Genomic DNA, 144,179 nt, shown 5'->3' with positions numbered 1-144,179 from the left:
TTTATTTTAAAAACTTAATTGGCTTTATTTTCAATTCTAGAATTGGGCAACACTTCATTCCATAAAATAGACTAAGTGCTCCAATGAGCTGAGCAGAGGTTGTTTATAGACAGTAAAGAGCTGAAGAAAGCAAAAACAAAAAAGTGGAAAAGCAGACGGATCATTTTAAAGTCGCTTTCCTTGTAAGACAGAGACAGAGACAAAAAAGAAAAATAAGTGATGGGTTAACAATCCAGTTCCCTTTTCTGTGTAAGGATTAAGACAGAGGAAACTTCACTATCATACCAATTAAAATTGGCCTGTTAGAGAAATTTGGTTGTTATCTCTCTGATTCTGATTTCTCAGAAACTCAGATAAACAGCTTAGTTTCAGCTGGGTGATATGGACCTTTAGCTTGAGAGACTTCATTTTCATTTTTAACTGGCTTTTAGGCCTAGGCAGGAACTTAGCCCAAAACAATGGCCTCCTCTAATTTTTATTTAAGAAGGCAGAGAAAGTAGACGTAATCCCAAATAATTCAGAGCCAGTTTAGGGCAAATGACAAAAAAGGCATGCAGGGATTCTTTAAGTAGCAAGACAACACTTCTACCCCTGTTTCTCCAATTACCTGTCCATAATGTATAAAGCAAAGACTCCTGTGTTTAGGAATGACTGAGGCAGATTTTTCCCTCACTTGGATGTCTTATTGACCTGCAAGTTTTCCTAAAAATTCTACAATAACATTACCCTTGTGGGCCTCTACTGTAAGAATTTTGTGCGTTCTAACTAGCGTAAACAATTATGCCTGTGGTTTCTAACATTTTTGGTACGCAGGATATTTTTGAATACTTGTAACACATTTGAAAGAAATGACAGTCCTCAGATAATACTAAACAAATTAGTAATACTTACGATTATACTTACTTTTACTGATTATAAAAGTAGCCGCAGATGTGATTGTCACCCTTCAGCACCATGTTTGAGAGATCCCTATTTCTGCTTAACCACACTCTAGCATTTAGTTTTAAGGTCAAGATCTCACATCTCACATCCAACCATCACAAGCCCTTTCTCAGTCCCACCTTACATTTTTCATACACCTCTTACGTCTTATCATAGCAAGCTCCACACCACTGGACATTGTGTTCCACAAGCCTTCAGCCCATTTCTACTGATAGACATCCTATGAATATACTGAATCCCAGGAAGAATTACTGTTACATATGAGTCAGAATCTAACAACAACTTTGCGACCCCCTGTGAGGTTGTAATATGTGTTAGGAAGGAATACAAAAACCAGCACTTCAAACCTGGCCTACACAGATATTACTGCTTATAACAATTTTGATAGACTTACCTAGCTATTTAAATAATATATTTTCAATTTACCTTGTTATTTAGCTCATTTAAATGTAAATGTTAAACTGATAATAGTATATGTAACATGAGGATATGGTATAAATCGTGAAGGTGATAAATGAGTGACTGAAGTTTAGAACACTGGTTTATTTAATTCACTCAATTTCATCAGCAGAAAGCAAGATCCAAAAGGGAAGGGACACCTTTTAAGACTGTGCTGTATTGTAAATGATCTTGTTATGCTCGAATTCGGGACCCCCAAAAGACTACCAGAGACCAAGATGGATGTAAACAGCAAAGAGGTGTTTATTGCGAGCTAGCTCGGTCCTCCGTGCACACACACAGCAACTGGTGACGCTGGCTGAGAGGACCCGAGCCCAGGGTTTGCAGCAGTTTTATACATTCTTTGGAGAAGGCAGGGACCTCACATACATCATAGCATCTCTTAGCAAATCATCACACACCACGGGAAAATCAAATAACAACTCTAAAACATGATTAGCACATTCCCTGGAGGGAATAAGTTGGGTAGGGGTGATTGGTTTCTACAAGAGGGGGATTCGTTTGAACTGATTGGTTTAAGCCAAGAGGGGGTGTACATGCTGAACTACATGGTTTCCCAACAAGTTATCAACCACCGTAAACTACTGGGAGGGTCTTCTGGCATCCCAGGTATTTCCCTATCTCATGCTGATTGGTGGCTGCTAGGGGGTTGCTATGGATCCCCACCTAGCCTGACTGAGTCAGGGACACCTGGCGCAGCAGATCTCTCCTGTTATTTGTAAATAAACAACTTAGCAGGGTGGGAATGTGCCTAGGAGTGCTCTGTGGGTCTTTCCAAGGACAAAGGTGATGTCCCCTCCTTGGACAGGCTTTGCTCTGAGGTAAGAGGCTGGTTTTTCAATCTCATGTAATGTCACCTATATTCTAAGCTCGGAAAGGGAAACGTGGTTAAATCCTGTCTTCATTTGTTTTCTCCTTTTTTAATATTTATTTTTTAGTTGTAAGATTTTATTTATTTATTTATATGTGGTGCTGAGGATCAAACCCAGGGCCTCACACATGGTAGGCAAGCGCTCTACCTCTGAGCCACAACTCAGCCCTTCATTTGTTTTCTTTTGCTGTAACAGAACTGAAGCCAGAATTAAAGACAGGCAGATAGGCAAGGGTTAGATCCAGAGAATAGAGGCCAGTTTGAGTCTGGGAAGTTGGAAACCACCTCCTGAGAGATTGAAATGTTAATGCCATCAGAGCCTTTCCTCCACCCTTATCAAGAAAACCTCCCCTGCTCCAACCAGTTGCTAAGGTAACCTGTCCCAGGGATTGTCCCTACCTACCAGGAGTTATAAAAGTTGCTAATGCACCCTGGGCTCCCCCGTTTCTGCCCAGATCACTCCACCTTGGCCTCTACTGTCCATCTGCGTCTCCCTTTTGGCCATCCCACCAGAGCATCTCCTGGGCCTAGTCACCTAGGCAGGAAGGAGACCGATAAGGGGGAAGAATGCAAGAGAACAAAGGAAAATTTAGATGTATAAAAGACACAGATTACTCTCACTTCTTGGGAAACCAGGATACCAGCTATGGCCCCCTTCTCCCTCCTGGGAGAAGCCTATGTTACCCATTTTTAAATAAACCCTCTTTTATATGCTTGCCTCTGTGGGTTTCTCTAATGTTATACTTCAACATGGTAGGAAGCAGAACTCATCAATGATAACTGGCAGCATCAGAACAACTGAGATTGGGTAGTTTATAAAGAAAAGAGTTTTATTTTGTCTCATGGTTATGAAAGACATTGCACCAGCATCTTCTCGGCTCCTTGTGCGTACCTTGCTGCCAAAAGCAGATGAGCAATCATGCAGAAAAGAAGTAAGAGAGAACCAAGGAAGTCAAACTCACACCACAACAACCTGCTCTTGGGGTAACTGCTCTGGTCCCTCAAGAATGAGAAATTATTCATGTGAGAAAGACATTAATGCATTCCTGTCCCCCATGACCCATTCACCTCTCATTAGGCCCCACCTCCCAACACCATTACACTGTGGAGTTAAACCTCAGCATGAGTTTTCATTCACACCATTACACACTCATTTTATAACTGAAATAACTGAGACTTGGGAGAAAGCTAAATAACATGCAATGTCATTCTGGCAATTACACAGCTCTCTCAGTTTTGAACTAGGTGCCAAAATCCAGGCAGAAGACATTAATAGTGAGCATCCCCAGACCATCTTCCACCTGCTCCAGCTCCTTCCCCGGTGCCACTTTCCTTCCAAAGAAAACAAAGGGGTCATGGGGACATTATCAGAGGGTAGAGGCCTACAAAATGAAGATTTCCAAAAATAACTTATAATTCTGCCTGAGGCTGATGACGTTTGGAAAAATGCAATTCTCTACTATGCAGAATTATGATGCATAGAAAAAAAAAGTCCCTAAAGCAGCTCTTTCTTTTTTTTTTTAAAGGTTTTAGTGTGGCAGGCTTCTTTTTTTTTTTTTTTAAGAGAGAGAGAGAGAATTTTAATATTTATTTTTTAGTTTTCGGTGGACACAACATCTCTGTTTGTATGTGGTGCTGAGGATCGAACCCCAGGCCACACGCATGCCAGGCAAGCGTGCTACCTCTTGAGCCACATCCCCTGCCCACTCTTTCTTAAATTTAGCCCAAGGATATTTAATCTCTATTTTCCCAGGCTATTCTGCTTTAGTTGTTCAAGGGTAGTTCTCTGTATAATATTGGAGTTTTCAGCTATTGAGAAACCAGACTCTACCTCAGAGCAAAGCCTGTCCATGGAAGGGGGCGTGACCCTTGTCCTTGGAAAGACCCACAGAGCACTCCTAGGCACATACCCACCCTACTGAGTTGTTTATCTACAAATAACTGGAGAGATCTGCAGAGCCAGGTGTCCCTGACTCAGTCAGGCTAGGTGAGGACCCATAGCAACCCCTTAGCAACCACCAATTAGCATGAGACAGGGAAAATACCTAGGATGCCAGATGACCCTCCCAGTAGTTTATGGTGGTTGATAACATATTGGGAAACCATGTAGTACAGCATGTACACCCCTCGTGGCTTAAACCAATCAGTTCAAACTGTTACCGCTGTTGACCTGTGAGGAGTCCTTGCTTCCCCAATGTTGAAGAATAACACCAGAGAAGCACGCCGAGGCAAAGTCAGAGTAGAAATTAGAAGTTTGTTAAAGGACAGCAGAAAAGACTTCTCCCGGAGGAAGAAGGGGACCCAAGAGGTGGAATCCGTGGAAGTGCAGTTGTGTCCCCTTTTTATAGTTCTTTCAGTGATGGAATGTAGGTTGGAAGGCCCGAGGGGTGGGACACAGGTGGGCCAAATAAGTAATCTGGGCAGGAAGGACTTCATTAATATTTCTTTGGGATGGGCTATCTTCAAATCTGCGGGGGCTGTTCATTAACATTTCTTTGGGATGGACTTTGGGCCTAGGGCTTTTCTCGGGACTTCATTAACATTCCATGAGTTGTCCTGCGTTTCCCGGAATTCATTCAACATGGCCTCCATTTTAGATCTTACTCGATATTAGACCCGATTTACCTAACTACACTGACTACCTAATTTTAAATCTGGCTTCAAAACGAATCCCCCTCTTGTACTAACCAATCACCCCTACCCAACTTGTTCCTGCCAGTGAATGTGCTAATCATGTTTTAGAGTTGTTATTTGATTTTCCCGCGGTGTGTGATGATTTGCTAAGAGATGCTATGATGTATGTGAAGTCCCTGCCTTCCCCAAAGAGTGTATAAAACTGCTGCAAACCCTGAGCTCGGGGCCTCTCAGTGTCACCAGTTGCTGTGTACGTGCGGAGGACTGATATAGCTCACAATAAACACCTCTTTGCTGCTTACATCGATCCTGGTCTCTGGTGGTCTTTTGGGGGTCCCGAATTCGAGCATAACACTATTAAGAAGGAAGCCCATAAGAGCTGTGAGTGGCAATGCAGAACTGGTAAACATTGCAGAGGAGACTGAGTGAAATGCCAGTAGTGTCCTCCATATTCATATAGGACTGACTTTTCTTCCCATATGAATGATCAACTGAGAAACCTGAATAAACCTTCTAATTTTGCTTGCTTTTAGTTACTTGTTGTTTCTATCACCAATATTAGAATTCATACAGCTGAGCAGTATGCTCCCATTAGCTGTGTAACAACACCTCTAATGTATAGGTCACAACAGTAACTATTGTCTAATTTCTTTTTCAGGAATTTAGAAGCAGCTCAAACTGGTTGAAACTACCAGCACTTCACTTGGGCCAGCACAAGCATTCACTAGGTGAACTTTTGACATCAGAGAGCCAAAACTCCACCCTCAAAGCATACTATAAATTCCCTGTTTTCTGAACATTCATCCCATGAAGAGTCATGAAGTTTAGTTACATATGTACAGACAAATTGCCTTTCCCTTCCTTACCATTATTCCATCTTTCCTCATGCTTCAGATCATTATTTTTTTCTTCATCCCATAAATATCCTTAATCTCTGTCTTCTGGGAGGCAGATGTGCAACTAGCTGTCCTGTCTCCAAATGACTGGCCGCCTCATGAATAAACATTTTGTTTTGTTGTTGTTGTTTTTGCAAAACCCCTCATTTTAGTAACTAGTGTATTCAGGCCTGGTTGGTAACAATATTAATCGATTCTAGATGCACATTTTTTCAAATTTAAAATCTTCAATTACAATCACTGTTGGCCAGAGAGTAATCACAATAGTTGTCCCTGCCTGTGCCCATGTAAACTCAGTTGTAATTGCTAACATTATTGTCACCTCTTTTAATGACAAGCATTACTGATACCATACACATTTCCATCCCTATTTTTAATATCTCCAAAATGATTACACTATCATTCAACATCAATGTGAAAAGTTTTGAATAGAAACAGCACAACAGGATTCCACCTCTTGGTGAAGCCAGATTTAAAGATAGGTAGTCAGTGTAGTTAGGTAAATCGGGTCTAATATCAAGTAAAATCCAAAATGAAGGCCATGTTGAGAATGAAGTCCGGGAAAAGCAAAACAACTCTTGGAATGTTAATGTCCCCAAGGCCCAGAGCCCATCCCAAAGAAATGTTAATGAAACAGCTCCTAGCAAACTTGAAGATGCTGACCCAAAAGTCTTTCTAGCCCAGATTACTTCTTTGGCCCACCTGTGCCCCACCCTTAACATAACAAAGGACAGGAATGCCAGAAAGATAAAAGAAGACCTTAGCTATAAAAAGGGGAGACAACAGCCCTTCCACAGATTCCACCTCTTGGGTCCCCTTCTTCCTCTGGGAGAAGTCTTTTCTGCTGTCCTTTAATAAAGCTTCTACTTTCCACTCTAAACTTGCCTTGGTGTGCTTCTCTGGTGTTATACTTCAACATTGGGGAAGCAAGGGCTCGTCACTGGTAAACAACAGTAACACATGGTTCCCTTCTTCCTCCGGAAGAAGTCTTTTCTACTGTCCTTTAATAAAATTTCTACCTACCACTCTAAATTTGCCTCGGCGTGCTTCTCTGGTGTTATACTTCAGCATTGGGGAGCAAGGACTCGTCACCCTTAAGCAGTGGTAACAGATTGGAGGTTCCCCACCAAGATCTACACTGAGACCACCCATCACTCAAATGTCCCTCCAGCCTGCGACTTCTCAATCAGACTTCTATCATGGACCACTCGATAGACCTGATTTTAAAAAAGGGGGACTCCAAAACTGCTTGCTCAACACCACCCCCTTTCAGCTTGAAGAAGCCAGAATGGTCATCGCTCCCTTTCCTTACAGCAGTAAGGCGTTCCCAAAATTAGAGGGGGGAATGAAGCCAGATTTAAAAATAGGTAGTTAGTGTAGTTAGGTAAATCAGGTCTAATATCGAGTAAAATCAAGAAGGAAGGCCATATTGAGAATGGAGTCCAGGAAAAGGGGAATTGAAAATGTCCCCAAGGCTCAGAGCCCATCCCAAGGAAATGTTAATGAAGCAGCTCCCAGCAAACAAGGAGATGCTGATCCAAAAGCCCTTCTTGCCCAGATAACTCCTTCAGCCCACCTGTCCTCCACCCTTTCAGCCTTCCCACCTACATTCCATCACTGCAAGATAACAGAACAGAGGACAGGAATGCCGGAAATCTGAAAGTAGACCTTAGCTATAACAGAAGGAAGACCTCCCCCTTCCATGGATTCCACCTCTTGGGTTCCCTTCTTCCTCCAGGGAGAAGTCTTTTCTACCGTCCTTTAATAAAGCTTCTACCTTCCACTCTTAAAAAGAAGAAGAAGAAAAAGAAAAAAACAGCACAACAGAGGATGGAAGCAACGGTAGATGTGAATCTGCTATTAGAGACACAAAATTTCCTCTTAGGAGGAATGAGCATATTTACATATTTTTAGCAGAGCAATAAACCAAATATAGACTTTCTTTTCTTTTCTTTTTCAAATACAGCCTTTCTAGAACCTAAGAAAGGAAGATGCCCTGTCTGATACAGTGGAGTATGCCTACAATCCCAAGTACTGGGGAAGTTGAGGCAGGAGAATTGCAAATTCCAGGCCCGCTTGGGCTACTTAGCAAGACCCTGTCTCAAAATAAAAAATGAAAAGGGCTTAGGATGTAGCTCAGTGATAGAGCACCCCTGAGCTCAATCTTCAGTTCCAGAATAATAATAATAGAAAAGAATGAATGAAAAGAAGGAAGAAATGTTGATACCACAAGTAAAGGATTCTGTTAGTGTGAAATGTGCACAAGGATTGCATATCATGGCAATTGAAGGCAGGAGAAATTGACAAATTTGTCAGAACAGATGAAAGAAATTTCAGAGTCACAAGAGGCTGGTACGATTGATTCAAATAAGACACACGTCACTGTTCCTGTGTCGCAGTTTAGTTGGCAGGCTTTTTCTGTCCTCCTGAAATAAAGTGGTGCATGTTGTAGTCAATGATCTCTTAGACCGGATGGAATTCCCCCCAATTCTAAATGCCATAGTCTGTGCCCTGGAGCTGCCAGTGCTGAGCAGGATGTGAGGGAGCAGAGCCAGGAAGAGGAAATTGGGAAAAGCTAGGCCTGATGCGTGCCACTCTGGGTGGAAATGAGATCAGCTTAGAACTGATGGGACCGGAAACCTTTCACTTCTGAAAAAGCAGCTAGAGATGAAACATGACAAAGCTGCAACTTGTCGAACTGCTCTGGCCTCTGCCCTGTGCTCACCAGGGATTTCCCTCTATTCAGGATTGAAATTTAAAGACTTAATAACTTCCACTGCCTAAACACAAGGCCCTAGAAGGGTTGCTGGTGCCCCTGCTGGGCCAGGTATGGCCCCACTGATGCATGGGACATTCCAGGGGCCCCTGAGGAAGACAGCAAGAGCAGCAAGTGGGGAAAGGCTAAGGACAACAGATATGTGCCAGTTAGTGTGTAAACATTTTAATATTTAGAAAATCATTGTGGCTACATTGGTGTTAGCCAGGTGAATATCAGCCCTGCTTTCTTGTACAACATAGAAATTAACAGGCTGTACAGTTTCACATGGGCCCCTGCTGGATGACCTTAAGGAAGCCATTTAACTTCTTTTGTTTGTTTGTTTGTTTAAGAAAAGTTTTACTAATGTGTTAATATTTCAGCAAAGTTATTGCAGTGGGTTTAAAAAGCAGACACACTATAAGAGGCTATAAAGTAACAAAGTTTTATACAATTAAAATATTACACAGACCTATGGGATTTATTGAATAACTACCACATCCAGAAAAGAAATTACATCTGAAAGGTTAAATCCAGTATTAGCACCTACAATATCTCTGAAAGTAAAACTTTTAACTGCTTCATTCCCTCCTAATATATTTCTTAACTTTCTCCCAAATACAGTGCTCTCAAACCCAGAAAAGAATGAGGGGCAGGCATAAGAAACCCAAACACTAGGAACATACAGACAAAAGAGCTAGAAGTACTGATTCAGACTTAAGAGTTTAACTTGGAAGTCAATTAACTTATTTGAAACCAATTATAAGATTTCTGTGCATTGAATACTGTAAGAGGCTGTATGAGGAATCCATAAATCAGTGCCAGTAGGGTTAAAAATTAGCAATATACAGTATTATTGAAGCCAGATTTAAAGTTAGGTAGTCAGTGTAGTTAGATAAATCGGGTCTAATGCCGAGTGAAATCTAAAATGGAGGCCATGCTGGCAATGATTCCGGAAATGCAGGACAACTCATGGAATGTTAATGAAGTCCTGAAAAGGCCCTAGGCCAAAGTCCACCTCAAAGAAATGTCAATGAACAGCCCCCAGCAAAAAGGTGCTGACTCAGAAGTCCTTCCTGACCAGATTACTTCTTTGGCCCACCTGTGTCCCACCCCTGGGTCCTTCCCACCTACATTCCATCACTGAAAGAACTATAAAAAGGGGAGACAACATCCCTTCCACGGATTCCACCTCTTGGGTCCCCTTCTTCCTCCGGGAGAAGTCTTTTCTGCTGTCCTTTAATAAACTTCTAATTTCTACTCTGACCTTGCCTCGACGTGCTTCTTTGGTGTTATTCTTCAACATTGGGGAAGCAAGAACTCGTCACCGGTCAACAGCGGTAACATTATGCCTATCAAACTTTTTTCTCATAAGTTATATTTATAACAAAACTATAATTAAAATATTTACTATACTTGCTTATTACACATTCAGGGACACAGCAGGGACATATGTGTTTGATGGTTTAGCATCCACTTTATTGTGCTTACTTATTTGTGTAATGAACAAGCAACACATACCACATCTTTCCAACATTCAAGATAATGCAATAATAACATAAAAATCTCCAAAGAAAATAACTGGAAATTTAATTAGATATAACTGCTATAGTAAAACAAATAACATTATACAGTATTTTTTCAGTGAGCTTCGGTTTGAAAACTGAACAACAGAAATCAATCTCAAAATTTGAATCATGGCAAAACTGGTAGTTCTTTGAAATCTGGGAAATGCATCAGCATAACCACAGACATAGTCTATCCCTCATCTGGAAAAAAGCCATTTATTAATTTGGGGGAATAAGACTGAACATTCACTAATATAAACTCGTTGAAGTCTAAAGCCGCCTGGAAAACTGGCCCAAGGAATGAATAGATTTCATGGTACTGGTGGCAAGTAAGAAATAAATAAAACTTTGCATTGCGCTGACCAATTGCATATTTTATAATCACTTTGAATAAAAAAATGTGAAATTCATTGTGTTTTCTCAGAAACCAATCAAAAGATTTCAGAATCCTACACAATTTAAAGACACAAAGTGGATGCTGAGCAACTAGAGGTCACTCCAGGTGTGGAATTTTAGAAAGTCAGTCCTTGGAGTAAATGGCACCGTGGCTCTGGCAGCAGATACAAAGGAATGATGCTCTGGAGAAGAGGTAGGGACACTCTGTGATCAGCCAGTGGGTAGGTGAGGGTCCCTGCTGGATGTGGGATCTTTAATTTTATGGTTTATCTTCCACTGCTCATGCCTCTGTCTTCATAAATGGTAATTTCAAGTCCTCTCTCAATAGGGTCTGTAAGGAGGAGGCCTTGGGGAGTATATATCTTCTCATTCTGTTCTTGAATATACTTGGAGACTTTCTTCAGAACCTGAAGCAATGCCTATATCACTCCCATTTCCAGCTTTCAAAGAATCTGAGCTTCTCATAATGAGTTTCCATACATAAGAAGATGGTCTATGCTGTTAAACAAGCCAAACAGCCTTCAAGATACGATTGGCCCCCAAGCTTCTCTGCTTCTGCATAAAGGTTATTTAGAGTTCCCACTGTCTCTTCAAACTGTTGCCTATCAATCCGGTTCTCCAGCTCCGCGGGGAACTTGATCTGGAACTGGCAGAGTGTACCACTGCTGTACTCTCGTTGAATGAATACCTTCCCGGACACCGGACACCGGCGCCTGCTGTGGCCTCATGGCGAGGACAGGACCGGCCAAGCCGCCTCTCCTGCCCTCCAGCTGCTGTCGCGCCGCCTTCTCAGTCACTCGCCATTTAACTTCTTATAGTCTCAACTTTTCATTTGTATAAGGGAGGGAGGGGGTGTAAAACTTATTATGTAGATTTCTTCCAACTAAATGAGATAAGATGGGTATAATACTTAAGCATGGGGCCAAGCACATGGTTAGTGCTCCACAAACCCAACTTACTAGGATAGTTATCTGGTTTTCATGCAGGAGGGAGCCCAGCAATTTGTCCATGCACTAGCAATGACTCACTTTGCATGGGCTGTGTTGAAGATATGGGTTTTAGGGTTTGACGGTCAATAACCATTAAAAGACAATCACAAGGAGAAATTCTGATTTCAATTGAGATTCTAGTCCTTATGTTCTTTGAATCAGCTTAGGGTTACTTTTTCCATCTTCCAAAACTGTTGGAAGAGTGGTACTAAATTTACCATTCTAGGTGGGTTGAAATGTTCTTTATTAAAAAACAAACAAGCCCCAGGACAGTATGGGAGACAGCTATGTATTCTGGCAAGTTGCCTTTCCATTAAGCACACATGACACAGTCAGCTCACCACGGCAAAGCAGTTGACCTTTCTGGCCCCAATTACTCAAAGTACAGCAAAGAATTTGAGGGAAAAAATCATCACAATTTACAGCTAATGGTGAGCTAAGCACTGCCCATGTCTTTAAAATATTCCTCCGCATCCTATAATAATGCTTATTAGTACTGTTTTTCACTATTACACATACTATTACAGTTAATATGTTTGTAATTACACCTTTGTGCTTTTATGTCTAATAATTTCTTTAGAAATCCTTAGAATGCCTAGAATATGTGATATATTGACTTTTTTAAATGAACATATGTTGGCTTTCAGAGAGTTATTATCAATTTAAAATTTTAATAATAGTGTATGAAAATATCTTTCCTCATATTTTCATCAACCTGAATCTTTACCAATCTGGTAGATGTAAATGTTATCTTATTATTTCAATCTTCATTTCTCCAGTTACTCATTATTTAAGCACCTTTTTTAATAGACACATAAAATTGTACATATTTATGAGGTACATGTGATATTTTGATACATGTATACATTGTGTGATGTTTAAATTAGGGTTAATCAAGCATATTTTGCTGTTAACTACATAGAATTCTCACTCAGAAATTTCTCTTGGAACTCTCTGTTCATTTTTCTAAAGACCTCTGGCAATTTTATTTAAGTTATAAGTGTTCCTTAAAATGTAGATAAAAATAAATACAATTAAACATTAATAATAAATAGAAATACAAATGGAGAACTCCAAATCATAGAGAGAGGGACACTAAAGTTTTGACTATTATAATCTTGCCTGGTAGAAATAAGTTAGTCATTCTTCTGCTTTTGTTTCAAATACATTGCTTAAAGTAAATTCTAGATAATTTTTTTTTACTAGTCAAGGAGACCACAATATTTTGATCACTACTTTCAGAATCAAAGTAAATGCCAAAGCTATTTGTAATTAACCTTTGCTCCTCTGAACAGACCTAGGAGTGAGCACATAGGCCCTGCCTTTGATATAACAACCTGGAGTGAGAGCCCCTGCAAAGGGCAGGCCTTGCTGGTGTTGCTGGGATGGGCTTGTGAAAAGGAAGAGACCTGACACTGTAGAAGAACTGGGCCCTGGTCAGGTAACTGCTACAATACACAACTTGCTTTATAGCAGCAGTACTTTTAAAAAATATGCATATGTACTATTCTGACATAAATAAGATTTGAGAGGAGTTGAATATACAATTTCTCCATCCCCTTATTTATCTGACTAATGTGAAGGAACCATCTATAATAGGAAGGCTATCTTTTTGTCTGTCATGTATGTTACAAATATTTCCCCCGAGTGGGATGCCTCTTCATTTTGTTGTGGATTTCTCTCACTGTAGAGATGTTTTAAATTTATGTATGAAAAATTATGATAAGGGCTGAGACTGTAGTTCAGTGGTAAAGTGCTTGCCTAGCACACGTAAGGCACTGGGTTTGATCCTTAGCATCACATAAAAATAAACAAATAAGGGCTGAGATTATAGCTCAGAAGGTAGAGCCCTTGCCCAGTACATGTGAGGCACTGGGTTCCATCAGCACCACATACAAATAAATAAATAAAATAGAGATATTGTATCTATCTACAATTAAAAAGAATTTTTTAAAAATAAATAAACAAAGGCACCTTGTCCATATACAACTATGAAAATTTTTTAAATAAATAAATAACTTTTAAAAAGAAAAAATATGGTAAGAATTTATATGTACCTACATTTGTCCAAGTTTTCTTTTGTGCCCTTTAGTAAATGTTCACACTGAAGCTCGAACGTTTCTTCATGTGGCATTTGTACTTTCCTTGTTTCGTTGATTCCTAAGGGTATACTCTTTATCAGTAAAGTTTCATTATCCTTCTAGTTTTCTACAAAATATTTAAAAACCATGAAGAGATATTACATTTCATCAAACATTTTCCGGCAACTATCAGGATGACATGGTTTTTCTCCTTTGATCTAATAATGAATTCCATTGATGAGGTCAAGTGACGGAGTTTAGATTCATCATTTCATTGGGATGTCGCCAAAGTGATGTGTGAGTCAGCCCTCTGAAGTTTTAAAAGCTCTCCTACTCTTTTCCTCCTGCCTGTTGTACATTCTTTCAGATATCTTTTCTTGAAATAGACCAGCTTTTCCAACACAGAAAATTTAATGAGGCAGTTTACCCACACCCCACAATCCCTCATCCTCCAAACTCTCGCTACCACCAGCTCACACAATGGTCAGTGGAAGTTTCTCCAGCTCCAGAAACTCACTCATTGCTTATTTAGAAATCAGGAAGATTCAAAAGGGTCTCGAGTCTCTGGAACCATCAGTAGAATGTGGCATACATTAACTTTTCTTGCAGCACTCTTTCCCTCCTGCTTAGTGTTTAAGTTCAACTAACTCCAGCTTCATTAAGCTCCCCAGCCTGGCTCCATGGTTCTCCGCCCCAGTGCACCTTAGAATCACCTGGAGAGCTTCTAACATACCAAAACCCCATGCTATCCCCAGAGATTCCCATTTAATTTCTATGGTATAAAAGGAAAACATGGGGTGGCTCAAGTTTGCCTCTTTTGCCTTCTCTCTTCTCAATTCCTCCACAATTTTATCCCCCCCCCCTCAGCTGGCTTGATTGACCCCCAAAATGCTCGCTATTATTGTTCATCATTTAAGTCCCTTTTCCACCAACCAGACCCATCTCTCACCACCCTCAATTGTCACCTCCCCATGGAGTAGTGCACTCCACCCTCTGTGAACTTTGACCTCTCTACTGACCCTGTACATCACTTTGAACACACTAATCTCCTTACTAACAAGCCTATCCTCCATACTTCACATGACTCACCTTCCAAAACTCAGCTCAGATGTTCCTTCACTAGATGGCCTTTTGGTGACATTACACCCCTCCCCTCCTGCAGTGGGGTAACCACCCTATTCTGCACTGTAGTAGCACTTTATATTCTCTACCCAGAACTTATCACATGGAATAGTAATGTCGCTTACTTATCCTTCTCACCGCCTTAATTGGCAATTCTGAGGGTACTGGTATCCTCAGCATCCCATGCATGCCTGGTGCAGAAGTGCTCAATAAATATTTCATGAATGAAACTGAGTGTTGATGTTTTATTTTTCTCCCATGACTTCCTTCTTTGGTTGGGGAGCTTATGTTGGCTCCCAACTGCATTGAGTGCAAGCATCCCTGCCTGGTTTTCAGTGCGCAGGGGGGCCATCCAACCCTATTTCCCCGCCTCTCCAGACTTGCACACACACTTCCTCAATTAAAGAATCTGTTTTTCATGAGGATTATCCACCCTCCTCATTCCTGCCTCTCACCCATTCTCCACTTTGCATTGTGATCCTTGTAGTCAGCATTCAAGGACACACTTGAGGTCTTCTTTCTATGTGAAATTGTCCATGATGACTCTTTTGAAGATGTTTGTATAGTGTTTAGACAAAACTATTTCTAAGATAATCTGATTTCAAATATTTGGTTAAAAAATAGATTTATTTTCTGATGTTTTGTTTGTAAACTTACTATATTCACTTGGCCTCCTTGTACTCTAAGTTTTACACACAATTAGAAAATTTTTTAAATTTTTTTTCCTATTTTTACTTTTTAAATATATCAGATACCAAAAATATATAACTTCTAGTTTACTTATTGCTTAATGGGTTGTCAGGACTTTCTGTATTCTGTATTGTAAAATTTCTGTATTGTAAAACTCTGTATTCCCTAGAGGGAATTTATTTTCCTTCTACATTCTGTTATTGCTCCATAAAACTCTTAAGATTAATGTTAAGCACATATAATCAACAATAACTGTAATTCTTTTTTTAAATAATGTTTTTGTACTTTTTAATACAGTTATTTTATTTATTTTTATGTGGCACTGAGGATCCAACCCGGTGCCTCGCACATGCTAGGCAAGCGCTCTGCCAGTGAGCTACAACCACAGCCCAATAATCGTTATTCTTATTAATTAATTTTAGGCAGTGAAAACATTTTTCCTTTTTGGAGGAGATACCAGGGATTGAACTCAGGGGCACTCAATCACTGAGCCACATCCCCAGCCCTATTTTGTATTTTATTTAGAGACAGGGTTTCCCTGAGTTGCTTAGAACCTCGCTGTTACTGAGGCTGGCTTTGAACTTGTGATCCTCCTGCCTCAGTCTCCCAAACCACTGGGATTACAGGCATGCACCACTGCACCTGGCTCAAAACATCTTTCTAAATGTTTAGAAACAGTACATTATAATATCTTCATAAACATTATATAATAATCATTATATTTTATTATAAAGCAAAAATTCATCCTGCCCCACTGTATTAGTCTACTTTTGTAGACTAAAATATATAACGATGGGTAATTTTATTTAAAAAAGAGGTTTATTTAGCCTATAGTTTGGTAGGCTGAAGGTTCAGGATCAGGCAGCCCCATTGTTTTAGCCTCTGGTGAGGGTCTCATGGCAGAGTGTCAGGCAGGAGTGTGTACAATGAAAAGAGATCATAGCAGTAGATGGGAAGCCAGAGAGCAAGATTAGGAACTCACAGTCCCTTTTAAGGACAACACCTTAATGACCTAATAACCTCCCACTAGGCCTCATCCCTTTATTTTTTTTTTAATTTTTTATTGGTGCATTATGCATAATAGTGGGATTCATGATGCCGTATTTGAAGATGTATATAATTTGATCAATCTTATTTCCCAGTACCTTCCCTTTCTCATCCCTCTTCCCTCACTCAGATAGGTTTGCTCTCTCTACTGATCTCCCTTCTATTATTACTATTTCAATTAATGCATTATAATTGTAGATATATAAGCAGGATTCAGTGTGGTATATTCATACATAGACATAGCAAAGCCTGGTATATTTCTTTCCCTAGTACTTGCCCATGCCCTCGCCTCCTCCCTCCCTTTCAATCCCTTTCCTCTACTCTAATGGTCTGCTTTCTATTTCTTTCCATTTCCATGAATATTCCTCCTTCTCTCTTTCTCTCCCCCCATCTCCCACTACATACACACTTTTGCAGATGAGAGAAAACATTCAACCCTTGACTTTCTGAGTCTGGTTTATTTTACTCAGCATGATGTTCTCCAGTTTCATCCGTTAACCAGCAAATGTCATAATTTCATTCTTATTTATGTCTGATTAAAGCTCCATTGTATATATATACCATATTTTCTTTATTCATTCATCTGTTGAGGGGCACCTGAGCTGATTCCTTAGCTCTTGTAAATTTTGCTACTATAAACACCGATGTGCTTGTATCACTATGGTATGCTGACTTTAGTTCTTTGGATAAATACCAAGAAGTAGGATATCTGGGTCATATGGTGGTTACATTCCTAGTCTTTTGAGGAATCTTCATATTGCTTTCCAAAGTGATAATACTAACTTGTGTCCCACCAGCAATGTATTGGTAAACCTTTTCCCCCACATCCTCACCAGCATTAACTATTATTCACATCCTTGATTGTCATATTAACTGGGGTAAGATAAAATCTCAATGTAGTTGACTTGTATTTCCCTGATTGCTAGGAAGGTTGAACTTTTATATTTATATATATATTTGTTGGCCTTTTGTATTTCTTTATGGATTGGGCTATTTTTGTTTTGGGTATTAAGTTTTTGAGTTCTTTATATATTCAGGAATACTAATCCTCTGTCAGAAGAGTATCTGGCAAAGATTTTCTCCCATTCTGTAGATTTTCTCTTCATGTTCTTAATTATTTTGTTGTTGTTATTTTGTTTTTAATTTTTTGTTTGTAGTTGTAGATAGACAGAATGCCTTTATTTCATGTTTGTTTTATGTGGTGCTAAGGATCGAACCCAGTGCCTCACAAGTGCTAGGCAAGTGCTCTGCCACTGAGCTACAGCCCTAGCCCATGCTGTTGTTGTTTTTGTTGTGCAGTAGCTTTCGAATTTGGTTAGGTTCCCCCTTTTAAGGTCCCACCACTTCTTAGATCAGCATCCTGAGGACCAAGCCTTCTTGTCCTTCTCACCCACTTAATTGTAAATCCTGAGGATGCTGGTATTCTCAGCATCTTGTGCACACCTGGTACAGAAGCAAAGTGCTCAATAAATATTCAGTGAATGAACTAAGCATGACCCCTTGGGGGACAAAACCCATCCAAGCCATAGCACCCTCTAATAGGATTTATACTTATTCTAAATCAATGGGGGCCAAAATGATAGGATTTTACTTTATTTCACAGAATCAGAGAGTCTTACAGTATTAAGGGAATTTCAAAGCTACTTAATCTAAAACACACTTTCAATAGTCAGATCTCCTCCAGCAGCTCCACTGTGAAGCTTTGCAGCATAACTTACACGACAGGGAGAGCCCCACTTTCGGAAGGCAGCTCAATTAAAAAATGCTTCCTTATGCTGATACGAGATCTATTGCTTGTAACTTCCTCCCATTTGTCCTAGCACTAGCCTTTGGGGACCAAATAGAACAAGTCTAATTCTTCTTCCACATGGCAGTACTTGTGGTGTTTGGAGACAGTTATATGGCTGCTCCCATCATTTGCCAACCCCACCCTCTTCCTGCCCCACCTTCTCTAGACTAACATCTCCAGGCTCTCAGATGGGAACTGTTGTTTCCATCCCTTGACATCTGTTTTTTTTTTTTTTCTTTTTTTTTCCGTAATATGATCCAGTTTGTCCATGTTCATCAAGGGATGGGCCTATGGTATTCTTGATTAGGGGTTGCAAATTTAGATATCTCCAGGAACCAGACCCTAACTAAAGGCAAACATTTGACTATAGCCCAATGTAAAGACAAATGGTAGGAGATAGACTTACACTAACATAGGGCTTTCATATTCAAGTGTTTAAACCCAGGTGCTGGCCAAATATTATTGGGACATGGAGCTATATTTGCTCTTCTGGGTCACTGGTCATCTGAATAAGTTAAATCTGACTGCCTCCTCTCTGATACTAATGAGGCAGCTGATATTGTTTTATATTAGCTATTACATATTTAATCAACTCTCCTCTTCAAGCATATCCAATATCAATTGAATTTTGTCCTTCAGTTGGGCATCTCCTTATTTGGGGCTAGTCAAGGCATTTTAGGATTCTGATTCTATAATATTCCTGAGGCAAGTTGTTTCCATTTAGATAGATAAATTTCCACCCTCTTGGCCATATACCAGTTCTAGATAGATAGATATTGTACATTATGTGTTATATAATATATACTTTGTGTTAGTCTACTTTCTGTCGCTATGATAAAACACCTGAGAAAAATCAAGCTAAAGGAGGCAAGGTTTATTCTGACTCATAGTTTCAGAGGTTTCAAACTTGGTTCTGTTGTTTCTGGACCTGTAGTGAGATAGGACATCATGGTAGAAGGGCATGTTAAAGGAAATCTGTTCACTTTATGGTGGCCAAGGAGCAGAGAAACAAAGAAAGAAAGACAGAGACAGAGAGGAAGAGGCTGGGGACAAGACACGTCCTTCCAAGGCATACCTCTAGTGACTTAATTCCTCTGACTAGGCCCCACCTCCCAATAAAGCCATCAGTTAGGGACTAAGCCTTCAACACATGAGCCTTTAGGGAACATTTCTGGACCCAAGCTAAAACATATATTTATAAAAATGTTGAATTTTACTTGAGCCCTGTCGTCATGGAAAACAATAAAGTTAAGAAATGCCACCACCCTTTGTGCTGTGGAGAATGGCTTACTGAAAAGAACCACTGTTCCCCATATGACCTATGGAAAACTCACAGATGCCCCCACTTGTTGACAAGGCCAGACACAGACCCCCCAGATTCCCTTTCCTTGACTAATAATCAATTCTCTGAACTGCGTGTCTAGACAAAGCAAAGAGCAAAATGCTTGTTCACCGTGCTTTGGCTGAGCTCCTTCCTCCAAGCCCTGAACCTTGGCCCACCTCAGCCTGAGCCACACACAGGCTCTCCTGAGAATAGGTGGGCCTCGGGTCAAACATTCTCTGACCTATTATCTCAACACACCACCTTTCATCCCCCTTCTCCATGCCTGATTCTTTTTTGTTCCTTTCTCCCTATTTAAAACAAAAACAAAACAACACTCCTTTTGATTAACTCTTTAGAAGCTTGCAAATCTTATGATCCAAGCTTTTCCCTATCACAATATCTCCTTCTCCTTACAAGCCTCTTTCCCCTTCTTGCAACAATTCTTTCAAAAAAAATCTCTCCTCATCAGGTCCAGATTTGTTTTGTATTGAGTCCTGGCATTTACATTTCTAAATCTTTTTTCATTATGGTGCTGTTAAGCCTCAGGGCTCCTCTTCAAAGATGTCCTCTTGGTTGATCTTTTTTTCCCTCCAGTAGGGCATCTTACAACTTCAGACTGGTCAAGGCATTTTAGGACCCTGAGTCTATAAATCACAGAGCTAAGTGGTTCCCTATCATTTACTATATTGGTTAAATAGCCTTCTGCAGTATCGTTTATGTCATCAATAAAACATGTTCATGATACAGGGCCAAAACCTGAGTCCTGAGAAATATATAGAAATCTTTCTCTTGGTCCTTTTTACAGTAGTTAGTATGGAGCTAACTCTGTAGGAAAATATAAAAGTAACACTTTAAATATGAAAAATCACACTATTTCCTTAAGGCAGAGGTACTTAATAAATATCTGCTAAATAAATGGTTCAAGAAAGAACCCTACTCATACTTCAATGTAATACTGTTTTATAATTGAGCATTGTATCATTGCATTTTCTGTCCTTACAAATATCTGAATACTCCTGAGAAAAAGAAACAAATAAATTACCCAATAAGCTTTGATCTGTTCATTAGTCTTTTGAATATGTGATCACAGACTCTATTTTTTAAACTCTTATTATTCTTTCATACAACTAATATTTATTAATATTTACTGCATACCTCCTGGTCCAGACACTCTTCTAGACACTGAGGATACAGAAGTAGACAAAGCAGAGTTCTCACCTGCTGAATGCTGAGTTCACATTCTAGTAGGAAACATATAATAAACAAACAAACCAGTAAACACATCACATAATCAGTTTAAAATAAGGAACTTGTAGAAAAATAGAGTGGGTTCAGGGATAAAGAATGATGGAGTCAGGTGATACTTTAAACAGGGAAAAGCCTTCAGAAGGAGACACTTGAGCAAACACCTGATTCAAGGTAGGCGCAGGCCACGCAAATAACTGAGAACAGAACACCCAAGGCTTTGCAATACAACAAGGGCCAGGGGAAAGGCTTGAGATGTAAACATGGCTGATTCATTTAAGGGACAAAAAAGGAAGACAAGTGTGGCCACAGCCAAGAAAGGAAGAGGTTCAAAACTTGAGAGACAAGCAGGGACCAGGTAATAGTCAGCCTGCAAAATCATGGAAGGGCTTTCGATTTTGTCCAGTATGATTGGAAGCCACTGGAGGACTAATAAACATGACATGGTTTACTTTTTATTTTGAAGGATTTCTATGGCTGTTGTGTTGAGAATAGCCTGAACATACTAACAGGAACGGGAAAGGATTTGATCGTGTGTGTGAGAGTGTGTGTGTGTGTGTGTGTGCACGCACACACTTTTACAATTCTGGTAAGGACTTTTTAGAGTTTTTAAATATTTCAGTACCAATGAAATGGATGAGAGTAGTCAAGTGTCCAATCAAAGATGCATGAGCTCTAGAATAGTCGCCTCAAAAGTTATTGTGAAGTTCGCTCATCCATGAAATGTGAAATGCTTAGGTTGAAAATTACTTCCAGCTGTTCATGAAGATATATGTACCAGGAAACTAAAGTAGTTCTGCGCATGTCAAAACCCTGGAGGCAAACAGCTGCGGTAAGTCTTAACAATGCTTCTTTTAAGAAAGTAGATGAATGTTATTTCGAAGAAAATTGTATAAAAACTATACAGCTCTCAAGACAGAGGTAAAGAAGAGGAAATAATATAGTGAAAAGCTCTGCATTTTAAATATGCTGTCTGTGTTAGTAACAGTGAAAATTTCATTTGCAAATGTATAAAATTGGAACTTCATTATATGACATACACTGCCAGAAATTACTAAGATCCACCATCATCCTCTACCTTGTTAACAAAACCTCAATTTGGTTCATAACAGTGACGCACCCAGTTTCAGGTGGATTAAAATTAGCCTCAACTTATCGTGGTAATCCTTCTTTATTTTTCTACCCTCTTGGCCATATACCAGTTCTAGACAATGAGACATAAGCAGAAATCTGCTTGAGGAGTTGTAGCTTTCCTAATAAAAGGGTATGACCCTGCTGGTCTCCTCTTTTCCTTCTCTTCTTTCTGTTTTGTATTTGGGCACATTGGCTATTACTCATATTCACTGCAACTATAAACAAAAAGCTAAGAGATTTACCAGGATGCTGGTCCCAACATCTCTAGCCACCAAACCAACACTAACACATGCCTACTTCTACCTTCTTATTAAGTAACAAATGAAAATTCCTATATGTTTCAGTCTCTGTAAATTTAGGTTTTCTGCTACTTGTGGCCAAACATATTCTTTTTTTTTTTTTAAAGAGAGAGTGAGAGAGAGAGAAACTTTAATATTTATTTTTTAGTTTTTGGCGGACACAACACCTTTGTTTGTATGTGGTGCTGAGGATCGAACCCAGGCCGCACTCATACCAGGCGAGCGTGCTACTGCTTGAGCCACATCCCCAGCCCCCAAACATATTCTTAATCTGGACCTCCTAAGTCACCAAAATCCTAGGAAAATAAATTATCTATCATTATTGTATGTAATCTGAAGCGAATAAAACATACCTGTGCGGAGTCAACAGTAACTGGGAAATCTCACATTAATTAATCCCTTCAGAAGACCATCAAGGACCATCTATTCTGATCTTCCAGGATTCTCTTGAAGTATCACTGGCTTCATGTTTTTTTAAAAAACATTTAAATGCCTATTAGAAAAGTAGCTTCCTCTAGGTGGAGTTTGCTGCAAGCTGAATGGGGGAGTGAGCACCTGGTGTAGATTCCCCCAAGTGCACCCCATATGCTCTCACTAGCTTTGTGCATTAATGTCCTAGTCCTTTGGCAGCAACTGGTCACACACCAGCCCCTCTCTATGCTTGAAATTCCTAGTCTGATTCTAGATTTATGAAGAAAGAACCTGGGGAGTGGGTGACTCAGTGGTAGAGCTTGTCCTTGGCATACCCACATCCTGGGCTTGATCCCTAGTAATGCAAGAGAAAGAAAGAACTTCCAGGACAAGAATGTCCACTTTGATAGCTCTGGACTAGGATGAGGCAGCACAGGGATCTGAATATAAAACATATGTTATGTATACTCTCCTGTCCTTTGTGCCACACGAATAAATACTCAAGAAGGATTCTAGAGGAGATACTATTTATACTGATTTTTTTTTTCTACCTGTTTGGTGTGGAAGATACCAAGGACACCCTTGCTTCAAGACCGCCTTTCCTCCTTTTGTGTTCTTTATTTTATTCATTTATTGTGGCATCTGTAAACCATTCCGCATTCTAATTGTGGATCACACAGTGTTTTCATACTGTCTTTCAACTTCCAGCCCGTCTTTCCGCCCCCACTCTTAAGTGAGAACTAAAGCAAAAAAAGAGACCAGTTGGAATTTAATTTCCTCTCCCTGTAGCAGATGTTCAATTGAAACTTTTTAAATGAGGAAATATCAAAAGCAACATCTTTTTATTCCAGAGTAACTGTCCCCCACCCCCTGTATGCTTGGCCTCATCCCTAAGAAGCAGCCTCCGGATCTCCTCTCCCAGCCTGCGGACAGAGGCCTCAGGGCTGGCAGCCGCCTCATCCACCTTTCTGATGTCGGCTTAGGCAAGACTGAATCTCCCTAGGTCTCAGTTTACACATCTGGGGTGGGTGCCTTGGGGGTGGGGGTTGGATTAAAGAAACTTTGAAGTTATCCCCATTTCTAAGACTCAGTAAATTGCCTCAAAAATTCAAGCATAAAAACCACTGACCATTTTTAAGAGAAAAATCACCTTCCTTTTCTTATTCCAGTTCCTCTTCTCAATAATCTAGGACCATCTCATTAGTTTGGTTTTATGAGGGTTTATTGCTCATCTCAGTCAGTTGGGGTGAATGTTCTCTGTTAAGGTAAATATTTGAGAAGCTGCCCTTTAACTCAGATGTATATTTTAAATCTGTTTAGAGAGCTTCACATGACAAATATGAGTACTTCTCTGCTCTGCTTTGGGACTTTGATCTGAGAGGTATTGACTCTTCACACCTGAACATAACACCTGTTACTATACTCTTTCTTTTTTTTCTTCGCTCTCTTGTACGTACACATGCACAATTATACTAGAGTCAAGAATCTTTTGACATTCCTCCCACAGAACCTCCATCTGATCCACAAGTGCCCATCCTTTTTCTTTTTTTATTTATTCTTTCCACATTTTGATTGTTGTATTATAGTTGTACCTAGTGATGGGAATTGTTATTATGTATTCATACATGCACACAATATAACAATCTAACAATATAATTTGGCCAATATCACTCCAAAGCACTTCCCCCCTCCCTCCCCTTGGTGTCTTTCCTCTCCTAATTTCCCTTTGGTTGTCATGAGATCCACCCCCACCTTTCTGTTCCTTTTTCCTTTCTAGCTTCTGCATATGGGAGAAAACATACTGATCTTCTGCATTTGACCTATTTTGCTTAACAAGGTCCATCCTTTTTCAAACGTCACCTTCTTGGACACATGTCATCACCTCACAACCTCAGACTACAGATCCTTGAGGGTGTCAGCTTCTCCAGTGTGCTCTTCTAAACACCCTGGCTGGATTTGTTTTAAGATGGTAGAGAGAAAATGGGGGGTGTGAAAAGCTCTTTCTCCACAAAGACGAGAGAAAAATCACCTTCCTTTTCTTAACATGCGGTCATGAGTACCACAGTGGAGACCAGTAAGAAAAAGCAGGGTCCACATTCACACAATCCCTCTTCTCATTTTAACTTCAGAAAGTCCCTGAAGCCATTAAGTCACTTGAGACTTATTTAAATTTTATAGCTCATTTTTATTGCAGCATCCTTATCCCCTTATTCTGCTCAGTTTTGTCAACAAATGAAATATAATTTTGCTGTTCAGTTCCCTAAAGAACAGAAATATTTGCTCAGGAAAAATGAAAGAAGCTAAGAAACACGGTTCTCATTCATATTTCTTTTCATTACCATGCAAGAACATCTACCATGATTTTTCAAAAATTTTTTTTAGTTGTCAATGGACCTTTATTTAATGAATTTATTTATATGTGGTGCTGAGACTCGAACCCAATGCCTCACACATGCTAGGTGAACGCTTTATCACTGAGCAACAACCCCAGCCCCTCTACCATGCTTTTTTTTTTTTTAATATATTTTTAGTTGCAGATGGACACAATATCTTCATTTTATTTATTTTTTTATGTGGTGCTGAGGATCGAACCCAGTGCCTCACACATTCAAGGCAAGCGCTCAACCACTGAGCTACAACCCCAGCCCTCTACCATGCTTTCTACTTGTTCCTTGTGGGGACATTTGAAGCATCAAGGTCCACTTCTGGGAGCCACATGATTCTCATTTCCTGGCCTCCTGCCTCAGCCTCCGCAGTGCCCATGCACAAAGGCTCTATCCTCTGTGTGCAAACTCAAGACACCAACACTTACACCTTTTTTACAGAAGCACATGTCAATATTCTGTACACACAGCAGCCCAAGTAATAATTGGCTGCCCTCTGGTTCCCTTGATTTGTACTAACTCTTGTATTTGTTCAAACCTTCACAGCTCTTAGGGTTCTCACCCTAATCCTAATTCTTCTCTTCATGTTACAGACAAGACAATGGCTGTGTGAAGAGGCAGGCAACTGGCCAAGGACACACAAGTCAGTGGCAGTCCCAGAACTCTGACCCTGAGCACAGAGCTCACTTGTCCCTAACCTTTACAATGTTCTCTCTTGTTAAACTGGAGACACATGAGTCGGGGCCTGACTGGGCAATTCTGGGTTCCAGAAAAAACTATCTTGGAAGACGCAGAATAAAGTGATGCTAAGAATATATGTGGGCTCTTGACACCAGACTTCCTGGGAATAAATGGGTGGGCTTCACCTCCTAAGGGCTAAGTGACATTAGATAATTCCTGGGGCTTCCTTCATGTGGTGCGGCATGTGAATTGCATCCCATGTGAATGGTGCCCCTAGAGGTCTTCAGTGTAGTTTTCTTGGGCATTCCTTGATCTCCTTGTGACTCAATAGTCCCACCTGAGAAAGAGATATAACACCACTTGCAAGGCTGTTGTGGCAACTAAATAAAATAAAATGTGTAAATCCTGACCTAGCAACAGATGCCCCAAAATGTCCTGTGCCCTTTGAGGACTATTTCCCTCATTCTCAGCCCCTTGGGTAATCTCCACACTCCTTTCTGTGGAAATGTTTGCTTTAGTGAAAGTCTTCCCTCCCATCGTCCACACTCTGTACAACTTGTGGGGCCAGGACACCACCTGATACTCACTGTGGCAGTGTGCCATGTAGCAAAGACCACACCATGTTGAGGCCTGCACCAAGTCAAAGCCTGCATGCTCTCTCTTAATCTCCATGTTCAGGATTCCCACCCACTCAGGACTAATCCAGACCCCACTGATGAATAAGCATCATGAGTTGCTCCAAGGGAACCTGGGTTCTGCCATGAACAATAAGCCAGGTGGCCAACAAGCCCAGGACATCCTCTCTGTGAGTCTCATGGAATTCATCTGCCAGGAGAGGTATCTTAATATCTGTCCTATCCCTTAAGAGAACTGCTGTCTCTATAACATGATGAATCATGTGAAGCTGCTACATAAATGGAAAAAGAAAAGCATGATTTTCACGTAAGAGGTTCTGAGTTATTGTTAAAAGAAATGATGAAGCTCCTACTAAGTGACAAGAACCCAATTTTTAAAATTGACCTCAGGGGTCTGGGAATGTGGCTCAGTGGTAGAGCACTTGCCTGGCAAGCATGAGGTTCTGGACTTGATCCCCAGAACTACAAAAAATTAAAAAACAAAAGTTGACTTCTGGGAAGTTCGAGCGCAATTTAACAGGGACTGGAGATAAGGATCTATCCATCAACACATGAGAAAATGGAAAGATTCATGCAATGTGCTGCAATGATGCTGGAAAAAGGAACAAGAGCTGAACTACTCTGGGTTTTCTAAACCAAGAGGGGGAAGGAACATCAGAACAGCTTAGGAGACCCCGCAGACCTCTTTGGTACTCACTTTTAAGCTGACTGTGTGGGCTGTCAACCAGATCCAGCCCGTCTGAATAGCCTTTACTTGTGCAAACCCACGGGCAGCCACATGGAATATTGTCCTTTGTCTTTACCTTGTACTCTTTTGAATACAAGAAGCAAAGTTCCTGAAACCAGACATGGGGTTGGTGATCGTGGTTCTAAAGGCAAATTCCTCCTTTGAGTGTCTTTATGGGACAAGTGGATGTAATACATGACTTGGGGACTCCCCTGGGGAACTAGATGTGGTTGGACCAGATGCATTCCTTCAGTTTCTCACATTCGCTGAAACCTGCTACCAAATGCCAGGCCTATGCTGGGCAATAGGCACAGAAAGAGACATAAGGCATGAGTCCAGGCCTCTGAGGGCTCATGCTGTGATGGGTGGGCAGAGGGGACTTAGGTTCTGACTATTAGCTTCAGTTATCTCAACTTGCTTTTTTTTGTTTGTTAGTTTGTTTGTTTTTGCGGTGCTAGTGATTGAACCCAGGGCCTTATGCATGTGAGGCAAGCACTCTACCAACTGAGCTACATCCTCAGTCCTATCTTAACTGCTTTCATTGTTTTGTTTTTTCTTATTTACTTTTGTCTTTCCACCCCCCAGAGAGGAAAGGGCTGGTTGGAAGTGAGGGAATGCATCTGGTCATAATTTATCTTATCATGACCAGAAATATTTCATGCCCTGGCAAGATTTTATGAGTTACTTGCAAAAAATAAGCACCTATTTTTAAAAAATGTTTAATAAAACAAGAAAGATGATTATTTGTTTTGGTACCAAAGATTGAACCCAGGGGTGCTTAACCACTGAGTCATATCCCCAGCCCTTTTTATATTTTATTTAGAGACAGGGTCTCACTGAGTTGTTTAGGGCCTCACCAAGTTGCTAAAGCTGACTTTGAACTCATGATCCTCCTGCCTTAGCCTCCTGAGCTGCTGGGATTACAGGCATTGTGCCACCATGCCCAGCCTACATATATATATATATATATATATATTTTTTTTTTTTTTTTTTTTTTTAAGAGAGAGAGAGAGAGAAAAAGAATTTTAATATTTAATTTTTTTTTAGTTTTCGGCGGACACAACATCTTTGTTTTGTATGTGGTGCTGAGGATCGAACCCGGGCCGCATGCATGCCAGGCGAGCGCGCTACCACTTGAGCCACATCCCCAGCCCAAACTACTTATATTATTTTTAATGCCCTTTAAAAAAAAAAACAAACATTTGGGGTGCCTTCAAAGAATATTAAGTTGATAAAAGTTAGCCTTTACATGGAAGACTTTATTCAACAGTGAGATTTATCAGATATCAAGGGCTGTTTTTTTCTAAAAATTGTGAAAGATATAGCTCCAGGTTTTCAAGCCACCACTGGTTCAAAGGCACCAGCCTTCCTTTTCCTGGGCTCTGCTGCCCCCTGTCAAAAGCTAAGAGTAGTGGACTCAGCTTAGATGTTTTGAACAAAGCTTTTCCCAGAACAGATGATGAAATAAGATATTCTCATATCTTGTGAACTAAGGCCAAAGAAATGTTTGTTTAAAAATATGCCTACTTGATTTTTTGCTTAGAAGTTCTTATGTAACTCCCAGCAGTAATAATTTGTCTGAAATAATTGAGGGTGCAGCTTTAATTTCCTGAGTCCCTCAGCATGTGTACCTGAAGAGCAGACAGGTGCTGGGGACCTGAGGATGAATCGTGGGCCCAGTCCCTTCCCTCAGGCCATTTAGGGACCATCAGGGAAGACACAAATGAACAGACACTTCAACCAAGGTGTGAGTGACAAGCACAGTGTAGGTACCAGGTTCTGGGGGAGCATGTCAACGCAGCATTTTAGTCAGCAGAGCCCAGATGAAGTCAAAGGAGCCCATTCTTGAAGCTCTAACAGCTCTACATCTTGAATATCTAGCCTGAAGAGAAAACCCAGTTAGCACCAACTGTCTAAGCCTCAGCAAGACAACCTGAAAGAGGACAATAAGTTCAGGCAGTTTCAAGAGAGGAACTGAACTATGTGGTGAGTCTAATCTGGGCCCCCCAGCTGCTACTCTTCTGCCTGATGATTTCTCATTGCCTCAGAATATGGTCATGTCAGAGATCACAAAGCAGAGCAAAAGGGATCCCTGGGGTGACCAGATGAGAAGAAAAAAAAAAACACTAAATGCTAGCATTGCCCTATGTTCTGCATGTGTACTGTCTACATACACAAGAGCTCCATTTGTTATCTAATTGAAGATGCTATCTGAAGACCTGAGGGAAAGTGGGGGCCAGTAAACTAACAATAAAGCTCTGTACATAATCAGAGCTACTTTTCACAAGATAACAGAAAGAAACACCATGTGGGGAAAATACCAGATCATCTATGGGATTGGAAAATTCAACCCTACAGGAAACACTTCAACTTTAGTGCCTATTAAACTATTTCCTCTCAGTGTTGGACATATTGCTTAACTACATGAAAGCTATGTGACAAAAAAGTTTTGTACTCATCAAAATACACATGCACTGAGACATTATATTTGTCTATAATTTATCTCATATCTGTTTAATGCCTCACTTTTCTTTTTTTTATATTTATTATTATTTTTTTAAAGAGAGAGATAAGGGGCTGGGTTGGGGACATGATTTGGTCAGTCTGGGTGTCTTCTCTGAACTGATTCTGTTCTAGGAATGCTTATTTTATGTAACTCTGTTCTGGATCAAGAAAATTAACTAGTGATATTTATTTTCCTGCAAGCACAGTTAAATTCATGCCATTTCTCTACTTTAAAAACTTCAGGGGCTGGGGATGTGGCTCAAGCGGTAGCGCACTTGCCCAGCATGCGTGCAGCCCGGGTTGGATCCTCAGCACCACATACAAAGAAAGATGTTGTGTCCGCCGAAAACTAAAAAATAAATATTAAAATTCTCTCTCTTAAAAAAAAAAAAAAACTTCAGTAGATATTTGTGGGATAAGTAAATGTCAAATAGTCAGTGGTTACCCATTACCTACAAAATATAAAGAATGGCCTATAGAGAGGCTTTTCATAATCTGAATCCATGTACAGGGAAGGTACTTTGGTACTGGAGGTTCAGATTTGAACCTGGCATATTCTGGCCCTGACTTTAGAACTCCATCTGAGTCTCCACTTTTCCACTCAGCTGCCCTCCAGCTCACTTTCCCACTTCCATTCCTCTACCAAGGCTCTTCACCTCCCTGTCAAGAACATACATACAATTCCAACTTTTCCCTAAGTTAAATCTCAGTGAAGTAAGCCACCTCCGCAAAGTCCCTCCTAATCACACTGGCTCTTCTTCCCCTCCCACATGAAGAATTGTCATGAACTTGCTGAGAGTTTGACCTGCACCCTTGTTTTGGCATTCTCTCCTCTCTAATGTTACTTGAATATTTTTTCTTCCACTGCTTTTCTAGGATACTTATAGCAGCTAAGTGCCTTATAGACACGTGGTACCTAGTTATTTGTCAAATAAATGGGTAAAGTCCTCATGGCTCAAGTGGTAGATACTATGTTTATACCCCAGAATACATTTCTAAAACTTTCTTAAACTCACAACCCAAGTAGATAATTTGTTCATGATTACTCAGTGCAACAAACATGCAAGGCCCATCAGAAAATAAAAATGTATTGGATTTCATATCTCATTTAAATATTGTGGTCAGAGTCCCCAGAAAAATTAAATTTGAGGAGTGTGCTTCTAAAGTACTGAGTGACCTAGCTCCTTCCAAAGCAAATGAAAAGCAAACCCGCTTCCAAGTCTTCAAGTGCACTAACACCAATCCCTGATCTTTTTTCCTTCTGCTACACCTGCAGGATACTAAATTAAATGTTCTCCAGCCACCTGGGCTCTTAGGCAACACTGGAGAAGACTCTGTAATCCCTTGGGATTGCCAGGCAATCCTAATGTCCCTATTGAGTTTCTTATTCCTCAAGCCACCTACCAATCTCTATCTACTTTGTCAGCAATGACAAGAGATCTGTCTTCTCTCTCATGATAAAAATAATAAATGTGGGCTGGGGATGTGGCTCAAGCAGTAACGCGCTCGCCTAGCATGCGCGGGGCACGGGTTCGATCCTCAGCACCACATAAAAATAAAATAAAGATGTTGTGTCCACCGAAAACTGAAAAATAAATATTAAATATAAATCCAGGATTAACTCCAGAGCCAACTGTTAAGCCTGTATTGTGTTGACTCCCTGTTCTACTTGGGGTAAATGCAGGGAGGATTCCCAACAGGTTGCCTGTTTTCTCAGGTCAGTTTACTACCTGAATTGAGTAAACTTCTTCCAGTTCAATGTTTTCCAACAATCAATGTCATCTAGTCAGTAGCAGGAAAAGTAATGCAAATGCACGCCTGAGGTTTATTCACTCCATCAACCGACCAGAATTTCAAGTAATTCTCTAGGCACTGCTGCCTAAAGAAGCAAAACCCAGAAATTTCTCATTCCTTCCTAATCTCATTGCAGGTTTTTAAAAAGCACCTTCCTGGAGGTGTTCTGACTACCTGTTGGCTGTGTCAATAGTCCCACCTATTTACATGCAAGGCATCTCTGTCCCTTTTATCACTATTATCATCACCATATTGGGAATGGAGTGGTATCCTTCCTATAACTTCTTACAACCTTAATGCACATAAAACCACCTGGGGATCTTTGTAAAATACAGCTTCTCACTAAGTAGGGCTGGGGTGGAGCCTGAGAGTTTATTTCTCAAAAAAATGTGACACTGGCCGGACACCGTGGCACATGCCTTTAATCCCAATGGCCTGGGAGGTTGAGGCAGGAGATAACAAGGTCAAAGCCAGCCTCAGCAAGTTAGCAAGATCCTGTCTCAAAATAAAATATAAAAAGGATTGGGGATGTGGCTCAGTGGTTAAACACCCCTGGGTTCAATCCCCAGTACCAAAAACAAAACATGTGACACTGATGCTGATCTCCGGACCACACCTGGAGTATCAATAACCTAGATGTTTGGCACAGGAACAACTCTTCCTTGAAGATCATCTTGGTGCTAAGTCATTTTCTTCCCCAATGTTTATATTCTGATTAAAAGTATACGGAGTATGAGTATCTGGTTATACATTATACACTTTGCCAACCAGAGACATGGATATTAAAATAACCAGGGGAGGGTAGGATGGAAAAGTGGGAGGGAAAAGGGGATAATCATGAACTGAATGCATTGCCATGCATTTCTGAGTTTGTCAGGATGAATCCAACCACTATGAACTATACAGCTCTAATTTTTAAAAATTAACTAGGTTTGCTGTTTGAATTCTTTACACAATTTACTTTGTCTACTTATTTCTTTTAATATTTTTTAGTTGTCAATAGACCTTTATTTTATTTATTTATATACAGTGCTGAGAATCATGCTAGGCAAGCACTCTACCACTGAACCACAACCACAACCCCAGCCCAATGTCTACTTATTTCTGAAGCACTAAAAAAATATTTTAACTTGGAACACCCTGACATGCCAAGGACAAATTTTACTTACCTACATCACACTGTAATTTCTCCCTCAAGAAAAGATGATTCTCTTCTTATCTAAAAAAATCTTTCAATCTGTGCCTGACTTACACCCCTTTCAATTTCATCAGAAATTCATTCAGGCAGTGATCCACTTCACTTAGTTCATCAGCCTCATCTATTTTACCTAGCCACAAATTTCTCTTCAGTAATTGAAGATTGTTTCAAGAGATTATACTAAATACTGAATCTAGGTGGAAGACACACCTGTGTGTGTGCTTATTATACTATTCTTTAAACTTTTCAATAAACTTTAAGCTGGGGGGCGGGGGATAAGATACAGAAGTAAATTAACAATTTATCTTATTTGCAAGCTTATTTCCTAGCAAAAACATATCCCAGGATAACTTCAGACTAACCCTAATCACAAAGCTCTCAGCTAACTTGTTTAAAGTCTCCTTCCCAGGGCTGAGAATGAAACTCAATGGTAGAATGCCTTATCTAGCACACTTGAGGACCTGGTTTCAATAAAAATCAAGGTCCCCCAAATTAATATTATTTGTTCAACGTAATACCCAACTAGATCTTTATAATTTTTTAAACACAAACTAAGAAATTTTAGAACTCAAATTTTTTCTAAAAGGAACACCATAGATGTCACTGATCACTATTCTCTAAACTTACTCCCTCAGGTGTACAAATCCTAGCTGCCTTGCAAACCTAAATTCTCAACCAAATCACCTTACATTCTATAGCTTCCTATGCAAATGTCTTGAAAAGGGTCTCTAACCCCTCTGCCTGCCTTCCTTCCCCATATATCCATTCATTGTCAGCTGAACTGTAAGAACACATCTCCTAAGGATCAGCATTCTATGTGTCACACCCAGCTATTTCAGGTGTTGCACACCTATCTCCAACTTTGCCACAAGATGTTCTAAGAACCAGAGAGGTCAACACCTTAAGATGTTTTCGTGGCTTGCTTTCCCCAGGAATCATATGAGGAAACTACATACTCCAAGATAGGTAAGTTTAAATATTTGCTAAATACTATTTCAAGTAATTTCCTAGGCACTGCTCCTAAAATTAAAGACTTTGTACACCATACTTTTTTATCAGATTTTTATCAGATCTATGAGTCCTGCTTAAAACGGTATGAGGCTAGCTCCACGGTTCTCAACCTAGGGAGACTGTGCCCAACAAGGGACATAGATCATGCCTGGAGGCATTTTAAGTTGCCCTGGGTTGGGTGGTGCTACTGGAAGCTGTTCCTCCCACAATGCATAGGACAGCCCCCAACAATAGATTCATCTAACCCAAGCTGAGAAACTCTAGTTGTAGTTTTTGCTTCTTTTTGAGCCACTGGAAACCAAAGAGCCAAACAACTAAACCCACACAGCTGTAATTATCTCTTCTGTCTCTTACCACCTAAAGAGTTTTTTTTAAAACACTTAAGTTCCTTTGTTTGGAAAACAACCCAAAAAGCTCAATATTATTAAAATGGCACAACCACAAGAGGGCGTAGTGTGGTGACAATACAGAGTCAACTAAGATTAAAAATTGGTCTACTAAGACTTTAGATATAATAAGTTTTATTTATCTGGTGGTACTTGATGCTCACACGGCACCGTACAACAAATTTTAAAAAATACAATATGAAAAAAATCAAACAGCCAAAGAGATTAATTCCATTTGAGGGCAATGGCCCACAGAAAAACCAACAAAAGCCCACAGAAAAACCCACCCTCTGTCCCCTTGAGAACATTAATTTCTTCCTGCTTAAGTTTGGCTTTAAGAAACATCAAAACAAAGTGCAAAAGAAAAGGTCTTTGAGAAGAGTTAAAACTTCACATAGCGTCTTTCACTTATCACAAAATGCTTTCCTTATGCAATAATAAACTCATAAAATAATCCAAACATCTGTGAGCCTCTATTTGGTCCCAATTTTTTAGGTCACAGCTTCAGTATTTTTCTCCTCTCTAACCTCAAATTATTTTGTCAGCAAAAAGTCAGTCAGGAGTGTTAGTCTCCTTTGTTCCATATTTCAACTACAAAGCTTATTATCCATAAATAGTAAGAGGCCAAGCAAACTGAAGCCATGAAAATACTTGAATTGAAAATATAAATTTCCCAAGAGTTATTTAAAATCAAATTTTGGCTCTGTATCTATTTAATTCATGATTAATAATTATTCAGTCATTCAAAATTAACTATAGAAACAACAAGATTTAAAATGCATAGGGTGGGAAGACAAGACAATTTTAAAGATCAGATATAGGTGATTGGGGAATTTGTTTAATTTTACTACACAATGACAAATATTGTCATAAAATTACACCATACAAGGAATAAGAAGTTACACATTCTGCTTGGGTACTATTGATGCTCAGTTTCAATTTTGTAAAAGCCAATTTATAAGCCTATTCTCATTTAAGCTTCCAAAGTAGGGAGCCCTACACGCTAATAGTAGGAGTTATGTACTCTAGTCCCCATGAACTTAGGGTCACTGTGTGCTAACACTGCTTTCTTTTCTTTCTTTCACAGAATTTCTTTTCCCTTTAGAGTTCAAAAGAACGTAGGGAGATCCCCACCCAAAACAAAACAAAACAAACAAAAAAAAAAAAAACAGCTATGGATAGTAACAGGTCTAAAACCAAGAAATTTGGGACCATAAAATAAAATTAGAAGTCAAGATGATTCTTAAAATATTTGCCAAGAACATTAATAACTGCCTCAATGCTTGGCTCCAGAATTAAATGGCATTTCAGTTGATGCCACACAGAGATCAATTTATCATCTAATTACTATACACAAAACTAAACAAATCAAGACTCATTAGCTGCAGTCACTGTGCAATGTCATAGCACCCAAAGACTCTTCAATGATCGTGAGCCCCCTTCCACTGTACTAGTTAGTAAGGGTAAAGGGCAGGTCATACCTTTGTATCCCCTGCATCTAAGCACAGTGGTATTCAACAGATACTTACTAAATACATCTTTGAATAGTGGCTTAAGACACAGAAAGAGCCCAAAGATTGTCTTCTTCTATTAGTAGAACTTAAGTAGCCTTGCTCCCAACAGGCAGAAAGCAGTTTTGAAATAAAGATAGCTTTCCCACAAACACAGACCAGTCAAGAGTTGGACATAGATCGCTTCCTTTAAACATGTTTGTAAAGCATTTTGAGAAATCATGAGGTGAAAGGTGCTATGTAAGTACAAAATAATAATATTCAAAACAGTTTAGCCAAGGTGCTATTTTCCTATGGTAATGGAATTGTTGTGCTAGACTGAGGGAACACCCCCCGCAAAGCTACTCTTCTCACTGTCATCATCAACAGAACAATGGAATTTTGACAAAGATGCCATCACTTTATATACTTTGTATTCTGCTAAATACTTTCTAGAAACCAGGTGACAGAAAATGAAAATTAAGCCACTTAGTCTACACAGACCAATACTTTATCAAACTTCCGCATTTTACAAGTCATGTTCAAAAAACACACACAAATTAGCATTTTGTACACAAATGTTTATTTCTCAATTAAACATTCCCTTTAAATACAAGGAATGAATTCTAAATCTTCATAAAGATGAATTAAAAATGAAATCCCTCCAGTATAGTGTGTGCAATCACTGTGTTCTTGGTCACTACTGGCATTTACTGTTTAACATCAAAAAACGAAGACAGGTTATTTAAAAATCATGCTACTGGATTTCTAGCTCTTCCTCTATGACCAGCTCTTCACTGATCTGCAATGTTTAAAAGTTTATATCACCAAATCAAAGCAAGTTTAAGATGTGAAACAGCTGTGCATTAAACACAAAAACAAAATTACAAGATATAGTCAAGTTCATAACGAATATAGGTGTTCTTATCATCATTGTAGATTCTTGGGTAATGTGCTATGAGAGCATCCTGTGAACCAATGTAGATGGAGTTGTAAATTTTCCAATACACATCTCTGACTTTCCGAGCCGGGTGAAACAGACCCTAGAATAATTGAAAGATTCCATTATTTCAATTTCTAAGAATATACATAACTTGAACAGAATTTTTTAAAAGGCCATAAAATTATGATTAAAAATATTTCCCTTTAAGAAATGCAAATCAAGGGGCTGGGGTTGTGGCTCAGCGAGGTAGAGTGTTCACCTCACATGTACGGGACCCTGGGTTCAATCCTCAGCACCACATAAAAATAAATGATATTGTGTCCAACTACAACTAAAAAATAAATATTAAAAAAAAAAAGAAATGCAATCAAAACTACACTGAGGTTTTTTTTTTTTTTTTTAAATATATATTTATTTATTTATTTTAGTTTTCGGTGGACACAACATCTTTGTTTGTATGTGGTGCTGAGGATCGAACCCGGGCCGCATGCATGCCAGGCGAGCGCGCTACCGCTTGAGCCACATCCCCAGCCCTACACTGAGGTTTTATCTCATGCCAGTTAGAATGGCAGCCATCAAGAATACAAATAAATACTAGAGAAGATGTGTGTGTGGGGGGACACTTTTTACACTGTTGGTAGGATTGTAAATTGGTACACTCACTATGGAAATCAGTATGAATGTTACTCAAAAGGGTCCGGGGAGGAAAAGGGGAAAGAAATACTGAGAATGAAACTGAATTATATTCTTTTACTGTGTGCATGTATAACTGTGTAAACACAAATCCCACATTATGTACAACTATAATGCACCAACAAAAGAATTTGAAAAATACAATGAAAAACAACAAAACAAAATACTTCCCTTTAAAGGGGAAGAAAAAAATCTGGCAATTACACAAAATTGCAATGGGCAAAATCAAAATCTAATTCTCACCGTATACCTGTTTTCCCATATGGCACAATACACACACCCTATTGATAATTAGGAACGGTAACTTAATTATATATCAAATTACTTTTCTAATAGAATAATCTTAAAAATCTTTAACTTACCTGTAAACAATACTGCAACATTCTGCATGGTCCAATAGCAACTCTTAGGCCTTCCAGGGCACCCATAACTGCCTGGATTACGTGGGGAGATGTCTCGAAAACATTGGGCCATACATAGTTCAACAAGTGATTCAGGGAATCTTCACAACCAAATCCATAAACCCCAAGTGACATGTGCTGTACCACTGCACTAGCTGTCTGTCTGTGTACAAGGTCCCTGTAATGGAGGGCGGGGGGAGAGTTCTGTTAAGAAGCAAGTCTTTGTTTTCAGAAAATATTCATCTGCCCATTAGGAACTAAATCATTAATTCAAAGTACTGACCAAATACGAAGTCATTCCAACAACTTATGATCTCATATATCCTTTATTCCATTTGAAATCTTTTGCTTTAATAACTCAAACCTCACAAAGTTTCAAAAATAATTCACATTTCCTAATTAACTTTTAAAAGGAATATGAGCAAAAGTCCTTAGTTTCAAAATGCTGCTGAAGTGGAGGCCTATGACTCTTACATACAAATGATTAACAGTAATATCTCATTTTAAACTATACACTTAAAATGTTGGTAGAAATTCAGATGCTTGGGGCTGGGGTTGAGGCTCAGTGGTAGAGTGCTCGCCTAGCATGTGAAAGTCTGGGTTCGATCCTCAGCACCACATAAAAATAAATAAAATAAAAGTATTGTTTCCAACTACAACTAAAAAAAGAAAGAAAGAAATTTAAATGCTAGAATATAACAGATAACTAAATTAAAATTAAGTCTGTTCTCATGTAAACACTAAGTTTCATTTCAAAAACTCAACTTGGGAAGAGGAAGATGTAATTTTTTTCAAACCTACAGAAATAAGATCTCTTCATCTCTTGTGCTATCTGAATTTATGTTTATGACAAATCAATTGAGTCATTCATTCCAAAGTTATTCTGAGTATGAGCCCAGAATAATACACATTGGGGTCACACACTTAGCCCCAAAGACAGAATAGTTCAAAGAAAAAAGATATGTACTTATTAACATCCTTAATTCATTCTCTTAATGTCTAATCTATTCACCATAATGAAGCAGTATTTCTCATTAATCATTTTCCAACATTGTTTCTTTTAGTAATTTTCAATGGAGTTACTACCTCAACTTATTAGTACACAGAACATAATTTATAGCCACGGGTCATATATACCCATTATTATTTTTTCTTTTGAGATAAGGTCTCATTAAGTTGCCAAGGTTGACCTCACACTTGTGGCCTTTAGCCTCAACTTCCTGGGGATTACAGGTGTGCCATCACTGTACCCCATTGAGGTCAAACTTTTACAGAGCACAATTCTTAATATTTGCCTCCATGTCCTGTATATACGCCTGGTGGTAACTTGATGACTCAATTAAGTTGCCCTTTATGAAGGTCATTAGTAATTTTAATCTGCCCAAAAGTAACTAAAATGAGAGTACTTATTTCTTCTGAAATATAAAGAGCCAGTGAAATTACATGGACCTTGCGCTTTTTCTTTATTCCTTCTTCAAGCAGTCTTATGTTTAAGGCTGAATGTCAATCTAGATATCAGGAATTTGACAAATAACTTGAGCAATATGGAATTACTGGTCACCATCTGAACCACTGGGTGCCTACAACAATAACAGTGTAGCTCTTGGTAGACGGTGTTCAGCAGGTTCAAAACCTTAAAAGAAATTTTTAATAGGTTCACTTGCACTAAAAAAGATCAGATCTCTCTGCCACACTGATTAACCCATGCTTGTCAATTATTCTAACCATATTTGACTAACTTTTAAAGCAAAAGTCTACTGATTATGTATTTAAGAATATATTTAATCTAACAAATATGAAAAGGAATTTAAATCAGGGAGGTCTTAAAAGACAAAATTTTGGAAACAGCTACAACATATATATTAAAAAGTCATATTTACAGTTTTGTGTAAAAATCCAGGTTAGTACTTCTTTAAAATATCACAACAAATAGGTCATTTAATAAGTTCTAAAATGAAATTTATAATTATCTTCTTGCATTTGGCTTAAGTCACTTACCTATCCATTAAAGCATCTTCAAGTAATGGTGTTACAGCATAAATGTAGTCTTTTCCCATTTCACCGATATATTCAAACAAAAAGGAGAGTGATTTTAACACTCCATTTTGAACATTCAGTTCAGGAACTCTGTATTCATTCATTAAGGCAGGAAGTACTGTGAAGGGTGAACATGTTTCGGCAACAATAGCTATTGCTACAGTGGTACAAACTCTGTTCTGCCTTTCCTGAACCTTGAGGTTGTTTAAAAGCGTAGCCAATACATCATGAGGGCTGGGGAAAAAAACAAACAAACAAACAAAAATTCCAAAATGTATCAGCAAGCTGTTATATTACAAGTCAAAAATTTTTCAGAGAGAAAGGGGGAAAATGCAAAGACATCAAACAATTAATCCCTGGGAATTCAGTAATACTTGAGTCAATAGCAATACTGTTTCTACTAAGAACTTCATATAAATTGTCAGTTTGTAATTCAAATGGATTAATTTTCAAATATAACTTTCAGTTTTTAAATTTTTTGAAATATAAAGAAATTTAATTAAATGTTTAATTCTTTGAGTGGTCAAAACAGACATCAGCGCTACGGAACTTTATGGGGGCAGTAATATCCAAAAATCTCATCTCCCATATTCAAACATACCTTGTTTGTTTCTCTTATCTTCCCTCCCACATACATTTACTATATCTGTTCTTTTTTTTTTAATACTGGGGATTGAACTCAGAGGCACCTACTTGACCACTGAGATACATCCCCAGTCTTTTGTTTTGAGACAGACTGGCCTTGAACTCGCAATCTTCTGTCTTAGCCTCTCAATAGCCTATGCCACCACACCCAGCTACTTTAAGGCACTTCTTTTTGCCACACCTTTGAGGAACACACTAGGGGGCTAAAAAGTTCACATAATAGTTATTCATTACAAACTTCTTGATTATATCAACCACTAAAATAATTATTACTCTTACCCCAAAAATAAGAGGAAAAAGCATGTGTCTGTGCTGGGGATAAGGGTGATGCTACCTAATTAATCTGATATTTGTGTATTTCTAGAAAATATTTTCTTAGCTACTAAGCTACATGTATGTGAAGTATCTACATTACTGATTCTCCTACCTTGGTTCTAATGAAGAAGTAAATAACCACAGATTATCAATAAAGCAGTTATAATTCAATTAAATCTGTGGGTTAATCTAGAAATGACTTTTTTATATACCTTGTTTTATTTATCTTTATGTTGTGCTGAGGATTGTACCCAGGGCCTCGCACATGCAAGGTGAGCACTCTTCCACTGAGCCACAACCCCAGCCCAGGGAATAACATTTTTAAAAAAACACATAAAGTACCAATGAAACATGAATCATGATGATGGTGATATTAAGAATTTGCCTTAATATTTTAAGCAATATGAAAAGAACCAAAAAAACCCTGAAATTATTCTGATAATGGAAATGCTTCCTTCCTTGAAACTTTTAAAGCTTCCCATCTATTTTAATTAAAAATTTAAGAAAATGTTTTAAAATTTGGTAAGTCCATAGTTAAATAAAGTGATTACCCAACTGCATTAAGTGTAGTATATCTCAAGAGGTTTCTACATGGAAGCATTTTCCAACACTTCAATTGTTTATTATAAGCTAATAAAAAAACTGAAAATAATACTTACCCAATGGCTTTTGCAATATAACCAAATGTGTTGACTGTAGCTCTACGAATAGCCTTTTTGTGAGCTTTTAAGAGCTCTAAAAGCTCAAAGCAAATCCTCATCCACTCTCTTGCAGAGACATATTCAGCTCCCCTAATTAAAAAGAATATTTTTTTGCAGTGTTGAGGTTGAACCCAGAACCTTGTACATACCAAGTAAACATAACTGAGGTAAGCCCCTGTTCCTAAGTTTTAATAGGTAAATTTGCAGGTTCAGTTCTAAAAACATAATCAACTCATTTTAATCACTAAATAAGTTATTATTTACTCTTTAGAAAAGTTGGTTGTGTTAGAACTATACTGCTACTCCCCATTACTAGCTGAACTAAAATTTGACTAAAAATATGAATATTGGATAGCCTGAACATATACACTTACACCAACACCACTAAACAAATTTATCTAACTGCAAAATGGTCAAATCTGAGAACCAATACTGCTTATAAAAATGTTTAGGTAATCTGCTTACCTGTCAGCAATACGTCCAACAAGATCAATACAGTTCTCTTGTACTTTTTCATGCCTGTTCTTTAGGATGGGGGTGAGTCTAGGCAGCAGATCTTTAATTGGTGGGGTCATCTTATGCATACCTATTTAATAGAAGTCAAAAAACTACCAATTAACATTTGAACTTTTGAACCGCAACCTTTGCTCATTTTTTCTTTTACTTTTCAATGTGATACACATGACTAGGCATAAATATAAACTTGCAGCTGCCTATGGAAAGAGAAAACCCCAGGTTTTGACCAGTCTCAGAATTGCTTTTAACTTTTTATTAACAACTTCTGATTATGCGTAGAAATGAAAGAAATCAGTGAAGTGAATTAAGAATGATGGATACTCAATAACAAAAAAAATTTTATTTGGTTCTGAAATGTATTTGTACACTGACATTTAAATATGGGGACAGCTTATGTTCCGGCCATACACAACAATATAAGCCAGAGGTAGACATGTAAATTAAAGCAAAATTTTCCAGAAAGGGCCCCCTTACCCTTTAACTGCAAAACAAAGAGATCTCCAGTCTCCCTGCAATGCAGGGCATACTTGGATGGTATTTACACCTATGAAGAGAGAAAAAAGGAGGCAGCTGGCAGGGGCTCTTGCTCTAACTAGATTGCTTGCTCTGATTCTCTCTCCATTGTTTTTCCCATGTTTCCCTAAACAACCATACGGTTTATAACTCCCTGAAAACCAGAGCCCCACAGGTAGCCAAGTAACTGATCTTTGGCAAGTCACTACCTTTGGAGTATAGAGGACTGGGATGAATTGGGAATTATATGAAAATACAATAGTTGAAAGATCTATAAAATAAATAAACCTGACTAAAATGAGAAAACCAGTGGCTATCACAGCCAGCTCCTTTGACCTCTTGCTAAGTTATTTCTGACCCACTAAGCCCAACAGGAATTACTTTTGGCATTATGTCCAATTACAAGGGGAAATAAAACACAAGATGCCAAATGCTTGCTTTATCATACTTCCCTAATAGAATAAAAAGCTTTGCTCTCCATACCCAAGATTATTTGTTTTTACTTGGATTAAAAAACCAAATGGAGTTTCAAAGACTTGGGTATAAAAAGACAAGATGTAATTTAATCAGTTCACTTTTCTTCCTAATTTTTGGTTTGTTTTTTGTTTTTGCAGTACTGGGTATCAAACCCAGGGCCTCATGCATGCTAGGCAAGTGCTCTACCACTGAGCTATAAATCCCCAGTTTTTCCTAGTTATGTTCTTTGAACTGATGGCAAGCAAAACAAAAAACAAAACAAAATAAAACCCCAACATGTCACAATAACTGAGGCTGAATATTTAAAATTTCATTGTAAAACTAAATTCAAACTTCAGAGTTGTCCCCTCCCCTTGCAGAACATGACAATATTTTCAGCTAACAGACTAGTTCTACTAGGTCCTCTGCTCTATGACTTTGTGAGTTACAACTACTTCCATACCTCACTTACAGGCCCTAAACTTGCCCCTTTTCTCTTTTAAAGTAAAATATAAGTGAACTTAGAGAAGATTTTTGTGATATCTTCCAACTTAACTATAATCTTGAAGTGCTTTTTAAAAAAAGATAACATAAAATCACCTAATTCCTAATATGTTTCCACAATTTACTTTCAAAAATACAAAGAAAGTTAAAAAACAACAAATTCTTACATGACCAGCAAATTTCATACCTATTACATTTACAATTGCCTTCAGAGCTCCAAGAATGCTGCCCAATACTTCAGGGTACTCTTCACCCAAATATTCATACAACACAACACCCAAGTGCCCCATCAATTTTTCCTATAATAAAAGAAATAACATTAAAATATTACTGTTTACATTAAACTGCTTGTTTAAGAAACAAGAATCTGGTGCAAAATTTACCTCTTGACAAGTCTTCATGACCACAGCAGTTCGAGAAATCAAGTCAGCTGCCTGTTGCCTAACTTTTGCTGATTTGTTATTTAAACGCCACAAGACTGTACCACAGATCTGAGGCAAGTATGGTTTGACTCGTTTGCCAAGAGCATTGACCACTGTGCCAAAGCCATTCAACATTACTGAGTCCTGTAAAACAAAAGCCAATTTTTATATAAAAATACATACACAAGCACTGAGAACCAGAATTTAGTTTCCTTGTGACTGACAGTTGGTACATATTAAAATTCAACTTTTTCCAACTACTCAAACATTTGTCTTTTAAAAAATATCAAATCCAAAAACTTCAGGTAAAAGAATATTTTGGTAAATGAGAATATGGACATTCTAAAAAATGAAGCCAGGTGCAGTAGCACACAGTAATCCCAGCTATTCTGGAGACTGAGGCAGGAGGATTAAGACTAGCTTCACAACTTACTGAGACCCCACCTCAAAATTAAAAAAAAAAGAATTAGTAGTGTTGTTCAGTAGTACAGCATCCCTGGAATCACTCCCCAACACTGAAAAAAAGAATGAAAAACTTATTGTGAACTTAATTACGTTATTTTTAGGAAATTTGCTTGAAAAGTAAAAATGTTTTTGAAAATCACTAGCAATTTTCCATAATAATTAACTTCATACTAATCAGTTATCATTACCTCTGTAGTCTGTTCTTGGAAAGCATAAAGAATACCATCAATCAGTTGTTCTTCAAGTTTGTGATCAATATCTGCTGCTCCCAAGTTGCCCATAATTTTCTCAATTGTTTCCATCACCATTTTTCGGTACTGCTCAGCTTCATCTTTCAGATCATCCACAATCCTGGATATAATTTCTGCTGCACCTACTTTATTTGCCAACTCCACAGTAGTATCAACTAACTAAAAAGACAAATAAATACATGAATAAATAAACCTATTGTTCAAGGAAATAAAGCAGTATAATGAAAACCCAATGTTCTAAATATACTACTTAGCTAGTAACCACACTGACAATGATTAACTCCTACTTATTAAACTTCAAGAGAAAAGTGACTAAAAAACTTAAATGAGTCTAAGTCAGTCAAGATACTCAAGGCAAAATTATACCCATGTTTAAGCGAGCCAGAAAAACCACTGAATTTACTAGACAAAGACATCAATTCACAGTTAAGTATTTATCTCAATGTAAAATCAAAGTGGAAATTAACTGGCTTTTGAAAATGTATCTTCCTCCACAATCAAAAACAAATGAACTGTAAAATAATCAAAACAAAAAATAATCTGTAACATGCATTTAAACTGACTAAAGGAACAGTCAAAAGACTTTTGACCCTTTTTTTTAAATAAAGGATTACCTGTCGGTAATTTCTTCTATCCAAAGCCATTCTATGCTGCCAAAAGTGTTTAAAGAAAGGAGGAAGGATCTCTGTTTTAATATAGTTTGCTTCTACACCATCTGTCCCACAACATTGTTTTACCACCTGAAAGGTTAAAAAATAATAATAAATCAAACAGAGTACTGGTGAAACCAACAATAAGGTTTTTCAAACAAATGCTACAAAATTCTCTTTGACCATGAAAGAAGCCCAATTTCAACCCCTGCAATCTGAAACAACTATCTGAAATAAATACCTTCAGCACAATTTTCTTCATTTCTTCATCAGGAGACTGGAATTCCCGAATAAGGATTAACATCACTTCTCTAGTATAGTAGTTGGCATATTCTGCATCCATAAGAGGAATAAGATACCCAATAGCCTTTAAGAAAGCAGCCAAACCCTATTTTAAGGTAAAAAACATATAATTTAGTAAATTAGGTTTACCTTGCTTTAATGTTCAGGGGTGGCTATCAAAAACAATCTAATTAGTAGATTTACCTTTCCTCTGTGTTGCCGGATACCCTTCCATAGAGGCTTTAGCACAGAATCAAAAGATTCGATACCATAAGGAGTTGCTGCTTCAGCCAAGGCAGCAATGGCCAAAGCACTTATGGTCCGAACTTTCTGCTGCTCATCAACAAGACCTATAAAACCAAGCACAGATTTTTAACTATGTACCAACACTTAATCTCCACAATATCATCCATATTCTAGCAATATATTTAACCATTCAGACAAACTACAGAATCTCTTCACTTCAGACAAAATTGGGCAAAAGCCAGAATAAAGTAAGTGTGTTAGCAGATATTATTATAAATCCTACTACAAAACATGAGGAGTTTATATAATTATAAGCCTTTCCATTATCTCCCCAAGTCAATAGCCCAAATTTCAGGATAGCTATCCTATAAAAAACAAAAGTTATAATACAACTTACCATGCTCAATAATTTCAACTAAACTTCTGAGATGTGGTAAGATAGCACAGCCCATTAGAATAGCTATTTGCTGTACAATCTTAATACCGGTGTGTCTTGCTTGCCAAGACTTTTTACTTTTGCACACAGCTTTTAAGAAGGGTAATAAAGAAGGAATGCCCAAGGCAGAGGCTACAACAGCAAAAGCTCTGGCTGTTGTGTTACGGACATACTCATCCATGTTATCTATATCAGGTCTCATGGTAGAGATCATAGTAGCTAGACCAGCAGCCTACAAGGAAAAGATAAAAGGAGAGTCTGAGTTGGTACATTATTCTTGATCATTTCCTTCTATAATCAAAAGTTCTGTAATCAAAAAAAGATGCAAACTTTCTTCTCTAGAAATTTAACATATTACCTTTGCCAAATTAGAAATAATCTCTCGGCCTTCCACTCTAGCATAGTAATCTTCATCAATCAACAATGGTTCAATGACCACAAGAATCTGAAAAAGAAGAAAAGGAACTACATTTTGACATCAATTACTGATGCCCCCATAAAACAAATAGGAAATTTATAGTTAGCAGGGCTTCATTAAGCAAGGGACAAATTAAGAATTTTAAGTACACAATTTCAACCCCCCAATACAGATGAAAAACTGAGAATATGTTAACCATGCAGACTGACAAATATATCTTTTAAAACTTACACATACATTAAGCACTTTGTAATTAAATTACTATCACGAAAAAAATGGTTCTTTACACTAAACATAATAGAAATATACCTATTTCTCATCATAACCTAATACTAATAATATGAATAATATAAACAATTATAGTAAAGACGGCTAAACATTCCACCTACATGTACCTGTAACATATAGCTGTGTACATGTTACATCTGTAACCTATGCCTCTGAAAAGAAAAAGATCTGGAAGGATAGGCAAATTTAACTATGGTTAACTATGAGCATCTTTTAAGGGGGTAAACTTTGGTTCTCTACTATGAAATATACAGAATCAGCTTTTTTTTTGTTTTAAGTACCTTTCCAGACTACACTAAAAAAATCCATGAATTCCTTTTATTCTAAAAAAAATAAAATTATTAGAAACATTATTTGAGGAGAACAACAAACCTTGTGCACATACGGTCGTACTAAGTCATCAAGTTTGTATAATATTCTATCAATAACTTTCACAAGTAAATGACGCTCTTGATCCTCAAGTGTAGGAGACATCAGCAGGGGAAGAATCTGATTAAATAAAGGTCCAGCTCCAAATTCACGAGCTTTATCTGTAATCTGACGCAATGCAGCCTGGGGAAAAAGTAGAATACAAGTTATGTTTACTTAAAAATCAAGCATTTTATTTTATTTTTTTAAAGAGAGAGTGAAAAAGAGAGAGAGAGAGAGAGAGAGAGAGAGAGAGAGAGAGAGAGAGAGAGAGATTTTTAATATTTATTTTTTAGTTTTCAGCGGACACAACATCTTTTGTTTGTATGTGATGCTGAGGATCGAACCCGGGCCTCACGCATGCCAGGCGAGCACACTACCGCTTGAGCCACATCCCTAGCCCTAAAAATCAAGCATTTTAAAAAAGCAAATTACTCTGGGAAGATATTCTGTAACTTAATATTTTAATGTGTACTTTTACAGATATTTTACATAGAATAGCATGAGTTCATTTCTGTCAAAATTACTCTGAAGTTTGAACGAGAGAAATTCAATGTTTTTAATTAATTACAAAAGGGCAATAATAAAATTATAGAAGCACAGAAGTGTGTATGTGTGTCTGTGTATGCGCCTTCATTTCCCCTAAGTCCCTTCTACCTTTGAAACACATAAAGATGTTAATGCAGTTCTTCACATAACTCCACTAATTACCTTCAAGTCTTAAGCACATTTTAAAGCCACAAGAACAAAACAATTTTTTATTTTTCCAACTCCTTTTCAAAGTAGAAAGTTCTTTCACTAGAAAAAATGCTGGAGATGTAGCATGGTAGTGCAGCACTTAACTAGCATGTGCAAGACCCTGGTTTGGATCCCACCACCACGAATTAAACCAACCAACAAAAAAAACTAAATCCTGTGATGGGGATATAGTCCAGTAATAGAGTGCTTCTCATACTACCTATCTTCCTTTCCATCATGCAATGCCCCGATAAAGATGAAGAGGATAAATATAAATTCCTTAACATACCAATATAATGAACATAATTAATGATTTAGCAAACTGGTACCTACCTTTCTCATTGGAGGTGTTCCATTCTTAATTTTTAAAAGCAATTTCATTATTTTTCTCTCTTTTTGTTCTTCTGGACTAAGTGTTGATTCATCAACATCAACCTAGTAAAAGAATATTTAAAGGAAGGTCAATATGTTATGATTTATAACTATCACACAAAAAATAGTAAATAATTTCTGCTATTACTACTTACCAATAGCTTATCAAAGTACTGAATATCATCTGGTTTTAAAAATGGAAGATTTCCAGATGGTTGGTCATTAACACTCTTCATAGTTCTATCTTCAGTTTGCATGTGGAATCCAGTCATACCACCCAAAGGTGTTGGAGTTGCAGTCAGTTTTCGAGCTGGAGTTCGAATAGGAACATAACCAGCTGGAGGGGGAAGTACCTAATAGAATTATAAAACAGTTTAGAATTTTCTTCACTTTATAAATTGAAGAATAACAATAATGAGTAACACTGCGCTTAAAATATTTTAGTTTATTAGTTAGGAAGCATTTTAGTTACTTGGAGAAACAAATTACCACCCATCCCACTGTTCTATTTTAATTAGAAGTTTAAAATATTTGTGGCAAATATTCATATTTCACCAGGTATGGTGCCATACTCCAATAATTCCAGAGACTTGGGAGGCTGGGGCAGTTGTAGCCTAGGCAACTTAGCAAGACCATGTCTCAAAAATAAAAAGGGTTAGGAGTATAGCTCAGTGGTAAAGCAACCCTGGATTCAATCCCCTTACCCCATCCCCACAAAAAAAGCTAATTTTTTTTTTTTTTAATTCATAGTTCTCATCTGCTAATTAAAATTGAGAGTACAGGGAAATGAAAAATCTGAGGAAGGCTTATAAATTTCTGATCATTGTCAAACATTAATCTAGCTGGGAGTGGTGGTACATGCCTGTAATCCCAACAATTCCAGAGACTGAGGCAGGAGGATTCGAAGTCTGCGCTAAGTCAACAACTTAGTGAAATCTTTTCTCAAAAATTTAAAAAGGGCTAGGGATGTAGCTCAGAGGTAAAGTTTCCCTGGATTCAATGCCCTATAAACCACCCCCAACAAATTTATCTATAAAAACATGTTGATAATACCAAATTAAAAATTCAGAAATAATAAAATCTAAGTCAGTGATTTCCAAAAAAGCTGTATTAGAACAAATAACATATGTATTCACATAAATGGAAAAAAGCTCATATATAATGTATAAAAGGTTATATATAATTGAGTAATAAAATAGAACACTCGCATAAACCCCTACACTATCAAAACAAATTAAGTCTAAACTAAAAAATTAGTTAAATGCATGAATACTAAAACCAAAATATTTACTAGAGTTCTGTAAAACATACCACCTAATTAAATCTTTTGTAAAACCACCAGAATTTCTGAAATGTGGGCTAAAAAAGAAAAAGATTTGTTTTTTTAAAGCTGATACAAGAACTTTTTTTATACAACTTCCTGGGCAGAGCCAATGGGCCTTACAGGTCTTACCTGATGAGCCTAAAATAGTGTCTAAAAATGTCAATTAGTGGACTGGGGCTGTAGCTCAGTGGCAGAGCGCTTGCCTTATACATGTAGGGTACTCAGCACCACGTAAAAACAAACATAAAATAAAGGCATGCTATCCCTCTACAACTACCAAAAAAAAAGTCAATTAGTTTAAGAGGAAATAATGTTAAATACATATTAATACTATCTACACTGCCTCAGAATCTTGAGCTGCTGGGATTACAGGTATGCACCACACACCCAGCTGACTAACCATTTTGTAAAAAATGGAATTTATTCTATGAGAGGCTTATGAAATCCATGTCATGTCCACAAACATCACTCTATTTTAAGGACTTAAAGACCTACTATTTTTAAACATTCACTAGTAAGGATTTTATTTCTTAGTAGGATTCACTAAGGACAATTTTCCTCTTATCAATACAAAGGATACCAATGACTACAACTGAGAAAGATACTCAGGGCAGTCAAAATTAGGTTGCCTATACTCACAGCATTATGTGGAGGTTACAAGAAGTTTTAAAGCAGGTATTTATACATACACGAAACAAATCATCTTAATACAAACTTAACAGGGGAAACAAAACATGACAAGCATATATACAAATAAACTGTTAAAAGGAAGCAAAAGTCATTAGCAGAAAGGCCATCAGATGATTTAGATTCCAGTTTGGGTTTATGGTATTAACTATATAACCACAGACTACCCTTAGACCAGCAAATATTCCAAGTGCCAGGGACTTAGAAAAGTTTATAGTTCAAAATAAACTTCAAGTTACTACAGTAAAGAGAATATTCTTTCTTCTCATTGGCAATCTATGAACTTGCACATACAAGTAAAACAACCATAATCTAATGTGAGCTTAATCCTGGGACTGCTGATAAACTAAAGGAAATTATATATTGTTAATATAGGTATTATCATAGCCATACTGTTAATATAGGTGTTTAAAGATCTTAAAATTTCCTACTAGCAAACATAAAACGTCATGTTATTTGTTTTCATCTATTATTTTTTTAAACTAAAATGTACTTGGAAATAGATAAAAAGAACAGAATGCCACTGGTAAATCTGAGGAAGGTCAATGCAAACTGACCAATGTTCTCAACAAATACTTAAAAAGAAAATTCACATCTTATTATGTTCACATGCATTGTTACTACCTTATATCCTTCTGGAAACATAGCATCTAGCTCTTCATCAGAGAGTGGGCGATTTCGTTCATCGATTTCTCTCTCCCACCGCCAAGCCTGAAGTTGTTCAGGAGTCATACTCATTATGTGACCTACCAAAAAGGAAAATTTTTATTAACAATCTACATTTAAGACTTTATCATTATATAGTCCTTGAAATATAAGACAGTTACTAACTCTTAACACTTACTTGCTTATATTATAAATGCAAACCAAAACTAATTTATACACCTTTTTTCTTGCTAAAAGCTGATGTTAACAACACACAGAAAACCACAAAGAAAAAACTATAATACAATTATTTCCAATTAAAGAGTTTCTACCTGGTGTGGGGGTAGCCATGTTCATTGCCGGTGTGCCAATTGGTGTTTTTCCAGGAGTCAGAACAGGAGTGCTACCACCCATCTGACTAGCTGGTGTTTCATCCCAACGTGACTTTCTTTTACTGGCTCCTGGAGTCGGTGTTTCACCAATTGAATCTCCACCTCGATCTGTTCGAGGAGTCTCAGCCCATCCACTTCCATGCCCAGGAGTATCTTTAAAGAGAAAGAACCAATAAAATCACAATATTAACCACTGTTAGAACAACACTGCTGATTCAAATAGTTAATATATTCAACATTAATTTCAGAAATAGGACATTCCTAAAACAGAGACACATTTCAAGTTTTAATGTTCTATGTTATACTCTTTTATTATTTCTTGGTTTCTTTTCTGCTGATTCCAAAAATATGCATAATAACTAATGATAAACAGGAAAATAGAGAATTTTTTTTACCACCCATTATATTACTATACAGAGCAATGGTTCTCTATATCTTGAGCCAATTTCTGCATTTCTCCACGCAGTTGACAGCTCTATACTGCTTCTTTCATTAATTACATGTTAAGCATTTCCCTGTATCATTACCAATTCTTTGAAAACTTTTAATATAGCAAATGTACTATTAAATCTTAGTTTTGCCACAGTTATTCTCATGAAGTCACTGAAAGATAGCCTTAGATCATCTATACAGAAAACAAGAGGCTTAGGCAAATTAAGAGATAGAATGTAATATAGAGGTTACCAGGAACTAAAAGGCAGAGGGAATAGGTACAGAGATTTTTTTATTTAGGATAAAGAAAAAGTCCTAGAAATGAATAATGGTGATGACTGCATAACACTGTGCAAGTACCTCATGCTAATAAATTGTACACTTAAAAACAGCTAAAATGACCTGAGTGTAGTAGTGCATGCCTGTAATCCCAGCACTGTCAGGAGGTTGAGACAAAAGGATTATAAGTTTGAGGCCAGCCTCTGCAACTTACCAAGGCCCTAAGCAACTTAGTAAGACCCTGCCTCATAACAAAACATAAAAAAGGCTGTAGCTTAGTGGTAAAGCACCCCTGGATTCAATTCCCAATACCAAAACAAAACAAAAAACCAGAAACAGTTAAAATGGTAAATTTTATGTCAGGTATATTTAATCACAAGATTTTACTTTAGATTCTTCCTTAAAAAATCTTAAACCTCTTCAAGAGGGAAAATTAGGCATTTGATCTATTCAGTTTCTTATTTATCTTCATAGCATCTGGTTATTTACAGGACCAGACAGGCCTAGAGAACAGATCTCAGGCTGATCCTACCACTCAAGTCAACATCTTACCCAAACACACATCCAGATTCCACTAGAAGTACTACCTCTTTCTGTTTTGGGGGTCTCATCCCATCTGTTTTTCCGAGCACTGGAAGTTGCGCCTCCATGGCCTGGTGTTGCATGCCCTGGTGTATCGCCTCGTCCAGGAGTAGCAGCTCCCGCAGGTGTGTGACTAGGTGTAGGATCCCATATTTTTGAGCCTGGGGTTGCTCCAGGAGTCTCACTTCCTTTTGCACGACCTGGCGTCTCATCCCATCTTAAGGAAGGGGTATGCCCAGGGGTCTTAACAAAGCAAAAAAGAAAAAAAAAAACTTATTCACACATCTACATACCCACAGAGAACTAAAAAATTTTAAATAAAATATTTTAATTCTAGTCTCTATATAATTAAAGCGAAAGTAGACTATCATTCTGTTTAAAAAAAGAGATACCCATTTTCTTGCAAATAGGTTTAAGACCAAAAACAATTTCAAGTATTAATCTGAAACAGTGAAAGTCTTGAATCTAAGTATGTGGTATGACTATGGTTTTTCCATCTAAATCTGCACTGAAAGACTGCCAGCTCTAATTCCCTCAGTACTTCCCAAACTGAAAGACATACATTATTAGGGGAGAAGAAAACCATAAATTCTAAGAAATACTATTTTAAATAGTGTTCACTGTGCACGTATGTATGTCTAATAAATATTTTGGATTACCCAGATAATTATCTTTAAACCACATATACCAAACAATATCATCCAAGTAATGATGGCAAGATTGTGGGAGGGGGGATCAGACGTAAATTTAAGTAACACTATGGTTCCACAGCAGTTTGAATAAGAGACTAATAGGTGATGCAAGGCACCAGATAGCATGAGTATCAAAAGAACTTCCACCAAAATAGACAATATCATATTAAAACAGTAGATGACTTAGTGTAAGCAAACGAAATTTAGACTTAAGCACTGCTCCATTAAATATTCAACAGAATTTGTAATATACTTTATACATTTATTTTAAAATGGGATCCTCCTGGAGACCCAAGAACTCTAGTTTTCTATTTGCAAATTATAAAAAATTAAGTTTAATATTTGTTCATTTTAAAAAACCTCTATTACTCCAGGTTGGGAAATTCTGTATTGAGTAAAGAACATAAATTGCTCAACATCTCAATTTCTGGCACTTGTCTCTCCTGCTGAATTAGAAGGAAAGGTGAGAAATAACCCCTTCCTATTATGTATTCTAATTCCCAGTGTCATGATTAGGGTAAAGTTATGTTAAATGAGCAGAATGATAAAAAAACATGGTCTGGATCTCTGCAACTGTTACAAGAAAGACATTAACTCTTTGTCTATTTATAAGCTTATAGTAAACAATTCCATCAGAACAAGCTTATCTCAGTTTTTAAAATTAAGCACTGAGGGGTTGAGGTTGTAGCTCAGTGGTAGCACACTTGCCTGGCACATGTGAGGCACTGGGTTGGATCCTCCACAACACACTTAAAAAAATAAATAAATAAGCCAGGAGTGGTGGCGCACACCTGTAATCCCAGCAGTCAGGAGGCTGAGACATAAGAATTGCAATTTCAAAGCCAGCCTCAGCAATGGCAAGGTGCTAAGCAACTCAGTGAGACCCTGTCTCTAAATAAATACAAAATACGGCTGGGGATGTGGCTCAGTGGACTCAGTGCACATAAATTCAGTCCCTAGTGCCCCAAAACAAACAAACAAATAAAAATAAAGGTATTGTGTCCATTTATAACTAAAAATATTTTTTAAAAAAGTAAGTACTAAGGGGCTGGGATGTGGCTCAAGCCTGGCATGCGCGGGGTGCTGGGTTTAATCCTCAGCACCACATAAAAATAAAGATGTTGTGTCCACTGAAAACTAAAAAATAAATATTAAAAAATTCTCTCTCTCTCTTAAAAAAGAAAAGGTAAGCACTGAATGTCAACCATGGCATTAAAGTTAATAATTAATCATATTCAGAACTGAATTCTCTCACAAGCAAATGACAGAAATCCTCAGGATCTATCTATCTTAAATTTTATGGAAATTATGTGTTGTATTTAATATAGTCTAATTTTGAGAATGTGAAAATACTGCCATGTTGTGAGGGATTTTTTTTTCCTGACATGAATAGACAGACTACTATCTACAGTAATCTAGACTACAGTAAACAGTGAATTAGATGACAAAAAAGTGGATAGATACTGAATATATTTAAATTGCCATGACATTTGGACTTTCTGGCTTCAAAACTGTAACCTAAAAAAAATCCTCTTTTCTTTTTAAGTTTAGAAAAAAAATGAGGGGCTGGGGTTGTGGCTCAGTGGTAGAGTGCTTGCCTAGCATGCGTGAGGCACCAGGGTTCAATTCTCAGCACCACATAAACAAACTAAATAAACAAAATAAAGGTACTGTGTCCATCTACAACTTAAAAAAATATTTTAAAAAATGGTTTTGAAATGCATGTTAAACAAGTAAGTTTGTCAAGTTAAGACATATATAAGCCTAAAGAACAGAAGCAGGGGACAAATTCATAAATTTGCCAACTGTTGTATAGATGGTATGTAGAGACAGAAATAAGATCCTAGGAAATGAATGCAGTGTTAAAAGAATTTGAAGGATAACCAGGCATGGTGGTACACATCTATAATCCCAAAGACTGTGGCTGAGGAAGCGGGGAATGGAGGTTAAGGGGTAACTCAGTGTTGGTAACAATTAATAGGGGAAATGGGGGCTGATTCAGGAGAAAATAAAATGATAATACCTTCAGGACATTTCCCCCTCCTCCACCGGTTCCTGTCTCTAGGGATTTTTCCCCCTATAAGGGGCTGTTAACGAATGCCTCCTGGGGGGATACTCTGGGCTACTCCTTTCCTCTCCAACCCAGGAACTCTACCTTTTGGCTCACCTCTTGGGAAGAGAGGCAATGAGAATAAAGGAATTCTAAAAAGTATAAAAGGGGCAGAACAGCCCCACTTCCTTGGATACCCAACTCCGGACAGAAGTCTATCTCTGTTCTATCCTTTAAATAAAAATAGCTTGACGCTCGTGCTTGCCTGTTTCTCGGATGTTCAATCTTCACATCTACGGAAATGAAACTCAGCCCCAATTGATTCTCATGACCGGCATCATAGTGAGGATCATAAATTCAAAGCTAGCCTAACCAACCTGGCAAGACCCTATCTCAAAGTAAAAATAAAGAAAAGCTATGGTAGGTGTAGCTCAGTGGTAAAAGTACCCCTGGATTAAATCTCCAGTACCATGAAGTGGCAGGCAGGGGATTTGAAGGATTGATCACTAAAGCACTTAAAGTTCTAACAGAGGATCCAGCAAATATCCCAAACTGATGTTGCCATTCCAACCCCTAATGTGACTGTATTAGGAGATTAATCCTTTTGGGAAGTATTTAAGGTTAAATGAGGTCGTAAGGGTAGGGTCCTAATCTGACAGAACTAGTGACCAAAAAACAGAGAAAAGGACTTGTGAGGACAGAGGGAAAAAGTAATCATCTGCAAGTCACAAAAAGATGGCTCACCAAATACCTACATGCCAGCACTCTAATCTTTGGACTTCAAAGCCTCCATAAACTGTGAGAAAATAAATCCGTTTTTTAAGCTACCCGGTCAATGGTTTCTTGTACAGAAGCCCAAGTATACTAATATATTACATAATTGAAAACCATTTTTAAATAACAACGAAAAATAAAAAACAACCACCTCTGCCTGATCCCAACTTGACAGCTTTTTGGGAGTGGCACCAGGAGTCTGATCAGCTGTTTGATCCCAACGGCGTTTTCGTTTTGAGGGAGGCTGGGATGCTGCTGCTCCATTGACGACTTTTAGTTCTCCAGCTTTAGCTTTTTCTGCTAACTGTTGCCTAATTTCTCTCTGAAAAACATTTGAAAAAGCAGAAAACATTTATCTTTAAAATGCTTTCATAAGGGTTGGGGTTGTAACTCAGTGGTAGAGCACTTGCCTAGCATGTGTGAGGCACTGGGTTCGATCCTCAGCACCACATAAAAATAAAGGTATTGGGGCTGGGGATGTGGCTCAAGTGGTAGCGCGCTCGCCTGGCATGCGTGCGGCCCGGGTTCGATCCTTAGCACCACATACAAACAAAGATGTTGTGTCTGCCGGAAACTAAAAAAAAAATAAATATTAAAAATTCTCTCTCTCTCTCTTTAAAAAAAAATTAAATAAAGAAAGAAAGAAAGAAAGGTATTATGTCCATCTACAACTAAAAATTTAAAAATTCTTTCATGAGCCCAGGGAGGTGGCATATTCCTATAATCCCAGTCAATTCAGGAGGCTGAGGTGGGAAGATCACAAGTTTGAGGCCAGCCTCAGCAACTTAATGAGACCCTGTCTCATAATAAAAGGGACAGGGATTAGATCAGTGGTAAAGTGCCCCTGGGTTAAATCCCCAGGGGGAAAAAACAAAGAGTGTTTTTAATTGTAGAGTGTTTGTATACCATACATGAGAATGTGGGTTAGATCCCCAGCACTGCCCAAAAACAAACAAAAAATCAATTTATTTTAATGCCATTAATATAATCATTTCCATTTAATATACTACTTTATACTTTGTTCACTTTACTTTTTGTTACTTGTTATTACCATTCCTTATTCTAACTCTTTTTTTGTATTTCCAGTTTTACAAAATGCCTTTCTTCCTACACAAGCAAACACTGAATTTTAACATATAACACCTTGCTTTACATATAGTTAGTTCAGCAAAATCTCAAGTCAAAAGTGGGAACCAAAACACTTTCACTGAAGAGTAAGTTTTTAGCTGGGGAATGTAGCTCAGTGGTACAGTGCTTGCCTAAGCATGTACAAGGTCCTGGATCTGGTCTTAAGCACTACATAAAATGAAAAATTAGGGCTTTTTAAAACTCTCATAAATAGCAATTGACACTCTGCAACAAAACAGACAGATGGTAAAAAATGAAAATATCAAAATTATGTTTTACTTGGATCTGTAATTACATAAATCCTATCCTGATTTAGTCATAACAAATATTTAATTCATCCAGATTTTAAAATGGGTTTCCAGTACCCCATTTAAAAATCACATAATAAACAACTCTAAATATAACAAAGGCATGGAATTAACTATTAAAACAAAATGGACTTGGATTCAATTCCTAGGACTGCAACACAAACACACACACACTCACACACACACATCATTTATTCAAAATTCTCCATCCATATGCAAACTGAATCTTGTGGGAAAATTAGGGATTTTTTCAAGAATAACATGACCATCTGGCCTTTCCCTAACATAATGGCTTTAGAGGCATATCATTAACCTTTTCTCTCTCATACATCCACTCATAGATAGATATACACATTCACAGCCAAAAAGTCCTGGATGAGAAAAGGACATAGAAATATGAAGATTAATTTGAACAGTGATAGAATTGGGGAGTCATTTTTTTTCATTTTAATTTTCATTAATACTACTAAAAATATTATTTGTATAGCAACTAACAAAATGAGAAATATGAAAGCCTCTCAATCTCAATTTTCTTTACATTCTTTTACAACCATTAAAATATGAGGCAGGTTCACATACCTCTTCTTTAGTCAAATGCTGTTCTCGCATTACATCCATATAAGTCCTAGCATTCATTTTAGGATCAGGGGTCTTCCCTCCTGCAGAAAAGAACAGCAACAGGACAAGAGTACAATAAATAAAAAATAATTAGGTTCAAATGATTTATCTGCCCTGCTCTAATGTTATGTTATTCCAAAATCATTTAATTTATTTTTTGATAGAAAAACTTTAATAATTATACATCTTACTTTTTATTGAGTTTGCTGATCAATTTAACCTGTTTGAACACAAACATATCTACAGCAGTTTAAAACAAATACTTTAATGCATATAAAAACAAAATGACAGCACAGTTTAGTCTTCAGAAGTGATGGGTTCCTGGGTTGCTAATCCGGAATACGTACACTTTCGTGCCTTTGTCTCCATCAGCAGTTCTGACTTCAAGCAGCAGAATAGAAGCCTAGAAAATTATCTCTTTACCATTAGTAACACTTTGGAAAGATATTTATATTCAAAACATTACCTGTTGCAAGCTGTTAAAATCCTGACTACAAATAACTATGACTAGACAAGTTCTTCATACAGTGTTCTAAAATATTTGTAGTTTAGAAAATCTGATTTTTAAAAATATACCTATAATCTTATTCTGATGTCACGTTACTAAAAAGGGCTTCGTGTTTTTAAAAGTTTCCTTGACCCAGAAACATTTTTCTTAGAAACTATAAATTATAACTGGAAACATTATTTAAAATACATTACTTCTACCAGTTTTTAATGATGCACACAGAAGAAAAGTGCTGTACAAAGAGATGTGTTAGTCTCTTGGTTAAAGTTTCAGCATTTGCTTTTCAAACTTTGAAATATCTTAAAGAAGCCCAAATAGTACATTATAAGATTCACAGAGGCACACTATGCTTCAGAAATGTGATAATTAGCTATACAAGAAGTATAGCATCATAACTTAGGATAAAATAATAAAATTCTAAGACATTTCCTAAGCTGAAGATCATGCCCAATTGGCAGTGTCATTCTTTCTGACACTAGTTCTGATAAGACTTCCTTTGGAATACTTTTTCACCATAATCTAGAGAGGATGTGTTGAACTGCACCCTTAAGAATGCAGACAGGACTGGCATATAGCAGTACTGCTGTAGGAAAGAAATTAAGGACAGTTAGTATGGGCCTGTGAATTCTGACATACATGTTTAAATCAATTACAATTATGCAAGTAAAAAAAAAGAATATCCCTACTAATTCATGCAGGCTGAAAATCTAATTTGTAAACCTGCAGCCAAATCTAATTTTAAGAAACAGGCACCTAATTTTGACTGTGAAACTCAACTCACCTGAGGAAAGCTTCCATCAGGCTCACTATGCCCCTTGTGCTGACTTGCACACTAAAATTAGCAAAACAGACTCCAACTATTAAAAATATCAAAGTCTTTGTATACATACTTTTGTTTTAACTTAGGTATGCTTAGAGCAAAGCAGGAGCATTTACTAAGCTATATTTAGAACAATATGGGGGGAGCTCTAGTGTGAGAAACAGTTTCTCAAAAGTAACAATCCTAAAACTCTAGAATTTGGAATGAAAACTTTCAATAATTTGAAAGTATATTGAGCAGAAAAACACATTTGTTCAAAGTATAGAAAGAGTACCCAAAACAAAAGTAAAAGAAAAACCTTTAACCCTTTGCGTTTCTATGGCATTGGCTCATTATTTTCTTGTCCTTCTACCTGGAAAGAAAACTTGCATTATAAAGATGAAGAATATGGCATCTGTGACTTCAACCAAATCTACACAAATCTATAATAAGGGGGATTTTAAAAAAGAAAAGCAAATTCATAAGCATGCCAAAAAAAATCAAAGGGCTAAAGACAACTTAATACAAATAAATTTCTGAATACTTATAGAAAAGTGGGAAAGAATTACCATCTGCAAAAGGATCAAGACGCTCTGGGGAAATTATCATGGTCCTCCTGTGCTTTTTGTATTCATCTTCCCGGTCTGCAATCTTTGGAGGCCGGTGCTCAGCAAATGGGTCATACTAAAAAGACATAAATCTCACTTAAAACCCACTTCATTAAATAACCAAATAGAATATCATACACAAAAACCATAGCATTATAAAACACAAGGTTTAATACATGACTACTGATGAAAGAAATAGTCTCTAACATTTCATAAATCTTAATATGGAGAAACAAGGCATAGGGAAATTGTGTGTGTGTGTGTGTCTGTGTGTGTATACACAAATATATGTATCTCCACATTTTCACAGTTCAATGCTTCCAAAAATGATCACCTTTCCAAAATAAACTAGGTGTTACTTCTAAATCAACTCTACTTAAAAACATTTTAAGAATTGATTCCTAAAGTGTATTGGCTTCCATAGAAATTCAAACATTCACTTTTCTTCAGCAGAATAAACTAGGGTTTTAAAAAAAATAAAAAAGGTCACCTGTTCTGTTGACTGTGGTATATCATTAAGCAATGCCACAGGGGCATGATATCCTGGCTTCTTCTGACCAAGCAAACTTGTAGATGATGAGTAGTCATCGTCATCCTGCAATGAAATCCCCAAAAATAAAACAAAGAACTTAAAAATTAGCATAATGAAATTTTAATTTCAAATTTGGCAGCTAAAAACAGCTTATTTGAAAATTTTCCTATTTCCTTAATTTTTTTGACTACTGTTTTTAAACAAAGGTTTGTTTTGTGGTCACAAAATAAGAAGTAATTTTAAACGTATTTGTTTCCTTAATAATATATTTAATAAACAGTACACTGTCACATACTAGTTAGTCTCAATTGTAAAAAAAGCAATAGCAGGTACTTCTGAAGATCTTAAGGCTTCTTATTTTTTATTTAAAAACGAAAGGACAACTTTCCCCTTAATTTCTGGAACATATAGCCATTACTCTCTTACCATCAGACTATGAGAACTCAGAATGCTAGTCCCTTGATTGGCTTCTAGAAAATTTCACCTTTGGTATTTTTAAATTTCTTTCAAGGAAAAGAAAAGGCTCAAACTGCTAAGTAAAACATGACCTGAATTTCATAATAACTAGTTTGACTAAATAGTTTGAGCATCTAAACACATAAAGTCTGTCTGTTACAAAAATCACACAAAAGAATGGCTGGAAGGGCTGGGGTTGTGGCTTAGTGGTAGAACACTTGCCTAGCATGTGTGAGGCACTGGGTTCGATCCTCAGCACCACATAAAAGTAAATAAATAAAATAAAGGTATTGTGCCCACCTATACCTAAAAACATATATATTAAAAAAAAAAAAAAAAAACAGCAGCTAGAAATTTAATCCCATCTATATGTTTGGGATGGTGGGATAAAATATAAGCTTCATAAAATATATTTTTAAAAATAGTGATAATATTTTCATAACGAGAGGATGTCATTCTCCATAATAACCAAAAAAAATTCAAAAAGCCTATGACTATTCATGTTTCTTGCTTTCTCATGGGGAGGGAGTTAATCAGGGGAGGAGGAAGCTTGCTCTTATAGAATTTGTAACTTACATCTTCAAGTTCAGTTGCAGCAATTGATGTCACATATCCAGCAAATCTGCTATCACTTCCACCATAAATTTCCTGGTCATAATAACCAGTGGAATCAAGGCCCACTCCTTGAGCTTCATCAAGAGCTGCCTTCTTGCCTTGAATTTCTCGAATCTGTGCTTCAATATCTATAAGACAGAAAACAGAAACGCTCTTAATTTCATTTTTCCAAAAAGGTATCAACATAATGCAGATATTTAAAATAACTGCCACATATAATGGGTAAATATGATTGTACCAAGCACATAATACATTTAATACATCTCCTCACCTCAACAAACTAATGCAAAGAGCTGTTTATTATCTCAACAACTGCAAATTATCCTCACCCTTAGAATGGACTGCCAAAAATATTCATAAATTACTGAATTTTAAACCTTTCTCACTGAAAGATTGATGTTATTGATATTGATTAGGAACCCAGAACTACACTCAAGATTTTACTTTTTCCCCCTTTTTTGAATGCTGGAGATGGAACCCATGGCCTTCCACACACGATACAACTGTTCTACCCCTGAGCTACAGTCCCAGCCCCCACTCAATGTTATTTAATCTCAACACTACCAAGGATGTAAACACAACAGTACTGAGCTGGGTGCAGTGGTATACATCTGTAGCTCCATCTACTGGGGAAGCTGATCACTTGAGCCCAGGAATTCATGGTCAACCTAAGCAAGAAAGTAAGACTATCTAAAAAAGCAAAAGTGTTGTGGAGAGTTATTCAAACTTGAATTACAACAAAATCACCTACAGATTTTATTTAATGTGGTAGCCTGGGTCAGACCCAAGTGTCTGCATTTCTAACAAGATCCCTCCCCTCATGTAATGTCCTGGTCAGCTGGAACCAAACTCTGAATAATAATACAAGAGCAGTCTAAATTCTTTAGCATGGAGTTCAGGGCTGCTGTGGTTTGGTTATCATTTGTCCCCTGAAGATTCATCATGTTCTTAATGGAGGCTTGGTCTCCAGTGTGGCAGTGCTGAGATGGTAGAACTTTTTAAAAGGTGGGGACTAGAGGAAGGTTATTAGGGTAGCAATGCCCTAGAAATTAATTAACACTGGTCTCACAAAGTAGGTTATTTCTCCAGAGTGGGTTGTTTTAAGAGACCATGGCACCTCCCCAACTCTCTCTTGCTTGTCTTGCCACGCAATCTCTTCCTCCTAAACATAATTCATGATGCTAGGCACCATGTTGTGATATAGCCACAAGACCCTCACCAGAGGCTAAACAGATGGGTGTATTCAATCCAGAACCTTTACCTTCTAATACTGTAAGCTAAATAAACCCTCTTTACTGTGTAGAATACCCAGCCTCAGGTGCATTGTTATAGAAATAAAAAACAAAGACAACAGCCCTACATGATTTGCCTGCAATCAACAGCTCCTTAGTTTTGTGATTAAGTTTAATTAAGCTCTGGAATCAAAATGTCTCCCTTCAAATAATGGCTCTCTCTACTAATTAATAATTAACTTAATCTATGAGTATAGTTTTCTACAATATAAAAAAATTTAAGGATTAAATGAGACAATAAACATAAATGCTTAAGTACTCAATAAATGAATTAACTCTTGCTACATCTTATCCTTTTTTTTTAATGTTTCTTTTAGTTGTAGTTGCACACAATACCTTAATTTATATGTAGTGCTGAGGATCGAACCCAGGGCCTCACACATGTTAGGCGAGCACTCTACCACTGAGCCACAACTCCAGCCCCTATATTTCATCCTTTAAACACTTAAGCCATCGGTCTGATATTTAGATGATGTATATCTGAGACCAAAGGTGTAGCTCAGTGAAAGAACACTTGCCTAGCATGAGCATGGCCCTGGATTTGATCCTCAGCACCACAAAACAAAACAAAAAAAACCCTCAAAAACAAAAAACACATCTGGTGAATGAAGCATCAATTTTTCTCAACTGCTTTCCAAACTTCCCCCAATTTTTATTTATTCATTTATTTCAGTGCTGGGAATCAAAACCAGGGACTTGTAAGCAAGCTACTGTTGAGTTATACCCCTCACCCCACTCCACCATATTTCTCCATCTATTATTATTCATCAATTGTTTCTGTATGAGATAAAACAAATGTATGTGTATATGTAAATTTTGCAAAAACATTTAAAACTAAGTTACAAAGGGGATGGGGTTGTGGCTCAGTGGTAGACTGCTCGCCTTGCATGTGCGAGGTCCTGGGTTCAATCCTTAGCACTACACAAAAATAAATAAATAAAGGTACTGTGTCCAACTACAACTAAACAATAAATATCTTTTTTAAAAAACTAAGTTACAGATTTTACCCTTAAAGATTTCTGCATATATTTCCATGTTTAAGACACTGTCCTACATAACCACAACAGCATTCACTTTGATCTCCCCAAATGCCCTAGCAGCATCCAAGATTAGAGATGATTTTGTTTTATGTTTTTTGTTTTTAAATCCACAATCCAGTCAAGAACCAGGCACTAAACCAGGCAGAGTAGCACATGCCTGTAATCCCAGTTATTAAGGAGGCTGAGGCAGTAGAATCACAAGTTCAAGACCTGCCTCAGTAACTCAGTGAGATCCTATCTCAAAACAAAATAAAAGAACTGGAGATGTAGCTCAGCTGGTAGAGCACCCCCAGGTTCAATTCCCTGTCCCACAAACAAAAGAACCAGGCATTGCATTTTGTTGTCATTTTCTTTAGTCTTCTTTAAATATAAGACTAGTTTTCCATCCAGTTTTCGCCTGATCCTGTGTGATACCAGGTAACTTTAAATTACAAATTAATTTTGTTTTGATAACTTAATACATAGATGTATAAATAAATAAGTTTCTACTGCAAATTATTTTTTTTTAGTTGTAGTTGGACACAATGCCTTTATTTATTTTTATATGGTGCTAAGGATCGAACCTAGCACCTCCCAGAACCGAGCACTCTACCACTAAGCCACAACCCCAACCCCTGCCAATTATTTTTTAATATTTACTTTTTAGTTATAGATGGACACAATATCTTTATTTTATTTGTATGTTGTGCTGAGGATCAAACCCAGTGCCTCACTGCTAGGTGAACACTCTACCTCTGAGCCACAACCCCAGCCCTGCAAATTATTTTTTTAAGGCCTAACAAAGAGTCACAATTCTTGCTAACCCTTTGTCCAACTGAATTAAGCCCCCTTTGATACCAGGCACTTTTAAAAAAGCTCATTCACTAGCTGCAAGAATCAAATGATTCTTGGCATTATGTAGCTGTCCAGTCCCATTCCCCCCAGCTAAAAAAAGAAATCATCCTACAGTTCCTTAAGATGGTTGTGGTAAAGAAGAAAATGGGGGCTGGGGATGTGGCTCAAGCGGTAGCGCGCTCACCTGGCATGCGCGGGGTGCTGGGTTCGATCCTCAGCACCACATAAAATAACATAAACATGTTGCATCCACCAAAAACTGAAAAATAAATATTAAAAAATTCTCTCTCTTCTCTTTAAAAAAAAAAGAAGAAGAAGAAGAAAATGTAACAACTTTATTCAGTCCAAGGCACAGGTGGGCCACATTTCCCCTTATGAAAAGGAGCAGGAGCAGTTTTAAGGAATTCAAAGTAATGTAATAGGTTTACTGCCAAACTCAGCAGCCTCAGTTTGTTTTTTAATCAGATCTCAAAATTCTTACAGTGTGTCACATCACCATCTCCACAGGTATTACTTTTTTCCTTGTGTCTCATCTCTCAAAACCATTACAACAGGGCTGGGGCTGTAGCCCAGTAGCATGTGCCTGGCATGTGTGAGGCACAAGTCTCAGCACCACATAAAATAAATAAAGGTATTCTGTCTATCTATAACTAAAAAAAAAATTACAACAGGCAGGCAGAACTACTTCACTTGGGTAGGTGATTCCTTTTGCCCTTGTCTCTAATTTTGTTTCTGTTTAAAGTTTTTATTTATATGTAAATCAGTGGATGTGTAACCGATGTGATTCTGCAATCTGTATACGGGGTAAAAATGGGAGTTCATAACCCACTTGAATCAAAATGTGAAATATGATATATCAAGAACTATGTAATGTTTTGAACAACCAAGAATAAAAATTATTTTAAAAAAATTAAAAAATAAAAGTTTTTATTTAAGGGGGGGCGTTGGATATTGGAGGTGTGTGTCAGTGGTGGAGCATGCACTTAATATGTGCAAAGCCCTGTATTCAATTACCAACACCAAATTTGAAAAAAAAAATAAATAAATCCCCATTTGCCCCTCTACCCACTTGTACCACTTTTTTATTCCCAGAGGAACAGAAACAAAAACACTCCAACATTAGAAAAACTGGCTAAAGGATAAGTGATAATTTACTCATTTTTTTTTTCCTTTCTAGAAAATCTGAGGCCTCCACATCCACCTGCAACATGCACATACTATTTTTAACTAAATGGATTGGGGGGCTTTGTTTTTAATGACTGAAAATGCTACTTTCATCAATATTCAGGCAGAAGACATGAATGGGTTAGTCAAGCCAGCCAAACAGTCTGCATTCTCTCCTCTACAGCATTACCACCTAAATCAAAATGACTTGATACACAAATTAAAAAGGTGAGGTCCTAGACCTGACGTACATTTAGACAGAACTTTCAACCCAAGAGCCCAGTTCATTAACAAACATCCCAGGAAACTACTTTACTTGGCCCTTCAACCCCTCCATTTCCAGCCCCAGCCCACCAAATATCCAATTTAAAATATAATTTTAAGGCTGGGATATAGCTCAGAGTTTTCAGTAACTAGCCTCTCTCATTTGGATAATATATTTACTCAGAACTACCTTTATCTGCTGAATTTTACCTGTTTATTTTATGTACCTGCTAATAGCAAGTTTTCTAATTACAAAGGCTCATAAAACATTAAATAAGTGTGCAAAACCCATGTAAAGCACGATTTGTTTCCTATTAAATAAAAATTTAGTACAAAATTTCTTAGCCCAAGGTCTTCTGGAGCTAGAAAGTTGTTTGTAGTTAGTTAATTCTGAGGGGAATTCATTACTAAATTTCTACAGGCTACAAAGGTACATGTTTATATGAAATCCAGGCATTGTTTTCCTTCTCTGCTTAAAACCATGAATAAAAAATTTAAAAAAAAAAGCCTAATGAGTTTTGTAATGCATCATGAACTGCTGCACATTTATACAGACATCTTATCCACATTATTAAGATATCAGATTCCTTGAAGCTCAGCAGCTTGTTGGGCAAGTTAACAGAATAATTAAAAACTAGAAAGCTCATTAATTATTTAATTAACTATGTGCCAGAATATCAAACATGATACACTCAAATATTTATAAGCAAACAGGTTTATGTCATTACTTTCATAAATAAGGTAACCTTTTTTCTTCCCCTTTTGGTATCGTGGATGCTTAACCACTTGAACCATATTCCCAGCCCTTTTTTATGTATTTTTTTAGTTAAAGACAGGATCTCACTAAGTTGCTTTTTTTTTTTTTTTTTTTTTTAAATTAAAGACAGGGTTTCACTGAGTTGCTAACTGCCTTGCTAAGTTGCTGAGACTGGCTTTGAACTCCCAATCCTCCTGCCTGAAGTCTCCAGAGCCAGGTGAAATAAGGTAACTTTATATCTTAAGTTTCACTTTCAAGATACTAAGTAGAAGAGGTAAAGCAATGGAAGGACATTAAAATCGGAGCTATGGGTTACAAAGTTCATTAGGTTTTGCCCTGTATTTTCCTGTATATTAAAATATTTCACAATAAAAAGGTAACTTTTCACCAGGCACAGAGACATACGCCTGGTATCAGCAGTAACTTAGGAGGTCAGACTAGACAGCTTAAGCAAAACCCTGTCTCAAAATAAAAAATAAAAAGGGGACATAGCTCAACAGTAGAAGGCCCCTGGGGTTCAATCCTCAGCACAAAACAAAACAACAACAAAAAAGGTAACTTTCCCTGAGTCTGAGGCTGGCCTCAGCAATTTAGCAAGATCCTCTCAAAATAAAAAGGGCTAGGGATGTAGCTCAGTGAGTGGTAAAGCAGCCCTAGATTCAATGCCCACTACTGCTAAAGGCGGGCGGGGGGTCATTAAGAACTTCTATCCCCCATCCATGCCAGCAAAGGCTTATAAAATTCCACTTGAAACTTTATGAACATTTCTGGGATAGGAAAAAGAAAGTTGTCTTTAACTCCGTATTTTCAACGTTAACAACCAAATTATAGCTACTGGTGTTAAGTATTCCTGTAGTTTCTTAAATATGAAAATGCTAATCTCTCCCTACTTCAATTTTGACCAAAATAAAACAAATCCACTGTTCCAGCCTAAACCCATTCCCTTAGGACTCCCTGTAATCCAACACATTCATATGTGAAGACAAAAAAAGATATATATATATGGATACTCCGCTAAGTGACTGGGCAAGAGGAGAACTGGACCTCTTAGTGGCCACACATAAATAACAACTGCCAAGAGTTAGCACTTTAACCCATCTGAAACCATAAATGTGCCTATCACCATATTACTATATATATCAATACTTTTGCTACTGGGGCTGAGGATGTAGCTCGACTCAGTGGTAGAGCATGAGCTGTGCACAAAGCCTTTGCTTGATCCCCACCACTGCAAAAGGAAAAAACAAGTTTGTGCCTTTTTATTAACAAGTAGTATTTCATATATCATAGTGTTTATCTTCTAGTAGAAGTAGATTTATTTGCAATCTGAAATGATTACAAATAAGATTGCTATAAATATTCTATACCGGTATATGTGAACATGGTTTTTATCATCACTTAGATAAAATCTTAGGGAATGGTATTGCTGGGTTCTATTCTAAGTAAATGTTTAATCTTGTAAGAAACAGGCCTTTGGGAGGTTTATATACACAAGATTAAGACAAGAGCTGAAGTACTCTACATAACAAAGGAAGAATTTTGAACGATGAAATGGAGAAGAGGAAAGAGGAGAGATTAGGGAACAAGATGAAGAGAAGCTGGGACAAGTTTAGATTATAAATTCCATAGTAATAAGGTGTTAGAAAGGGCGAGGCTTAAGGGAGTAAAAATATTTAACATGGATTTCTAAACACCTGACATCATTTCTAGTCCCTGCCCCAATACTCATCTCACCTCATCTTCAGTAAAACATACTAATTGGGAGTAGAACAGGGATACATGGTAGAACTCTTAGCTAGAAATTCTGAAATCATAAAAAGGAAGCATGAATAAACACCCAGTCTGTCGCAGATTTAAAACCCCAAAACTGAAATTATGGGCAGTCCTTCAATTCCTGAGTTGTCATAGTCTAAGTGTAGTTTTTAAAAAACGACTTAAGACAAGTGAGGTGCATGGTACATTGCCTGTAATCCCAGCAGCTCTGGAGGCTGAGGCAGGAGGAGGCAGAGTTCAAAGCCAGCCCACCAGCCTCCGCAACTTCATGGGGCACTTAGCAACTCAGCAAAGTCTCCAAATAAAATATTAGAAAAAGGCTGGGGATGTGGCTCAGTACTTAAGCACCCCTGGGTTCAATCTCTGGTACCAAAAAACAAAAAAAAAAGTCAGACAACAGATCAAAGTAACAGTTAAGAACATGAGATTATGAGATTTTTATTCACCAAAGAACCTGCAAGAGACATGCCAAAGGCTTGAAGTAAACTGTCAAGAATAAGGTCTTTCTTCTAGTTGGCATGGTGGTGCACCTCTGTAATCACAGTAACTATGGACACTAAGGAAAGAGGATTGCAAGTTAGAGGCCAGCCTAGGCAACTTAGAAAGACCCTGTCTCAAAAAGGGGGGGGGGGGGGGCATCGGGAGCCAGACACAGTGGCACATGTCTATAATCCCAGCAGAAGGATCGGAAGTTCAAAGCCAGCCTTAGCAACTTAGGAAGACCCTGTCTCAAAATAAAATAAAAATTAAAAAATAAGGTTGGGGATATGGCTCATTAAGCTCTCTGGGTTAAATCCCTGGTACCAAAAAAAAAAAAAGGCCCAGTTTGTAGCTCAAGAGGCTGAGCACCCTTGGGTTCAATCCCTAGTACCAAAAAAGTAAATAAATAAAAGAATAAGGTCTTTCTTAAACTGCTACTCTGATTTTAAGATATGAATATCACTGGGCATCATTCAAAACTATTTCAGGTAGCAGATAAGCTGTTAGAAAACTGTGAGAGTACGTTTATTGCCATTTAAATTACAGTAGGAGAGAAACCAGAATATGCAACCCCTTTGTTAGATTTCCTTCCCAAGGCTAGTACAAAATAAACCTGAAGTGTGATTTGAAAACTGTACTCATTCCTAAAAAAGATAATTTTCTTGGTGTTTCCCTTGTTTTGTAGGCCCCTGACATCTTTTTTTTTTTTGACACAATATTTTATTTATTTTTTATATTGTGTTGAGGATCGAAACCAGCACGCAAGCACTCCACCACCGAGACACAACCCGAACCCGTGTACGGCCCCTGACATCTTCACTGCAATAGTACTGAGCGAAATCTAGATGTTTTTATTGCTGTCTTTCCCCTTTCTCTCCCGACTATAGCAAAACATGGGACAAAGGTGTTGCAACAAATCAACTGCAAGGGGGAAATAAAAGGATGGGTGAGTAACCTATGGATTGAAAAGATTTAATAACAGATATATGAATCACAATCTACAGGCTTTATTGTTTTCATATTTTTCTGATTTGAACAGAAAAAAAAGTTTATAAGACAATGGGCAAAACTGAACACTAACTGGTTATTTTGTTATATTAATTTGAGATATAATAATGGCATTAATTTTTTAAATTTTCACATTTTAGAAATACATACTGAGATATTCACAGATGAAATGATATCTACGATCTGCTTTAAAATAATGGGCGGAATGCAACTCGAAATCTCACTATTATGTGTAATTACAATGCATCAATAATAATATATTAAAAACTAAAATTATATTGTATTTTAAAAACAGGTGAAAAGGACTAGTGGATGTATTAAACAAAATTGGCCCTAAATCTAAAATTCTGGTGAGAACCTGGGAGTTAATTTCATCATTCTCTGTACTTTTTCTCATATCTGAAGTTTTCAGTTTAAAAAAACTCTTTCCCGGGGGAATATGTGGGAGGCCAACTTTACGGGTGACTGAGTTACACTCCCCAGCTGGGTACTGAGGCGCTCAGTCACAGAAATGGGTGTGTCTTGCTACAGCCCCATGGGTGAAGCTATGCTCACCTGTTCCTTTGTAATATAACCCCTTGCCCTGTTTAGGATAGAATCTTCCAAGGAAGTGCCTTGTGTGTGCCCCCTCCTCTTACTGTGCCCTTGGGTGTGGCCTACCCAGGTGTCAGTCAACCTGCTGACAGTGAACATCATGAAGATAGACTCAGCCCCTGAAACCTGACCCCTTGCCTCATTTAAATAGCTTCTCCTCAATAAAAGGGGTCAGCGCTGCTCTGGCTCTCTCTTTCTGTGGACCCTTAAGGTCAGAGGAGCCGAGACAGCAACCCCAAAGAAAAAGGTAAAAAACAAAAAAAAACTCTTTCCCCCCCTTTTCTTTAGCATGACTTTCTTAAGTTCACCTCTTCCTTTCTTGGTTTTCTCCTGCATTATCCTGAAACCAAGGCCTCTGACCCCATGCCACAAAAAATAAAAACTTATATTCTCTTGAAATGGAATCCTCTATTAAACATAAATAGAATTTTTTAGCTTTTATATAATATCCTAAATCTTAAATGTTCTAACTTCTCTGAATCTCCCCCCCCCCGGCTTTTTGGAGGGGGCTTCTGCTTCTGACATACTTTCAACTATCAAAAAATAAATACTCTGCTAGAAGGTACAGAAGACAGATGTTAATTAACAGCATTAATATGTTTATGGATAATCTAGGGGACTAGCATATTTGACTTCTCAATTCATTCAAAAATAGAATAGGCTGAGAGTATAGATAAGAAGTACAGAAACTGCCTAGCATGCAAAGGCCCTGGATTCAATCCCCAAAACCACATTAAAAAACAGTAGATTTCCCTTTCTCAAAATAATGATAATAAAATTACAAAAACTTTGCTGATATAAACATCTAATATTTTATCTGGGAATTATTTGACATCAAAGATATAACCGAAAACCCGCTGTTTGTATTTTAAAACTAGGACCTGGTGTGGAGCTACAACTCAGTTGGTAGAGTGCTTGCCTCACATGCACAAGGCCCTAAGAAGGACAGAAGGACGGAAGGAAGGATGGAAGGGAAGAAGAAAGGAAGGGAAAGAAAGGAAAAATAAAAACTAAGACCTAAAGATCTAAGCTCTAAGAATTAAACTAAAATAAAAAACTTATTGAGGCTGGAGTTGTGGCTCAGTGGTAGAGCCTCACCTCTATGTGAGACCCTGGGTTCAATCCTCAGCACCACATAAAAATAAACAAAATAAAGATATTGTGCCCATGTATAACTTAAAAAATATTTTAAAAAAAACTTATGCCACTGATATAACTGTTAACTGCTTCCCAACAATTCTGGTTTCCCCTCCTGTGCCTTTTCTTCTATATCTCACATATGTCCCAGCTTATAGCATTTCTTCCTCCTTGATGCTTCTTCATTCCTTGTTTTCAATTTGGACAGTTATTCATTCATTCCTTCTATCATCTTGCAGTACTAGGAATTAAACCCACAGGCACTCTGCCACATAGCTATACCCCCAACTCTTTTAATTTTGAGACAGGGTGTCCCCTAAATTGTCCAGACCAGCCTTGAACTTGTGATCATCCTCTCTCAGATTCCCAAGTATCTGTTTTTTCGGGTCACCGTACCTACCTACCAAGCAGGATTATTTTTGATGCACTATTTGCTGTTTATTACATGTTATAAGACAGCTCTCAGACGTTAAATTCACTGACCCCTTTTTGAGTGTCCCTCCATAAGTGAAATCTATTTTTATCTAGCCAGAAACAAGTGGTGACCAAGTATTTCCCAAACATAAGACTTTTGGGGAGGAGATAAGAATGGGAATTGAACCCAGAGGCACTCTAGCATTGAACCCTGGCCTTTCTAATTTTTATTGTTAGACAGGGTCTTGCTAAATTGCCCAGCTTCTGGAGTTGCTGGGATTACAGGTGTGTGCCACCACATTCAGCTTCAAATGAGATTTTTAAAAGACATCCCCCCCACAAAAAAAAAAAAAAAACAGGAAATGTATTCTGCAACCCAATTCTCAGGCTTTTCATTAAACAAAATCCAAATAAGACAACTAACTATAGTGTAAATTATTTTACTCAACACTATAGAAAATACTGGAAAATCGATTCTTAAACAATTAGTTCTACAGGAAGAAAAAAGTCTTTCTAAACCTGTAAGCAAATTTTACTTTCTCCTTTTTATTTTTACTAGCAATATTCACACCAAAAATCTGTAACCAAGACAACAACTAAATAAAGGAAAACAAAAAATCACAGCAAGATTCAGAATAATAAAACTACTTATTCCAGTCATTCCTCAAGCAAAGAATTAAGGAAGAAACTTTTTCAGCTTTGTGGTAACCCAAATTTTCCAATTCAAGGAATTAATGGTAAAACAAGCCAATATATGGAATTTTTTGCTAAACCATCTTTCCCCTTCCAAAACAGAGCAGTGAGTGGTTTTCTTTGTATATAAAATCAGCTCAAATACTGCTAGATGCACATAAATTTATTTTTTTGGTAATGCTGGGACTTGATCCCAGCACCATATGCATGCTAGGTAAACCACTCTATCACAGCTACACACCCAACCCAATTGTACACACTCAACACAAGTTAACATGCAGAAAAGGCCCAAAACATTTGATTTGAATAAGTCTAGCTCTTTTTATCTTTCAACACTGTAAAGTATAAACCTCCCTGACCAGGGTAAAAATTAATCAAGTTGATTAAAGAGGATGTGAAGGCTGATCCTAATAGAAATATTTGTAAAGGCTATGACAAGCTGGTTGCGGTGACAAAACACCTGTATCCCAGCTACTCAGAAGACTGAGGCAGGAGGATCGCAAATACAAGGCCAGCCTCAGCAAATTAGAGAGACCCTGTCTCAAAATAAAAATAAAAAGGGTTGGGAATGTGGTTCAGTGCTTAAGCACCCCTAGGTTCAATCCCAGGAACTTAAAAAAAAGGCTGTGACAGTAAGGAGGGAAAAAAAAAAAGTTTCTGCATGGCTCAATGATGGGAATAGCCTATGAAAAAAAACATGCAGTAAAGTACTATTGTTGTACTATTTCAGTCTGAAAGCAGTATTTACTGACCTCCCAAGATGCAAGCACAAACAACTGATGCAGCCATTACTTTAAAAACATACTAGCTGAGGACATACACCTGTAATCCCAGAGACTCCAGAGGCTGAGACAAGAGGAACAAGAATTCAAAGCCATCCTCAGCAACCGTGAGGCACTAAGCAACTCAGTGAGACCCTGTCTCTAAATAAAATACAAAATAAGGCTGGGGTGTGGCATAGTGGTTGAGTATCCCAAATTCAATTCCCATTACCTGCCCCCCTCCCCACCAAAAAAATACATACTAGAAGGTACAACAAAAGAAACGTCTTCACCAGCAACATTATTTAGGATGAAAAGATCAGATAATCTTTTTTTACTTAAAAAAGCAACATGATGAACTCCGAAGTAAAAATTAAGTATTATACAATTTTAAAAGTCGCTCTAGTGAGGTTCAAATCCAAGTCCTCCTCTCAAATAATCCAACAGCCTAAGAACGGTTGTTGCTCTGCCTTCCTTTAATCCATCCTTCACCCCACAACTGGTGACTTTCTGGAGCAAACTGTTACATGGGAGAAGGAAAAGGGAATTTCATTTTCTAGTTATTGGAAAGCCAAAACCAAACCTTGCAGTGTTCAAAACCTACAAAAAATTGATGCTAACTCAACATTTCTCCCTTTCAGTTCAGGAGTTTCCCAGTACATAAATAAGTCTGGTTCTCATCTATCCAAGCCAAAGAGAAGTAGCAAAGCCTACCAAAGATAAATTTAAATGCCCTCTTTAGGGCTGTGGATGTAGCTCAGTGGTAGAGTGCCAGTAGGTTCAATCCTCAGTACAGCCTTTAAATAAAAAAGTTTATTAACTATTTGTGCATGTATCAAGCCCTGAGGATATCAGGGCATAATTCCCATATGCAATAATCTCGAAATAGAAGGAAAAAAATTAACAGACTGCTAAGTAAACATAATAAACATTTATACTAAGACCTACAGTAGCACAACCTTTAAAAAAGAAAGCAAGAAATTAATTCTACTCAAAGTTATCGAAGTGACTTAATAAAAATAGACTTCTCAAGGAAAATGCCAAGACAAAAGGAGCAAGAAGCCATGTAAATATGATATGTACTTGTAAAAACGTATCACTCTGATCTATCTATCCCACAGTAATGAACAATAAATATCTTGCTTGCAAACAGTAATCAGATACTAAAACCAAATCTTCCAATATCTTCTTTTGCACACTTAATTCACACTAATAATCCCAAATAAAATGGCAATTTTGGCCAAAAAATGCAATTCACCAAGGCTTTTAGCTGGTTTCTAAAATGTAGGGAAACTGGTAACTCCTGATTTTCCTGACCAAGGGTATGTTGTAGTTAAGAAACCAATAAACAAGTAATCAAAGCTACAAAGTGCCCTCATAGGAATAATCTACCCCAGAATAAACAAAAATAGCAACATCCTCCTATTTTCTAATCAGTTTGCAAAAGATACATTAAAACGGTCCTTAAGACAAATGAATAAGGCTTAAGAACACTTGTAGGTTTAAAAAGTGTTGGATTTTCAGTTCCTCAGGATATCCCAACTATTCAAAGACATTCAACTTCTGGTCCTAACCAATCTTTCCAGATTCATCTACTGATTTTCTCCTTGCACCCTCTTTTCTTGCCAGAGCAGACTACCCAAGCACACCTTTCACAACTCTTTGCCTTGTTACATGATGTTCTCTCAGGCTCAGATGTTCTTCCCTAATTTAAATCTGATTGATCCTTTTAGACCAGGGACACATCACCACCTTTGTGAAATAACTGAGCATAAATTAATCACTCCGTTACACAAAACATGTTGCTTTGACTTCTATTTATGCACTTATTTGGCCTCATAAAATAATTACGATATATACGCGTCTATTTCCCCCACCAGAATGAAATTTTGATAGCTTTAGTCTGTTACACTCATAGACTAATACCACACACCTAGGAAGGACTGTAAAATAAATGTCTCTTTCTCGTTAGCTTTGTGTTCAGTGCAAATCTTGAATTTTGAGTCAGAAATCAAAAAAATGTTGTTCCAACTTCCCTTGCCCCATTTCCTGGCTTATTTGAATACTCCCTCATGGACAACATTTTCCTTATTTTGTATACCACAGAACGATCAACTATCTTGAAAGCTTCGGTCATTAACAAAAGTACTATGCCTTTCCCTCTTCTGCCTGCACCTACAACAGTCACGCAAAGGAAAACACAAATATTACACTAGAAGTGATTAAGGGAGGAAACTATCAGATTTTACGTCCAAATCATTTCGTGCAAGAAAAATAATCACGTAACCCGGATGCCTGAAGACACTCATTACCCGGGTTAGGAGTAACGGGCCTCGTTTTAACCAAACTCGATTTAGTGCAGCCGGAAAAGCGGCTGTCGTGTTTCAGTGCTTTTCTGGCTCTCAGATGCACAAACTATGCCCACGACAGTGCCGAGAGGCGGAAGAGACTTTCCTCCCACGCCCGTTTCCCCGAACCCTTGCCTTGGAATCCTCCTCAGCAAGCCGCCCAAACGAGGCCCTCTGGCCAGAAAAGAGAAGCAACTGTGAAGCAGCAGCATCCAAACACGGAACAAAGCGCCTGCCGGGGGTGTAAGAGTAAGGACGCCATTACGCGGGGCAGTGGCCTGCACCGCTGACGCCAAAGAGTCGGCCCCGACTCCGAAGCGCGGGACCAGCCCCTACTAACTGAACTACAGGAAGAAGCAGAAGCCTAGGAAGACAGGGTCTTAGCACGTTGTCAGCGAAAAAGGCCTGTAAGTAGGGAAAGACCGCTTACCTTCGTGAGTCTTGGCGATCTTCGCCATTTTGTCCACTCGAACACACAGACGGAACTGGCGCTCCCAAGAACTTCCGCTCGTCGCCGCCGCCACGGAGAAAAATAGCGGGCGACTGCTCCCTGCGCATGCGCCAAGCGGGAACGCGCTCCGTCGGGTGACACGTGATAGAGCAGCCACCTAGATGGAACCGCGAAGTGCATTGTGGGTGTGGGAGGAGCCAGGGTTCGGTTGGGTGGCGGCTTTGGTTAAGACCCTAGAAAAGCACAGGGTAGGCTATAGAGGCTGTAAGTAAATAGCTTTGTTTGTCCAGGAGAAACCGGGGCGAGAAAGACTGGACGCTGTGGAAACACTATAATTTCAGGATTGGAAGAGACCACAGACCATCTATCCCCTTTCTCCACATTCCCTGGAAAGCGTCTTGGGGCTGAAAAAAATGAATTCTTTAGCGCGTCTTAGGTGTTGGAGTGCTCAGGGATGAGACAGTAAACGCAGTCTCATCCTCCGCGCTGTAATTCAGATTCATTTTTCTTTCAATGATTTTCATTTGGGTAGGCGTTTTGTTTACATTTTGTTGTAAACAAATATTGTTTGTGTTTGTCCCAAACATTGTTGAACATCACCAGTAGCCCATTAAGATAGGTAAGTTAGCCGGGCGCGGTAGCACATGCCGGTAGTCCTAGCAATTCCGGGAGGCAGGAGGATCGGGAGTTCGAGGGCAGCCTCAGCAACTTACCCCTGTGTCAAATAAAAAGACATTTATTTAGAAAATTAAAAGGGCCGGTATGTAGCTCGGATTGCCCCCGGGTTCAACTCTCTAGCTTCACACACACACACACACACACACACACACACCCACCCATCTTCACAGGTGAAAGGATTGTCACAGGATTGTCTGCAGTACTAAGTTTTCCAGAGGTCTCCTGTACTAAGGAGACATCAGATTCTACCTACCCCAGGCTTGAAATAAATTTCATCTGCCTTTTAGTTATGTCTCAAATTCCAAAACTAGAGTTTTATTTCACCCAGCCTTACCATACAGTGCTGGGTTGTTCTCCAGGAAGAGAGAGGCACCTAGCCATCTATCAAAACCTGTCCTGGAATATAGGACCCCCTACCCACAGACAACAGAATATTTTTTTGCTAAGTCAAGATTCCTTCTTTTGGAAATTTGAACTGGAAGTATGCTATTGAATCAAAAGAATCAGAAGAAAATATTGCTTTAATAACATTACACAGAATGAAAATCCCAAACTTCTGCCCTAGACCCCACAGCTACCTTGAATCCTGAACTACCTTCAGCTACAAGCTTCTTAAGGCTAATCCTTTAAATAATAACTACTTTTCTTGAACTCACCTCTGAGTGGGTTTCTGTTTCTTTCAACTAAACTAGGCCCAATTAGAAAAAAACAGCAATAAGTTAAAATATTAGTGCTAATTCATTTACTAGCTACTTTTTCTACTTAAAAGTCAGCTGAGAGCTGACTTTGATTCATAATGAAGAAATGTCTAGATTCTGAGAAGGTGTCCCAGAAGTATTAGATGCACAAAATTCTATGATGATCTTATGATATGTCAATCTACCTAGGCTATTGTCCCCAGTTATTCAAATAAATACCAACCTGGGTGTTGTTATGAAAGCTTTGTTAATGCAATTAAAGTCCATAATAATTGACTTTAAGGGAAATTGTCCTGGATAATATGAGAAGGTCTGATTCAATCAATTGAAAATTGAAAGGCCTTTGAGCAGAACTGAGACTTCCTTCATGAAGAAATTCTACCTGTGGACAGCAGCTTCAACCTGTGCCTGAGTTCTAGCCTGCCCTCACTGAAAGCCTTGCCCTACAGATTTTAGATTTGACTAGCCAGTGACCACAACTGCAAAAGCCAATTCCTTGCAATAAATATCTTTATGTGTATCTACTATGCTCAGATGCAAATGCCAAAGGTTAATTTCACTACTCATTCAAAAAATATATATTGACGACCTGTCATATGTCAGAAATTATTTTAGGTGTTGAGAACACAGTGTTATACAACACAGTATCCTCCTGTAGTTTATATTCTTTCAAGGGCAGATTAAAAATAAAAGTGTGTGTGTGTGTGTGTGTGTGTGTGTGTGTTACTTCAGGTACTGTAAAGTGCTATGAAGAAAAATAAAAGATAATAAGGTGAGTATGAACAGAAAAGGTGAGATATCTGAGATGAGATTTGAGCAGATACATACCTGGATGAAGTTAAGGAATGAGGACTTGTGGGAAGAGTATTCCAGACAGAGCAAGTATGGATTCTCCAAGGTGGGAATGTTCTAAGAAGAAGATTGGTATGTCTAGAGTGGTGTCAGCTGGTAAGAGTGGCAAGAAATGAGACCAGAGAAATAAGCAAGGCAAAATCATCCAGGATCTTGGAAAGGCTTTATATCTTATTCAGGTGTAAGAGAAACCCACTAGAGGGTTTTAAGCAGAAAAGAAATGTGATCTAATTTGTGTTTTTTTAATGTCCATTTTGGTGCTAAATAGAGAATATATTGTGGGTTATCCTCTGTGTGTCTAACAGGCACTCAGGGAAATTTGAATTAGGCCTGTGTAAGGAGACAAAAGCAGATGACTTTTTTAAAAAAATGCATATTGGGCTGGGGTTATGGCTCAGTGGTAGAGTGCTCGCCTCGCAAGTGAGAGACCCTGGGTTTGATCCTCAGCACCACATAAAAAAATAAATAAACAAAATAAAGACATTGTGTCCATGTATAACTAAAAAATATTTTTTAAAAAATGCATATTGCCTCAGGTATGACTTTTACAAATTTTCAATCTAGCCCTAACCCTCTCTTGAACTATCCTGCTCATAAGGTCTTTCAATTGATTGAATCAGACCTTCTCAGATTATCCAGGACAATCTCTCTTAGAGTCAATTATTATGGACTTTAATTGCAATAACAAAGCCTTCATAACAACACCCAGGGTTGGTATTTATTTGAATAACTGGGGACAATAGCCTAGCTAGAGTGACACATCAACTGTCTACCCTTGTTTCATAAATATTTCATATCTCAAATTCAGTGTGCCCAAATCTAAGCCAGATTCTCTTCTAACAGAGATCTCAGTGAGAAAAGGCATCATTCCCTAAGCCTCTTGGATAGAATCTGTTCCATCTTTTCACTTACCGCCCTTTCCTCTAAAATTACAAGTTACCAATATCCCTTCTTCATATCTCTTAAATCCATGACCATGCTTTCATTTCTCCTAAATTATCTTAGTTCAAGCTGTTACTAATTCCTAGTTCATGACAGTACCATTTTCTCTGCTCTATACCTCACTGCTGCTACTCCATACCTCCATTCCAGTCATCTCTGGTGCTTTTATCTGCTCTTGATAAAAGCTAAATATGTTCATGTCTTGACTTGGATTAAAATCCTTCAGTAATCTTACTTGATACCATTGAATACCCCAATACCTGCTATTCCTTGTGCATGGAATGCTCTTTTCTTCTTAAATTGGTTAATGCCTTTCTGGTCCACAGAGTGAAACCTAAGTGCTAATTCTTCAGGAAGTCTCAGATGCCTTTCTCTGAACTACATAACACAGTGGGTATATAACTTCATCATAGCCATTATCACATTGTACTAAAACCTTTGACTTATCTATCCATCATCTTAATTATAAAGCCTATTGAATTTTTTATTTTTGTTTTGTTTTGTTTGTGGTCCTGGGGATTGAATCCAGGGAGTAACACATGCTAGGCAAATGCTCTACTACTGTGCTATATCCCTATCCCTTCATTTTACTTTAGAATGCTTAGGGCAGGGATCTTTACTATTCAACTTTGTAGCCATAGTGCTGAGCCCACCTTGCCCAGAACCTAGCAACACCACATTGCTGAATCAAAGTATCAGATAATGAATACTGAAGGAAAAAATCTTCCAAGTTTTCCTGCTAGTGCTTCTACTAGCTGATACATAAACCTATCACATTTTTGTTACTGGATTCTCAATGATAGAGGTATTGTCCAAGAGCAGGAACATTGTTACCAGTGATTATTGTAATTATCAATAAATAAACTAAGAAACTGGTAGAAGGTAGGGTAACATAGGATGTCAGAACCAGAGAAGAAGTAGGATTTCTGAAAGAGGTTCAGAAATGTTGGGTAGCTTCGAATGCTTGAATTATTAATGACAAGTGTTCTGTTATAGGCAGCATTGACCTACATAAATTGGTGATAATAACAATAGCAACAGTACAAAGCCAGCAGTTCCTAATGCCACCCAGAATCCAAGAAGACCTAATAGACATATTGCTTTCCTCTTAGTGGGAAGTATGAAATGCAAAATTTGTCCTTTATTTTTGAGGGATTGTCCAGGTACTAGTACCAGGCTATTGTAGCCCTAAAACAGTGGTTCTCAACTAGGGGATGATTTTTTTTCTCACATACTTCACTATGTCCAGAGATGATTGTGATTGTCCCAACTCTTTTTTTTTGTTAGAGTCTTATTTATTGTTCTTACCAGCATCTCCTCTACTCCCTTTCACCTAACTCCTCATCCTCTAACAATAGTCTGCTGTTTGCTCACCAGGAAATCTCACCCTAGGAATGAGATACAATTATAGATAGAGTTAGTTAGTTAGATAGTTAGTTAGTTTATTTTGTGCTATGCATCTGAAACACCACCAAAAAGTCTGTAACTACATTGTAATTATTTCCATGAAAGTCCTTCTCCTTTAACTGGACTGTGATATCTAAAGCTGTTACAAAGAAAAGGATAACATTTAGAGAACAGGAATCCTATGATGCACAGGAAAGCTCCTTACAAGAATTATCTGTGGTGGTACACACCTGTAATCCCAGCAGCTTGGGAGGCTGAGGCAGGAGGAAGAGGCTGAGTTAAAAGCCAGCCTCAGCAACTTAGCAAGGCCCTAACCAACTCAGTGAGACTCTGTCTCTAAATAAAATACAAAAAGGGCTGGGGGTACTGGTGATGTAGCTCAATGGTAGAGCATTTGTCCCGCATGCACAAGTTCAATCCCCAGCACTGCAAAATTAATTAATTAATTGTTTAATATTTTTTTTAGTTTTAGATGGACACAATATCTTTATTTTACATTTATGTGGTGCTGAGGATCGAACCCAGTGCCTCATGCATGCTAGGCAAGTGCTCTACCACTGAGCTACAACCTCAGCCCCTTAATAAAATTTTTAAAAAATTAAAATTAAAAAAAAAGACTGGGAATGTGGCTCAGTGGTTAAGTGCCCCTGGGTTCAATCTCCAGTACCAAAAAAGACAAAAAGAGAAAACTTACACTCAAAAATGTCACTAATGGAACAAGTCCTTACTTTTTGTTTGTTTTGTATTATTGGGGAAAAAAGTCCATGGTTTCAGGCATGCTAGACAAGCACTCTACCACTGAGCCAAGTGTTCAGCCCCAGACTATTAATTTTCACTGTGTTTACCAACCACCCTCTTTTACACCTACCTAACCTTTAGTGATCATTCACTCCCAGCCTTTCATAGTCTTCCTCTAGTATCTAAATAGAAACTATTAGTGTTTCACTTACTATTGCCAGTTAGATGGCAAGTGGTCTAGATCCAAAAGTCACATTTTAGAAACTGCTTTCTAGATATCATGGGTAACAATGAATCACACTGTTATGTATACTTGTAATGCACCAATTTTAAAAAATGGGGAAAATAAAGAAACTGCTTTCTTGGCTGACGACTGGAACCCAATGGTAGAGGTTGGGTTTCCTATAAAGGAAGCAGTCTCTGAAATAGAAATGCAAGAAGTTTGTGGGAATACTCTAAGAGATTTTTATATTCTCATATAAACAAAGATTTGCATGTGCACTTCCTACAGGAAAAGGGAAGAGAGAGCTCTCTTTTGGCCTCATGCAATCCCCAGAGAGAGCTACATTGGAGAGCTGTCACTTACAGAACTCCTGGCAACTCCAGTTATGAGGGAGAGAGGGGAGGAATCTGGTTAGCCCACCACAGCATCCACTACTGGTGTCCAAAAGTGTCTGCCATGAGATGGCAGTGATGCAGCCAGACAGAGGGTGACACTTTAACCTGAGGACACGAGACTCAAAGAAATTTGGGTTCTCTCTCTCTCTCTCTCTCTCTCTCTCTCTCTCACACACACACACACACACACACACACACACACACACAAATGAGTAAATAGTGGTGAAAAAGCTTTTCTGATAAGTGAAGGAGATATCAGTCCTGCTGTCTTGACCTTGAAGGACTTGGATAGCAAGAGCTGGCAAATACCCCTTCCTTGATTCTCAAAATTTCTTTTTTTCTTTCTTGGAATGATGATATTAATTGAAATGATTTTTTAAAAGTCTGTATTTTTTTGCTTTCCTCATGGCAATATATCAGTGGCTTTTTCTCTCTAGGAGCCGCTGAGTGTAGAAGTAGGGTTGGGGGCAAAGAGTAGAATTTGTATCTGTGTTCATGCGGAGGGGTGTGTGTGTGTGTGTGTGTGTATGTTTTCCACTAATGCAGTAATTACCAAAATTTAAGGATATTCCCTGGGAATTTATTTAAATTATAGGTTGTAGCCAGGCATGGTGGTGCAGGTGTATAATCCCAGGACTCAGGAGGCTAGGTAGGAAGATTGAAAATTGAGGCCAGCCTCAGCAACTTGAAACTTTGTCTCAAGATAAAAAGGACTGAGGATGAAGCTCAGTGGTAAAGAATCCCCAGTTCAATCTTCAGTACCAAAAAAAAAAAAAAAAAAAGTGAGTTGTAGGCCCAAACACAATACAGAGACTGATTCAGTAGGTTTGAAGTGATTTTTGAATTTATTATTTAATTATTTATTTTGGTGATACTGAGGATTGAACCCAGGGGTGCTTTACTACTAAGCTACATCCTACATCCCCAACCTTTTTTCTTTTCTTTTTCCCTTCCTTCCTTCCTTCCTTCCTCCCTCCCTCCCTCCCTCCCTCCCTCCCTTCCTTCCTTCCTTCCTTCCTTTCTTTTTTGGTACTGGGATTGAGCCCAAGGGTGCTGTACCACTGAGCCACACCCCCAGCCCTTTTTATTTTGAGACATGGTCTCCTTAAGTTGCTTAGGGCCACACTAAATTGCTGAGGGCTGGAATTTGCAATCCTCCTGCCTCAGCTTCCCAAATCACTTTGATTACAGATGTGTGAAACTATGCCTGGCTTCCTTAACCCTTTTTATTTTTATTTTGAGATAAGTCTTGCTAAATTGCCCTGACTGGCCTTGAACTTGCCATCCTCCAGAGAGCTGGTCTTGAAATGAAAATTCTTTACAAGTGGTCTTCCACCATACTTTGAGAAACATTGAATACCATAGTCTGTTTGTCTGTCTGTCTGTCTCTCTCTCTCCCCCGCCCCCCCAGGGATTAAACCACAGAGTAATATCCCCAGTCCTTTTCAATTTTTATTTTGAGACAACGTCTCACTAAATTGCTGAGACTGGCTTTGAACTTTCAATCCTCTTGCCTCAGCCTCCCAATCCACTGGGATTACAGACATGCGCCACCATGCCCTGCTATCAAAGTCTTTTTTGTTATCTATTTCCTTCTTTGTCTTTTTTTTTCTTTCTTTTTTGTTTTGGCACTACTGGGATTGAATCCAGGCATGCTCTACCACTGAGTTATATTCCCAGCCCTTCTTGTTTTTGAGATAGAGTCTCACTAAATTGCTGAAGCTGGTCTCAAACTTGCAATCCTCTTGCCCTCAGCCTCCAGAGTAGCTAGGATTCCAGGCATGCACCACTGCACCCAGCCCTTATCTCTTTCTGAGTTCTTGAAGAAGGTGTGCAGGTCTTTTATTGTTCCATGGCCAGAAGAAGAAATAAAAGTTCCTGATTATTTGATAGTACATGCAGTCTGTCCCCTCACTGAAATAGTCAGGGACTCCCATACAAACAATACTCCTTGTGATTCAGATAGTAGAACTGGGGATTTTGTTCAGAAGTAGAGTACTTATCTAGCACATGTGAGGATTCAATCCCCATTAGGGGAGTGGGGGATGGGATTAAGGTAGTGAAAATTCAGTATTCCCCCCCCCCACTCCCCCAAAAAGGGCAAATGTGCTCAGGGAACTTTAAATCATAGCCTGTTACCCATTAAAAAGTGTGATATGTGTTCTTCCCTATCCCCCACTCCCTCAAACAATCTTACTGATCTCAAAAACCAGGTATATCACTAAAGCCAGGATGCCTTCACCTTTACATCTTGAAGGATAAACTAGATAAGAATGAAACTATTGGAAGATTGCCTCAAAGGGCTAAAGACAAACTCCCCAGGTCCTAAACCTGTTACTTGTAGGATTTGTTTTCTTTCACTGTAACTTGTATGTTCTCTCAATAGTTGCAGCTGTTCAACTTTATCACAGGGCAAAATGATTATCTAGGATGTTGCATCAGTAGAAGAGATTAACATTTGGCTCCAGACTAACCAACTGACCCACCATTCCCTCAAGGTAAAAGTGCTCACACAAGGAAAAAAAAACCTTAAAAAAAACACACTACTGGATGTAGTGGCACATGTCTGTAATCCCAGTGATTTAGGGAGGCCAAGGCAGAAGGATATTGCAAGTTCAAGATCAGCCTCAGCAATTTAGTGAACAACTTAGCAAGACCCTGTCTCAAAATAAAAAGGGCGGGCTGGGGATGTGGCTCAAGCGGTAGCACGCTCGCCTGGCATGCATGCGGCCCGGGTTCGATCCTCAGCACCACATACACAAAAATGTTGTGTCCGCCAAAAACTAAAAAATAAACATTAAAAAAATTCTCTCACTCTCTTTAAAAAATAAATAAATAAATAAATAAAAAGGGCTTGGGGATGTGGCTTAGTGGTTAAGCATTCCTGGGTTTAATTTCCCATACCCACCCCCCAAAATTCCTAAAGCCAATTAATATTCCTACAACTCAAGCCCATATGTTTTAGGAGTTCAAAAGTTTTTAAACTATGGATTAGGGGGTTCTAAAAGGCACAAAGAAAAATGGTTTGAGAGAGAAAATCAGGAAAGAGAAAGCAATGGGCTACAGTAATGAGGCTGTGAGAGTGAATGACTATGTGTTTGGTGGGGGAGTTTTTGTTTTTGTTTTTAGATATTCCTGACAGTAGAGTGTACTTTGACATATTATACATACATGGAGTATAACTTATCCTAAGTAGGATCCCATTCTTGTGGTTGTATATGTTATGGAGTTTCACTGGTCATGCAGTCATATATGAATAGGAAAATTATGCCTGATTCATTCTACTGTCTTTCCTAATCTCATTCCTCCTCCCTTTTCCTTTATTCCTTTTTATCTAATCCAATGAACTTCTATTCTTCCTTCCCACCACCCTTATTGTGTGTTAGCCATCCACATATCAGAGAGAACATTTGGCCTTTGGTTTAGGGGCATTGGCTTGTTTCACTTAGTATGATATTCTCCAGTTCTATCAATTTTCCAGCAAATGCCATAATTTCACCCTTCTTTATGGCTAAGTAATATTCCATCGTGTATATATACCATATGTTCTTTATCCATTCATCTGTTGTAGGGCGCATAGGTTGGTTCCATAGTGTGGCTACTGTGAATTGAGCTGCTATAAATATTGATGTGGCTGCATCACTGTATTTTTTTTGGGGGGGGGTGGTTACTGGGGATTGAACTCAGGGGCACTTGACCACTGAGCTACATCTCCAGCCCTATTTTGTATTTTATTTAGAGACAGGGTCTCAATGAGTTGCTTAGGGCCTTGCTAAGTCACTTAGGTTGGCTTTGAACTTGTGATCCTCCTCTGTCTGTTTCCCCTGCCGCTGGGATTATACGCATGTGCCACCATATCGCCAGCTGGCCAGACTGGCCATATGAATTGGGTTCAAAGGAGCTGGCTGTATCAATAACTAAGAAAATAGTGAAGAAACCACACAGTGCACAAACATAGGTAAACCTTCTATTTATTGGGGGAAAGACAAATATTTGAGAAAGTTTCACCCAAATAAAGCAAGGGATTGGGTTTCAAACGGGGGAGTCTTGCTTGGTGATGTCTTGTGGTCAGCAGATTGACATCTTGCAAAGCCACACCCATCTCAGGTGCTGAGTGGGAGCAAAGGCAGAGCAAAAAAGGCACACATAGGTCACACAGCCCAATCAGGCAGTAACGTCAGACCAGTCCCTTCATATGCTCAAATGCACATAGCTCACACACACACAGCCAGCCCATGGCTGGCTCATGACACCACAGCACCTAGAGTAGTATGCTGATATTAGGACCTTTGGGTATAGACTAAGGAGTGGGATAACGGGGTCAAATGATGGTTCCATTCCAAGTTTTCTGAGGAATTTCCATACTGCTTTCCAGAGTGGTTGCACCAATTTGCAGTCCCACCAGCAATGTATGAGTGTGCCTTTTCCCCCACATCCTCGCCAACATTTATTGTTACTTGTTTTCTTGATGATTGCCATTCTGACTGGAGTCAAATGGAATCTCAGGGTAGTTTTAATTTGCATTTCTCTAATTGCTATGGAGCATTGAACATTTTTTTCATATATTTGTTGACCATTCATATTTTTTTCTTCCGTGAAGTGAAGTGCCTGTTCAGTCCCATTTCTTGATGACTGGGTTATTTGTTTTGGTTTTGGTTTAAGTTTTTTGAGTTCTTTATACATCCTGGAGATTAATGCTGTATCTGAGGTGCAGGTGGCAAAGATTTTCTCCCATTCCCATTAGGCTCTCTCTTTGTGCTCTTGATTGTTTCCTTTGCTATGAAGAAGCTTTTTAGTTTGATACAATCCCATTTGTTGATTCTGATGTTTTAATCTCAGACAGTGAGCAAGAATAACAAGCAAAGGTTTCTGGATATTAGGTTGTCACCATAAATGGTCTCAGGAATCCTTAGATGAGAGGAGAAAGAAGGGTGAGCATTTTTTTTTTTTTTCTGTAACACGGTATAGCAATCTCCAAACCATGAATTGTATCTGGCCAACACCCACCTCCCTTTTGACTTTTTTTTTTTTTTTTTTTTGAGACAGGGTGTCACTGTCTTTCCAAGACTAGTCTTGAACTCCTAGACTCAAGTGATCCTCCTCCCTCAACCTCCCTGATAGCTGGGGACTACAGGTGGACACCACTATGCCCAGCTTACACCTCCCTTTATGTGTGTGTTAAAATTATGCAAATATGCATTTTAATTATAAAATTCAGTGGCCCTAATTATATTCAAACTGTTGTGTAATTTTCATTACTATCTATATCCAAGCTTATTTTCTTCTTGCCCCAAACCCAACTCTGACCTTAAACAATGACTTCCTATTTCCTTTTCCTCTGGACTCCTGGTAATCTCAAATCTACTTCTTGAGGGAGATTTCCTGAGTTGCTGCTGTGGTTTGTTCCCCAAATTTTCATGTGCTGGAAGCTTTTTCCACAGTATAGTAGTATTGATAAGGTGGTGACCTTTAGATGCTGGGCCTTGTGGGAAGTGAGTCCTGACTGTTTTCATGAAGGCATGGTCTTGCAGGATGGGTTAGATCTCACAGAAGTGGATTAATTCTATCAAGGAAGTTATAAAAGAGCAAGCTTGGCCTCTCCCAGGCTTCTTCCTCTCTCACCACATGACCGCTCTCTCTCATTGTATGTGCCAGGTTTCACCTTCCACTTCTCTGCCACATTGTGACATAACCAGGACTCTACACCAGATGCTGGCACCATGTTGCTTGGATTTTCTGGCCACCAGAATTGAGAGCCAAATAAACCTCTTTTTAAAATAAATCACCCAGTCTATGGTATTTGGTTCTGACAACACACAAAAAAACTAAGATGGTAGGTAACACTGAATCTCATCCAATAGGATGAGAAGGAGTTGGCCATTAAAAGAAATAATAGAGATGAGGAAGCAGTAGGAAACAGGACATCTAGGGGGAAAAAAGTATAGGTAACAAACACCATGGAGTTTTAGAGGATCTAGAAACTGCCGGGAGCAGCTAAAAGAGAATTCTAGGACTGGCTAAAATGCTGTGAATATAACCAGTAAGAATCTATTTTTTTGATCTACTGGGTATGATCTGGAAAGCTAAGAACAACTCCAACTATGTCGTCACACTTTGTGGCCCTGAGTAATTAATTATACCGTTTTCTTCTCAAATTTCTGGTTTTGAGGGGCGGGGCATGTAGCTCTGTGGTAGAAACATTTGACTAGCATAGGTTTGATCCCCAACGTCACACACACACACACACAGAGAGAGAGAAAGAGAGAGAGAGAGAGAATCCTAGTTTTGACTCACTTGATTTTTTTTTTAAAGAAAATATTGTTAGTATAACAAGGTTGCTGCTGCTGCTACATTTTTCAATAAGTCGTACAGTTAGAACATTCTGACTCAATCAGAAAATGTGGATTTGCTTGTTATCTCTGTGTGTTTTGGTCAACTTTTTCATTGCTGTGACCAAAAGACTGGACAAAACAGAGTAGAAAAAGTTTATTTGGGCCTCTTGATTTCAGAGGTCTCAGTCCATAGATGGCTGACTCCATTGCTTTGAGCCTAAGATGAGGCAGAACATCATGGTGGAAGAGTGTGGTGGAAGGAAGCAGCTCAGGACTTGGGACCAGGAAGCAGAGAGACAGACACAGACACACTGCAGAACTGCAGATAAGGACAAAATAGATATCCCAAAGGCACACGCCTCCAATGAACCACCTCCTCCAGCTACATCCTACCCGCCTATAGTTACCACTCAGTTAACCCACTCAAGTGGATTAATGAACTGATTAGGTTAAGATTCTCATAACCAATTGTTTCATCTCTAAACTTTCTTGCATTGTCTCACACATACATTTGGAGAGGACATCTCATATCTAAACCATAACACTGTGCTTCCTTCTAGTTGGTATAAGTTACTTAATATCCTTAAATTTCAGTTGCCTAGGTATGTAAATGTATTCTGAAGGACTGAATCAAAAAGACCTCATGATACCCTCTCAGATGGCCCACTATCAGCCAATGCTTCCTCTTTGGAGATCTGAGTCCCAGGCTCCAGGATGTTTGGGGATAGAGGTTATGTCTGTCCCATGCTTCCTAATGACTAACACCAGCCAAGCTGTTCCCATCAGAGATCTAGTTTCTGGTGCTGTGGGACCCTTTCCTCCAAGTTGCTAATAATAACCCCAACATCTTCCATAGGTTCTCTCAGCCCTGATGCTATGTGCAGAAAAGAGTAGGCCTGACTGTTATCCTTTGAAGACCTACTTAAAAGGTTTGTCCTTGGCGCATCTGGCAACTTCGTTTTGGGGAGGGTTCCCATTATTCACAGAATTAATGAACAGCCCTATCTCCATAAAATAGACCCTTTTCTGGCTCCAAATTTTTTTGGAACCCATACTGAAATGCAAAGTAGGAGTTTTTTACTGAGAGAACCTGGAATCAGAAAGCCTCTCCCAAAGTAAAGCATCATTTATTTTATTTTATTTTTTCATATAGTATATTGACCCCAAATCCACGAGTATATATTTTTAAAAGAATTTTTGAGAGGAAAATAGTAATCCTCAGGCAATAGCGAGGTTGGTACTGTTAAGATACCGAAAGATTGGAGGTATTACTTTGTGAACAGAAAGAGGCCTGTGGGGAGGGGGAGAATTTAAGAACAAATAGTCTTTTGGGGGGTTTGTTTATGCATCTAATTAATTGTATAGGAAAGAATTCCATCCTCCCTCCCATTCTCTCTCTGCTGTGGTGAATGTCACCTGGAATGTCCAGGAGCATAGTGATATATTTAGAAATCCCAAGATAGAATTATCAGATGGAGTGTAGGAAGAATTTTCAAATCAAACTAGAAATGCCAACAAAGCATCCATATGAAGCTTACTAAGCCAAGAAAGGATCACAAAATCGTAACTGATATAAAACTCTGTGGCCTGGTTCTGAAAGCCCTCCTACCATTCTTCTAAAAACAGTTGTCTATTTTTTTCTTTCTCTCCTTCCTTCCTTCTTTCTTTCATACCAGGGATTGAACCCAGGGATGCTTAACCACTGAGTCAATCCCAGGCCTTTTTGTGTTTTATTTTGAGACAAGGTCTCACTAAGTTGCTGAGGCTGGCTTTGAACTTGTGATCCTCCTGCCTCAGCCTCCCAGATCATTTGGATTACAGGTGTGCACCACTGAACCCAGTTCTCAGTTGTTCTACTTCCTCTTTTTTTTAGTTGTAGTTGGACACAATATTTTTGTCTAACTTTATTTTTATTTATTTTTATGTAGTGCTCAGGATCGAACCTAGGGCCTCAAACATGCTAGGTAGGTGCTCTACTGCTGAGCCACAACCCCAGCCCAGTTGTTCTGTTTCTTGATTGGAAAATGATTTCTCATATTGCACTCGGAGGGACATGGTGTAATTTAAATATTTCCAGGCCCGCAGGGATTATAGTTTCAAGTGATTTTCCTCCACAATAGGTAAGTTAAAGGCAGAAGCTAAATGTTGAACATTTCATAGGGAATGGAGTGTTCCTAATTCATAGTAAGGTCATAAGAAGTAAGGAAGACCATGGGAGATGGGTTTCTTGAGCTAATTTTCTAAGGTGTCTTTTGAGAGTACATTTGGTCTTTTCTACCTTTCCTGATGCTTAGGGTCTTTAGACACACTGCAAATGATATTGTACGTATAGTGCTTTAGAGATTCTTCGAGTGATAGTTACCTTGAAGGAAAGGGCATTGTCACTCTGTAAACTTTGGGAATTCCAAACCTGGGTATGATTTCAGAGACATAAACTTTAATTACTTCCAAGGCCCTTTCCATCCTGCAAGGGAACTCTTCCACCCAATTGTCTACCCAGACCAGAGATATTGCTCTTTTTAAAGAAAGTTTATTTATTTATTTTAATTAGGTATATATAACAGAAAAATGCATTTTGACTCATTGTACACTTGCATGACTCTTGACATTGGCATGTAAGGGAAATCTAGTTGCCAGTCTTCCCCAAGATATTTACCTTTAACATTGTATACCAGAGGAGCTACCTTTTTGTTAAGGCGATTTTTCTTTCGACAAATTTCATAGGCTTCAGGGATCTGTTGAACTGTCATCAAATTTTTGCCTATAAATAGCTTTTTATTACCATTACCTTTGTTTTGTAGAGAGATCCCTTTAGCTATGTCATGTAGGGTTCTCTTGGTAAAGTTGGTTAGGCTTCCATGTGCTACAATATATCTTTTAGAGGGATAAATATCAGGGCTAAATAATCACACCACTGAAAAACATATTGAGCCTACCTATGTAGGAATTTAAGAAGATCTGTAAGTTTTGAACTGACTTAGAACAAACTGTGACTCTGACAGAGCCTTTTGTAATAGTTATCAGGCACTTCTATATAAAAACAAAATTCTTTTATAACCTCCCAGTTTTACTTACCCTTGAAAGGACTGACACAGTGTACATCTTGAGTTATACTAAAAGAACCATTGTCTTTTCTTTCTCAAAGTCCATGTATGGCTGTGCTTTGGTTGTTCTTTCCAGCCAGGTGTTCAAGAGCAAGTTGGTTAAAAATTGACCTTGTTTTTATTTACTGTTAAAGTCAGCTGAGATTTGCCAGAGGGTCACTCTTAGGAACTTGGGAGAAGCTCTTCGCTCCTTTAGCTTTTCTTCTACCAGCCATGCCATCTATCAGGATGGGTCAGGGTCATGCTGACCACATGTGGCTTCCCCTGGAAGCATCAGAGACATTTCCCTCTCCAATAACCTTCTTTTTTGCAGAATACGCACTGGTTGGCTTCCTGTCCTCTAGGGCTCTCATGATCCCCCTGATCAGAAATTGGGTGACTCACCAGAATTGTAGGTCCCTTATGAGTCCATCATTTCCAGGGTTCTGGCTGACTTTAGAAGGCAAGTACCAGAATATTGGCTGTTTTCTTTTTCTTAGCCCTTTTACTTCCTTAACTTTTGTCTCCAAGTTTTGGCTTTAAATACAAAGCAGGCCAGTTTCAGCAGTCTTAAAGTAGGAGTAATGAGTTTTAGCTTTAATGTCTACAATTTGACAGTTACCCCTTTTGTTTAATTAGGGTCAGTATCAGTACTGGAAGTCAGCATTATGTTCTCTCCCTCCTGTAGGTGATGGCTTATTGTCTTAACTCAGGTTCTTTTGTTAGGAATAGTACTTCTGCAAAACATTGTTAGGCAACAGTTAAAAAGTTTTACAAGAAAAATGCCAAAGAAATTAACAAGAGAGACAGCATTAATGATCAGAAATGAACTTATCTGATGTATAAATGTACCCCATTTATGTAATAAGACATTATGTACCCAAAAGAAACCAGACAAACCAGGTTGTTCCCCCACCCCCCATGGGGGGAGGGGTACGGGGAACAGGGAGTGAACCCAAGGGCACTCAACCACTGAGCCACATCCCCAGCCCTATTTTGCATGTTATTTAGAGACAGGGTTTTCCTGAGTTGCTTAGCACCTTGCTGTTGCTGAGGCTGGCTTTGAACTCGTGATCCTCCTGTCTCAGCCTCCCAAACTGCTGGGATTACAGGCATGTGCCCCACACCTGGCTATAAGCCAGGTTTTAAAACGGCAGTGTGGGCTTTTGTGTCAGATACAATATATAAAAGTCAGCATTTATTAGTTACCTTGCCTTTATCAAACCTACTTAAGGTCTTATTTTACAAGCTTTAACAAAACACTTATACAAAGTTCAGACAAACATATTTAGTTATCAGACATGAGTATCTATAATCACATTTATTTAGTGTGTCAACTATAATGTAATAACCTATGTTATTAGACCTTGAATCAGACTTCTATAATCTTCTAGAATTTTATTTAGCAGTTGATATTTATGTATCTTAATATTGCAAATTAAAGTATCTTTTAATAAACATGTATAAAAATATTAGTCCCATTTATGTTAAATTTAATTTACTCATGAAAACCAAGATATCAGACAAGCCTAGTTAACATTTTAAGCCATTTTTTACCTGCCAAAGAAAATTCTTTTTTTTTATTATTAGTTGTTATAAACATTACAAAGCTCTTGACATATCATATTTCATACATTTGATTCAAGTGGATTATGAACTCCCATTTTTACCCCATACAAAGAAAATTCTTAAAAGCAATGGACATTACACTTTGTTGGTAAACATTTTATAGAAAACATCACTCCATTGATTGGCTGACCACTGGCTGATCACCTAGAAAAATAAGTAGGTTAGTAATTTTAAAGATATCTTTACTGGACTGGGGTTGTAGCTCAGTGGCAGAGCATTTGCCTAACACGTGTGAAGCACTGGGTTTGATCCTCAGCACCATATAAAAATAAATAAAATAAAGGTATATATCCATCTACAATTTAAAAATATTAAAAAAAGATATCTTTACTTTTCCAATTAAATTTATCCTTTTGTTAAAATTTTTTATTTAAGTCACATAAACTAAAAGGTATTTGGATCCTTTTTAAAAAATTTATGAGTATTCATTTATCTACTGTTGAGAGCCACAGCCAAAGGATCCCCAGCAAACTTCCAGCTGCCAGCACCAGCTGCCAGCACCAGCTGCCAGCTGATGATTGGCTCACAGTGGCCCCAGCAGAAGGGGCCCCAGCAAACTTCCAGCTGCCAGCTGATGATTGGCTCACTGCGGCCCCAGCAAACTTCTAGCTGCCAACTGATTGGCTCCTCTGCAGTGATGCTCATTGGGTTATTTCCCCCCCTTTCAGACCACGGAGCTGCTCATTGGGGGACTTTTTGGCTCCGCCCACACGACCCAACCAATCGGCCTCAAGAGCAGGAGGAGTTGGGGAGGTGGAGAGGCTTGTGGGAAGCCGGTGGTGACAGTTGGGCTCTGAGGGTTTTCCTGAAGAGCTGTGTGGTGCAGTGTGTGTGTTCTAAAAATAAAGTTCGTTTCTTTTGACAAGTGGCTCCTGAATTGTGCCCAGCCAGACTTTGGCAATCTACAAGTCAATTTTTGGTAACATGTAAACAATGTAGGTACAAGTTCATATGTAGACATGAAATTCAATACACAGGTATGCACAATGACTCAGACATGGAGAGGGCCTGTGAAATTGGGGATATTAGGAGTAGAGTTTGTCAGCCCTGGTGGATGCTGAAATTCAAGGATCAGCTGGCCACCTGTCCTGCATGGGGGCAGACTTACTCCCACTATTACCACTGTTTATCACCCTCCTTAGGATTCTTTAAAGGATATCTCTTTTTCCAGTGTATTTGAGAGTTAACCCTTGAATAATTGTTCTCTGAATAGAGCAGGAAAAAAATGAGGGCTAAAGAAAACACAAGTTAGATAAGACTAATTGGAACAAAAAGATATATTAATTTAGGCATGCAGGACCAAAGGTGAATTTACCACAGAACTTATGAGCTCAAAAAAAGAGATTTTTTTTGGGGGGGGGGAATGACACAGCCATAATCATGCTAGTAAAGGAGCACATGGAATATCTTTATCAGAACAGAACATACTTTTGGATCAGATTAGAGTCAGCCCAGATACAGGATCTTTTCATTTTCCTTCCTGGTGCCCACCCTGGAGAGAAAAGAAAACCCCATGGGAATTAGGGTGTTCCCCGACATTACAGGGCCTGTCATGTCAGTTTTCTGAAGCTGAGCACCTGTGATGTTGTCTCAAAAGCAGAATGTACATCTCCTCAAAAGGTCTGGGGCCTTTACAGAAGGCCATTCCATCACTCCATTTCTTTTGCATTTGGGGAGGAATTTGATGAAACAGAATCCCAGAATATAAGAAAATATAAAATAGCCATTTATGTCCAATAGTGGTTTTGATTTAAAAGTGACACTTTTTTCCTCTTTTCTCAAATTTGGGGCAATTATTCATGCATCCTACATCCCAGATGAATATCCTGCATGCAACTAAGGGGCAAGGAAAGCTGCTGTTTTGAGCATGAGAGGCATAAAGCTTGTACACAGGGCACTTCTGACAAGCCAGTTGTAAAAAGAAGGTGTTATAGTTTATGCTTCCCTTGAGAGGACATTTTTCTGTCCTCCAGCTTATATTCAGGCCAGGCTTGGGTGCAGAAAAATATCAGGCATTTCTTTTTTAGAATTTGTGGATTAAATTGATCCCAACTATTTGAGATACATTCTAAGTGTGTGTTGACATCACAGGGAGTATGTCCCATCTGTAAGATAAAAAGGAGAAGAACATGGGATTCTGTTATTTTTCCTGACCAGGGCATCCCTTGATATTCCTTCCCTTTCTCATGTGAAGAGTTGTGGCCTATCAGAGTATTCTCCTTGCATCTTTTAATTCCCTTAGATTCCTTCCCTTTCCTCCATGAGTGACCTTGGTAAAGGGTTGTGGCCTATTGGAGTAGTCACTTTTACTGACATGGCCTTGCACGTCCTGTGATTCCCTGTCCATTATGATAAACCCTGGCCTGCCTGTGTTAAGCCTACCATCAGTTGAAAGACTTTTGGCGGGGAGAATTGTGCCTCACTCCATAGGGAAGAAGTTATCATTCAAGCATTCTCTTAGGTCAAACCTCAGTGCACTGACACAAATTAGAATCCAACACTCCATATGTCAAATCAACAAGTTCCTCCCAAAATCCCAATCTGCTTGTGTCAAGACAACTTCCTACATCAGCCAGGCTCCCACTACTCAAGCAAACTAAGTCCCAAAGAATCAGATCCTGCACCTGTTCCAAAGTCCCCCAAATGACCACCTCATAACTGGCCAGACGATTGTCATTCTAGGCCACCACAATACAACCAATACACCAAATAGTAACCAGGTACATGCACACACCTGAGAACCATACACGCCCACTTGAGAGCTCTAAGTTCCAATGCAAAAGTCTGTAAAATTAAAGCCCATGTAGGTTTAACACAGGCGAAACATCCTGACTGTACCAAGCTCATACAAGTCCCCACTCCACAAACCCCCACATCAACACTCAGACAAACCTCCCTGACAAACACACCCAGCTCCCAGTATAGAGTCAGCCACACACACCTAGGAAGTCAACCATACTGCAACAATCCAAATCAACAGTCATCTGTTCAATCCGTCATGAAGCAGACATTCAAAAGACCCCCAAACCGGTATGAACTCCAACCCCCTAAGACCCAGCCTCCCAATCAACCAAATCCCAACAGAAAGAAGAAATCATCCTGACAATGCTTCAAGAAAACCCCACTGATCCAAGACACAGAGAACTCTGGCCTGCACCAGCACAACAAAACTTGAACCCAGAAAAAAAACTTATACCACCTTAACTGACCTTACAATTTATAGCCAATTTAATAACATTCACAAACTTTTTGATATTTACCTTCCACAAACTATCTGCAACTTTCTTAAACTCTCAACAGCTTGTTTAAATTCCCAATAGCCTTATTTATCTATGAGTCCTAGTGAGACAACTGGGGTTTGGAGGAGCATATCAAGAAATCTGGGTCTACATGAGATCTACAGCAAACATGAGAGAAAGGCATTTTTAGTAGAGTATAGAAAGTTTGGCTCATGTTCTGGGGATTAGTGAGTTGCCACTTTCCCAAAGAGCTTGAACCAGGGCTTGGGAATATAGCTCAGTTGGTAGAGTGCTTACCTTGCATGCACAATCCCTAGCACCACAGAGAAAAAAAAAAAAAAGAGCTTGAATCAGACTAAGACTTTGTCTCAGGATCCAAAATATATTTGGTGAGGGCACTCTGCAACATTGAGCCAAGTCAGTCAAAAAGTGAAAGGAAGATATGGATGTTTGAACTGGTCAGGTCAACCTGGCTTGTGTTCCAAGGAGAGAAGCTGAAACAGAGCTTGACCAACAGTCCTCTGTCAGAGACAAAGGGGATTGATCCAGCCTCCTTAAGATTGTCGCCTTTGTCCTTAGATTGGTGGCTACATTAACTGCTTTTAGCTGGCTGACAGATGCCTGACATATATATATATATATATATATTTTTTTTTTTTTTTTGGACTGAGGCAGATTTTTCTAAAAGAACTCCAGAAAACAAGAGTGATGGTTCTGTTGGTCCATTTTACTCACCCATCTGATAATCCTGATAATCTGGATGATTCCAGATGACCATGGACAACAGAGAATAAAGTAACAGAATTAATTTAATTTTTTTAATTTTTTTTTAGTTGCAGTTGGACACAATACCTTTATTTTATTTTTATGTAGTGTTGAGGATCAAACCCAGGGCCTCGCCCGTGCTAGGCGAGCGCTTGCTTTACTTACTGCTGAGCCACAACTCCAGTCCCAGAATTAATTTTTTAAAGACAGGAAGTGGAGCTCCAATAAGAGAGGGGTTCCAAGTGGGTTGCTGCAGAGTTGCTAAGGGGTTAAAAGGTATTTGTTGGAGGTGACCTTTAAAGCTAATGGCAATGACTTTTAGGGAGAGGAGTTTCTACATCCAGAGTGTGACACTCTGTGATCATGCACCTACGTGTCCAATCAGGATGTTGATCCTGTGCTTGATATCGTGCTGTATGGCCTATCAGATACTTTGTACATGGAATTATTGTGATGGAGGTCCCTGCCCTGTCTGCCTGTTATATTTCTGGCTCCTGCTCTCAGCAGGCAAATGCTCAACCACTGAACTATACCCCCATCCCTTCCAAAACCTTTTAAATAATGGCTCATATTTAATATAATTTCTGTTTTCCTGATTAGTTCCTAACTCAATAAAGATGAACTGTCCAGTTAATCTCCTTTGTTATCCTGCTTTTTTTTTTAATATCAGAAACTAACATCTGTATACTACTAACCTCTTATTACTCAGTTCCTTACCTAGTCAAGGAAGGTATTCTTTAAATCAGAGATTTCCCAATAAAAATCTCAGTAAATATAAAATCATTAAACACTTTGTGAAGTTTATTCTATTGATCAAAAATTTCCCAGTAATGAAATTATGTTAACTTCAAAAAATTTGCTTTTAGCCAGGTGTAGTTGTACATGCCTGTAATCCCAGCTACTGGGAAGCTGAGGCAGGAGGCTACAAGTTCAAGGCCAGCCTGGGCAACTTAGGGAGACCCTGTGTCAAAATAAAGAATTTAAAAAGTTGGTGTATAGCTCAGTGTTAGAATGCTTACCTAGCATGTGCTAGACCCTGAATTCAATCCCCAGCACAAATAAAAACATTGCTTCATTTTAGAAAAAAACGCATGTGATGTTCACATAAAGGTCTTGTTTTGTGGTTAAAATTCATCCTGTAGCTGGGCACAATGGTGCACACCTGTAATCCCAGCTGCTGGGAAGGCTGAGATAGGAGGATCATGAGTTCAAAGCCAGCCTCAGCAACCATGAGGCACTAAGCAACTCAGAGAGACCCCTGTCTCTAAATAAAAATACAAAATAGGGCTGAGGATGTGGCTCAGTGGTTGAGTGGCCCTAAGTTCAAACCCTGGTACAAAAAAAAAAAAAATTCATCCTGTATTTGTTTTCTTTTTATATTTTTAGTTGTTGATGGACCTTTATTTTATTGCCTAGCATGTGTGAGGCACTGGATTTGATCCTCAGCACTACAAAAAATAGTTAATTAAAGAAAGGTATAAAAAATACAACATCTTGGGGCTGGGGATGTGGCTCAAGCGGTAGCGCGCTCGCCTGGCATGCGTGCGGCCCGGGTTCGATCCTCAGCACCACATACAAACAAAGATGTTGTGCTCGCTGAAAACTAAAAAAAAAATAAAATAAATAAAAAGATTAAAATTCTCTCTCTCTCTCTCTCTTAAAAAAATACAACATTGGGCTGGGGATGTGGCTCAAGTGGTAGCGTGCTCGCCTGGCATGCGTGCGGCCCGGGTTCGATCCTCAGCACCACATACAAACAAAGATGTTGTGTCTGCCGAAAACTAAAAAATAAATATTAAATAAATATTAAAATTCTAAAAAAAAAATACAACATCATTTTTAAAGATATAGAGATAAAATATTTTATTATGGAAGACTTCAAATATTCATAAAAATTAGATTTGATTGTGAAAAGCTCCATATGAACCCATCATTCAGTTCAATAAATATCAACATACGATCAATTTTGGTTCATCTATTATATCCCTGACCCCCAGTTATTTTAAAGGAAATCACAGATGTCATTTCAACTGTAAATACTTCCATATAAATATCTAAGTTTTTTCCCCAATATTGGGATTGAACCCAAGGTCATATATATGCTAGGCAATGCTCTTCTACTTCTTATTTGAAACAGGGTCTCACTAAGTTTCCCAGGCTGGCCTCAAACTTGTGATCCTCCTGTCTCAGCTTCCCAATTAGCTGTGATTATGGGTCTTTACCACTGTGCCAAGGAAGAGTCTTTTAAAAAAAAAAATTATTAGCGCATTATACTTATATATAATTGTGGAGTTCATTTTGATATGTTCATCAATGCAAATAACATAATTTGCTCCATTTCAATCACCAGTAACTACCCTGATCCTTCCCATGAGCCCCTTCCTCTCTACTCTAGTGGTCTTCCTTCTATTATTATTATTTATTTATTTGGTACCAGGGATTGAACTCAGGAGCACCTGACCACTGAGCCACATCCCCAGCCCTATTTAGTATTTTATTAGAGACAGGGTCTCACTGAATTGCTTAGTGCCTCATGGTTGCTGAGGCTGGTTTTGAACTTGCAATGCTCCTGTCTCAGCTTCCCTGCCCGCTGGGATTATAGGCATGTGCTACTTGCCCAGCTCCTTTCTATTATTTTTTAATTGGTGCATTATAATTATAAATAAAAGTGGAATTCATACAGGCACACACCTGTAATTCCAGCAACTTGGGAGGCTGAAGCTAAAAGATCCCAAGTTTGAGGCCAGCCTCAGCAACTTAGCAAGGTCCTAAGCAACTTAGCAACCATGACTCAAAATTAAAATGATTAAAAGGCCTGGGGTTGTAGCTTAGTGGTAAAGCACCCCTGGGTTCAAGACCCAGTACAAAATAAAATAAAATAAAACAGTAGGTATGCTTTTGTTATTTGAAAAAGTCTTCTTTTTCTTGAAATTTGTCAAACTATACTATGCACATGTATGAATATATCATAATGAATTCCCTCTTTTGTGGGGTACTGGGGATTGAACCCAGGGGTACTTTACTATTGAACTATATCTCCAGTCCTTTTTAGTTTTTGAAAGAGGGTTTTGTAAAGTTGCTTAAGGCCTTGCTAAATTCTGAGGCTGGCCTCAAACTTGGGATATTCCTACCTCAGTCTCCTGAGTTGCTGGGATTACAGATATGTGCCCCCACACCAAGCACATATCTACAAATTTTAATTACTTAAAATCATCTAATATCCAGTCACTTAAATTTTTTCCCAGTCTCATGTATGGTTTTTATTGTTGTTGTTGTTGCTTTTTGTTTTTGTGATATTAGGGATTCAACCCAGGGAAACCCTAATACTGAGCTACACTCTCAGCCTTTTTTACTTATTTTTTTAAATTTTGAGACAAAAGCTCACCAAGTTGCTCAAACTGGCCTTGAACTTGTGACCCTCCTGCTTCAGCCTCACAAGTAGCTGGGATTTCAGGCATTCACCATAGTACCTGGCTCACATGTTTATTCTGTTACCATTTAGGAGTGCTGGGTTCTTTGTCTCTGTTCAGCAAAGAATTGGAGAACAGGACACAACAGAGATAGCAAGAGCTATCAGAACCAGATAGCAACAGAGATAGCAAGCAAGCTGCAGATTTATTGCAAAAGTGAGAGAGATAGACTTCTCTGAAGAGAAGGGGCCCCAGAGCTGGGAATCTAGTGAGGGGGTTTTGGCCTGTCTATCCGTGCTCTCCTCACTATTATTGATTGGTGCCTCTTCTGTCCACGTGTCTGTTTTAGTTTTTCTATGCTTTTGTTATTTGAAAAAGTCTTCTTTTTTTGGATTCCCCACTTAGGAGCACAGATATGGAAGTATCTGTCTGACTGGTCCTCCACTTGTGTCCATGAGTGCTTTCAACAACCAGGAGGTTGACCTCATCAGAAGACCCTCTCCGTGCTCCTTTGTTCTGATCCTGCCCCTAACCTCCTCACTTGCCATCCTGCCCTGGCTGCCTAAGCCCTTATACATCTCCCTCAATCCCCCCTCTCAGAGGACACCCTGACTACTGCTGGGAGTTGGGACACTGACCACTCTGATTACTTCAAGCTGGAAAGGGGCATTATAAAGCTTGAGTCTGAGTGTCCTCCTGAGGAGAAGCCAAGGCTAAGAGGTATTGTCAGGACTGTACAGAGGTCCTCAGAAGAAACTGGAAAGCATATTTATGTGGGGTTTCATCTGTATAGCCATTCTTTTGATCTTAACATACAGAAACGTATTACAGCAACAGAGTGAGATTAATACTAAAGCAAATATTATTATAGTGTTAAACAGAAGAATATCGTTGTACAGTTGGAGCAAGAAACAGAAAATCATACCAATGATGACTGGTATGTAGTTATTGTGATAACATCAATTAGTCTGTTAGTTATAATTTGAGTACATCTTTTATATTGATTTAACTGATGTTGATTATGTGTTAACATATCTTTAACTACAATAGTTTGATTAAGGACATCTATTAAGAATTGTAAAGATATATATGTGTGTGTGTGTGTGTGTGTGTGTGTGTATGTATGTGTGTGTGTATATATATATATATGTATGTATATATATATATATATATATATATATATATATGCAAAGATTTGGGGGTCTATGTTAAAATAATATCAACTGCTTGGTCAAAATAAAGGTTAAAAGACATCACCCAGCCAAGGAAGGACCTTAAAGTTATTTGATACACCCAGCAAAAGGAGCAACTTGATTAAGAAAGTTTAAGACATATTGAGTATTATTTGCTAAGCATACATGTTGAACAGTTACTTCACAGAACAGAGAAAAGTTATTCACAGGATACAGAGTGAGGTCACAGATATTAGAGGAATGCTTAAGCAGACAGGGCTCCATCTGCCTACTCAACCAGCAACATACTCATCCTTGATCTCAAATAACATATTCAGATAAGGAATAAGTCACCTTGGTTTCATCTACATGGGTACCAATAAAGTGAGGCAAAGCAAATTAGGAATGTACAACAAAAGATATAGCATGAAAATTACATAAAATATATGTTGTTTTGGTTTTATAATGCTGTATAGTCCTAGTACAAAATAAATCAGAGCATTGTATATGAAGTGGCTGTAAAGTCATCCAGTGGGTTAAAGGAATATACATGGCAAATAACTTCCTAAAAATGACATCATTTCTAGCAGTTAATAGTCATTGTCATTTTCTTTCTGTATTAAAGTATATTTTTTAAGGAGCAGACAGTCCAGTTAAACAACATGTTAACATTAGTATCTGTATTTAGATTAGCTAAAAGTAGACTTATTGGACAATGTCAGGAATTGCTTATCATAATCAAGAGCATTTTTGCGAGGCAGGATCATTGTGGTTAGCCACTGAGCATTAATTGTCAAAGCTTGAGTTACATCTTGTCCAGCACTGCACAGTCTGCCAGCCAAGCTCTCAAGGTCAATTATCCAAACCAGTTAGTTCCAGCTCCATCAAGCAAAGTATCATATCAAGCTCTTTTCCTGATTACCTTGTTTTAAAATAGAGAAAGTCAAATTAAAGTGTAGTAGATGTTTCTGATAATTTTAAGTGACATTTACACAAGATCTTGGAACTCTAACTATTTGGGGAAGCTGTACTTTGTTTTTTATATTAGACAAAACGATAATGTATTCCACCCACATTGTACAATTGTGGATGTCTGTAGCATTAGTATATAAAATAATCTGTGGTTTGTCTATAGTAATGTTCCCATTAGTATTTTAAAGATAGGATTACCAGAGTAAAAGATGGCTAAGGAACATAAATAAGGATGGTGCTGTGCAGGAAGAGGAGGCCATAAAGAGGAAACATTGCAGCATGACAAGGTGAGATTTGACATAATGTCCAGTGTGAAAGACAACCTTCCCTGTGCCAAGGCACACAAAGGTGAGGGTCCCTTTCACACAAGAGTAGTTGGTGGAAGAGTCCAAGTAGCAAAAACATATTTCTTATTACTATTGTGTATGAATTTATCTTATATCCTCATCTTAGTATCATAGTTCCAAGCAAATGAGATACCTATACTGTTGGAGTTAAAGGCATCCTGTGAGTCCTGGTGTGTACCACAGTCCAGGAGAAAAGATTCCTGCAACATATATCTGTGCACATATGGTCATAATTAGGCTTTGTTAGAACTAGACTCAAGTATATACTAATAATACACAGAACAGGGTTTTCTGCCTAAATAGGTTAAAGCTAGGAATATCTCATGTGTAGGACTTCAGTCTTGTGGAGCTATTGCTATTAACCCAATAGCACGCAGTACAGCCACTGATATTGTAATCAAAAGACCAGTAAAATCAAACATATCACTTAACTTGTTTAAACAGGAATTTGAGATATTCTATCAGCTTACAGGTATAGTGATCTCTGTAGGAGCCTCCTTTGTGGTGGACTCAACAAGGGGTCTCCAGGCATTAAGGAGGGTATGATGTATCCAGAGGCCTTATCCTGCTACATGGATTGCTAAAGTGTTTGACATGATTACTGGGTAAGGACCCTCCCAGTTGGGAGTATGTAGCTCCTATTTGGATCTATAGTTTTTACTAGGACAAGATTCCCTGGACAGAAGAGAGGGGGCCCTTGATGATCTTCCTCAGGAAGTTCTTGTCAGATTTCTGTAAGAATCTGTTAAAACTTGACCAACTGAGTAACATGGGATACTAATTGAGTAGTCTCGAAATCTAAAAGTAAATCATTAGACAAAAAATGGCCTTCCATATAGGGACTCAAATGGAGTTAGTCCCTGTCAGCCAGGAGTACTTCTAAGCCTTATCAGAACCAATGGCAGAAGTTTAACCCATGGGATTTTAGTCTCCTAAAGCAATTTTCTTAAGTGTCTCTTAAGAAGCCCATTGTTTTTGTTTTTTGTTTTTTCTACTTTGCCTGAAGATTGGGGTCTCTGTGAACAATGAAGATGAAATGTAATTCTTAATGCTTGAGAGAGTTTTTGTGTTGTTTCTGCCTTAAAAGCAAGTCCAGGGCTGGAGTTGTAGCTGAGTGGTAGAGTGCTTGCCTAGCATATGTGAGGCACTGGGTTGGATTCTTAGCATCACATAAATAAAGGTCCATCAACAACTAAAACAATATTTTTTAAAAAGGCAAGTTCAGGGCTGGGGATGTGGCTCAAGTGGTAGCACGCTTACCCAGCATGCGTGCGGCCCGGGTTCGATCCTCAGCACCACATACAAACAAAGATGTTGTGTCTGCCGAAAACTAAAGAAATAAATATTGAAATTCTCTCTCCCTCTCTCTCTCTTTCTTAAAAAAAACATTTAAAAAAATTTAAAAAGGCAAGTTCATTATCACTTTGAAGACTCTGAGGGAGACCAAATCCAGGAATGGTCTCCTAAAGTAGAACTTTTACAACTTTAATAGCCTTTTCAGATCTACAAGGAAAGGACTCCACCCATCCAGTGAATATATCCATCAAAACTACTAAATATTTTGAATTTTATTCCCCACTAACTGCCAGTCCACTCCCAGATAACAACCTGTTCTTTGTTGTCCGGGAGGACAGAGACATTTATTGGAGGGATTAACCTGTTAGCAGATTTCACAGCTTTAGATGATCTGATGGACTATGCCCTTCAAGTTTTTTCCTGAAAACATTTTTTTTTTTTTATTAGAGTAAAAGTATTATCTTTTCCCAAATGTTAGAGATGGTGGAGAGATTTTAAAATCTTTCATTGGTATGCTTGGGAATAGGATGCCCTCAGGAGAAACCCACCGTCCTCTATGATCTAGTTAGTATCTTTGAGTAACAGCCTGTTGAGCTTCTTCCATTGAGTACCAGGGGTGTTCAGAGGATAGAAAATAATTTTCCTATAGGAGTGGGGTAACTATGGAACCCTGTAAAGCAGTTTTCTTGGCTGTAACATCTGCAGCCTTATTTCCTTAAGCTATTATGTCCTGTCCCTTCTGATGTCCAGTAACATGGATAACTGCTACCTGAGAGGCAAAGAATCTTCTTGGCACGCTTAATAGGAATGCCTGTAGTAGTAAGCAATCCTTGCTCTTTCCAGATAGCTGTGTGAGCATAAAATATAAGAAAGGCATATTTAGAATGTGTGTGTGTGTGTGTGTGTGTGTGTGTGTGTGTAATGATGACGCTCTTATCTTTAGAAGGCTCTTGGGCAACTAATTCTGTTAGCTAAGTGCTAATACTACAAAAAGTGGCCCTGATTCAAGAACCTCAAAATCTGTCACTACTGCATATCCAGATCTCCAAATCCCATTAATTACCAAGGAACTACAACAGTGTATAGCACGAGATTGGGATAATTTATAGGATGATCAGATAAATCTGGTCTGGCAGCATAAGTTTCCATGAAAACTTCCTTGTTCATAGAAAGGCCCTGAGTTGTTTTACTGTCTGAGGAAGGGGATATGAGAGTTTGGGTTGAATTCTTTCTGTGCCACGCTTTTCACCTCCCAGTGTCATGCCAAAGTAAATAACCTGGAGAAGGCACAATTGAGCCTTCTCTCAAGAGATTTTATATCTCTTATATGTCCAGGAAATTGAGAGTCGGTGCTCTCAGAAATTATTTTTTCTTAAGCTCCACATTAAAGAAAGTCATGTTCCTACCTAAGTAACACTGTTTTAGGGTATGACCAGTCCATGAGGTCTTGTGCCAGTGCTTGTCCAAACAGATGGGGACTGTCTCTAAAGCTCTGGGGAAGGACTGTCGAGGTAACTTGTTGGGCCTTACAAGTAGGAGCCTCCAAGGCAAATAGAGGTTGGCTTTTTGGACAAAAAGGAATGCAGAAAAATGCATGTATCCTTCAAATCTAGGACAGTATTATAAGTAATTCTCTTGGGGAGTAAATGGGTTTGGAACAACTGGTGCAAAGGGACTACAGCTTCACTGATTATACAAAGGTCCTGAACTAATCTCCATTTTTGGGGGGCCAAACATGACTTAGAGTTGCCACAACAGTGGGGACTTGTCAGTCAAAATTGAAGAAGTGGACTGAATGGGACTCTCTGGAAACTTCTCTGGGAAAAACTGGAGTGCAGGAGAGGAACACTGTCCCTCTCCTGAGAGGAACCACTCTTTCCCTTGAGAGTATCCCCTTTCCCTTCAATAAACTCATTCTTGTTACTCTGAGCAGCATGTCTGAAATCTTTCTGATTTGATTTCAGGAATGGGGGTTTGAAGACTGGGCCTTCAGAGTGCCTCAGTTTCTTGGAAGGCCCCAGCTCCACAACAAGAGGATAGAAGAACATGTTAAATGACACCAAGGGGCGCTCTTTACCGAATCTAAAATATTCTAAAGGAATAAATTTGCTCTACTTTTTTTTTTTAATTCTACAGACATACAATTATCTGATATTGTATTATGTAATTGCTTTCTTTCCCCAACTAGAATATAAACTCTGAGGTGGAACTTTTATTTCTCTATCAGGTAAGTTCCCCCAAAATAGTTGACTACACTTAACAATATCCTTTATACCTCAAAACTCTTTAAACAGCATTGCTATCCTCCCTCTACAGAAAGCTATGGTCTGCAGAGATTAATTAGGCCTTGGGAATAAATGGAGAGAAAATTAGTCTGGGCTTGACTGATTTCTGAACCACGTGAATCAAAGCAAAGTTGTCTGGCTTATAAACAATAAGGGAAATCCAAAACATAAATCAACACCAAATATGTCACTGGCCACCCAGGAAGAAGGCTGTTAGAGATAACTGAGTCGCTTCCCTAAAGACATGGTCTTATGTTGCCCTCATAACCCCACAGGTAAGAGCAGCAGGTATTGTAAAATCTGCCAGGCTTCACAGCTTGAGACGATGGCATGAGGGGATCAGCACTTACAAGGTTGGACACTTACATAATTAATCAGCCCTTGGGTTCCCTCCGGCTCTTGGGAGGGACTCACGTGCCGGCCCGAGACCGGAAGTAGTTCCCCAAGAAATCCGTGGCCGTTGGCGAATCCGGGAAGGAGTTCTAGCGCGGAAGGTGGGGCGAGCGGTCACCGAGTTTTACGGAAGTACGCGAGGGCGCTGCAGGATCCGGAATGGGGAAATGGAGGGGGGCGTGTCCTAAAGCCCCTGAACCCCTCTGATTGGCCGTCAGGAGGACGAGGCCTTCACAATCCGCGCTAAGGCTGTGAGAGCTTGCGTGGTCCTGACGCTATCAGGGAGGGAAGAAGGGGCGGGTCTGGGTGCTCAAGGGGCCAACCGATTGGCTGGGAGGCCCTGGAGTTGGTCCTCCCGCCCGGCTTGAGGGCGGTGCCGCGGCCTTGGCCCGGTGTTTGCGACCGGCTTCGGAGAGACGATCATGGCAGCTCGAGCCGGTCAGAAGGCCTTTACAAGGGTAGTCTCGGAGTGCCGTCCGAGGTTGGGGACGTCAGCCGCAGTCCCAGCGCAAGGGTCAGCGCGGAATAGTAGGTAATAAACAATGGGGGCGCGGGGACGAGAGCAGTTTTACTCCTGGACCTGCTGAGTGGCGAGACAGGGAAATTTGGGGGTGAGGAGGAGCCGAACCCGGCGCGTTTCCCTTGTCTCTGGAGAAGTGTCGGCATTTGAGGGACTCTGGCGCAGCGCCCGAGGCTGGCCTGCTGTCTAGGTAGTTCAGTCTCTGGGTGATTGGCTACCCTCCCGGTAGGTGGTGAGGCATCAGCGCAACGACTGTGGACGCATCTGATAAAGCAGTTCAGCCACAGGTGTTTGGGGCTCTTCCGATCTCCTTCCCTATGACCTGTTGCTGTGGCGGTCGGAAAGTTTTTGTTTTGCCCCGGGCTCTCGGAGTCTAGCTCAGTGATAGAGGACTAGCATCGCAGGCGCGAGACCCTGGATGAGACCCTAGTGTCCCGGAAACACCCCAACTAGTAAGACAAAAAGCATTTGCGCGGAAGGGTTGCTCGCTGCTGGGGATTTGGGAGTTTGTGGCCTGGCGATGAGCTCCCCTTCTGTTCCTCCTGAGTGCCAGGTGTTCAGAGGCGCTTTTCCAGTTTGGGTGGAGTTTTTTTGCCCCCACTATTTGGTATTTATAAAAACTAAATGTAGCCAACGAAGGACCTGTTTTATTTTTTGTTTCCTTCCCCATTCCGCTGTAACTTAGAGGTCTTGTAACCTTGAATCAGAGTCTGTCTTCGATTTTCCTGGTTGGTTCCTTTATGGAGAGGTTGGAGTGGAGATGGAGGTGGAGAAATGAAGGATACCATATTTTTTAATAGTTTCCTTTTAAAAAAAAATTCTTTTTTAGTTGTAGTTGGACACAATACTTTTATTTTATTTATTTATTTTTATGTGGTGCTAAGCTAGCACTCTACCGCTGAGACACAACCCCAGCCCCTACTAGTTTCCTTTTTACTAATAACATTGTGTATAATTTTTCTCGAAATTGGTGTTTAAAAAATGTAAACAGTATGAGGAAAATTAGTGTTTAAAATATGTATACAGTGAGAGAGCACAAATCTGGCCTAGCCCCAGGCCATTTAGATTCAAAGAAGAATCTAAAGAAGTAACAGCGGCACACTTCCAAATCCTTTTAAACAAATTGGATAAACAAGTAAAATCAGATATTATTTACTCCTGCTTTAGGAAATAATCTCAAAAAGTATTTCTAAACAGAATAACAATATTTTAGATCTGTTTGTGTTACTCTTAAAAATATTGGTTTGCAAATAAAAGTGTTACATTAACATAGATTTTGGCCTTTATAATAGAGTATTTGAGAGAGTAGTATTCAAAGAAGGCACGTGGTGCGTGCCAGGGCACTGAACCATAGCATGAACACTGACCAGGAAATCTATATTAGTTTGCTTTAAACCCAAAAAATTTGGGGTGCTGGGGAACCATATATGAATTGATACAAAACTGTATGCAGTGGAAAGAAAGCTTTCCAGTCAACCAGACACTTATTCAATTTATCTCTTTAGAAGTGAAGGTCTTTCTTTTTTCTTCTTTATCCTTTTTCTTTTCTTTGTGGGGAGGTGAATCTCCTAAGGCCTGGCACCAGCTAGGCAAGCACTCTACCACTGAGCTACATCTGCAGGTCTATTTTTTTTTTTTTTTTTAAAGATGGATACAATATCTTTATTTATTTTATATTTTTATATGGTGTTGAGGATCAAACCCAGTGCCTCACATGTGCAAGGCAAGTGCTCTATCACTGAGCTATAATCCCAGCTTCAGGTCTACTATATTTTTAAAAATAAACTTTTCTCAGACAACCTACTTTTTCTGATACTGATTTATCAGAAAATTGTTAATTTTAACAGTATCTGCCACATAATTAGCCTCCAATAATAAATAACATGGTATCTATGGAGTGGGAAAAGTAGATGAAACTGTTATAACTGGTAGATTTTGTATGTTAAATTTAGCTTTTATAATCAATATAGCTAACAGATCCAGAAATAATTTTTTGTGTGTATGACTTATTTTGGGGGGGGTGCCAGGGATTGATTTCAGGGGCACTCAACCACTGAGCCACCTCCCCAGCCCTATTTTGTATTTTATTTAGAGACAGGGTCTCACTGAGTTGCTTAGCATCTTGCTGTTGCTGAGGCTGGCTTTGAACTCAAGATCCTCCTGCCTCAGCTTCCCAAGCCTCTGGAGTTATAGGTATGCACCACCATTACATTAAAAAAAATTTTTTTTTTCTTTTAGTTGTAAATGGACACAGTACCTTTATTTTATTTATTTGTTTTTATGTGGTGCTAAGGATTGAACCCAGTGCCTCACACATGCTATGCAAGTGCTCTACCACTGAACTACAACCCCAGCCCTTTTCCATTACGTTTTAACAAATAGTCATGCAGCATTTAGCTTGACCTTTTTTATTGACCTCTATTACATGTAGAATAAGTGAAAGGAAAGCAAAGAACCATGAGACTGGTGAGCGAGAAATGAAAGAGACCAGGCAGAGATACACATGAGAGTTTATTTGTCAGAGCTGACAAATAAAGGCCATCTCTCCATAGATGGAGAGAGGCAAAACAGACTTGGGGATCAAGGCTTTTATGGGGCAGGCTCAGAGATTAGAGCCTGGTGGGTCCTGATGCAGGCGGTTAAGGGTGGGGTTGATATGAGAGAGTGGTGAGCCTTTCTCAGAAATGCTCTTGGATATGAAAGTGAAATTTTTCTTAAAATGGTGACTGTCACTTAAGATGGCCATCCATATGCTAAGCAAGAACCTTACATTAAGCCCATTCAAATTGTGTGTGTGTGTGGTGCTAGGAATTGAATCCAAGTTCTGTGTGTGTGAGACAAACATGCTAACACTGAGCTAAATTCCCAGCCCCCTTTCAGTTTTTATAATCAACTAATTGTTTAATTTTTTTTTTTTTTTTTTTTTTTTTGGTATTATAGAGCCCAAATTTGGTCTCCTTTTATTAGTTGGGCTGTTTTTTTTGCATTTTGAAGCCATATTCTCAGGTATCCTTTAACTTCTGGCTGAATATTCCCAATTTCTTCAACTGTTCCTAATTCTTTATATCTTTCAGATTTTCTCCTCCACCTCAGCTAAATTGTAGGGTCTCAGTGTCCTTCAAGAAATTTTATTTATGTATCAATTATACTTTGCATATATCAAATATTATATATAATAACATGAGATTTCACAAGGCCACTGTTTTAGCCAGCTTTGTGATGCCATGATCAAACACCTGACCAGGGACAACTTAGAGGAGGAAAAGTTTATTTTGCCTCATGGTTCATTCAGTGGTCAATGGAGGATACTGCTTGGGGCCAAAATGAAGTAGAGCATCATGGCCAAAGGGATCTTTGAAGGAAAGCTGCTTGCTCATAGCAAGGTCAGGAAGCAGAGAGAGGGAAGTTGGAAAGGACAGCAGGGAAGATGAGCCCCTTCCAGGGCACACACCCCAGTGATCCACCTCCTCCAGTCATGTATACAAGCCCATAGTTACCACCTAGTCAGTCCATTCAAACTAGAATGAGCTGATAAGGTTACAGCTCTCATAATCTAGTTGACTATTTCTGCATTAACACAGGAGCTTTGGGGGGGGGTATCATATCCAAACCATAATATTCCACTCTGGCCCCCAAAAGATCATGTTCATTTCACAATAAAAAATGCTTTTAATTCATCTCCAAGAGCCTATAGTCTTAACAGTTTTAGTATTACCCAAAAGCTCAAGTCCTAAGTCTCCTGTGAGACACAAGGCACTCTTGGCTATGAACCCCTGTAAATATCAAAAGCAGGTTACATAAATTCAATATACAGTGGCACCAGGTAAACATTCCCATTCTGAAAGGAAGAGATAAAAGACAGATAAAAGGAATGGTGGTGGGCATGCCATCCCAGTGATTTCGAGAGGGTAAGGCAAGTGGAGGATCAAAAGTTCAAAGCCAGCCTCAGCAAACTTAGGCCCTAAGCAATTTAGCAAGGGCCTATGTCAAAATAAAAAGGGCTGGGGATATAGCTCAGTGGTTAAGTACCCTGTACCAAAAGAAAGAAAGAAGGAATGGGGCCAAAACAAGACCTAATCCCAGCCGGGCAAACAGTTTTTATAGTTCTACCTTGAGTATCTGGGGCACATGGTGACAAGAGGTGGTTTCCCAAGGGTTTGGGTGGCCTCGCCCCTTTGGCCTTGCTGGTTGCAGCACACAAGTGCTGTCTTTCAGCTTGGCGCCAGCAGCTCTTCTTGGCAGACAGTCCACATTATTGGCGTTTCTAAATTTCTGGGGTCTCCATTCCAGTTTTGGCTTCACTTTCACAGCTTTACACATTGCTGCCTTCGGGACAGCCTGTAGGGATTCTGTGTGTGTGTGTGTGTGTGTGTGTATGTGTATTGGTGCTGGATGTTGAACCCAGGGCCTTGTGCATGCAAGGCAAGCACTCTACCAACTGAGCTATATCCCCAGCCTTGGGATTCTGACTCTACTGAAACCAGAGTTTTGAGATGAAACTAGATTCCCTGCTTCTGCTGGCAGATGAGGTTTGTGCAGTCTGTAGGCCTTACCAATTTCCTTCAGTATTCTTACCTGGCAAATTTAAAGAGTAAAATCCATTGTCAATAATGAAGAGTGAACAGAGTGGGATTTATTTAAGTGAGAAGAGATAATCTGATAGCATTACTAGAAACTGAGGTAGTATGAAGGATCCCACCCCCTCCAAGTCAGAAAGATTTCAGATATATTGCTTAGAATAACAGGCTTGAGTTTATCGAAGGGACTGGAAAAGGGAAAGGGGACACTCTGAAGGGAGTGAGGGACAGTGTGCTTCTCCTACACTTTCCAGTTTTATTGGGGGTCCCAGAGAAGTTTCCAGAGGTTCTCACCCAGGTCCACCTCCTGACTTTTGACTGACAGCAGAATGATTTGAGACTTTTAAGTTCCTATTGCTACAATAACTCTAGGTCACTGGTCCATGCTGACTGGTTTTAATTGGATCTTTAGCCATACATTCTTACATTCTTATAGAGCTTATGGTTAGGAAGAATTATCCTTATCTCTCTGATAAGGATAATAATAATAATAAGTTCCATGATCTGATCTGTGAAAAGGGTCACAAAAGCTCCTCCTTGAGGGTAACTTGGCTTCCTCTTATCAACATTATTTTAGGCCTGCATTTCTCCTGCAGATAACAGATAGTTTGCTGAGAAATGTGACATATCCTGTCCACTTAAGTTGGATAGGGCTGTAGGTAAATTGCTTCTTAGAAAAGAAAGCATGAGCCGGGTGGGCATGGAAGTACACGCCTGTAATCCCAGGGCCTTGGAAGGCTCACAGGAGAATCGAGAGTTCAAAGCCAGCCTCAGCAATGGCAAGGCACTAAGCAACTCAGTGAGACCCCTGTCTCTAAATAAAATACAAAATAGGGCTAGGGATGTGGCTCAGTGGTTGGGTACCCCTGAGTTCAATCTCCGGTACCAAAAAAAAAAAAAAAAAGAAAAGAAAAGACGGCATGTAAGGGTCAGCATAGTGGGCACATATTATAGAATTCTTCTCTTAACCTCATGTTTCCATCAGTTGCATCAGCCTGCCCCTTATCACTACTGTACTTTGCCTGGCCTCTCAACCCTTCTTTTAAAATTATAGTGGAAACCTTATAACCCCACAACTCCAGCATCTTGTATTCCTGTAGAACTAGCACCATGTGATGACACCAAGGTCTGCTGAAGCTTGCTCAAGAGCTGGGCCCTCTGAAATTATGGCTCTATGGTCTCTCAGTGTCTGGGTAGCTGAACAGGGTGAAACACCTTGCTAGGCTCCTTTGTATATGTTGGGCACCCCATGATATCTTGTCAAAGGAATTTTACCTTCTATACTATGGAGCCTATAGTGGGTGTGGTCTTGCAAATTTCTAAGATGCCCTCAAGCCACCTTTTCTATTGTCTCGGTGAAGTACTTAACACCCTAGTGGCTGTAATCTTGTTAACAACCATATATCATCCTTGGTCCTAGGTATCTAAGTATTTTTCTGGTATAACTGAAAGTTTTTTCTGCAAGTTTTCGAAATCTTCAACTCTGCCTTGTTTTCCTTCCTCTGTGTGTGTGTGTGTGTGTTTTTCCGGGGATCAAAACCAGAGCCCACACATGCTAAGGAATCACTCTACCACCGAACTACATCACCAGCCCATCAGCTCTGCTTTCTGTTCCTGATTCTCACAGCATACCTGTCTAAAAACTGATAGCAATATCCATGCCATCTCCTGAATGCTGTGCTGCTTTGACATTTCTTCTGCAAATTAGTCCTATTACCGTTAACTCCAGCTTCACCGAAAGTCTTAGGACATGGGCAGTATGTAGGCAAGTCTTGCCAGAGTATAACGTAAGTGGTCTCCAATTGCATTCCTAGAAGAGTACTTGTTCCCCTCTGAAATCTCATGAGCACAGTCCTTTTTTTGTTTGTTTTGGGTTTTTTTTTTTTCTTTTTTAAATAGTTTTTGTTGTTCTTTTTCTTTTTATTTTTTTGAGCACAGTTCTTAATTCTGTTGGCATTCTAGTTTTCTGAGTTCCCACCAGAATTGCTCATTAAGCTCCACTGCAGCTAGGTATGATGGTGCATGCCTGTAATCCTGGTAGCTTAGTAGGTTGATGTAGGAAGATCATAAGTACAAAGCCAGCCTCAGCAACTTAGCAAGACCCTGTCTCAAAATAAAAACCAAAAAGGGCTGGAGATGTGGTTCATTGATTAAGTTCCCCAGGTTCAATCCCTGGTACCAAAAAAATGAAATAAAATAAAAATTAAAAAGCTTTGCTACAACATTCTAGGGTTTTTCCAGCCTGCATCACCAAACTTTTCAAAACTCCTCCCACAAATAATTTCCAACTGCTTCTGAATCACATGATCAAGTTAATCAGAGTAACATCCTCACTCTTTATCAATTTCTGTTTTAGCTGACTTTGCATAACTGTGACAAGAACACCCAACAAGAACACTTAAGAGGTGGAAAAGTTAATTTTGCCTCATAGTTCTATGGTTAGTAGAGTCCACTGCTCTGGGCCCACAGTGAGGTGTGGAACATCATGGCCAAAAGACCCTGTGGAGAAAAACTCCTCAGCTCGTGGCAGTATCAGGAAGCAGAGAAAGGGAAGGGGGAAGGGGCTGCAGTGAAGATGAATCCTTCCGGGCACACCCCTGGTGGACCACTTCCTCCAATCATGCCCCACCTGCCCACAGTTCCCATCAAGTCAGTCCTGTCAAACTAGGAATAACTAATCAGGTTATAGCTCTCATAATCTGGTCGTTTCATCTCCAAATATCCCTGCATTAATAACGGGAGCATTTGGGTGACACTTCATATCTAAAGCCATAACAGCTACCCTATTTCCCTTTTTAAAAAGTAATTTGCCAGGCATGGTGGTGCATGCCTGTATTCCCAGAGGCTCGTGAGGCCAAGACAGAAGGATTGCAAGTTCAAAGCCAGCCTCAGCAATTTAGAGAGGCCTAAGAAACTTAGTGAAACCCTGTCTCAAAAAATAAAAAAGGGCTGCGGATATGGCTCATTGGTTAAGTGCCCCTGGGTTCAATCCCTGGTACCAAAAATAATAATAATAGTAATTTAAAGATTTGATTTAATGAAATATCACTTTTTTTCCTCCTCTGCTGGTACTGGGATTTAATACAGGGTCATTTTATCACAGAAGTACATGTCCAGCCCTTCATTTTTATATACCTTTATTTTATTTATTTTTATGTGGTGCTGAGGGTTGAACCCAGGGCCTCGCATGTACTAGGCGAGCACTTTACTGCTGAGTCACAACCCCTGCCCCATGTCCAGACCTTATAATTTTTATTTTGAGACTAAATTGCCCAGGCTAACCTTGAACTTGCAATCTTCCTGCCCCAGCCTCCTGAGTTGCTGGGATTACAGTTGTATGCCACTGTGCCCATTGAAATATCACTCTCATACTTGAAGCTCTTCAACAGCTTCTCATTAAGAAAAATTTCATCCAGGTATGGTGGGTTTAGCTCAGTGGTAAAGTCCCTGGGTTCAATCCCCAGGAACCCTTTCCTCAAAAATTTTTTTCAGTTTTTTGTAAATTGCTTTTTCTTGGCCAGCAATATGCACCATGATCCAACTACTGTCTCCAAAATTATTTCTTGCTACTCTCTTGGCATCCATACTGCTTCTAAAGGATTAGTCTCTTTTCAACTCTTGACACTGCCAAACTCTTTCCCTGTAGCCCAGAATGCTATAGTAGTGTTACCTATCCCTCCCCCCCCCATACACACACACACACACACAGGAAAATACCTTTGCATATTCATATTTGTACACACATTTATTATGTACCAAATTACCTCTTTTCTTTCTCTGCAAACTCCTTTTGTATTCTATCTTAGCTGAAATAGAACTTCAGAGGGCTTCCTAGGTTACCCTGTCCAGAGGAGGTCCTGAGGTGCTCATTAGATGTCTCTACCACTTTCTTTTTCTTTCTGATAATTTTTTAGTTGTAGATGAACACAATATCTTTATTTTGTTTATTTTGTGTGGTGCGAGGATTGAACCCAGTGTCTCATGTATACTCAGCAAGTGCTCTACCACTGGGCCACAACCCTGGCCCTCTACCCCGCTTTCTTTTCTAGTACTTTTTTTTTTCCTTTTCGTTTTTGGAGATGGGGTCTTGGGGTCTCACTGTGTGGCTCAGGCTGGTCTCAAACTTTGGGGCTCAAATAATCTTTTGATCTCCACCTCCTGAGTAGCTGGGACTACAGGTGTACAACGCATGCTCAGCTCTTTTCTGGTACTTGTTTTGAATCCTCAACTAGAATATAATCTTCATAAGGTTCTTATTTGTTCTTTTACCATCAAATCCTTAGTGACTACTACAGTCTAACAGAATAGGATCTCAGTAAGTATGTGAATTGATAATGAATATATAAGTAGTATATAAGTAGTATATAATAGATGTGCGATATTCATATTAGGGAAAGTTAAAATAGCTAGGTGAACAAGATATTTCTTTTCTGGAAAGAGATACTTTTTGTGCCAGAAGTTTCTAATCTAACTTTAAAGCTGTTGTTTTTGGTTTTCTTTTCTTTCTTTTTTTGTACTTGGGATTGAACCCATGGGTGCTTAACCAATGAGCCACATTCCCACCCCTCTTTATGTTTTGAGACAGGGTCTTACTAAGTTGCATAAGGACTTCACTGAGTTGTTGAGACTAGCCTCAAACTTGTGATCCTCCTGCCCCAGCCTCGCAAGTGGCTGGGGTTACAGGTGTGAGCCTGGTGTCCCAGCTATTTTTAGTTTTCTTAATGGTGCTTAAGAAGCTTTATTTTTCTGGCCAGGTGTGGAAATCAGTGACAGTGTCTGGGAGACCAGTGTCTGAGATTGGGGTCCCCTGAGGACTTCATGACTGTGACATACTTGATGACTGAGAAAGTTTCTGTGCAAAGGCATAGGATGCCCAGTTGCTATGGAGATGTCTTCCATGCTAGAGTTTTATCAGCCTCTGCCTTATTCCCAGGTATAGCAGCTCCTGGGAATGAAGGAACTTCCTTGCTAAGATAACCACAATGTTTCACCAGTTCCACTGCCCCTGAATCTGCCCGGAATTAGTAACTTTAAACAGTGCACTTTCTTGAGAGCTGCACAATGCTCCTAACATTGCACAGTAACAAGGAAATAGCCACATACTGTTGCTAACTCTAACTTTCATGAATACAAAGAATAATGCTTGCATAGTCTTTAATCTGATTTAGAGAGATATAAATGTATAATAAAGATTGCTGGTGTAATTCTTTAGACCTGCTTCTCCATCAGAGAGTAGCGCTTCATCCATCTCCAGCTTTATCTTCAAGATCTGCATTTGTTGACTCTATTTCTTCCATTCTCCCATTGCCCCTCGCAGGAACCTGCTAGTTTGGCCACGCTGGTCGAGGCAGCCAGGCAATAGTGGCACATGCCTGTAACTTCAGTGACTGGAGAGGCTGAAGCAGGAGTATGGAACAACAACTTAGCAAGACCCTGTCTCAAAAATAAGCAGAAAAGGACTAGGGATGATGTTCAGTGGTAAAGCTCCCTTGGATCCCCAGTAGAAAAACAAAGATTTATTTTTATCTATGCCTCTGTGTGCGTGTGTGTGTGTGTGTGTGTGTGTGTATCGTTTTTTTACTCTAAAATTACAAAGTCTTAAGAAATATGATAACTTTTTACAGTCTCTATAATTTGTGCTTCCTCTTAATTTTTACTGTCAATCTAAATTGGATGATTTTTGTCTTTTTAGATATTTAGCTTCCTGTGGTATACTGATGAGCAGAACTCTTCCACTACATAACTCAGTTTTGCCTAAGGAGATATATTCAAGAACTTTCTTCAAAATTGCTTCACCCTTAATAAACAAAAGAAAAGAATATTCAGAGAGAAGAATTATAGGGTTTGTATATAATAATAATTCTACTAAAAGAACACATTCACAGTTTTTTTTATAAAGTATTGTGCCTCTTTCTTCCAAATTATTTTCTTAGACTAAACTGCTTTTTTATATTGATTTTTCCATTGCCCCTTGCAGTTTTATAAATATTTGTTATTGAGTGATTATAAGACAGATTTAAGCCTTGACATAAAATGAAAATAATTTATGACCTGCGTTTCTGTATGTTATATTTTTGGCAATTCTCAAGAGAGTTTAAACAAAGAAAGGCTTAAATTCGGTTGCTTCCAAAAACACTTTTTTTGTGATTTAGGTTGTGATTTTTTAAATTACTATATCATTTTGGGGTGAATCATATATTAACAGTGTTGAGTCTTTATAAGCAAAAGTACTATATATCTGGCTTATTATTCAGGTTGTATTTTATATGTGACAATGGAGTTTTGCTGTTTGTTTTTTTATTTAAGCCCTGAGATATTTTTGTAAAATTTATTTCTACATATTTTCTATTGCTATGCTAGTGTTTTCTAACTGGTTTTGGTTAATATAGGAAAGCTATTGGTTTCTAATTATTTCCTAACAGGCCACCTTACTAAATTTTGAATTGCTTCTTCTGAACTGATGTTTGTATCATCTACCAGTCGATAAATTTGGTTAATTTTTCAGCACATATGCTTTATATTTCATGCTCTGATTGGATGTTTTAGCTAATATTTTCAGAACAGTGGTACATAATGTAGCATCTCTGTATTATTTCTTACTCTAATAGACTTGCTTTGGGTATTTTATGATCTATGGAATTAATCATATAGTTTTTCCTTTTTTGCAATGAATGTGATTATAATTGTAAAATTCTTTATATTATTCATATATCCCTCAATTAGTTGCATTTGATCATTATATCTTTATAATATATTTCGGATTCTGTTTGTTGATATTTTTCTTCGGAGTGTTTGCCTCACTACTTATAAGGGATGTTGGTATGTAATTTTCTTTTCATGCTCTTTTATTAGCTTTTGGTATTAGGAGGTTATGCTGATTCATAAAAAGAACAGGAGCCAGAAGTGGTATTGCATGCCTATAATCCCAGCTACCTGGGAGACTGAGGCAGGAGGCCAGCCTGAGCAAATTAGCATGACCCAATCTCAAAATTTCAAAGACTAGAGTATAGCTCAGTAGTAAAGTGCCCTTGGATTTAATACCCATTACTCTAAACAAAAACAACAAGAACTAAACAATAGGCTTTTTTTTGGGGGGGGGGGTATTCTAAAATAGTTCATTTTTCTTTCTAAAATTGCAACAGTATTACCTGGTTATATAAAAATAATAACATGGAAGCATATAGTCTAAGGAATTGGTCTATTTTAACCTTCCTTTTTTTCTCTGAGTTGATGTTAATTGTTATATCCTTCCAGCACTTTTTAAATGTATTCATTTGACAACTATTGACAGTTATTTTTAGGAAAAAACAAATATCAAGTAAGTTTAAATTGAGGAACACAGTGTATTTGTATACTTTTTTGTTAGTTGTAGATATTTTGCTTTATAATGTGCTTTTCTCATTAATAAGATGCTGTAAACTGTGCCTTAAAATATATATTTGACCAAAATTTTAAAGCAACCAGTATAGAGTCCCATAGTAATCTTTTATTATGATTCATTAAACATTTACTTTTTTGTTTTTTTACTTACTAACTTAGCAGTATTGGGAATTGAACCCTGGGCCTTGCACATGCAATGCAAGTGCTCAACCACTGAGCTGTATATTCCCATCCCCTTTTTAAATTTTATTTTGAGACAGGGTCTTACTAAGTTGCCCAAGCCTACCTCAAACTTGTGATCCTTCTACTTCAGCCTCCTGAGTAGCTGGGATTATAGCCATACACTACCTTACCTAGCATGATTTATTAAACATTTGTTGATATCTATGTACTGACAAAGATTTGGGTTGCTTCCATTTTTTTCCACCCTTTCACATCAATATTGAAGTAAACATCTTTGTTTTGTACATTATTTTTGAGTGTTAAATTGCTGAAAGTGAAATTCCTGGCTCCAGTAAGGGATTATTAGTCATCTCAGACCAGTTCATATTATGCAACGATGTGGATATAGTGGCTGCAAGACTTTTCAATTTTAAAGTTTTGTTGTTGTTGTTTTACTATAAAGTCTGAGTTTTTAAGTACTGGCAACTAGTGAAAAATTGAAAAACCACATCTACAGCCAAATTCAACCTATGAGCCACTATATTGTGACCTCTGCTGTATGTGTCTATGTAGAGCCCTTCTAATTTCTGTGTTTTGAAGTCATTCATTCTATAGTATGGTTCAACATACGTGAAAAATTATTTATGAGTAAGTTTTTTCATGTTCAATTTTAAATGTACGTATATCATATATAATAAGCAGTTAACACCCCTCATCTATTTTTAAAAGATATTCGATGCAGGAAATGTATGATGTAGTATCAGAAATGGAGGATTACAAGCATTTCGTTCCTTGGTGCAAAAAATCAGATATAATATCAAAGAGATCTGGATATTGTAAAACACGATTAGAAATTGGATTTCCACCTGTGCTGGAGCGATACACATCAGTAGTAACCTTGGTGAAACCACATTTGGTAAAGGTAATAGCTCTGTTTTTTGTTTGTTTGTTTTTTTCTGTTTCCCCAAACAATACCAAATAGTTTAATGTCTTAAAGCATAAAAGGGTGTCTCTAAACCAGGAGGAGAGGTAATGAACCATTTATTTTATCTCCTAATTGTGCTATTTTATATGCAATGTTAGCATTATCCTTTTCCTTTTTTTTTTTTTTTTTCTTTTTTCTGTTGAGGTCTAACCACTTAGGAAAGATCACTTGGGTTATACAAGTGAGAAATATTTTAATTTAATCTTTGTACTATTTAAAAATATATATTTTGAATACTGGGGGAAATTTTAATAAGTATTTTTTTTTTAAAGTTAAAGAATGAAAAGTGGTAGAAGATGAGGAAAGGTAGAAAAGATACAAATGTGGGGAATATTAACATTGTTGAGGTCCTCCTGCCATGTAACAGGAATTGAAATGCCAGCTCCTGTTACCTTGTACTAATCATCTTACCCTTTTCAGAGAAGGATACACTTGGGGGAAAAAAAAAAAAGAAACCTAGACTTAAAAAATAAAAAAATGGAGAATTCCATGGAGTAATACTTCATTTCTTTCAAATTCTTACCTTGTACTGGCCAAAGCTTTTTTTTTTTTTCTGTTTTTCAGAACCCAGGAGTGCTCTACCACTGAGCTACACTCCAACTCTTTTTATGTTTTATTTTTCAGACAGGGTCCCCTGGTCACCCACACTGGCTTTGAACTTGTTTTCTGCCTGCTTCAGCCTCCTAAGTAGCTGGGATTACAGGCATATGTCACTGTGCCTAGCTAATGGCCTTTTATTTTATTTTAATTTTTTTTTAATATTTTTTTTTTAGTTGTGGATGGACACAATACTTTTATTTTTGTGTGGTGCTGAGGATCGAACCCAGTGCCTCACACATGCCAGGCAAGTGCACTACCACTGAGCCCCAGCCCCAGCCCCTTTACTGAGCTCTTAATGCTTTAATTGCTCTTTTAATTCTTACAACAGCCTTTTGAGGGTCAAATCTTATTATTCCTTATCTCCTAGAGCAAATTAAGGCTTGGAAGAGTTAGATAACTTGCCTAGAGTCAAAGAGCTAACACTTTAGTTTGTCCAAAATCGGTGAATTATAATCTTAAATTTTTATTGTTCTCTGACCTCAATCTCTTACCATTTCAAGCTCTTATAACTTAAATGTTAATATTTTATGCAGCATCTAAATAAAGAACTCTTTAAAAAAAAAAAAAAAAAAACAAACCTAACCACTCTATCCTCTGACTTTCTTACCTTCTCTGGCTTCTTAAAATATACAGGATAAAGTCAATCTCTTTATCATTGCACGGGGGCCCCCTCCCCTTAATTTTCAGGTATACCACATATCTTAAAGTTCCATGATTGCACCAAATAGTACTTGTTCCACAGCCATGTGTTTTGGCATATTGTTCACTCCTCTACCTGCAATGTACTTCTCTCCTTGCCTATTAATCCTTCAAATTCCAGCTGTCTAGTGTTATATGCTCCCTTTCTTTTCATGTAAATCATCAGTCCTACCTCAGTGATTCTTCTGGGCTTTGTATGTACTTTATTTCTCTGTCATATTTTTTCCACTGGATTTTTTGGACAAGATTGAAGAACTTGAGGGAAGGGATTCTATTTTTAGTTGTCAATGAATCTTTGTTTTAATCATTTATATGCAGTGCTGATAATCGAACCCAGTGCCTCACACATGCTAAGCAAGCACTCTGCCACTGAGCCACAACCCCAGCCCCAAGGGACACTGTCTTTTTCCTCTCTGTGTCCTCAGCACAAACACTATGGCAATCAGTCCTTTCATATGAAGCTATCACTACCTGTATTCTTGGACTCCTGAAGATCAGAGATGTTCATAATCATCTGTTATTTTCAGCACATCTGAGGAGAATGGATTTTTAAAAATTTTCATAATAACCTATATGATCATTGCTATCTAACTTTTATGAAGCTTAAGGAGATTAATAACCCTAAAAAAATTCACACTGTAGCTGGGCACAGTTGCATACAACTCAGGAGGCTGCGGCAGGAGGATCACAACTTTGAGGCCAAACTGAACAACTTAGCAAGACTCTGTCTCAAAGAGTTGAGGATGGGGCCAGGGTTGTGGCTCAGTGGTAAGATCGCTTGCCTAGCATGTGTGAGGCACTGGGTTTGATCCCTGGTACCACATAAAAACAAACAAATAAAATAAACGTATTGTGTCCACCTACAACTAAAAATAAAAGAGGTGGGGATGACACTCAGTTTGTTTTTTTTTTGTTGTTGTTTTGTTTTTTTAACACATGGCCTTGTGCATGGTAGGGAAGCACTCTACCAACTGAACTGTATCCCCAGACCAACACTCAGTTTTAAAGTGCCCTTTGATTCAACCTTCAGTACCAAAAAAAAAAAAAAAAAAAGAATTACACTGTATTCCAAACACTTTTCCATTATAAAAAGCTGTGTCACTTTATATACAAGTTTATTTTCAAAGATATACTTGAGAATAACCCAGAATTGTGTGTGCTTAGCTTTCAGTTATCCTTCAGTTCAGGTGTTAGATTTTAATACCTAATACATATTTGTAACATATAGTAATAATCATTATAACAAGGGAACAACAGAAGCCATGTTACATATCTATGAATTATTAACTTACTAAAATGTGCCTATCACTTAGTATGTCAGTAATTCTAATCTACATGAATCTATAATGGTCACAAGCCCTTGGAAGTTTTCAGATTTAACAGGGACAACAAACATTTCAAATAATCTTACTTCCTGGTTTACAATATAAAAATTTTGTTTGGGTTAGAGTATTTGACAGACTTGGTCAATTTACTTTGAACAACCAGTAGAAGGTCATTATAATAACAGGTGCATCTGTGTTAAATATCTCTGCTCTTAGGGATAAGGTCTTTGGTAATATCATTCATGTGAAAAAATACCAGTAAAAATCCATGTGTCCTTGGACTACATCATTGGTGTGAGTGCACACTGCCATATTTTGTATAAAAATAGTCAGAGGGGGAGGTGTTATAGTGAGTATTTCCAACAGCTGTTTTTCCTTCAGTGTTAAGTTTCCTGTAAGCTTCTTATGTGATTATAAAGAAGGGCAAAATGTGTTATCTTTTCTGTTTTTTTGCTGTACTGGGGATTGAAACCAGGAGAGCTTTACCACTGAGCTACTTCCTCAGCCCTTTTTATTTTGAAACAGGGTCTCACTGAGTTGCACAGGCTTACCTTGAACTTGGCATCCTTCTGTCTCATGTCCTGAGTAGCTAGGATTATAGGCGTGCACCACCATGCCCAGCCAAAATGTATTATCTTAAACTTAAATTACTGAAATAATAAGATTTCATTATAGTTTTTTTAAAAAATTTTTTTAGTTGCCAATGGATTTTTAACTTTATTTATTTATTCATATGTAGTGCTGAGGATCGAACCCAGGGCCTCACACTGCTAGGCAAGCACTTTACCACTGAGCCACAACCCCAGCCCCATTTTTTTTTTTTTTTTTTTTTTGAGACAGGGATTTGCTGTGTTGCTCAAGTAGCCTTGAACTCCTGCCTCAGCCCCCCCAGTAACTGGGACTACACATATATGCCACCATTCATTGTAGATACTTACTGGTATTAAAAATTAGAGAGTTGGCAGTTATTGAACTATACATGTATGGCTAAAAATTTACTTCTCTCCAGTGACTTAGCATAATTCACTTATTAGTTAATAGTATTTTAATTATTATTATGTTAATATGTCAAAATTAATTTTTTTCTTTCCTTTTTTTTTTTTCCCAGTGCTGGAGGTTGAACACAGGGCCTTATGTATTCTGAGCAAGTACTTTACCACTGAGCTAGATCCCTAACCCTATATGAATTTTTAACATTCACTGGTTTCCACTTTTCAAGTTAAAATAATGTTATCATTTCTTTTTATAAACATGTGAATGGAGCACATAAATGCTTTTTTAGCTTGGGTGCTATTGATCTTTTTAATAATAATTTTACCGTGTTACTGGCTGGTAATTCATGATGATAATTCATTCAAGAGTGTGTAGGTGAAGAGAAAGTTAGAAACTGCAAAAGAATTTCTGCTTTGGCTCCAATATCTATGGAGAAATGCAGAATTTAGTCAAAGAAATGGTCCTGTGTTCTTTGTTCAGAGGGGCTACAACTGGGAAAGAAAAAGTAAAACTGTTTTTCCTCCAAGTATTTTTTATCTATGCAAGTCCCGATTTTGCTAGTGTGTTTTGTAGTGATTATAGCCTTAGGGGAAGGGCTTTCTAAACTCTTGAGGGGAATCTATCACCAAAGAAAAAGGGATAAAGAGGCTTGATTATTGACTTCAGGATATGCCTAAAGAGCTGAGGAGGAAGTTGTACACTTGGAAACAGTCTGCTGCTAAAAGAAAGTGATAGGTATTCTTGAAGTCAATTGTTTACTAGTGTAATAATGCCCAATAACATCTGAGGGTTTTAGGTAAAAAAGCTGAACTGGTTGGGGTGGCACAATATTGTAATCCCAGCTACACAGGAGACTGAGGCAGGGTTGCAAGTTTGAGGTCAGCCTGGCAATTTAGTAAGACCCTGTGTCAAAGGAGCTGGGGAGGGCTGAGGCTCTAGCTCAGTGGTAGAGCGCCTGCCTTGCATGTGTGAGGAACTTGGTTTGATATTCAGCACCACATAAAAATACATACATACATACATACATACATACATTGTGTCCATCTACAACTAAAAAATTAAGAATTTTTTAAAAATTAAAAAGGCACTGGAGATATGACTCATTGGTATAGAGCAACCCTGAGTTAAATCCTCAATACCACCAATAATAATAATAATAATAATAATGAAGAAGAAGAAGAGGAAAGACTAAATATGATTAACAAAAGAAATTTGGGTAATAGAGAATTATAGAATTGTTCTAACTGTACCAGGTACCTTATAACCATTTTTGCCATCTCGTAGAAATGGTATATAGCAGGTATTATTTTACATTTCAAGGAAATATGGTACAAGAGTTTAGCTTTTTCAGGATCCCTTTTAAGTGGTAGATCTGGAAATAAGCTTCCAAAAATATCACTCCCTGTTCTATTGCCAGAGGAGAGAAATCTAAGTAGTATAGTGGGTAATAGCTGTGAAATAAAGAAAAACTGGCAGTCTTGGGGATTCTGAAAGAAAAGAAAATAACTAATTTTGGTTAAAAAGTTCCTTCCTAGCATCAAGCTGTTAAATATCTTCATCTCCTGTGGTCTGACCTATAAAAATCAGATTTTTTTCTTTGGAAAAAAAAATGGTAGATTCTTATTAATCCAAAAGGTACTTAACTGTAGTTTGTTTGTTTGTTTGTTTGTTTTGTTTTGTTTTGTTTTTGTCTTATTCTAGGCATCCTGTACTGATGGGAAACTTTTCAATCATTTGGAGACCATTTGGCGTTTTAGCCCAGGTCTTCCTGGCTACCCAAGAACTTGTACCTTGGATTTTTCAGTAAGTTTCTCAAAAAGTCCTTGATTTGTTTCACATATAAAGTGAAGTGAGTACTGAAGTCATATTGTATGCATAGAGATAACCAAAACTCAGTTTTTTAAAAATCTCAAATTTCTGAGTATTGATTACATTTTGCTGCACCAGTGCTATGAACATTTTTTTCTCTATTCTAATCTTGCAACAGTGAATATTTCTTTCTCTCTTTTCTACGTTTTACAAATCCATCGATTTTAAGATATATGCCTGGGCTGAGGATGTAGCTCAGTGGTAGAACATTTGTCTAGGATGCATGAGGTGGGTTTGCTCACCCGTAATGCAGAAAAAACAAACAAAAAGCTCCACATGCCATGAATTTACTACATCAGTTAAAAACATTTAAACTTAGTAACAATTTAAAATTGATACCAAATTAAATCTATATATTGCATGTTATATGTAGAAATGAAGAATAAAGGAGGAACTCTGATTTTAGAATCTAGGGACTCATAATTTTCTTCTTATCACCTTAAAAATAGAAAACTTAAAGCCTACTATAAATTTCTTTGGCAGCAGGTAATATAAGTTGTTCCTTGTCTTGCAACTTAGTAACTCAGGCATTGAATCTTTTTGTTTGTTTGGTGCTACAGACTGAACTCGGGTGATTTGCACCTGAACTAAATCCCCAGCCATTGCCCCACCTTTTTTTTTTTTTTTTCAATTTTAAGACAGGGTCTTGCTAAGTTGCTGAGGCTAGGCTAGAACTTGTAATCCTCTTGCTTCAGCTTTCCAAGTTGCTAGAATTATAGGTGTGTGCTACCATGCCCAGTCAGACATTGAATGCTAAGTTATGCTGGTGATCCAAGTGTACAGTGGAACACATCTGCAATTCCAACAACTCAAGAGGCTGAGGCAGGATAATTGTAAGCTTGAGGCCAGCCTCAGCAACTTAGTAGGACCCTGTCTCAAAAAATGGGATGGGGATAGCTCAGTTATAAAGCACGTTTGTGTTCAGTACTCAGTGGTGGTGAGCTAGGGTTGTAGCTCAGTGGTAGATTGCTTGCCTACCATTCAAAAGGCTCTGGGTTCAGTCCTCATTACTGCAAAATAAACAAACAAAAAAGAAATGGTAATAATTTTGGTTAAATTGTTTTATTTTTGTTTTGGGCTCTTTCTCATTAAAACATTAGTAGACATAGTGTACTCAAGGTCCTGGGTTCAGCCCCCAGCAACCTCTCCCTGTCCCCTCCCCCCCCCACACACACACACACAAAAATAGTGGACCTTTTTTTTTAAATTTTTTTTTAATTTAAAAAAAAATTGTTTTTGTTATATGTGACAGCAGAATGTATTACAATTCACATTACATATGTAGAGTACAATTTTTCATCTCTCTACTTGTATGCAAAGTATATTCACACCATTCATGTCTTTTTCATACATGTACTTAGGGTAGTGATGTCCATCTCATTCCACCATCTTTTTTTAACCCCCTTGCCCCCCCCCCCTTTTTAATTTATTTTTTGGTTTTAGGTGGACACAATATCTTTATTTTACATTTATGTGGTGCTGAGGATTGAACCCAATGCCTTGTGCATGCTAGGCGAGCACTCTACCACTGAGCCACAACCCCAGCCCTATTCCCCCTTTTTGCCCTATGTACAGTTTGTCTAATCTTCCCATGCTCCCGCTCCCAACCCCACTGTGAATCAGTCTCCTTATAGCGGAGAAAACATTCAGCATTTGTTTTTTTAGGATTGGCTTACTTCACTTAGCATTATATTCTCCAACTTCATCCATTTACCTGCAAATGCCATGATTTTATTCTCTTTCATTGCTGAGTAATATTCTATTGTGTATATATACCACATTTTCTTTATTCATTCATCTATTGAAGGGCATCTAGGTTGGTTCCACAGTTTAGCTATTGTGAATTGTGCTGCTATAAACATTGATGTAACTGTGCCCCTGTAGTATGCTGTTTCTAAGTGTTTTGGGTATAGACCAAGGAGTGGGATAGAGCTGGGTCAAATGGTGGTTCCATTCCCAGTTTTCCAAGGAATTCCCTCTGTTAATTTCCTGATTTTGACAGTTATACTGTGGTTACGTAGGACATTAAGATGGAAAAAAAATCTGTCCAGGAGTGGTAGTTCACGCTTGTAATCCCAGCAGCTCAGGAGGTGGAGGCAGGAGGATTGCTCGCAAGTTCAAAGGCAGCCTCAGCAAAAGCGAGGCACTAAGCAACTTACTGAGACCCTGTCTCTAAATAAAATACAAAATAGGGATGCAGATGTGGCTCAGTGGCTGAGTGCCCCTGATGAGTACAATCCCTGGTACCAAAAAAGGAGGGGAGGGGCACTGGGGTTGTGGCTTAGCAGTAAAGTGCTCGCCTAGTATGTGCTAGGTGTGCTGGGTTTGATCTTCAGCACCACATAAAAATAAATAAATAAAATAAAGATATTGTGTCCAACTACAACTAAGACCAAAAAAAATTTTTTTAGAAAGAGGGAGAAATCTCGGTATGGATACATGGGATTCTTTATACCAGTTTTGCAACCTTTTTATAAAAATAAAATTATTTCAAAATGAAACTTTGAGCTGAGAGCATAGCTCAATGGAGGCACTGGGTTTGATCCTCAGTACTTAGGGGGGGAAAAGGATGAAAAGTTAAAACATTTTAAAATCTAGAGGGCATTTGGTCGTTTTTAAAAACTGTTTCTCGGGCTGGGGCTGTATGTAGCTCAGTAGCAGAGCACTTACCTAGCATGTGTGAGGCACTGGGTTTGATCCTTAGCACCACATAAAAAAATAAAAAATAAAATAAAGGCATTCTGTCCATCTACAACCACAAAAAAATTAAAAAACAAACATACAAAAAATATTTCTCAAAACATTTGCCTTGGGCTGGGGTTGTGACTCAGTGATAGAGTGATGCTTAGCACATGTTAGGCATTGGATTTGATCCTCAGCACCACATAAAATAAATAAATAAAATAAAGGTATTGTGTCATCTACAACTAAAACAAAATTTATTCAAAAGCAAACAAACATTTGCATTGAATTCTGGCTACTCGTATAAGAGTCAATCACCTGCCCTTTCTGCTTTGTGGTTGAGTCATGCATGTGTGCACACAGGTGATCTCCTTGCTGCTATTTATCATTGGAATGATGCCTATGAGAACAGTCACTTCCCTTCCTTATTCCTTTTGTGAAGTAGGATATATCCAAGAAGTATACATTAATAAGAACAGTAAAACTTTTTCTAGTCTTCTCCAGCTTATTCAGATGTAGGCTGTTAGCTCTGAAATGAGATGCATTGGCCTTGTTAAATTTATTTTGCCAATAGTTGTGCATAATGCAATAAAGATGATTCCCTCTTCTGATGGTAAAGTCTCACCTCTATATACCTACACAACTTTACCTTAGATCCCCAGGTCACAGTGTAAACACCTTGTCCTCAGTGGAAATTTAGCAGAAGAAAGATTTTTCTAAAACAATTTTTAACATTTTCTTACAGATTTCTTTTGAATTCCGCTCGCTTCTACACTCGCAGCTTGCTACTCTGTTTTTTGATGAAGTTGTAAAACAGATGGTAGCTGCCTTTGAAAGAAGAGCATGTAAGCTGTATGGTCCAGAAACAAGTATACCTCGGGAATTAATGTTTCATGAAGTTCACCACACATAAAGAAAAAAAAAGAACTGGTGTCACCTACTTTTAATTTTAGTTCACTTTTAGGAAGTGCTTTCATGGTTTATTTTCAGAAGTCAGAAAGCATTTGCTAAACCCAACTTTGATTATAAACCTGCTCCATTGAAAATTTGCACATAGAATATGGACCCACTTGTACATAGAATTATTTTTTCAATCAAGTATAATTTAAAGTAATGTGTACATCAGCAGGTTCTGCATTTATAATAATGGGATGTCATCATTATTGCCAGAATATTGACATTACTCTTCTGTATGGAAGTTGAAAGTGTAAATTTAATTCTTTTAATTATCACCTTACTTGAAAGAGATTAGTTGAGAATACTCCCTCTGTGGAGCACTTCAATATATATTAAACATATCATGGTTAAGTTATTATATTCAGAGTGTTTGTAACTTATTGCTATAGGGCCTGCCATGTGACCATTTGAGTAATCATCATATATTCAAAGTGAAAAACTTTGATTGTTCATATGGGTAGTAGTTGATAATTCACTGTTATTGTGAGATTAGCTCCCAGGTAAACACTGAAGGTGTTTGTTTGGTTTTGTTGTTTTGTTATGTTTTGTTTTGTTTGGGTAAGTGGTCCAGAGCTTTATGATACTGAGTAGTAGTTTGCAGCCTTCTCCCAGGTTCTATGTCTACTCTTTCAATAATGCTAATCACGTGTTAAATTCTGTCTACCACAGTAAGCAACAGATGAAAATAAGTTGGTTGGTATATCTCCAGCACTTTGCATCCCTGTTTTCTATTTATTGCATGTATTCACTTTCAGTAATATATTCCAAACATATTTTTTTAACAAATCAATATAAGAACTGAAGTAGTAACTTAATAAAGTTAATTTGTCTATTTTTTGTACAGTTATTTTGTTTATTGAAATATTACTATGTTGTTTCAAAGTATATATTATACTGTATTGTTTGAAAGTGAAGTGTTATAGCATTTAATAAGAAAAATACTTTTATAGGAACAGACTATGAAAAATCTGGGTGAAATTCAGTCTTCCGTTAATCAATACTGATCTCCATCACTCTTTTCACTCCATACACACCACCCTCTGGCGTTAGGTTAGTGCTACTAAGTTTATTTTCTTGGATCAACAATCACTAATATGTTTTTATTTAAAGTGAGTGTGTATGAATTTGTTCAGTTAATCTTTTTTTGAGTACCTGCTTTCTCTAAGACACTGAATATATAGTGGTAAAGAACTCACATGGGAGTTTTGCTGTGCTGTCACACAAGTAAAACAATATATTCCCACTTATAGATGAGAAATCTTCCCAGAGAATAAGTAGTCTGCATATAATCATGTACCTTTTTTTTTCTTTTCTTTTTTGCAATGCTGGGAATCATTAAACTCAGGGCCTCCCATGTAATAGGCAAGTGTTTTGCCACTCAGCTATACTCCCAACCCCCCCAATTTTTCTTTCTTTTTTGTACCAGGGATTAAACAGAGGGGTGCTTAACCACTGATCCACAGCCACAGCCCTTTTTAGAGACAGGGTGTTGCCGCAGTCTGGCTGGGCACAATCAGGAGCCACTTGTCAAAAGAAACTAACTTTATTTTTAGAACCACACACGCCAAACAAAACAGCCTCTCAGGAAAAACCCTCAGAGCCTCAACTGCCACCACCGGCTTTCCACAAGCCTCTCTCTCCCACCAAGCTTCTCTCCACCTCCCACAATCCTCCTGCTCTTGAGGCCGATTGGCTGGGTCATGTGGGTGGAGCCAAAAAAGTCCCCCAATGAGCAGCTCCATGGTCTGAAAGGGCAGGGAAACAGCCCAATGAGCATCACCGCAGAGGAGCCAATCAGCTAGATGTTGCTGGGGCCGAGGAGCCAATCAGCTAGATGTTGCTGGGGCCGCTGTGAGCCAATCATCAGCCGGCAGCTGGAAGTTTGCTGGGGCCCCTTCGGCTGTGGCTCTCAACATCTCCCCCTCTCTGTTTAAACAACAAGCATGTGGCTTAGGGACCGTGCCTGCCTTAGGTTGTCCAATAGTACATATGGTCCTTAGGTTGGTACCATTGCAATTGGATCTTACCCGTCACTGACTACCGGTCCAGTATACAGCCACACCTGTGGAGAGGTCTTTGTACCAGTGGGGGGTGAGGTTCTTTGCCTCACCTCTGTTGGCCCCCAAATTTTAGCTGGACGATCATGACAAGCAGAAGGGAGGAAGATACACCAAGCCAATTGACGGCTCCTTTTGTATGCATGCCAGGCGAGTGCGCTACCGCTTGAGCCACATCCCCAGCCCCATAAAATCTTTATTTTTGTTTGTTATTATTACTTTTTATGTGGTGCTGAGGATTGAACCCAGTACCTCATGGTTTTGAAGTAAATGCTCTACCACTGAGCTACACCCCCCAGCCCCCGATGACGGCTCCTTTTGGAAAAATTGTACCACCAATGACATCATCAGCAAAAATACTCCAACACTACCACAAGTCGCTGCACCAACAGATAGTTCACAATGCATACAGGTGAGCTCACAATGTGTCCAGGCAAGTTCTGCAAGCAGTTCAGTGATGGCTATTGTAGAAGCTGTAGATTGGTTTTATCTTTGACTTCACCAGCACTGGGATGAAGATAGGAATTCTGGCAATAATGGCTAAAGAAAAAATTACGTAACATTACAGAAGGCACTAAAAGAAAACAATTTTCTTAACAATTTACATTGTCTTCACCGGCACTGGGATGAAGATAGGAATTCTGGCAATAATGGCTAAAGAAAAAATTATGTAACATTACAGAAGGCACTAAAAGAAAACAATTTTCTTAACAATTTACATTATCTTTAAGAGAATTATTAAATATAATGAAAAGGAAAGGTGAAAGTAAACAAACAGATCTGTTAACCTTCTTATTTGTTTACATATTAAAACAATCCTCAACAGTTGTTTACCCAATTTAAATTAAACCATATAAATCACGTGAAAAAAAAATATTTGGATCCATTTTATCATGAGCGCTCATCATATATGATATATGGACATACATACATTCAAACATATAACACAAAACACAAGTGTGCACACATAATATAATACATAGAACACATAACATTATAGTAAAGGCCTTATAACTTTTTACAGGTGAAATCTCCATTGCAATGTTTAAAAACTCTATAGTCAAAAAATAGAACTGATCAGCAAAACATTAACCTAGGTCTGTATGAGCTCAAAAAACAAAATAGAACTTCATGATATGGCAAAGGGCAATAATAAAATAGATATTGAAAAAAGCATCCTGGTTCTGTTGCAGATGTAAGAATAGCCAAACTGGAGTTTTGGATATCAGTTGTTATGGATTTGAGCCAAATCATCTTCTTTTTGGTCTGTAGAAATCGCTTTAGTTAATCTTTCTGGAATCCAAATCGGCTGCTGTTCTCCCTGTGGAAACACATAAACAGACCCCCGACTCCAGACAATCACTGGGTCAGGACCTTGGTTAATCTCTCTGGAATCCAAATCGGCTGCTGTTCTCCCTGTGGAAACACACAAACAGACCCCCGACTCCAGACAATTACTGGGTCAGGACCTTTCCATTGTCCTGTTAGAATATCCTTCCAAAGTACCTTGGGCTTATGTACATTTTTTGGACACATATGCCTTTCCGCAGCACTAAGTCCTGATGAATCCAAATTTAAAAAGTTTAGAGTAAAAAGGGTTATTTTAAGTTTATCTTTGGGGAATATTTACCCCTTCCCAATTCCTTCTTTTTGCTTTAATAAGTACATTTTAATAGTTTGATGAGCTCTTTCAACTATGCCTTGTCCCTGTGGATTGTATGGGATTCCTGTTATATGAGTAATGCCAAATGTTGAGCAAAATTGTTTAAAAGAGGTAGAAGTATAACCAGGGGCATTATCTGTTTTTAACTGTTTTGGAACACCCACAGTGGCAAAATTTTGTAAGCAATGAGCTATAACATCTTTAGTTTTTTCTCCGGCATGAAGGGAGCCCATCAAAAATCCAGAAGAAGTATCAACTGTAACATGCAAATATTTTAATTTTCCAAATTCTGGCAAGTGTGTGACGTCCATCTGCCAAATATGGTTAGGTATCAATCCTCTAGGATTGACTCCAAGATTAACTTGTGGTAAAAAGGTCACACAATTTTGACATTGTTTTATTATTTGTCTAGCTTGTTCCTTAGTTATTTTAAAACGCTTTTGTAAAGTATTAGCATTGACATGGAACTTTTTATGAAAATTTATAGCTTCTTCTAGTGTAGAAAAAATATGTATGTCATGTGTAGTTTTATCTGCTAAATCATTGCCCAAACTAAGGGCTCCAGGCAATCCTGTATGTGCCCTGATATGTCCTATAAAGAATGGATCTTTTCTGTCCCAGATTAGACTTTGTATAGTGGAAAGCAAAGAAAACAGTAGAAGAAGGGGAAATCCTACCAGCATCTTCAAGAGATACTATAGCATTAACTACATACTGACTATCAGAAAATAAATTAAATACAGAATCTTTAAACATCACAAAAGCTTGTAAAACTGCATTAAGCTCTACCTTTTGGGCTGATTGTTTGGGTACTAAAAATGTAAAAGTTTGATCAGGGATAACTACTGCTGCTGTACCATTATTTAACCCATCAGTGAATATATTTGGAGCATTCATGATAGGTGTTTTTCTTGTCATTTTTGGAAAAATTACAGGATGCAATGACCAAAAAGACAATAAAGGATTAGATGGTAAGTGGTTATCAAATGAAACATTAGATTTGCACATGATTATTGCCCAAGTATTTAACTCATTAGCTAACTCATCAATTTGATTCATAGTATATGGAGTAATAATTTTATTGGGAGAAATTCCAAACACTCCCTTTGCTGCTTTTATTCCTTTGAGTATTAATTGTCCTACAGCCTCAGGATACCTAGTAAGAATAGTGTTAGGAGAATAAGATAAATGTATCCATAATAATGGACCTTCTTGCCAAAATACTCCTGTAGGAATATTTTTTGTTGGTAGTACAATAAATAATAAAGGCAAACTTATATCAATTCTATCCAAATGCATATTTTCCATATATGTTTCAATGATTTTTAATGCCTTTCTTGCTTCAGGCGTTAACATTCGGGGTGAATTTGGATCTGATGGACCTTTTAGGATATCAAATAAAGGTCCCAACTCTCCTGTTGGTATACCTAAATAAGGCCTTATCCAATTTATGTCTCCTAATAACTTTTGAAAGTCATTAAGTGATTTGAGTTGATCTACTCGTATTTGAATTTTTGGTGGACGGACCATGGTTGAGGATAATAGAACTCCTAAATAATTAATTGGAAAATTTAATTGTACTTTATCTATTGCTATCTCTAGATTATAATTTTTTAATAAGTTTGTAAGTGTGGCATAACATTCTAGCAATGTGTTTTTATCTTTGTGTGCTAATAATACATCATCCATATAGTGAAATATTTGTAGTTCAGGATTTTGATTTCTAAGTGGCTGGATTACTTTGTTAACATAAATTTGACACATAGTTGGGCTGTTAGCCATCCCTTGAGGGAGTACTTTCCATTCATATCTCTGATCAGGACCTTCATGATTCAGTGCAGGGATAGTAAATGCAAAACGTGGACTATCCTCAGGATGAATTGGAATTGAAAAAAAAAATCTTTAATATCTATAACTAAAACATACCAGGTTTTTGGCAAAGCAGACAACTGAGGAATCCCTGATTGAGCAGGTCCCATAATAACCATCTCATTATTAATGGCTCTTAAATCTTGCAATAATCTCCATTTACCAGATTTCTTTTTGATGACAAAAATGGGAGTATTATGGGGAGATACAGAAGGTTGTATATGTCCTTCTGCTAATTGTTGTTTGACCAGGTCATGGGCTGCTTGTATCTTTTCTTTAGTCAGGGGCCACTGAGGAACCCATACTGGTCTTTCTGATTTCCAAGTAATTTTTATTGTCTCAGTGGCCCTTTCTGAAAATCCAACCCATGTCTTTCTGTTCCTTGATCTATTTGTATTGGTGCTGCTATACCTTGTTCTTGTTTTTCTAATCTTTTTCCTTTCCTAAAACCTTGTCTAGTCATAATAGTGGGTGCATTTTGGTTGATGTTATTTGTTAATGTCAAACCTAATTGATCTAGGACATCTCGTCCCCATAAATTTACGGGAAGATGATCCAATACATATGGCTGTATAGTTCCTTCACATCCTTCAGGATCCTTCCAATCTAATACCATTGCACTTCTATGGGGATTAGTTGCCACTCCTAGGCCTCGAAGCGTTTGAGTGGCTTGTTGTAATGGCCAATGTTTTGGCCATTCTTGACGAGAGATGATGCTAAGGTCTGCACCTGTATCCAGTAGTCCATTAAATTCATGTCCTTGAATATTTAGTTTTAGCATGGGGCGAGAATCTAAATTTAAAGACAGCATAGCCCAATCTACACCTGTGGAGCCTAATCCCTTGGAACCTCTTTCTACAGTACGACTGGAAAATTTATCATGTAGGCTGGGTATTATTAGTAACTGTGCTATTCTATCTCCTGGTGAAATTACTGATATACCCTTTGGAGAACTGGCTATAATTTTTATTTCACCTTCATAATCAGGATCAATTACCCCAGGACTTATCATAAGTCCTTTTAGAGTAGAAGAGCTGCGTCCCAATAATAAGCCTACTGTTCCTTTGGGAAGAGGTCCTTTCACCCCTGTGGGAATGATCTGAACTCCCATCTCTGGAGTTAGTACTGCTCTGGCGGAGGCGCAGATGTCCAACCCTGCGCTCCCTCTGGTTTGTCTGATGAGGGATCTGATGGACAATGTGTCCTGGGCACTACCCTGATGGGGTTGCTGGGTTCCTCCAGTGCTCCGTATATTTGTGGTTTTGGGCCCCGGAGCATTGGGCCCCCCTGTCCATTTTTTGGCAATGGAGCCTGATGCCTTTCTCCACGATATCGTGGATAAACACCTGGTCCTTGTTCGTTTTTTGATAATGGAGTACCCTCTATGGTGGTTTGAGAATGGCATTCATTAGCCCAATGTCTCCCTCTACGGCATCGTGGGCAAATACCTGGTATTCTACTCCTTTGATACCTAGTTTTGTTAAACCCTCCTCCAATGGGGCAATTCCTTTTAAAATGTCCTGTTTGTTCACAATTGTAGCATGTTCTTGGCCTGGCATCTAAAGCCTGTTTTACTGCAGCTGCCACAATTTGCCCTTGTTCATTAATGTCTCTGGCATCTAAAGCCTGTTTTACTGCAGCTGCCACGACTTGCTCTTGTTCATTAATGTCTCTACATAATTTAATATATGTGTTTAAATCTTCATGTTTCCATGGTCTAATGATATCTCTGCACCAACGATTCGCTTGCTCATAAGCCAGGTGTTTTAGTAATGGCATTGCTTGTTCTGTATTCCCAAAAACTCTGGTAGCTGTTTGAATAAGCCTATCTACAAATTCAGCATAAGGTTCATTAGCTCCTTGTATTACCTTAGATAATTGACCTTGTAAACCTCCATGTCCTTGTAAAGTCTTCCATGCCTTAATTGCATCTACAGCAATTTGTGCATATACACCAGGATCATATGCAATTTGTTGCTGCTGATCCTCATAAGGTCCCTTTCCTAACAACATATCTAGATTTCTCTGAGGATAACCAGCTGCTGCATTTCGCCTAGCCGTCTCCTTGCAAAATTCCTCATTGGCAACCTTCCATAACAGGTATTGTCCTCCATTTAGCACAGCTTTACACATATTAGCCCAATCTGCTGGCGTCATGTTCAAGTTGTTAATGGATTCGACCATGCTTACAGTGAAGGGTGCTTGAGGACCACAGGTTGTTACAGCCTCTTTTAGCTGCTTCACTGTTTTGAAATTTAAAACTTGGTAAAATCGCTGCCCTCCTGCCTCAAATACAGGGCATGTTAATATTTGAGATCTTGTCTCAGGATCCCAACTATCAACTGCGGGGGTTGGGGACCTCCCAGCATATGGAGGTGGCCTTGTTAGTTGGACACTTACGTCCTCTGGTGATAGAAAGGTGTTAGTAGCAGCCTCCTGTAGAGGTGGTGCTGTTGGTTGGACACTTACACCCTCTGGTGATAGAAAGGTGTTAGTAGCAGTCTCCTGTTGTAACTTTCCCCCTGATGGCTTTTTCTGTTTTACACTTTCTTTCTCTGTCTGACTAGCTTGAGAGGCCTTCTCTTTTACTTGAATCTTTTCCTCTGTCTGACTAACTTGAGAGACCTTCTCTTTTACTTGAATCATTATGTCTTCTTCTTCCTCTACCATTGTCTGAACTGAAGGCTTTGGACTAAGCAAACAAGATATGAACGTCCACAATGGCAATGTGCCAACTGGCAGAGTCCCTGGGCTTTTCTTTTCTATTCTTTTTAAATCTTCACCATGATGGTTCCATTGTGATATATTTAACAACTCTTCCTTAAAAAGCCATGGGCTACATTTTTGTATTGTATCAACGTATGCCCTGATTGTTCTTGATTTTACTGAGATGCCTCCTTCCTCTAACAATTTACTTAACACTCTTTCAGTTTGTTTTTTACTAATTTCTGATCCCGTATTTCTACTATAATACAACCCAACAAGATAGCGCCTAACAAAACTGAAACAGAGTGAAACAAAATTGGAACAACACAAAATCATTATAATAGCCTCCTGAAATGTCCATCCGTCCTTTCTCCCTATCTGTTCCTCAGATGTGAGCGGTTTTTCTTCCATCTTACACATCTCCAGGGACAGGCAACTTAAAACAAAAGTGAAACAAAATAACAAAAGAAGAATCTTAAAATGGCTACCCATCCTCTCGCCCTGCCCTCAGGGGCGAGCAGTTCACTTACCCTCAGTCGCTCCCCGTGCGAGCCACCAAATGCCGCAGTCTGGCTGGGCACAATCAGGAGCCACTTGTCAAAAGAAACTAACTTTATTTTTAGAACCACACACGCCAAACAAAACAGCCTCTCAGGAAAAACCCTCAGAGCCTCAACTGCCACCACGGGCTTTCCACAAGCCTCTCTCTCCCACCAAGCTTCTCTCCACCTCCCACAATCCTCCTGCTCTTGAGGCCGATTGGCTGGGTCACGTGGGCGGAGCCAAAAAAGTCCCCCAATGAGCAGCTCCGTGGTCTGAAAGGGCAGGGAAACAGCCCAATGAGCATCACCGCAGAGGAGCCAATCAGCTAGATGTTGCTGGGGCCGCTGTGAGCCAATCATCAGCCGGCAGCTGGAAGTTTGCTGGCAGCTGGAAGTTTGCTGGGGCCCCTTCGGCTGTGGCTCTCAACAGGGTGTCACTGAATTGCTTAGGGCCTCACTAAGTTGCTGACGCTGGCTTTGAACCTATGATCTTCCTGCTTGAGCCTCCTGAGCTGCTGGTTACGGGGGGGGGGGGGGGCTCCACTGCACCCAACCCAGACTTTTTCTTAAATTGCAAAACTAAAATTCATATATGCCCTATACTGGATTTTTTCTCCTGATGGAAATAAAATCTTACCATTGCTTGTACATGGTATCATAGGTAAACTTTTAGATTCAGAATCTGTCATTGGGATGTAACTGGGCTAATATGAGAGTATGTAATGGCATTTTGGTCAGGGAACTCAGGAATACTGAACTGTTGCTTTGATCTAACTATTCCTTTGACCCAAGAGGTTCCCTAGACATGGGCAGGATAAGCACAGGAGAGAAAAAAGGACAGCACTGGTTTTAGCCTTGTCCAGGTGCTCACTGGTTCATGTAGCATTTCAAGGATGTTCTAAATTTGGGATTAAATTTAGTTGCCTGATCTAATTTCTCAAGTTCTAGGAGTTGGTTTTAGTAGTTTTCTTGCTTAGATTAACTATGGTGTTTCCTTTATTTATAGAGCACCACAATGGTCATTTGAAAGGGATGCTAATCCTGAGACTTAAGCCCAAGTTTAGAGTGCCAGAGTTATCGTTCTAGAGTTGATTGTATTCTCCAGGGAATTCTGGGCTCAGCCTCTCATAAAGGATAATTTTGTGATACTTCCCTTTATTTCTCCTACCCCATCTACAATAAGAGTTCAGAAGACTGCGACGTGTAGATCTCTGGGATTTCATGGGGCTACCCACATAGATTTTCAGGACTCAAGTTTTTAGGCACTTAAAGTTTTTTTGATGCTGTGTGTGGTGGTTCTCACCTGTAATCCCAGCTGCTTGGGAAGCTGAGGCAGGAGGATCGCAAGTTTGGGGCCAATTTAGTGAGCCCATATCTCAAAATTTAAAAAAAGGGTTGGGGATATGGCTCAGTGGTAGAGTACCCATTGGTTTAATTCCCACTACCAAAATTTTTTTGTTTTGTTTTGTGTACTTATATAGTACTATGTGTTAGACATAGTAACTCTTTCAAATACATTCTATTATTATCCCCATTTTACATACAGTACAAAGAAAGAGATATGGAGAGGTTAAGTAACCTTGACTAATGTCACAAGAAGTGGTAGAAACAGGTTAAAACCCCCACATCACTGGTTCCTGTATCTGTTTGCCTGACCTGGTCCAACAATCTTGAGACCAGGACCTATTGATTTAAAATTTGTCATCTGTTCTTTCCATCTTTTTTTTTTTCTTTTTTTTTTGGGGGGGGGGGGCACTACCAGCGATTGAACTCAGGGCCACTAAGCCACATCCCCATCCCTATTTTGTATTTTATTTAGAGACAGGGTCTCACTGAGTTGATTAATGAACTCAGGATCCTCCTGTCTCAGCCTCCTGAGCTGCAAGGATTATATGCATGCACCACCATGCCCAGCCACATATTTTAAGGGGAAAGAAATCACCAACTTTATAAACTTACCTGGTCAGTGGTATCTTACAAGATTATAGCAGTGGGATTGCTTGGTAAAATTATTCTCTCTGTAGAAGGAACCTTAGAAATTCTCTTCCTTGGTGGTGTTTTTTTCTTTTTTTACTGTTTGAGGACCTGAGGTTTGTGGCTACATCTTCCACTTTTTACTATGGGGAGGACCCAATTATTTCAGAGGCTAACTTGTAGTACCAACTTTACACTTCTGCTTATGGGAGATAATAGACTTCTAGTGTTCAAGTCACTTTTAGTTAGGTACACAATTATTTGTAGCCAAGCCTTTATCTTCCTGCTCCAATCTGAACTGGTTGCCCTCTAGAATGTTGTTCAGCTGTAATCTTAGGGATTTCCTGCAGTCGTTGTAAGATTTCCTTCATCTCTCTAATTTTGGGCCCCTATTTCCTGAATCTTTTGGCCTTTTAAAATTTTTATTTACTCCTTTAATGCTGAAGGAAATCCTTTTTCGGCTTTCCGAGAAAGGGTGACTGAGAGCTAGATTTTTAATTTGTAGTGTCAGAATATGTCATTGTTTTATAGTTGATTGGAGGGGACAAGCACTCAAACACTTAGCAGTTAGAAAAGAGCCAAGAGTCGAAGTTTGCAGTGTAGGTGCTCCCTTAATCTATTTTTAGTTCTCTGCCTTACTCTAGCTCTCTTTTCTCAGGCTCAGTCTTTCTAAATAGATTTATTTGTTTTTCTTCCCATCACAAACACTTAAGTACTACACTGTATTGGCTGTTACTCTTTTCCCTTAGTGACCAGGAATTCCTTATGTGTTCCTTGTTTGTGAGGCCAATCGTTTTTTAATATTTTCTCTTGGAACAGGGAGCAGAATAATTTTATTTGTTCTTAATACTTAATTAATCTTATGAATTTATTGTACTTTAAAAATTAAACATTCCTTTAAATATTCACATACTATATGGAATTAGCAAAATAAATTTCCCTGAGCATTTAAGTATTGCAAACCTAAGGATTTCTAAACATTTAATTAAAATTGCAAATCCAATTTATAAAATTCTCTTGGTTTTTAAATTATTATTTTATATGTATGTATATAATTTTTTTAGTTGTGAGTGTACACAATACTTATATCTATGTGGTGGCGAGGGTCAAACCCAGGGCCTCGCACATGCTACGTGCTGGGTGAGCGCTCAACCACTAAGCCACAACCCCAGCCCCCAGCCCTAGTCCTTTTTGTTTTGAGTTGGGGTCTCAATTGTTGAGGCTGACCTTGAATTCGTGATCCTCCTGCTTCAGCCCCTGGAGTAGCTGGGATGACCCATGTGCACCAATGCATGACTTTTCTGGATGTTTTTGAAAGTATTCATGCTCTCAAGCTATAACTGTTCTAGATCCATTTGATTTTTTTCCCATCACAAACCATGGTATCCTAGGAAGCCTGTTTCCATTATTTTGCAGGGAGGTTGTTAGGGATTGAACCCAGGGCCTCATGCATACTAGGCAAGCCCTGAGCATCTCCGGTCCTTCATTTTGAGACAAGGTCCAAGTTGCCAGGTAGGCGTCATTGTTGCAATCCTGCTGCCTCTTCCTCCTGAGTCTCTGGAATTACAGGTGTGTAATGTTTCATTTTTTAAAGTATGAGGGTTGAATCCAGGGATACTTTGCCACTGAGCTACATCCCCAGCCCTTTTATATTTTTTGAGACAGGATCTCACTAAATTGCTGAGGCTGGCCTAGAATTTGCAGTGCTACTGAGTCACTGGGATTACAGGTACGCACCACAATTGGCATCTTACCTCCCAACATTGATAGTTCCCAGCATTTAAACAAGTTTGAAAATGATCATACTGAATTTGTTGCTGTAAGAACTAGGAAGATACCTAAATCATAGGCCCCAAACTAAAGGTTTTTGGATGCTCCAAACTCTTGAGCCTAGCAGGGGCTATCTCAGTTAAAGTAGAAATGTTTCATTTCCTCAAGAATTTTCCTGAGTCAGCAGGATCTGACTCTAAGGGGACATTTCCCACGGGTTATTCCTGTTTTATCCAGATTTATTTCCATGACTGGGGCTAAATATTGGATCATTGTTTGCTTCCCCTCTCTCTACATAATTCTGGACATTTTTTTTTTGAAAAGCCCCTCCTTTGTACATACAGATCCTTGGCAGAAAGGCAATTAAATCCTGCTTGTTTTCACAATAAGGCCATTCCATGCTGCTTTTCTCTTCAGGTCAATCTCTTGACATTTTGTGAGTGGTTTCACAGGGAATGTCCATGAACTGTCTTGCAGCAGGTTTCTTCAAGGGATCTAAATAAATACCTGTTTTCTTACGCAAACTGACATCTTTAATAATTTTTTAAAAAATTTTAGTTGTATATAGACATAATACCTTTATTTTTTTTACATGGTGCTGAGGATTGAACCCAGTGCCTCACGTGCGAGGCTGTGCTCTACTATCTTGACTAAATACTGTTGTTGATATCCTGCCCCTCTCTAGAACCTACCCCAAATTTCTGTTATCACAGAAGGTAGAACATGCTTTTCATGGATAGATATTCTTTTTTTAATATATTTTTTTTAGTTTTCGGTGGACACAACATCTTTATTTTTATGTGGTGCTGAGGATCGAACCCAGTACCCTGCACATGCCAGGAAAACACACTACCACTTGAGCCACATCCCCAGCCCAGATATTGTCTTTTTCTATTGGATATTTGGGAGGTGGAGGTTGGATTAAAGTCCCTTTCATCTTTTGTCATGAGCCTGGCCTAAAAATGGGTTTATTAATCATTTTGAAAGAAATAGAATGGAAAGGATTAAGACATGATCTACACAATTCCATTAAGTATGACCACGGGTGTTTGCACTTAAGGGTAAGAAAAAAAAGAAATTTCCACATCTCTCTGGCTGCAGCCTTTTTGAATTCTCTTGAAACAATTACCTAGAAGATAAATTCTTCCTACAAATCCTAATATTAAGGCATTTCTTCATTTTTTTAAATTTTTGTTGACCTTTATTGTATTCATTTATTTATATGCAGTGCTAAGAATCAAACCCAGTGCCTCACATACGCAAGGCAAGTGCTCCACCACTGAGCCACAACCCCAGCACCCCCCCTTCCTTTTCTAAAAACCTCACTTGACCTCTTATTTGTTAAATAACAGGTCATTTAGTCTCCTCAAATCTGTGACTTAGTCAACTAA

The 144,179-nt window shown here is 38.5% G+C and overlaps 2 protein-coding genes, 1 long non-coding RNA gene and 1 pseudogene across 8 annotated transcripts; 1 reads left to right on the top strand and 3 right to left on the bottom strand.

Moving 5' to 3' along the window:
* Positions 1–10,787: 10,787 nt before the first annotated feature.
* On the bottom strand, positions 10,788–11,249 carry LOC114083713 (golgin subfamily A member 7-like; annotated as a pseudogene).
* Positions 11,250–36,023: 24,774 nt separating this feature from the next.
* On the bottom strand, positions 36,024–76,749 carry Sf3b1 (splicing factor 3b subunit 1). 4 transcript variants are annotated; one of them, XM_027924958.2, is made up of 25 exons: positions 76,582–76,749; positions 61,554–61,720; positions 60,480–60,584; positions 59,951–60,065; positions 58,036–58,115; positions 56,172–56,342; positions 52,510–52,747; positions 51,152–51,364; positions 50,799–50,920; positions 48,319–48,516; positions 48,125–48,226; positions 47,018–47,197; positions 46,298–46,384; positions 45,901–46,171; positions 45,462–45,607; positions 45,217–45,363; positions 44,940–45,065; positions 44,263–44,484; positions 43,571–43,753; positions 43,375–43,486; positions 41,664–41,784; positions 41,157–41,288; positions 39,499–39,771; positions 37,462–37,678; positions 36,024–36,506 (listed from the first exon to the last, which is right to left on the bottom strand). In XM_027924958.2, the coding sequence occupies exons 1-25, from the start codon at positions 76,607–76,609 to the stop codon at positions 36,348–36,350; spliced, it is 3,915 nt and encodes a 1,304-aa protein (XP_027780759.1). In that variant the 5' UTR covers positions 76,610–76,749; the 3' UTR covers positions 36,024–36,347. The 4 variants fall into 4 exon arrangements, with proteins under 4 accessions (XP_027780759.1, XP_071475065.1, XP_071475067.1 ...); XM_071618964.1 differs by lacking the exons at positions 36,024–36,506; positions 37,462–37,678; positions 39,499–39,771; positions 41,157–41,288 and adding an exon at positions 42,189–42,258 and having other exon boundaries at positions 41,691–41,784; positions 76,582–76,690; XM_071618966.1 differs by lacking the exons at positions 36,024–36,506; positions 37,462–37,678; positions 39,499–39,771; ... (15 more) ...; positions 52,510–52,747; positions 56,172–56,342 and adding an exon at positions 58,422–58,477 and having other exon boundaries at positions 76,582–76,690.
* Positions 76,750–86,501: 9,752 nt separating this feature from the next.
* Positions 86,502–107,590, bottom strand: LOC114083745 (uncharacterized). The gene is made up of 3 exons (XR_003581197.2): positions 107,432–107,590; positions 91,943–92,687; positions 86,502–87,443 (listed from the first exon to the last, which is right to left on the bottom strand). It is a non-coding gene; the product is annotated as an uncharacterized lncRNA (long non-coding RNA).
* A 245-nt stretch (positions 107,591–107,835) lies between these two features.
* On the top strand, positions 107,836–131,039 carry Coq10b (coenzyme Q10B). 3 transcript variants are annotated; one of them, XM_027925050.2, is made up of 5 exons: positions 107,836–107,990; positions 118,248–118,397; positions 120,827–121,019; positions 126,401–126,502; positions 129,996–131,039. In XM_027925050.2, the coding sequence occupies exons 1-5, from the start codon at positions 107,881–107,883 to the stop codon at positions 130,161–130,163; spliced, it is 723 nt and encodes a 240-aa protein (XP_027780851.1). In that variant the 5' UTR covers positions 107,836–107,880; the 3' UTR covers positions 130,164–131,039. The 3 variants fall into 3 exon arrangements, with proteins under 3 accessions (XP_027780851.1, XP_071475062.1, XP_071475061.1); XM_071618961.1 differs by lacking the exon at positions 107,836–107,990 and adding an exon at positions 110,103–110,171; XM_071618960.1 differs by lacking the exon at positions 107,836–107,990 and adding an exon at positions 117,941–118,033.
* The last annotated feature ends 13,140 nt before the right edge of the window (positions 131,040–144,179 follow it).

Source organism: Marmota flaviventris, chromosome 11, assembly GCF_047511675.1.
Source record: "Marmota flaviventris isolate mMarFla1 chromosome 11, mMarFla1.hap1, whole genome shotgun sequence".
Taxonomy (NCBI): domain Eukaryota; kingdom Metazoa; phylum Chordata; class Mammalia; order Rodentia; family Sciuridae; genus Marmota; species Marmota flaviventris.
This window is presented reverse-complemented; position numbering and strand designations above follow the sequence as displayed.

Coding starts and splice junctions, on each gene's coding strand:
- Sf3b1 (XM_027924958.2), bottom strand. CDS start 76,609: ATGGCGAAGATCGCCAAGACTCACGAAG. Junction 51,365..52,509: donor GACCCCCAAAACAGAAAGAG/GTAGTACTTCTA, acceptor TTCTCTTTAAAG/ATACTCCTGGGCATGGAAGT. Junction 45,608..45,900: donor AGTTGAAATTATTGAGCATG/GTAAGTTGTATT, acceptor TTGGTTTTATAG/GTCTTGTTGATGAGCAGCAG.
- Coq10b (XM_027925050.2), top strand. CDS start 107,881: ATGGCAGCTCGAGCCGGTCAGAAGGCCTTTACAAGGGTAGTCTCGGAG. Junction 118,398..120,826: donor TCAGAGAGAAGAATTATAGG/GTTTGTATATAA, acceptor TATTTTTAAAAG/ATATTCGATGCAGGAAATGT. Junction 126,503..129,995: donor CTTGTACCTTGGATTTTTCA/GTAAGTTTCTCA, acceptor ATTTTCTTACAG/ATTTCTTTTGAATTCCGCTC.